General features: G+C 40.2%; 1 protein-coding gene across 1 annotated transcript; it reads right to left on the bottom strand.

Annotated features, from left to right (window-relative positions):
• Positions 1-38,811: 38,811 nt before the first annotated feature.
• On the bottom strand, positions 38,812-130,137 carry ARMC3 (armadillo repeat containing 3). The gene is given in 20 exon segments (XM_005901641.2): positions 38,812-39,891; positions 39,893-40,015; positions 44,676-44,838; positions 46,881-47,081; positions 61,560-61,655; positions 62,068-62,169; positions 62,826-62,926; positions 65,514-65,682; positions 66,491-66,627; positions 70,164-70,413; positions 89,440-89,545; positions 89,790-89,942; positions 97,940-98,123; positions 100,665-100,859; positions 102,838-103,013; positions 103,253-103,321; positions 106,975-107,100; positions 111,784-111,901; positions 126,748-126,796; positions 130,052-130,137. Coding segments are annotated over 19 exon segments (2,604 nt in total). The 5' UTR covers position 126,796; positions 130,052-130,137; the 3' UTR covers positions 38,812-39,804.
• Positions 130,138-144,179: the final 14,042 nt, after the last annotated feature.

Below are 144,179 nucleotides of genomic sequence, written 5' to 3'. Positions count from 1 at the left end.
CTCCTTATTCTTGGTTTACTGCTCTAAAGGCCTATGTTTTAATGAACATATTCATTTTTGTTGTAATGAATGCATATATTTTATTTAAAATATCCACTGTACAGCTGAATAAGCAGGCCATTTCAGGTTATTTTCACTATATTTTACCTTGCTTTACTTACCCAGATCTGTCTGGGCTTTTGAATGCCTGAATAGCAAACTAAAAAGCAGAACTTCACACACCATTTCTCTGAAAGCTAAGTTCACACAAATTTCATAATTATCTACACAGGGTGTCATCTATTTTTATGCCTTTGTAAATAAATAATCTTCACTTGAATAAAAATCATTTACTTCTTGATTCTGTAGTATTTATAATTTTCTAGAACTTTACATGTTCACATTGGAGAAGGAAATAGCACCCCACTCCAGTACTCTTGCCCGGAAAATCGCATGGATGGAGGAGCCTGGTAGGCTGCAGTTCATGGGGTCGCGAGGAGTCGGACAGGACTGAATCGACTTAGCAGCAGCAGCATATGTTCACATTATGATATAATAGACATCATCTGTAGACACTCAGCACTGTAACTGCTACCTCACCGAACGACTAAGTCAACAAGTCTTTAGTAAACACTCATGAAAATTCAGAAAATAAAGGACATAATAGTATCTCTGTCTTCATAATGTCTCTAACCAAACTGGGCTGTCAAGATGCACAGCTGCATGAGCAGAAACATCCCTGTGGAGAAGCTGGGAGAGTCAGGGATGGTTTTACAGTAGTGAGATTGAAGTAAGTATGGAGAGAGACCTTGAAGTTGGAAGGAAAGCATTCAAAGCAAGAGTAGCACAGCAAACAGACGCGGAGCAGAGGAGGCAGACTGTCTGTGAGAACTACATTGGTTGAGAACATCAAGAAGAACCAATACTAGCCTTCCTTGAAATCCAGGTACTCTACCCATTCCAGTGCGTGCTAATTTTGTTTAACTTCCCCAAGAATGTGGCTTCTATCAGAAATAGATATTATCCCTGCCACTCTATCATAGATGAAGAAATTGAAGTTCACAAATGGAAGTGATGTGCCCCAGTGGTGTGGGAGGAGGAGAGGGGTGTGGGAATTTGATGGTCCAGCTGCCTGGCTCTGCTTTCTGTTCTCTTAACCATTGTGCTCTCATGCGGCTTCCATCAAGGGGGATTGGATATAACAGGAGTGAAATATCTATTCTTATTAACTGTGGGAGACTATGGGACTGATCCAGATTTAGGATTTTGCAAACAGCACCAACACTATCCCTATATGCTTTCGCCTGCCTTGCAAACCAGAAGGCTGAGAAGATTTATACCCATTTAATATTATATTTTGGGAAGTGACTTAAATTCAGCTTCATTCCACTTTTCAGCCTCAGGTCTGCCCTCTGTCCGATACTATTTTAAGATCACCATTTAGTTGTGGATGAAATTTTATCATAACTGTGATTATTATAGCTTCCAATTTTGAATTTCTAACTTCCATTTCATAGAAGAGGTGAGACTTGGAAAAGGTCTTGAAGAAGTCAAGTTGAAGGAGTGATTGATGAGCGTTACAGGCATGAAGGAAAATTCTCACCAAATCCCACTGGTTGTAAAAATATTGAATTACTATGTTGTACACCTGAAACTAATATAATACTGTAAATCAACTGTACTTCAATTTAAAAAACTTTGGTTGGACCTGCTGCATGAAAAATCTTTTTGCTGGCGTTAAATTTTTGTTTTGCTGTACAAATTTACATCCAGGTTAACATATGCTGGAAATCATTCCTTCTGATTAGGTGGTCAGAACTACTTGCAGCCAGTTTAATGTGGCTTTAGTAGGATTCTACTGTCCTGCTTTACTCTGTTATGATAAAGAATAAAACCTGAGATGTGACCACATCTGAATTTCTATCTATATTTTGCAGACATGTCACATTATATACAAAGAACACTGAACTCTCAGATGGATATCTGAGGATAATAAGATTGCCAACAAATAATATCATCATAGCCAGTATTTAATTAGTCTCCAAAAGACAATACCTTATTTAATACTTTACCAAAACTGTGGATATTTACTCATGGATGTACAATTATCCTAGCACTTAGGAAACAAGTACAATCAAGAGTAAGAAGACTTTTTCTGTAAGAAAGTATAGGGTATGAGTATCCATGCGGACTAATAATGAATCAGCAGCATTTCTGAGGGTACCACAGTATGCTGGGAGGTATCTATATATTTAATAGTTGATATGAAATTCTTGTGTAAACTCTGGTTTGTTAGGCCATCTCTTCAATTGAAAGTTCTGTTACTTAGTTTTCTATTTTGACTTGAGTCATTGACCAAACTGTATAAGTCAAAGTATTTAACCCACCACCATACACACACACACACACACACACACACACACACACACACACACACACAACTAATGAACAGTTTTAGTCATGTATGCATATTAATTAATTTCCCCCTGAGGAACACTCCATCAATCCTGACATACTAATGCCAGACAAGTCAAGGTAGTTGAAGGTTGTCTTTTGGCCATGAGGCAATATTTCCCTGTGTCATATGACATGATGCATAAGGAACTTTCTTCTCTAGGGTTAAGAGACAATGAAAGAGAAAACCATAGCACGTACCTCGTTGATCACTAGTGGAAATCTGAAGATCACATGTCTCTTTTTCTTCTGCATAGTGAACTTTTTAGGAGTTACTCTTTCCAAGAGAAGTGAAACAGTATTGTAGTTCTTTCCTGAGGACTTTGATTCCATTCCCTTTTTCGATCAAGTCAAATATATTCCAGAAGAGGACTTAAGCAAACCTTGCCTTCTTTATCTGTTTTTTAATTTAACTCTCTCTTTTTCCTCAAGATAATTATTTATAGAACTTGCCGTGCTTGCAATAGACTTGATTCTGATCCCCTCGCTGGAGGCTTAACAAGTTAAAGCAAAGGATGCCGAGAGAATTCATAAGAATACTCAGCGTGCCTTCTCTGGAGTTTGGGGTGTACAAGCACAAGAGGCTTGTCAGTTTTAGGCCATGGATGCCCAGTAGAGTACTCTGTACTGGCAAGTCTTGAACCATGGTGGTGGCCTGGAAGAAGTAGGGTGCAGCCCCACCCCAACCAACTTCTCTGTGCTTCTTGAGAGAAGAGGGAAAGTATTCTAGTTATTCCCATGGCTCCACATGAAGGAATATGGAACCTGGAGGAAGGGTAAGGGCTGTGAGGCTTCCCAGGAGGTCCTCAAGCCAAATGATGGGGTGGTCCAATCTGAGAAGGGGCTGGACATGTGGACTGCTAGAGAGGCAGCTTAGCTATTGCTCTGAGGGATCTTCTGTAACAGAGGGGCTGAGATGGAGCTGAACACCATCCATCTAAAGGGGAGAAGCCCCCTGTGAGGAGTGTACCCCATCAACCCAAGTCACTAACTATCAGACTAAACCAAAGGCAAGTCAGAAAGCTGAATTTCTGAGTTCTATAAAACGATATGTCAAACCCATCTGTTCATTTGCAACTGGGTGAATATCCAGCTATATATGGGCTTCCCTGGTGGCTCATGTGGTTAAGAATCTGACTGCAATGTGGGAGACCTCAGTTCCATCCCTGGGTTTGGAAGATTCCCTGGAGGAGAGCATGGCAACCCACTCCAGTATTCTTGCCTGGAGAACTCCATGGACAGAGGAGCACCTGGCAGGCTATAGTCCATGGGGTCGAAAAGAGTCGGACACGACTGAGCGACTAAGCACACAGCACTGCTGCTGCTGCTGCTAAGTCGCTTCAGTCGTGTCCAACTCTGTGTGACCCCATAGACGGCAGCCCACCAGGCTCCCCCATCCCTGGGATTCTCCAGGCAAGAACACTGGAGCACACAGCACAGCCTCAGCTATATATAGGGTTATTGCAAGGCATTGAAACATCAGTTCCTAAAAAACATTTTATTATCACAACAACTGCTGCCTATTAAGTGCTGTGAGCACAGAGCTGCAGTGGTACTTTCCTTACCTCTCCTCCCCTTCCTGCCGGGAAGCAGCTGGACCCAGGAGTGGGGCCACTACTCAAATCCACCTTGCTAGGGTGGGAGAAAGAAAGAATAAGCAAACCATGGTCCAGACCCCACTCCTAGCTCTTGGCCCTCAAACATCTAGCCTGTGTTAGGTACAGGGAGGAGCTTTGAATTTAGCTATGTTCTAATGACTGAAAGTAACCAGCAATGACAGATTCTGCCGAAAGACATCATTAGAGGGGAAAAGCTCAGCTGACGTAGCACCACTGAAACTGGTGGTTAAGGGGGAAATACTGTCCTTATATTCTCAAAGAATTGAAATTCTTTGGTAAATCCTTTACACATATACTTCATTTTAGAAAGACTGCCATCCAAGTTGGCATAATTTTTTTTTCTAAGTTTGGGATTTTAAAGCAGCAAGATTACTCTATCTAGAAGTTAATTTATAAGTTATCAATCTTTTTTTCAGAGAAAGTACTAATACAGTTCCTACTTCATCACTTGTCTTAAAAAATAAAATACAGAGAAATTACTGGGATCTGGGATGGATAGTGTCCTATTAATAAGTGAAGTAGATTCTTCAAATAGAAGACATCTTATCTCTTTAAATATGAAGAAAGTACCACTTACATTCATTCACTTATAGTCAGTGTCTTGAAACAGCAGTTTTCCGTATGGTGATCTCATGGATGAAATGCTCATGTATCTTATCAACTTGAGCCATTGAGCCCCCTCTCACCTGGAGGACCTGTCCCATGTGTCATGAAAAATACGAAGTAGAGCTGATGAAAAATTACAGAACAAGAAATGGATAACCCCTTCTTCTTTTATTTCGTGTGAATTCCTTTGCTTTGAGTAAAGAGATTTTATCATCTTAAATGGTCCAGTCACCACCACCAATATCAAAGTAAATATAGACAAATTCCCATAATGTTAGCGTATTACAAGTTGGAGCCTCTGTTTTCGATGGTCTTTTGGTAAAATTTTCACCTTGGCTTTTTAGCACTTTTCTTATAGTTTGTATTTTATCTCTGGTATTTGAAAATTTGGGATTAAAAACAATCTTTCATTATATTGAACATTTCACATTAAGCAACTGATGTCATTTCTACATAGCTTTAGGAACAACGTGTAATGGCTTTTAAAGAATTGAATATACAAAATAAAATTGAATTCATTGCCTGTGTTCTGCCCTCAATTGTGGATACTTGCAGGGGTTTTCTGGGATGTGTCAGGCTCCACTGTGAAGAAAGGATGGTGAGAAAGGACGATGGAGTGAGCTGGGCAAAAAGTAGAAATTGTGACAAATGAACACAGACTGGGTTTCTCAGATTAATCTCTGACTTGCTGGTGAAGAGATTGAATTTGAGAAGGGCTGTAATAAATCAGGGGCTGTTCACAGTTACTGATTACTGAGAGCAAGCCCCCAAAGTAAATCAGCTCTCCAGGATGTAGGCTAGTTTTGAAACCAGAGATGCACCTGTAGATCTCAGGGACCCAGGAGGATGCATGGGAGCGCATGCTTGAGCTCATGGCAAGGAAAGCTAGAAGAGTAATAAAACATGATTTTAAAATGCTTTCCCCTTGAACAGCACTTAGTGATTTTTGTTGATCTCATCCTAATTCTCATGCCAGCTGTGGAGTATGTGTTTCTGCTTTATAAGAGGCAAGTGACTAACCCTAGATCAATTGGAACCACCACTCAGATGCACAACTTCTGACATCAATTCCATTTGTTATTTTCCCTGACAGGCTTGACTGGAAGGGTGAGGTTAACCCACCATGGCCAGGCCATCTCCCATAGATATGTACTTTCATCCCCCAAATTGGGGAAAAGCCTTCCTTCTGGTGAATTGTTATGCTTTTGTTTGATAGACAGTATGAATTTTCCATTAATATTATGGCTGCTGAAAAGCTCAGGGCCCAATTTCTGGTCTAGTCTCCAGTTTTGGAGATTGCATAAGGCCTTTTGATCATGTCTTTCCATTCTGTCCACGTTGTTCTTCATTCTTTTCATTCACATTTTCTTATTTTAAGGTGGCATGGATATTATGAACCTCTTCAAATTATTTTCAGGACAAAATAGGATATAAAATACCAATTAAAAAAGGCAAATTTGTGGCATTTGACAGCTTTAGGTTCCTGGAGGCAGAGCTATTGTTCTGAGTCCTAGAAAACAAAATCTACATCTATCATTTCACCTGTGCTTAGATGAATATCCAGCTATGTTTAGTGATGTTGCAAAGCATTGGAGTGTCAGTTCCTGGAAAAATATCATTATAACAACTGCTTTATTGAGTGCTGTGAACACAGTGCTGCTGGAGGTGCTGAGAGATGGGCTTATAGTCTTTGGGTTCAGATGGAAAAGATCTTTCCCTTTAGTGTTGAGGGGATTCCTGCTGGGAACAGGTGTAAGTCTGGACTTCGCATGTAATCACCTTATGTGTGGCAGGAACACCAGAGTTGTTTCCTCTGTGGATTTCCATGCTCTTCCATCTTCTGCCCGGTCTGCACCCATGAGAACCCCCAGCTTGGAGCTCCACGCTTTTCCTGGAATCTGACGATTTCTTCATTCCTCTTCCTCCTGTCAGTTCTGAAGAGCAGGACCCCAGACTTCATGACCTTACTAGACCATGACATACACAGTCTTGAGATTCAAGGAAAACATGGCCATTCCTTTCTAAAAACCCAATCTCACCATATGAATCGATATAATTGAATATGTAGAACAGTATAATGTGTTTTACTGTGAAGTAGTTTGACAGAATTTTTAACAGACACTGGAACTTATACCTCCACCTGAATTTGGATGTGTTCATTCTGTCATTTTTAAAAAAAAATGATCCAATCACGAAGCCCCACATAGATGTTTATAGGGGTGGCCTTTGGTGTCTTGCCACCATCATTAACTGTGACAATGGAAATTATCAATGAATGAACACAGATGTGGGCCAAGCTCTTTGCTGAGGTTGTCAAACCTGCAGAACCCTGACTGCAGAATTCATGGTTGAGGGCATCTTCCTGATGCAAAGGACTCAGCTAAAGCTGCACCCCGAGCATACAGTTACTCATTATTTACACATATAATTAAACAGTCTTTCCAGGGCATGAAGAAGGCTAAAATGTAGGTCCCTATGACTAATTGGAAAAGACTCTGATGCTGGGAGGGATTGGGGGCAGGAGGAGAAGGGGACGACAGAGGATGAGATGGCTGGATGGCCTCACCAACTCGATGGACATGAGTTTGGGTGAACTCCAGGAGTTGGTGATGGACAGGGAGGCCTGGCATGCTGTGATTCATGGGGTCACAAAGAGTCGGACACGACTGAGCGACTGAACTGAACTCAACTGATGGGTTATTAGCAAAGAGACTTTAGAAATTCTCAAAACTGCCTGTATCCTTCAGTTATGAGTCAAAATGGTAGTTAACATTTCAGAATTGAGTAGTATCTGCTATTACCATATGCTGGGAAAGAAAGAGCTTAGCCTAAGTGGGAGATAGCTTCCAGTTCTAGGTCACTGATTTCCCAAGGGTGGCTCCAGACCAGCAGAATCAGTACAACCTGGAGCTTGTTGCAACCACAGATCTTCTGGTTTTACCCCAAACCTACTAAATGAGGAACTCTGAGAGTGAGGCCCAGTAATCACAAGAGGGTACGTGATTCTGATGCTGCTAACGTTTGATACCACTGCTCTGAGTCTAGTATGAGAACAAGTGCCCAGAATTGAATCCTGGTATGAGAGCAGTAAACTCACTTCCCCTTCTGGTACTGGAGTATGTCCAAGTGTAGTGAATGCAAAGTAGTAGTTAATGAATGGAACATAAAGGATTACTTTTCCTTTAAAGTGCCTTGTGGTTTGGGGGCCACAACTCCTTGGCCTAAGTTAATGGCATCCGTAATTACTTAACTGTTTACATTTAGACAATGATGTCAACAAATTGAGTGGTTAGTGGCCAATATTCTGGAGACACGCCTGAACCTGGGCATAGCCCACAGCTGATTCCTCAGTCATAACCAAGGGCACCTCAGAGAAAAATGACCAGATCTTTTTTTAAAAATTGAAGTATAATTGCTGTATAATATTTTATAAGTTATGGGTATACTATATAGCTTATAGTCCACTTATAGTTATTATAAAATATTGGCTATATTCCTTTTGTTGTACAACATATATTTGTAGCTTACTTTATACCTAATAGTTTGTACCTCTTAATCCCCTACCCCTATATTGCCCTTTTCCCCTCCCCTCACCTCTCTCCCCACTGGTAATCACTAATTTTTTCTCTGTATCTGTGAGTAAGCTTCTTTTTTGTTATATTCTCTAGCTTGTTATTTTTTAGATGCCACATATGTGATAACATATAGTATTTGCCTTTCTCTGTCTGACTTATTTCATTAGCATAATGCCCTCCAAGTCCATCCATGTTACTGCAAATGGTAACATTTCATTCTTTTTTACTAGTGAGTAGTGTTCCATTGTGTGAGTGTGTGTGTGTGTTTATTCATTTGTTCTGTTGATGGACATTTAGGTTGCTTCCATACCTTGGCTGTTGTAAATAGTGCTGTTAAAAACACCGGGGTGCAGATTTTTTTGAAACGGTGGTTTGTATCTTTCAGATATGTATCTCGGAGAAGGCAATGGCACCCCACTCCAGTACTCTTGCCTGGAAAATCCCATGAACGGAGGAGCCTGGTGGGCTGCAGTCCATGGGGTCACGAAGAGTCGGACACGACTGAGCGACTTCCCTTTCACTTTTCACTTTCATGCACTGGAGAAGGAAATGGCAACCCACTCCAGTGTTCTTGCCTGGAGAATCCCAGGGACGGGGGGAGCCTGGTGGGCTGCTGTCTATGGGGTTGCACAGAGTCGGACACGACTGACGTGACTTAGCAGCAGCAGCAGCAGCAGATATGTATCTGGAAATGGAATTGCTGAGTCTCATGGTGGTTCTGGTTTTAATTTTTTGAAAAACTTTCATACTGTTTTCCACGATAGTTGTACCAATTTACATTCCCATCAACAGTGTTGGAGCATTCTCTTTTCTCCACATCCTTTCCAACACTTCTTTTTGATGAGAGCCACTCTGACAGGTGACAAAGAACCAGATCTTATAGGGTAAATTTTTTCTTTTTTAAAAAAGAATATTTTTTTTCCTTGCAAAATTCCTTGAACTGCAGTAAATTTGATACTGCAGACAGAAGTAGTTTAACACTTGAATCACCCAGTCTCTCTGACTCCTATCTGTTCTTTCTAACAGACTCCCTGGCCCTCATTTTAAACATATGTCCATTCCTGCATTTTACAATGGTTCCTATAACATTTTGACAAGAACTTTACATCAAATGTGCAATTGAAAGATAAGTGCTGGCATCAGCATACTTAATAGATCTTCCTGAGCCTTCACCTTTAGGAATAGTCAGAAGAGTGTCTAGGGACTTTCCTGGTGGTCCAGTGGTCAAGACTTCGCTTTCTGATTCGGAGGGTGCCAGTTCAATCCCTGGTCAGGGAACTGGACCCCACATGCCTTGTGGCAAAAACAACAACAACAACAAAACCCCAGAACATAAACAGCAGAAGCAACATGGCAGCAAATTCAATAAAGACTTTAAAATGGTCCACATCAAAAAAACCTTTTAAAAAAAAAGTCTATACCCAGTAGAGGGTCTTTCCCACTCCGTGAGCTTTCTCCTATTAATGAAATGGGCAATGCAAGGAGAAGTTTGGGGCCAGAATATTCCAGCCCCTGACTACCTGCCCTAGGTTTCTTCCTGTGTCTGCAACAGAGCAGCCACCACCTGGCCCCAGCGCAGCCTCTTCATGTGGGAATTGTTATTCTTTCTCAGGAAATGCCACCTTTCCTCTTAGTTGCCCTGTTGTCACTAAGAGACCCAGGGACCTCAAATCAAATCAGTTTGGAAAAGGTGGGAATTAGCACACATCAAGTAAGACCGAGGAGAAATGACTGCCTGCATGAATGGGTTAAAAACAATCATACTGGGTCACATATTTATGTCCTGCCATTTGTCAGACACTTTCAAGCCTCTACTAATGTTACTTTAAAAATGTCTAAGTGGAAATACTATTCCCAGCCTGCCTGGAACTTGAGCCTGTAGCTGAGAAGAGGTCTTCCCATTCTCCCAGAACAAGCAGACAGTTATTAATGGGCATGCTCACCCAGCTCATGTACATACTAACAGCTGTTAAAATTGCATTTGTACGGGATTGCATGAATGATTGATACGAGAACATACCCCAGTTTGGCTAAACACAGGCTCTTATGATTTCATGACGATGCTTCCCAGAGTTCTAGGTTATAACAACCTGACTTTGAAAGCAGTCTACTCTCATCCTGAGCTGACTGTACAGAAGAGGTTTTCCATCGAAACAATCTGACATTTAAAGAGAGTGGGGGGTCTCTGGCAGTGGAAAGAGCCAGAATTTGTGGCTGGGATTTCTTCGGCACCTCCTGAGGCAGCTGTAGCCTGAAAGACAGGGTGCTATACTCAGAAACATTTTCTCTTCTAGTCTGGAGGTGGTTAGTTTTACTGCCTGCGGAGGGCAACTACAGAAAAGCAGGGAATACAGGAAATCCTGATTGTCCTGCTTGTGTATCTCCCCAAAGAGCATTCTTAATGCTCTTGAACTTCCATTCACCGATCTTGAACTCATGTTCAAATATACAGCAGCAGCTCAGAGTGCCAGAGCTGGGTCAAGCCTCCGCTATTGTTGAATCCACATCTCTCCTGCCTTTGCTTTTTCCGGTACCATCTCTGCATCCCTATTTACTCCATAGTCTGTTTCACTCTGTTTTTGTGTTAGGGAATCTTACTAGGAACTCTAGACAAATTGGGGGACTTCCTGGGTGGTGCCTGTGGTAAAGAACCTGCAGGAGACACAAGAGATGCAGGTTCGACCCATGGGTTGGGAAGATCCCCTGGAGAAGGAAATGGCAACCCACTCCAGTATCCTTGCCTGGAAAATTCCATGGACAGAGGAGCCTGGTGGGCTACAGCTCATGGGGTGGCAAAGAGTTGAACAAGACTGAGTGAGCACACTGGACAAATTGAACACTGTTGTAGAGTGAGGTGACTCTTAACAACTTTCTATTCTTACCTACTTAGAAAAATATTTTGGAGAGGGAGCAGAGATTTTGAGGGCTTTGTTGTATTATTGAGACAGAATTATTATTTTGTAACCTTCTTGCTCCTAAGTGAAGGCATCTTCGCTGGTGAGTAAAGAATTGTGTCTGTGGGATTTGGTACAAGGAAGGGCCCACTAGGGGGCGCTGAGAGCCTCAGGATAGTTCGTCTCTGTGCAGAGAGGGCTGGTTGCCAGCCCTGGTGCTGGGAGGCCTCTTAACTCCAGAGGCTCTGGAGCTGCTCCTGGAAGGCCTTCATCTGTCTGTTAATGGGTTTGACAGAGAAGAGCGCTGCCAGCCCCGAGATGGGAGGGTGAGGGGGGGGATTCAGAGAACGGAAGGGAGGATGGGCAGGAAGGATGATTTCTGTAGGACTGGGGTGCTCCAGAGGCCTTGGGATAGGGTATTTTGGTGGACTGTATTGGGAAGCGGGGAGGAGATAGGGAAGGAACCAGGTATGAGCTGAATTAGGAGATCAGGATGTGTGACCCAGGCGCAGGTTTCAGGCATCCTGTGGGCCTGGCTGTCTGGATCTCTCCAGGGTCCTTCCAGGCCCCTGTGTCAACCTGCAACCTCCCTGATTTTTCTGTCGCTTTAGAGTCACAACTTGCCTTGCTTATGTCCTCCTCCTGGAAAATAACAATGACCATTTTGACTTCCATGCATGCCTGACAGAAGCAGGACGTGAAGATGGAGAAGGGCATTCTTACCACTTGCAGCCCTTGAGAATCACACGTAGTTATTAATATTATGGACAGTTTTGAGCCACAAGATGAAGAACAAGGAAGGAATTTTATTTTCCTATTTTAAAATGTTTGAAGGACTCCCCTTGTGGTCCAGTGGTTAAGACTCCATGGTTCCATTGCAGGGGGCATGGGCTAAAAAAAAAGTTTGAGACTTATAACAGTCGCTCTTTCTCTGCTGCAGGAACAGTTGTTAACATCTATAAAGGACGATGCCAGTTAATCCTGGCAGCAACCAGATGAAGGTGTATTGTAGTCATTCATATTTACAAAAGTAAAATGTCTCACTTGGAGTCACACGGCCAGCAGGCAGTGGAGCCAAAGCTGTGACCCAGGTACTCTGGAGCCTGCCCTTATGTAACTTACCAAAAATCAAAGTCAGTTTTGTGATGGAATTTGAATTTGAATTTAGAACTTTGAATTTGAATTGAATTGAATTCAAATAGAATTTAGAACTTCCTGTTGTATCCTATCCACCACCATTCCACAGAAGTTTTTGCCTCAAAACCTCTTTGCACTCTAATTACTGAAGGTTTTAAAGAGTAATTGTTTCTGTAGGTTATATTAGTCACCATTTACTGCGCTAGAAATTACAACTGAAATTCAATTATTTATTGGTTCATTAAAAATAATAGTAACAAACCCATTCATGTGTATAAAGAACACATTTTTACCAAAAGTATCTAGTTTCTGAGATAATTTTAAATATTAATAATAAATTTGTAACTATGTGAAGTGATGAATGTTAACAAACTTATTGTAGTGATCATTATATATGTATATATATATATTACATTGTTCATCTAAAACTAATAGAAAATTCCATCCCAGTTATATCTGTTTAAAAGTTAGGAGGAAATTTCAATTTTCTATTCAATATAAAGGTAATATTATTGATATAGAAAACTTTGTGATAATAGAAAAGCACAAAGAAAAGGAAAAAAGCAAAAATCCCTTGAAACCCTACCACCTAAAAGTGAACTACGGTGAATATCCTTTGTATATTGTTCCAGTCTCCCTTAAAGACTATAAATTCCAGACATTGTGTCTTCCAGACACTAAAATAGTAACTTAAATCTCACCAATTAAGAAATTCATACAAAATCAGAGTGGGATATCTCAAGGCTAAGCTAAGACCTATAGGTGAAAGTGAATGACTTTTGACCACATATTTCTCCATAAACAGGTTGGAATCACAGACCCATCATTTACAATCTAAGTGACCCTGAATTGGACAGGTTATCTAAATTTCCAGCCTCAGGTTTCATTTCTACAGGGAAGATAATAATAGTACCTTCAAAGAATTGTAACTGTAATTAAATAAGGAATGTATACAAAAGCCTAGAACAGTATCTGGAATGTAAGTATTCAAAATGTTAGTATTATCACCATGTTAAATGATTCTGACACCCTATATATTCCCTATTAACTCAAATGTTCCCTTTGGCTTTAATATCTGTTGTATGTTGGTATTGTTGTTGTTGTTTCTTAGTTGCTAAGTAGTGTCCAACTCTTTTTGCAACCCCATGGACTGTAGCCTGCCAGTTTCCTCTTTCCATGAGATTTCCCAGGCAAGAATGATGGAGTGAGTTACCATTTCCTCCTCCAGGGGATATTCCTGACCCAAGGGTCAAATCCACATCTCCTGCACACATCTCCTGCATCTCAGGCAGATTCTTTTACCACTGAGCCATGAGGAAAGTATATTGGTATGTTTATTGGCATGCTTCATCTTAAATAATCAGGCAATTCTGGAGACAGAGATAACCCCCATCTTGGTATAATATTTAACTCCAGAAGATCATGTCTGTTCTAAGCATTATCATTTGCAGTTTTCTTCCTATACCAGAGTCTCTGATGAAGACATAGGTGTTGTGGATCCTCAAGTTGGGCAGAAAAAGATCTGCATTCCTCCTATCATTAACCTGTTATATGGAGGTGAGGACAGAATATGTGATCTGTGTGTGAGGAAGGGACTGACACTTGTTATTACTGCATGTCCATTAAACGGACAGGTCAGGGGAGCACAGTCTAGCTTTTCAAGCAGCCTCCTTCACAGTCTGGATGCTGGAAATCCTCCAAGGGTGGACGACCAGAGCAGAGGCCAGGAGGACAGCCCTGGTTTTCTCTTTGTAAGGTATTCACTTAGCAGGGACAGTACTGGGAGAGTGAACCACCTTTCGTAAACAATTGTACACCTTGGCAGGCTGGTGAAGATTCCCAGTTGTAACCTGCCAGCAAGATAAGGAAGAAAGCAGGAATGTTTCCCAAAGATCAGTTAAGCTACCTAGTGGGTCAAGTAACCATGGATTATTGGCACCAGCTTACAGACAAAGGTAATGAATCTAGTATTAAACATTTTTTTCAAGTGTATTTTTAATTGGAGGATCGTTGCTTTACAATGTCATGTTGATTCATAACAACGTCAATCAGCCATAATGTACATATATCCCCCTCCTCTTGAACCTCCCTCCCACTTCCCTGCGCCTCTAGGCCGTCACAGCGCAGCAGGCTGAGCTTCTGGCGTTATACAGCAACTTTTCACTAGCTGTTTCACACGTGGTACTGTGTATATGTCAGTGCTACTCTTTTACTACCCTCTTCATCCCCCACTACATCCACAATTCCGTTCTCTACGTCTGCATCTCTATTCCTGCCCTGCAAGTAGGTTCATCAGTACTATTTTCTGGATTCCATATATATGTGTTAATGCATGAGATTTGTTTTTCTCTTTCTGACTTACTTCACTCTGTATAACAGTCTCTTGTGGATCTAATATTTTTGAAAGAATTCCTAAATTATATTCCATTGTTAGCAAGCCAGTTTCTCCCTTTCCTGTACCATGATAGGGTCTGTCATTGCCCCCAGATCTTTCCCCTTCTCTATTCATTCCTTTTGCCCTGTGACTTTGCAGTTTCTCCCACCAAAGGGGCAGAGTGTATTAGTGTATTTCCCAAACCTATCATCTTGTATTTAGCCATGTGACTTGCCTTAGCCAGAAGAATAAGGTACAAGTAAGAGGATGCACCTCGGTCTTAAGAAGACGTGTGTTTTCACTTGCTGTCTTGTGATTCAGCCATTTCCATGAGAGCATGGCTCAGGCACGCCCTCTGGTCTGAGAAGGCGGGTGAGAGACCCATCAGTTAGTGAGCTAACTTCCTGCCCGCCCACAGACATGAGAGCTAAATAAATGCTCACAAGTTTGATGCCCGTAAGATATACAGCAAGAGCTGATGTGCTGACCCATCATGAGGCTGCAGTAGGGAAGCAGGCAGATATGATGACGAAAGAAAAGCCTGTTCCCTTCACTGGTTGAACGTGGGCAGTCAGAGAAGTAAGATGGGAAGGTCAATGTCAAGCTTCTTACTTTCTCCTTGTTCTTGAGTATGAGGGTTTGGAAGGGTGAGATTTTGGAAAACCTGAGGATGTCAGGACCCAGAGGTCTTTTTTGCTGGGTATGGTATGGAGGAATCTGTCATACCGGACACCGGGGAGTTGTCACCCAGCTTTGGCAGCAGGAGATGTCTGGGCCACTGGCCAGAGCCTGTGGTGCTCCTGGCTCTCCCAGTCTTCCTACGTGTTTGATGAGGGTCTAGAACTTACTGCATGCCCCAGCAAGGGGCTGAAGAAGTCCGTGGGCTGACTGAAGATGGAACAGAGGAACCAGAGAGCACAAGAAATTTGTGACCAGAGACAAATAGCTGGGACCATGGTGCCACCATAATATTCTCTCCCTCCTTAAAGCCAGATGCCAGCAGCTCCCCAACTGGTCCCCTGCAGACCTGTGATCACCCCGGTGTCATCCTAGGGAGAAATGGGGTAGGAGGCAGTGCAGGGGCAAAATTTGCCACCTTGGGGATTTACCTGAAAGATGCTGGATCATCCTAAAAGAAATATCCAACACAAGATACTCTGGATATCGTAGGGAGTGCACTTAAGATGAAGTTTAAGCCAGGGAATTTCCTGGCGGTCCAGTGGTTATGGCTCCATATTTTCACTGCTAAGGGCCCAGGTTCGACCCCATAAATGCAGCATGACAAAGAAAAAAAAGTTTAAGCCATACATCAACGATGTGCGTGTTAGTCACTCAGTTGTGTCCAACTCTGCGACCCCAGTGGACTGTAGCCTGCCAGGCTCCTCTGTCCATGGAGTTCTCCAGGCAAGAATACTAAAGTAGATAGGCATTCCCTTATCTAGGGGATCTTCCTGACCCAGGGACTGAATCTGGGTCCCCCGCATTGCAGGCAGATTCTTTACCGTCTGAACCACGGATGGCTCGCATGTCAACTATATTTCAATTTAAAAACTAAAAAAAAAAAGAGAGAAAAGAAAAATAGTTTAAACCAATTCATGAGCACAGTTTATTCTTTCTTAGAACTCCCTTCTTTATAATTCTCTGTTTTCTCCAAATGGTAACACATGGAGGGTTTTAGTTTGCAAAGCAAGCCTAAAATGCCATAACCCATCCAAGACTTCGGCATACAAACATTTGCTCACCGCTACTAGTTAAAACGTCTTCCTTCAGCTGTTGGCTGTCAGCAGCTCTTTGCAGGCTGGTTTAAGTTGGACAGGACCGATTGTAAGGGAGGGCCGTGTGGTATTACCCATATGCTGTGTAACCGAAATTGCATTTTCACGGCGGAGGGAACAGGAGCGGGATCCCAAGTGGATTTCAGGTCAGTTCCTAATTCTCAGGCCAATGTCCTATATCCAGTTTCCCCTCCCTCGTTTTACATTTCAACAAAAGGCAGCAGCGCCTTGCGATCCCAGAGTTTATTTGGCCAATGTCATCTGAGTATGCGACAGGGTGATTTGTGGTGGGAGAGATGTGTTAACTGGGCCCAAACTGCTATCCAATACCCCAGACGTAAACCGCTTCCTGTGGGGTTGAAAAAGAGACTGAGGCTTTCGGAAAGTTTACCTTTCATTCTCTGAGGCCTTCCAATTTCTTGGTTGCAGCTGGATGTGCTCTCAGGTCAGAGGAGATACCCTGGGAAAGAATAGGGAAGGCCGGCCCAGCTGGGGGCAGTGGGAGCAGGGGCTTGCCTGGCTCCCAGCTCTGGGGCAGCTCACGGGGTGCAGGAGCTCAGCCCTGGATGGGAGAGGAATCCTTCCTTCAGGAAGAGCCTTGAACAGCAAAAGGACCTTCCAGTTCCTGTATATTTTATCTCTCCAGCAAGCATCCTTTCACTAGTAGTTATAACAGACTGCCGACGTGGCAGCCACCAAGTCACACAAGACACTCAGGAGCCTTTTGCATTATTTCCTTGGAATTCATTTTCTAGGCAAAACATGTTTATATACAGCAGAGTCGCTCTACTGTGCACCTGAAACTGTCAAGCATTGTTAATCGGCTATACTCCAATGTCAAATAAGGAGTTAAAAAATAAAAAAATTAAAAGTCACCTGTAATTAAAAAACGAAGTAAAAGACATCAGCAATATTAGTAATTATACCAAATAAAATGAGAAGAAGAAAAAATCAGACATTGGAGATGAGCAGCGACCCCTACTTCCTTCCCCTGTGCTTCTTGACTTACGAACAGCTCTTGTTCTAAAGTGATTAGCTCTGTGACTTTCAAACCAGTGTCCTGGGTTTACATGCGATGGATAGAGTCCTTGTGACTTGCTCTGAATCCAGTTGAGAGCTGAAGGGATTTGTGAGAAACGCAGATTCTACTTTGAAGGATTCCCCTCAGGGATTGGGAAGGTGCCCTCATTGGCAGACAGGACTCTCCCTGATGGGGAGAGAGTTGCTGGCAGTGGGGGTGTGAGGGAGTTGTACTGGGAAGCATTTGGGTGACTTGCAGGGAGGAAATCCTGCACAGCCGTTGCGCGCCTGCAAATTTATCTTTCTGAACTACGGCCTCCCCATCTGTTCCAGCCTCTAATTACAAATGCAAGAAATAGCTAATTTGCAATGGCATCATAAAAAGGGGAAATATAAGTGATTTAAGAGCTGCTCTATGCTATGTTGTTCATGTTTTACACACTCCAGGCAAAGAGAAATTGTGCTCTCCCTGTGTTAAGAGAGTTCCCTCACATCAGCCAGTTTCTTATTTGGCTGAACTGTGGGAGAATTTCTATGAAGGTCTTGGGGTAGAGGACCCGGCTCCCAGGACAGGACACGCCCGATGTGATTCTGCCTGGGAGAGGAGGCTGGCCACCGTGGTTACTGTTTAAGGCCAGTCATCTGCCATGATTTCTGAATTAGTTGAGCTCCCTGGGGAAATATATAATGTAGACATAGTGCTGTGAGTCTATCTAGGATCACTATAAATTATTTTCTTTTCAACTGTGCCAGTGATGAAATAAGGAGGCTTTCTCATGAATCATCTCAGTAAGGAGATGTGGAAAGGTACGTGCCCACACAAAGTCATAGATGCAATTCCCTTTTCTTTCCTCCTCCCTCCCCTCCCCTCGTTCTCCCCTATCTTCTGTCTCTGACATGAGAAGACCTTGGAAGTCGCCTAGAGCGGCATCCATGTAGGAAAGAGGGAAGAGCACATGGTTTGGAGTCAGGGGCTGTTGTGCTCCTGGCTCCCAGTGGTTATGGAAAAAGGGGGCCAGTGACAACCTTGCTGAACCTCACCTTCTCTTAGGTGTGGATGGAATGAGCAGCATCTGCTGTGCTTCCCAGGTCTCTGCAACCATCAGGTGAATCCCTCGGTGATAGAGCTTGATAAACCAGGAAGTACATGCAGCGGTGTGCCCACTGAGCCAGCCCTTTTATTAGGGAAGTGAGGAACTCAGTCTCCTGCAATGCTCAGATGAGGGGCTCACTCTTGCACTTGGTCCCTATACTCACCCCTCACCCAGAGTGCAGAGCACCCAGAATGGTGCTGACTCTTGGGGGAGGGGGCCGGGTGTGTGAGGGCAACAGGCTCTGGTGAAGGCCACCAACACGAAGGCACAGTTTCTGAATGCAGCATTACTGACACCTGTGTTCAAGCAGCATTGCCAAGGGCTTAGAAACTTTGAACAAATCAGCTTGCTTTTCTGGTTCTCAGTTTGTCTCTGCTGTCAAATGAGAAGTTTGAACAAGATGCTTTCTAGGAATTCTTCAAGCTTTAAAATTCTATCTTTGTATTGATACTATATCAATATTATTGAATGTTGTGCACTAGTCTTTGATTTATTAACTGTAAATCTGAAACACACATTTGCTCTGGGATCCTTTGATTTCTCTAAGCATATTATGAATGTCATCTCCATTTAATGGTGATATATCTGCAATGAGGAAAATAGTATGAAAAAATTCATATAGTGTGTGTCAGTTGCTCAGTCATGTCCTACTCTTTGTGACCCTGTGGACTGTAGCTTACCAGGCTCCTCTGTCCATGGAATTTTCCAGGCAAGAATACTGGAGTGGGTTGCTATTCCCTTCTCCAGGGGATCTTCCCAACTCAGGGATCGAACCCAGGTCTCCTGCATTGCAGGCAGACTCTTTACCATCTGAACCACCAGGGATACTAGTTCATATAGATGTGCTCTAAATAAGAATATTTGGGAGATGGTAGGAAAGAATTATTTTGATATTTGTTAAAGGGGTGAGGAAGACTTTATTTTAAAATTTCTTTAAAAATAATTTTGTTTATTTATTTTGGCTGTGCTGGGTCTTTGTGGCTTTTTTCTAGTTGTGATGAGGAGGGGCTGCTCTCTTGTTGCAGAGCTTGGGCTCTAGGTGTACAGGCTTCAGTAGCTGTGGTTCCCAGGCTCTAGAGCACAGACTCAGTCATTGTGGTGCACAGGCTCTGTTGCTCAAAGGCATTAAGGGATCCTCGAGACCAGGGATCAAACTCCTGTCTCCTGCATTAGCAGGCAGATTCTTTACCACTAAGCACCAGGGAAGCCCTAAGGAAAATTTTATTCAGGACTATTGCAATAGAGGAGAGAGATTGGGCTTAACTGCAAATACAGTAATGGTTGCTGGGGGGTTATAGTTAAGTAAAGTGAGTGGATCAATGGATAGAAAGTCTCTAAGAGGAGATAAATCGAGGGAGATTCTCACTCAGTGCAGTTCAGTTCAGTCCCTCAGTCGTGTTTGAATCTTTGCGACCCCATGGACTGCAGCACGCCAGGCTTCCCTGTCCTTCACCATCTCCCAGAGCTTACTCAAACTCACGTCCATTGAGTCAGTGATGCCATCCAAACATCTCATCCTCTGTCATCCCTTTCTCCTCCTGCCTTCAATCTTTCCCAGCATCAGGGTCTTTTCCAATGACTCAGTTCTTTGCATCAGGTGGCCAGAGTATTGGAGTTTCAGTTCAGCATTGGTTCTTCCAATGAATATTCAGGACTAATTTCCTTTAGGATGGACTGGTTGGATCTCCTTGCAGTCCAAGGGACTCTCAAGAGCCTTCTCCAACACCCCAGTTCAAAAGCATCAATTTTTCAGTGCTCAGCTTTCTTTATAGTCCAACTCTCACATCCATACATGACTACCATAGCTTTGACTAGATAGACCTTTGTTGGCAAAGTAATGTCTCTGCTTTTTTATATGTTGTCTAGGTTGGTCATAACTTTCCTTCCAAGGAACAAGCATCTTTTAATTTCATGGCTGCAGTCACCATCTGCAGTGATTTTGGAGCCCAGAAAAATAAAGTCTGTCACTGTTTCCACTGTTTCCCCATCTATTTGCAATGAAGTGATGGGACCAGATGTCATGATCTTAGTTTTCTGAATGTTGAGTTTTAAGCCAACATTTTCACTCTCCTCTTTCACTTTCATCAAGAGGCTCTTTAGTTCTTCTTCACTTTCTGCCATAAGGGTGGTGCCATCCGCATATCTGAGGTTATTGATATTTCTCCCGGCAATCTTGATTCCAGCCTGTGCTTCATCCAGTCCAGCATTTCTCATGATGTACTCTGCATAGAAGTTAAATAAGCAGGGTGACAGTATACAGCCTTGACGTACTCCTTTTCCTATTTGGAACCAGTCTGTTGTTCCGTGTCCAGTTCTAATTGTTGCTTCTTGACCTTCATACAGATTTCTCAAGAGGCAGGTCAGGTGGTCTGGTATTCCCATCTCTTTCAGAATTTTCCACAGTTTGTTGTGATCCACACAGTCAAAGGCTTTGGTGTAGTCAATAAAGCAGAAGTAGATGTTTTTCTAGAACTCTCGCTTTTTCGGTGATCCAGCAGATGTTGGCAATTTGATCTCTGGTTCCTATGCCTTTTCTAAATCCAGCTTGAATATGTGGAAGTTCTCCGTTCACATACTGTTAAAGCCTGGCTTGGAGAATTTTGAGCGTAACTTTACTAGCGTGTGAGATGAGTGCAATTGTGTGGTAGTTTGAGCATTCTTTGGCATTGCCTTTCTTTGGGATTGGAATGAAAACTGACCTTTTCCAGTCCTGTGGCCACTGCTGAGTTTTCCAAATTTGTTGGCATATTGAGTGCAGCACTTTCATAGCATCATCTTTTAGGATTTGAAAAGGCTCAACTGGAATTCCATCACCTCCACTAGCTTTGTTCATAGTGATGCTTCCTAAGGCCCACTTGACTTCACACTCTAGAATGTCTGGCTCTAGGTGAGTGATCACACCATCGTGATTATCTGGGTCATGAAGATCTTCTTTGTACAGTTCTTCTGTGTATTCTTGCCACCTCTTCTTAATATCTTCTGCTTCTGTTAGGTCCATACCATTTCTGTCCTTTTTTTTGTGCCCATTTTTGCATGAAACGTTCCCTTGGTATCTCTAATTTTCTTGAAGAGATCTCTAGTCTTTCCCATTTTATTGTTTTCCTCTATTTCTTTGCATTGATCACTGAGGAAGGCTTTCTTATCTCTCCTTGCTATTCTTTGGAACTCTGCATTCAAATGGGTATATCTTTCCTTTTCGCTTTTGCTTTTCTCTTCTCTTCTTTTCACAGCTATTTGTAAGGCCTCCTCAGACAGCCATTTTGCCTTTTTGCATGTCTTTTTCTTGGGGATGGTGTTGATCCCTGTCTTCTGTACAATGTCACAAACCTCCATCCATAGTTCTTCCGGCCCTGTGTCTATAAGATCTAATCCCTGGAATCCATTTCTCACTTCCACTGTATAATTGTAAGGAATTTGGTTTAAGTCATACCTGAATGGCCTAGTGGTTTTCCCTACTGTCTTCAATTTAAGTCTGAATTTGGCAATAAGGAGTTCATGATCTGAGCCACAGTCAGCTCCCAGTCTTGTTTTTGCTGACTGGATAGAGATTCTCCATCTTTGGCTGCAAAGAATATAATCAATCTGATTTCGGTGTTGACCATCTGGTGATGTCCATGTGTAGAGTCTTCTCTTGTGTTGTTGGAAGATGGTGTTTGCTATGGTGTGTTCTCTTGGCAAAACTCTATTATCCTTTGCCCTGCTTCATTCTGTATACCAAGGCCAAATTTGCCTCTTACTCCAGGTGTTTCTTGACTTCCTACATTTGCATTCCAGTCCCGTATAATGAACAGGGCATCTGTTTTTGATGTTAGTTCTAGAAAGTCTTGTAGGTCTTCACAGAACCATTCAACTTCAGCTTCTTCAACATTACTGGTAGGGGCATAGACTTGGATTACTGTGATACTGAATGGTTTGCCTTGGAAAGGAATAGAGATCATTCTGTTGAGATATCAAGGGATATTCTCACTACACCCACCCAACGGATTTCTTGCCAAAAGCAGGCTGGGTGATGAGATGTCAAGGATGGGGAATGAGGAATTTGATTAGATTTCAAGGGTGAAGGGATTCTCGCTGAACTGACTTAGTAGGATTTTGGCTACAACTGCTGCTAAGTTGCTTCAGTCGTGTCCGACTCTGTGCGACCCCATAGACTGCAGCCCACCAGGCTCCCTCGTCCCTGGGATTCTTCAGGCAAGAACACTGGAGTGGGTTGCCATTTCCTTCTCCAATGCATGAAAGTGAAAAGTGAAAGTGAAGTCGCTCAGTCGTGTCCAACTCTTAGCGGCCCCATGGACTGAAGCCTACTAGGCTCCTCCGTCCGTGGGATTTTCCAGGCAAGAGTACTGGAGTGGGGTGCCATTGCCTTCTCCATGGCTACAACTAGACTAGGCTAAAGTTTGATTAAGGAAAATAATCTTTGTCAGTAGGAAGAAATAATCTAATTTCTAGGACAGTGTAATCTTTTTTAGGTGACTGTTCCAAATAATTATCCAATAATAAGTTCTCCATGGTTGTTTTACAAATAAATAATAGAGGAGGGGACGAGGGTTTAGTGGAAGGATAAATTCCTGTTTGGTTAATAAGACACAATCCTCATATCCCTAGTTTGATGAGCACTCATAGTTGTAAGTGGTTTGGAATCCTGGATTGCAAGACGTGGGGTGAAACTAAATCTGAATCAACCCCCAGGACTAGCCCAAACTCTACACTTCTATGAAAATAGTGGCCATTACACAGTGTTTACTGTGCAGAGACAACTGCCAGAATATTGTCTTGCTCATGTTTCCACCGTTTTGTAGAGGAAAAAATTTGAATAACCCCGTATACTATTGACAGGTATCTCAGTATAGACATATGTCACACGGTCTACACTGCATGTTTCAAAACCCTGCCTTCTTCATTACTGATCCAGCTCCATGCACACTTAGTTGGGATCCTTGGTTTTGGGAGTTCAATGACACTGCTTATGAAACCGGAGAAAGCAATGGCACCACACTCCAGTACTCTTGCCTGGAAAATTCCTTGGACAGAGGAGCCTGGTAGGCTGCAGTCCATGGATCACTGAGAGTTGGACAGACTGAGCGACTTCACTTTCACTTTTCACTTTCATGCATTGGAGAAGGAAATGGCAACCCACTCCAGTGTTCTTGCCTGGAGAATCCCAGGGACTGCGGAGCCTGGTGGGCTGCTGCCTATGGGGTTGCACAGAGTCAGACACGACTTAAGCGACTTAGCAGCAGCAGCAGCAGCAGCTTATGAAACAGTTCAAAACAGGAAACGTGTTTTCTTGGAACTTAATCCACTATTTTAATTCAAGATTTGAAATGCAGACAATATGAGACAGATTTTGAACTGGAGGGCGTCAGTACAGTGGGTATCTGTTATTGCCTGTGCCCTCCATCCAGGCCTCTAGTTCCAGGAGAGTTGGGTTGGGCTGATTTTGGATCCAGCAAGGATGAGACCTTCTAGGAGTTTCTGGTTAATATGGGAATGCTGCTCTGAGAGATAATCTCACAAGTCTGTGAAAGAACATTCAGAATAGATGAAAGGTTAGCACCAACGGAGAGAAGTCAGAACATAAATCACCAACAGTCAAAGTCTAAGAAATAGTACAAAAAACATCCACTCCCCTCCAGCATCCTTAGGGTGGCAAAACCTTCCAGAGGCAAAACAGAAAAATGGCAGAACAAAAGAAACAACTTCCCTCTGAAAAGGAAAGTAATGTCGCCCATCACCTGCAAATATAGAGGAAGGAGCAAAGAAAACAAAAGAGCCTTTTACTTCTCATTTATATGCATGAGTAAAAGTAGGTCCCCCATCTTTCCCTTGTTTTCCTCCAAAGAAAGCAGTTTTCAAATTGTATTCAGAGATTGACTTTGCTGCAGAGAGGCAGCTTCAGTTTATTCCATCGAAAAATAATTCTTTTCGATTATAACCCTATTTGAAGACAATGTCTTTTTAGCTATTGAACAGAGCCTTTGGAGTTGTGGTGGTTCTGTGGCTCTGTGGAGCAGTCTGCCAGTTTTGATGTTTATATTTTCTTCTATTCGAGTTCAGAGTGAAAGGGCCTCCTTAAGCTGTAAATGACGGGAAAAAGAATAAGCTGTCTGCTCTGATCCACAATCAGCATAACTCCAAGAGAGCGTTCTCTGCTTAATCCGGACATGATTAATTCAGCTAAAGTGGATTTTTTTTTAAATGACTAAAAATAAAATGTATTCCAGTTGCTTCATGCTAAACCATCCTCAGTTTGTGCTCCTCTCCGTGGACAGCAAAATGGGGGACTTCTAGAATTCTGACCTAGCATTTCCATAACACCTCAGTGAATTGGAGGAGCTTTCTGCGTAATTAGCATGCAAATGTGCATTTCCATGCAGAATGGCAGACAAGCTCTCACTCTCCTGCTGAGGGACTGATTTTGTTAGAGGGCTCCAAGAAGGTGTGTTTTTCATTAAGACATGCTTGCGTGACTATGAACACAGGGGTAAATTCCATCTCGGCTGTAATTGGGAAGGAACCTTATGAGAAATGAGTTCTGGCCCCACAGCAAGTCAAAATGTCTGTGTCCTGGATTGGTCTAACATAGACTGCCTGAAAGATGCACACTTCTCAAGGATTGTTCATCTGGGGGCAATTCTTGCTTTTTGCATATTTAAGATTTTGTCTAAAGGAATTTTTTTGAAAACCTTCAGTGATTATCTGCAAAATAACTATATTAGGGGACTTTATTAAATCATGCAATCTCACTTCATTTATTATTTCTAAGTGGCTCCAATAGGGCAGAGGGAATAGGGCCTCTGTTCTGTCTTCTTTTTGTCCCAGGAAGGAGGTTCCCTGGAGACAGGACTGTCAAGGTTTTCTCTGGCAACATTCTCTTCTGTAAACAGTTCTGCTTGGAGCTTCTGAAATGTATATCTTTAAGACCAGATGTCTAGCTTTCTGGTTTTGTTTGTGGGAAGACATTTTTCCTGTCGGGGGTGTGGGGACAGTCTGTGGCTGGGGTGACACATTCTGTCATATCTGAATAAGACTGAGTAGGGAGGACTTCCCTGGTGTCTCAGACGGTAAAGAATCTGTCTGCAATGCAGGAGAGCTGGGTTCGATCCTTGGGTTGGGAAGATCCCCTGAAGAAGGAAATGGCCACCCACTCCAGTAATCATGTCTGGAGAATCCCCATGGACAGAGGAACCTGGCAGGCTACAGTCCAGAAGTCTCAAAGAGTCAGACACAACTGAGCGACTAAGCACAGCACAGGGAGGACTTAGCCTCTTAGGCATCACGGCAGCTAGAAGCTTCTGGGCAAGAAAGTGGCTGCCTGAAACTGAGTTCTGTGACTTTTGAGCAAGGGAAAGCTGAGTTGGCTCTGAGATGGGGGTAGGGGTTAGGGGAAAATCTTTGTCCTTGAGGGGTGTCCTTGGGTGGGGGAGGAGGATGAAAATGTACCACTTCTTAGCATACAGGATGATGGGTAGCATCATTATTTTTTAAAATCTTTGAGGGGACAAGGGGTTTTCCAGAGGGCACAGTGGTAAAGAAACCACCTGTCAATACAGGAGACACAGGAGATGTGGGTTTGATCCCTCAATTAGGAAGATCCCCTGGAGGAGGAAATGGCAACCCACTCCAGTATTTCTTGCCTGGAAAATTCCATGGACTGAAAAGCCTGGTGGGCTGCAGTCCATGAGGTTGCAAAGAGTTGGACATGACTAAGCACGCACATAAGTTGGAGCGACTAAGCACGCACATAAGGGGACAATAAGCTAACAGGGATTAGTTACCTCTAGTCATGGGACTGTGGGTGACAGTAGCTTCTTTATATATTTGTCTACATTTTAAAAATTCTCTACGTTTTCTACAGTGAGAATGTATTACTTTCAGAATCCTAAACACTATTTTTAAGGCTCTCAGTCCTGGCAGAGGTCAGGAGGAATGGAGCTGGCAGTTGCAGGAAGGTGCAGAGGCAGGCGTGCAGAGCTGGAACCCTGCCAGTGACTCCCCACACCCTGGCACTGCGGCATGGCAGGGGTGGGGCCATCTGCTCCCCACTGAGCAAATCTCCCATCCTCCACAAGGTGCTCAGAAAGCTGCCTCTGCTCCTCAGCCAACCCTTGCAGGGCTGTGGGGCCTGCCTTCGCTGAAAGCTGCCCTTGACTGTGGTACCAGCTTCCAGCACATTGATTTATGGAGCTATTTGGTGTCAGGTAATTGCCCATCAATATCCTATTTATCACCCAGCTTGTCACGGGTTGTGACGGCTATTCCATAAAGCCAAGGCCTCTGAGAAAGGGCCAGTGACTCAGAGCACAGGGAGAGGATGCAGGAAATGTAGCACTTTCGAGTTCTTTTCTCCACACTTGTTTCTTGCTGCTCAGCCCTCCCTTGAACGGGGGCGGCTGGAGGGAGGGGGTGGCGGGGGGAGAGGAGGCAGGGGGGTGCACAGTGGCTGCACCCAGGGCAGGGAGCTCGGGGTTGTGGGGAGACTTCTGAACGCCCAAGGCTGCCTTCTGCTGGGAGGAGCTCCCTTGTCCCCACCGTTCTCCCCAATATCCTTCCTAAATAAGTGTGCTCTGTGTGTGTGTGTGTGTGGTGAGGGGAGAGGGGCAGATTAGGAACAAAATCTGCGTATTCAGCAGGTCATTACATTTTTTAAAGTCCAGATTAATAGAATGGAAAGGAATATATCAAAACACAAATACTCTAGCTTGATAGAAAAATGCTTTTCTTCTTTGCAGTAGTTTCCATACTGTGTAGAATGAGCAGGTATCTCTTAAAAACAAAATAATACATCTTATATATGTTCACCGATACTTGAAATTCCACAATTCAAGAGTCATTCATTCAGTTTCAAGTTTTTTATGATTTTAAAAATGCAGGTTCTCCTAGAAGGTGTCTTTTACAGCCTGGATGAGGAGTTCATTATTCTGGGAAGAAGGCTTCGGAATTGACAGGCCCTGGAGAGCAGGCTCTGATGAGGGGTGGGGGTGGGGGGCTGGGAGGGAAGAGAGGGTTTGCCAGGGGTGCAGCTGGAGGTGTCAAGTATGAAGGTGGAGAAGCTCCCCACTTTGCAGGCAGTGTTGAATTCCTGGGAAGCCCAGCTGTTGTCTGGAGCTCTACAGGTCAGCAAACACTGGACTTTCTGGGCCCTTCCCCTGCCTTTGGGTTTCACGGGTTCTGTCAAGGCTCTTGCCTCCTCCAGTCCTTACTCTGCAGGGGGCAGAAAAGGGAGCCAGAGTCTCCAGGTGTCTGACAACAGAGTCCCATCTCCTGACACTGAGTGATTAAAAGGATTTTTCTTCTAAGAAAAAAGAGACCTTTTATCATACTCCTGGGGCTGTCAGAAACCGCTGGAGGTTTTGCTAGTCTTGCTTTCAGATGCAAAAGCGAGAGGGCGTGACTGTCCTCACCTTAGCTCACCCTTAAAGCCTGGGTGAGGAGAGGAAGGAGGTTTTCCGGTTGGTCTGGGCGGTGTTTTGATGGACTGTTATTATATCCAGGGCAGCCCTCACTGAATGGAAGCAGGCTGCGAATCATTTCTCCCCGCAGATTCCCCTTTCTTTTGATTATGTCTGGAAATCTGGGTCCCTGGGCACGGCATGAACCAGCCCAAAAGGGTGAGCGTTCATCTGGTGCTTTCTCTGTGGCAGGCACTGTTTTCTTTTCTTTCTCTCTTTTTTTTTTTTTACTGCTTTACGATTATGCATCCATATAATTCTCTCTGCACCCCCATGAGAATGGAGCCATTGTCATTGCCATTTTCCAGGCAAAGAAACTCTGGGCCAGGGAGTCGCTTGCCTGAGACCATCCGGTCAGTGGGTAGCAGGGCCAGGCTAAGAACCTGGGTGTTCAGTGATGGCCTTTGGTTATAACCATGACCCACACTCTCCCACCATTCTGTCTGCAGATGGTCATTTCAAATTTTGCTTACATCTGTGTGTAGAGTCTTAAAAAATAATTATAATGGAATACCCTTTCCAGGCATTATGCTAATTATAATGTGCCAACAATTTACATCAGTAATTAGGAGACTGGGGAGTGAGTGATTCAGTTGCTTGAGGAGAGGTACAAATATTACTCCCTGTGGAAACCATATTCCCAAATCCCAAGAATAAAAATAGCATACCAACAAATACTGGTGCCCACTGGAAGCCCATCATCTAAATATTTTCAAGGTCCAAGTATTTTAGTGATTAAATAGCCCAATGGCATAAATCTATAAAGACAAGAAAGTGGGCAAACCCACTCAAGTCAGCGCACTTCAGTGCAGGGGAAGAAAAAGCCTTTTCACACTACCTTCCTGGGTCCTCTAGCTCGGTCCCTGTGAATTGGACTGACAAATGCAGGTTAACAAAAGAAAGACATAGACATTTATTTTTTATTTATTTTACTTTTTATTTTTTGTGTGCATATTTCTTGGAATACTTTTTTCTGACAGCTCCAGTTATTGTGACAACTGTGTAAATCTTAATTGATAATTAAATTGAAATACTTGCTAGTATTTTAATTATAATACAATGGAATTATTTTTTAGTATAAAATAAATATGGACAAATTTTTAAAACTTAAAAGCAGACTTGCTGCTACTGCTAAGTCACTTCAGTCGTGTCCGACTCTGTGCGACCCCATAGACAGCAGCCCACCAGGCTCCCCCGTCCCTGGGATTCTCCAGGCAAGAACACTGGAGTGGGTTGCCATTTCCTTCTCCAATGCATGAAAGTGAAAAGTGAAAGTGAAGTCGCTCAGTCGTGTCTGACTCTTAGCGACTCCATGGACTGCAGCCCACCAGGCTCCTCTATCCATGGGATTTTCCAGGCAAGAGTACTGGAGTGTGGTGCCATTGCCTTCTCCTAAAAGCAGAATACAGATCCTGAATTAAGTGGAGATGGCAAAACTAATATTAAGATCAGAATAGAAAAGAAAAGACTGGAAAACAAATATTTTAAACTTCATGTGAATGGCAATTGCAGTTTGCTGCAGAATAAAACAAAGAAGTTTTCTGTTTTGTTTTAAAAAAAGATAATAGAAAAACAGAGAAATTTATATCAAATATGATAAGTTCCTCAAGTCAAAAAATAATTGACTAAATTTGTCACCTGATATCAGAATTGAACATCAATCAATAAAAATTTTAAAGATTTTTAACAGAATCTGATTGTAATTTTGGCCAGCTATGAAATGGCTCAGATTCTTATATATACATACACAGAACCATTTCTTGATAGATGATAAAATGAATTATGATTTCACTTATTGAAAATTTAAAGAAACTTGTGAGGAAACTAATAAAAGTGATAATTTACAAAAAGTGGAAGATTTTCAATTAAGCTGGAAAACAATTGCCCATAGACTGGAAGACCTTTCTAACAACATCAAAGATCAGTTCATACCCAATTGAAAATTTGCAAGGATTTTTTCCCCAGCTTTTAATGGGTTGGGAAATCTAAGAGACACTTGCTAATAAATATTTGGGTATATGTTGTCTCAAATTTGCAACAAATGTCAACCCCTGGCCTAAAGTATGGAACGTGTGGCATAGATAGTTTTTAATCTTTCATACACATTTATTTAATATAAGCCTTATGTTACAAAAGAGCTTTCATAAAATGAAGACACCAAGACAGGTGAAACCTGAGAGTGTTCATACAGGTTTGGTGGAGACTAGAAGTTGTGGGGAAAACTGATGAGAGGAAAGGGTCTAAGCTAATTGTGGGAAACTGAAAGTCGTTCAGTCGCACAGTTGTGTCCGACTCTTTGCGACCCCATGAACTGTAGCCCACCAGGCGCCTCTGTCCATGGGATTTCCCAGGCGAGAATACTGGAGTGGGCTGTTATTTCCTTCTCTAGAGGATCTTCCTGACCCAGGGGTCGAACTTGCATCTCATGGATTGCAGGCAGATTCTTTACCACTGAGCCACCAGAGAAGCCTGAGGGAAAGTTATCAAGGTCTGTTTGTTCAGAGTCCTGTGGGTCCCTTAATCTTGGGAGATAAGGACTCTCCTTTCCTCCTGGTATAAGGAGGTTGCCTCTCACATGAGGTTCTCATGACCCCTTCAGGGTGATGGAGAAGGTCAGGGAGACCTGCCTGTACCTGCCATTTCTCAGGTTCCTTCAGCTAAAAATATTTAGTTTGCCAAGTGGCTGTGTTTCGGAATCACATGTTCTCAGCCCTGCTTTCAGCAAACAGCAAAGGTGAAATAATAAAACTTTAAAGCTGAAGGCATTCACAACCAACACATTCTCAAATTTCCTAAACAATTTAGTTCATGTATTTTTAATTGTCTTTTTATAGACATGAACACACATTAAAACAAAAGTTTAGTTCCAACTTTTTAAAAAATTGAAGAACAGTTATTTTCAAGTCTCCTGCTTGGATTGTCTTAATATCCACACTTAGCCTTGGATGTGAAAACATGAGCTGAAGGAACACTTTGAGGTGCTCATCAAAGACTGACTCTGACCTTCTCTGTGCAGGTTCCGATTCACAGCTGAACCCTGTGTGTTTTTGCATGCTTCCTACATGGCCTCTTTGACAGTGGTGCCAACTGTACATGGCGCACATGTGCATGGTGCCAACTGAAAAATGACAACAGAACATGTCCTTGGAGGAGTCACTTTCCAAGACCTCTAACTCCAAGGGACCTGAAGTTCAGTCAGTGGCAGGCTGAAGGCAGACCTGGCTTCTCTCCTGGGGTGATTTATGTTAAGGCTCTGGACCGGGTTCTCAGCCAGATGCCATCCCCCCCACTCTCACCCAGCCCAGGCTGCTGGGACTGTGCCAATAACTCAGTGGTGAACCTGAAACTAAGCAGACAGTCTGTATTAAGAGATTTTTCCATGACTCTCTTCATTACTTCCTTTCCTTTCTGTGGGATTTCACATTCGTGAGCATATCCTCTGAACGTGATATTGTAACAGCATCAGACTTGGCGATTCTGAGTCCCAAGGTACTCATTTCATAAAGAACATGCATCAGAAGAGAGCATTTGAGTTATCCTGTAAATGTTTTTAATTCACCAATAATGTTGAGTTAGCAATCATGGATCCTGGGCCCAGGAGAGGGCTTTCCTGTTGCTAAATTTTGTGCCACTCATTAAAAAAAATTTTTTTAACGTGGATCTTTTCTAAAAGTCTTTATTGAATTTCTTACAATATTACTTCTGTTTTATGTTTTGGTTTTTTGGCCGTAAGGCCTGTAATATCTTAACTCCCCAACCAGGGATTGAACCCACACCCCCTGCCTTGGAAGGTTAAGTCTTAGCCACTGAACCACCAAGGAAGTCCCACTGCTTAAAGCCAGCTAGGATGCATGTGTGTTAAGTCGTTTCAGTTGTGTCTGAGTCTACACGACCTTATGGACTAGCCCACAGGGTTCTCTGTCCATGGGATTCTCCAGGCAAGAACACTGGAGTGGGTTGCCATGCCCTTCTCCAGGGTCAGCTAGTATGGGTTCCATATTGTTACTTCTGAGAGGAAGCCTATAGTCCATTTCAAGAAATTCTTGGCTTCCTTTTTATTTATTTTTTATTCTATTAGCTAGGGAAAGTTAAAAACTGCACAAGGAAAGTCTCCCTATCTCATTCATCAGTTCATTTTTCCCCTTTCATCCTAATTCTCAAAGAAGTAAATAATTACATACAAAGGATACAAACCAAGCTTTCTATTCTATAAGCATCTTAGGAACCAGCATATTTATCTTTCTTCCTATCTGTCTCTCTTTTATTTGTATTGATAAAAAGAGATTAATTTTTTTTTCTAGAAAGCCAGACAAATGAAATCATACAGCTAGAAAATTCTGTATGCAAGATAATGACTATCATTGATTTAGCAGATACATGACTTGATAATACAGATATAAATGCATTCATCTGGATTTTTCAAAGTTTTTCTAAAAGTAAAGACTATGAAATGAAAGGAAAAGATAGGCACTAATTCAGATTTTTCAAAGAAAGGAACCCATAAATAAACTAATTGGACTATCACTCGATTTGTATGTCAGATATGTAAGTACTTAGGGAACACTGTTTGTTTCAGCTGTTCTCATCACTGTGATTAATGACTACTTAAAAGTGCTCGATTCCATTTGTATGCCAGCTGTTCTTGTGTAAAACAAACTGGGACTTTCTCAAGATAGAGTCAGACTGTCTGCAGAGCTTGGGAGCTGATACCTACCAGTTAGAAAAGGAAACGGGTGGCTCTTAGCTCATCCTGATGAGATCAGACCCAGATGCTTGTGACTGAAATATATTCCTAAAGTGGATGCTTGTTGGTGGGGACTTGTAAAATCTAGGGCCTGACCCATGTGTCAGTTCAGCTTAGTGGAAAGGTTGAACCAATCGGGAGCTTTATGCATGGTTAGCAAGTTAAAAAGACACAAAGTAGTCTTAACCGTACAAACCAGTAGTATTTTCAAAGGGAAATATGCAAGATGAGTCTGTCAAAATCACAGACAAGCTGGACCAAGCAGCAGTAAGAAGTCATCAAGCCGTGGAAGTAATGTTATGTCCTTTCCCAGAGAAGCGGCCACACACAGATCACATCCTGGGGGTAGGCAAAGTGTTGGTGATGGGGGCATGACTTCACAATTAAAAGATTGTATATGCAGGATCATGACCATCAACAATTCAGCAGATAAATGACTTGAGAGTATAGGTATAAATGGATTCATCTGGGATTTTCAACATTCTTTTCAAAGTAAAGACTATGCAATCAAAAGAAAAGAGAGGCAGGGCTTCCCTGGTGGCTCAGTGGTAAAGAATCAGCCTGCCAATGCAGGAGACGTGGGTTTGATCCCTGGTCTGGGAAGATCCCACATGCCACGGAGCAACTAAGCCCTTGCACCACAACTATTGAGCCTGTGGCTCCAGAGCTGGGGAGCCACAGCTACCGAGCCCACACAAAGCAGCTAGTGAAACCCACGAGCTCTAGAGCCTGTGCTCTGCAACAAGAGAAGCCACTGCAGTGAAAAGCCTGCAAACCGCAACTAGAGAGTATCCCCTACTTGCCGCAACTAGAGAAAAGCCCATGCAGCAAAAAAGACCCAGCACAGCCAAAAAGATATAAATAAAATTACTTTTTTTTAAAAAAAGAAAAGAGAGGCATCGTAGGGAATGATTTCAGCCATGAACTTCAAAGACAGTGAGCAGAAATGCTCACTGCATATTCACTTCCTGTAGAGCAAGTTCAAAAGTAGCTGTGTGATCACTGACTGTACCCTCTGCATTGAAACGCAAAAGGGAGTCTGAGATGGGAGTGATTTTCTTTACCACATGACGACTTTCAAAAGGGTCCATGTGAAAATGAAAACCCTCTTGTAGTCTTTAAGGTGAGTTAGTTTAAGACACAAAGACAGTCAGCAAATACTGTTCAGGCTGTCTCTGTGCCGGTCACTCTGCCTCTAAGGTGGATGCCAGACCTAAAGTAGCTTTTTGTCTCATTGGGAGAGAACAACACTTAATAGCTAAAAGTTGTCAAATGCTTACCATGTTTAGAGGTATAGTGAATATGTCCATCCTCTTATTTATTCCTTAGAGCAACCTTATGATGGCATTATTATAACTACATCCCCACTTTAGAGACAAGGATGCCAAGATATTTGCTCAACATCTCACTATTAGGAATGGCAGAAGCAGGATTCTTGCACCCAAGTCTCTCTGATTCCAAAGACCAGGTGTGGTCTCAGCTACTATGTGGTAGCCACGTGTGCGAGGAAAGTGGCAGTGCCAGGCAGTAAGCATGAGGGAAAATGTTAAGGTGAGTGTCAATGGCAATGTCATGGCAGGTCATCAGAAGAGCGAAGAGCATCTTGAGGAAGCTTAGGGAAAAAGGTGAGGCTTAATCTGAATTTGGATTTCAATTTGTAGTCCAAAGATTAGTAGGGTGAGTTGAGGATGACTACCATACATGGAACAACAGACTGGTTCCAAATAGGAAAAGGAGTATGTCAAGGCTGTATATTGTCACCCTGTTTATTTAACTTCTATCCAGAGTACCTCATGAGAAACGCTGGGCTGGAGGAAGCACAAGCTGGAATCAAGATTGCCAGGAGAAATATTAATAACCTCAGATATGCAGATGACACCACCCTTATGGCTGAAAGTGAGGAGGAACTAAAAAGCCTCTTGATAAAAGTGAAAGAGGAGAGTGAAAAAGTTGGCTTAAAGCTCAACATTCAGGAAACTAAGATCATGGCATCTGGTCCCATCACTTCATGGCAAATAAATGGGGAAACAGTGGAAACAGTGTCAGACTTCATTTTTGGGGCTCCAAAATCACTGCAGATGGTGATTGCAGCCATGAAATTAAAAGATGCTTGCTCTTTGGAAGGAAAGTTATGACCAACCTAGATAGCATATTGAAAAGCAAAGACATTACTTTGCCAACAAAGGTTCGTCTAGTCAAGGCTATGGTTTTTCCTGTGGTCACGTATGGATGTGAGAGTTGGACTGTGAAGAAGGCTGAGCGCCAAAGAATTGACGCTTTTGAACTGTGGTGTTGGAGAAGACTCTTGAGAGTCCCTTGGACTGCAAGGAGATCCAACTAGTCCATTCTAAAGGAGATCAGTCCTGGGTGTTCTTTGGAAGGACTGATGCTAAAGCTGAAACCTCAATACTTTGGCCACCTCACGCAAAGAGTTGACTCATTGGAAAAGACTCTAATGCTGGGAGGGATTGGGGGCACGAGGAGAAGGGGACGACAGAGGATGAGATGGCTGGATGGCATCACCGACTCAATGGACATGAGTTTGAGTGAACTCCAGGAGTTGGTGATGGACAGGGAGGCCTGGTGTGCTGCGATTCATGAGGTCGCAAAGAGTCGGACACGACTGAGCAACTGAACTGACTGACTGACCATACTTTCTCACTAATGCTCTTTTCATGCTGCCAGAGAAAAGAAAAAGTTGGCTCATGAGTCACTGAGTTGATCTATTGTCACTTTTCTTGAAATAACATAGTTATAAATAGAATTGACTTTATACATGTTCATAAAATTTTTTAAATTTTGTATCAAAATGTATCAATATCTCTATTTTATAGATGAGAAATTCCATAAAGCCTCACATACTGGAAGAAGTGATGTAGCTATTGGGAGACAATTCTCCCTGGATCTCCCTCTTTTCTGTCTTATGAAAAGGTTTCCTGACTGCCCTTTGCTCTAGACTCTGTCTTCAAGGATGCTAATGAACAAGCCTGGGAAAGATAGTGAAAAGGGTAGATGCTTCCTGCCCACATAAAAATTAGGTTCTCTGAACTCAGGGCTCCTCTTCTGGGACACACCCACTGCGCTTGCAGGCGTCCACCTGGGTCTGTCCATGGGACTGGGAGCAAGGTGCCTGATATGATACGCTGTCTCTGCTGCTTGCTGTGCGTGAAGAACAAAGCCCATTGTCTCTGACCTGGGCATCTCATGTTCATGCCAACAAAAATGGCGGCACTTAGCTTGCAACTGGGGTGAAACCTCAGACCCTTCACACATCAAAGAGAAAGAAATTTATTTACTTTTTTAGATAGGTCAAATTTATCCTCACCCTTATTTTTTTTCTCTCTTTTTTCCCCCTCATTGCACGGCATGTGGGATCTTCATTTTGGACTAGGGTTTGAACCCATACCCCCCTGCAGTGGAAGCATGCTTTCTTACCCACTGGACTGCTATGGAAGTCCCTGTCCTCATCCTTATTGAAAAATAAGGCAGCTGCTTTGGCATCCGTCAGATTACTATCAAGTAGATCCATCTTAGAACCCAGAGAAACCAAAGAAGACAAAATGCTCTTGTGAGCGTCTCTCTTTAACACTTATTCAAGGTGTCAAGTACTTAGTCGCTTGGTTGTGTCCGACTGTTTGTGACCCTATGGACTGTAGCCCACCAGGCTCCTCTGTTCATGGGGATTCTCCAGGCAAGAATACTTGAGTGGGTTGCCATGACTCAGGGATCAAACCCAGGTCTCTGGCATTGCAGGCGGATTCTTTAAATCTGAGCCACTGGGGAAGCCCAGGGACTAGGTTAAATACAGTTCTCTCCATGTCCTTACCCTCAAAGTGGTCATCATCTAAAGCAAGGGTTGACAAGCTGGCCTGTGAGCCAAGTCTGGCCCACATCTGTTTTATTAAATAAGATTTATTGTCTAGGTATGATCAACTGGCTGCTTCTGTGCTACAATAGTAGAGTTGAGTTGTAATAGAAACTGTATGGCTTACAAAGCCTAAAATATTTACTCTGTGACTCTTTAAGGAAAATATTTGCTAACCTCTGATCTAAAAGAAGAGATACATGAAGAATAAAGAATGCCCTCAAATCATGCTAAAGACAGAGGTGTGAACAGAACATTGTGAGAATAGAATACAAAGCTATAAGCACCCACATGTACTCACATAACCTCCCCATTCCTCCATGCACGCACACACACGTCATTTACACGCACGGTCTTACTTCATCCTTGCAGTAACTTTATTAGATTAGTAGCTCTATAAATTGGGAGCATCTCCTCTACAGACAAACTAGGTTCAGATTTAAAGCTTTGCCAATTACTACCTGAATGAACTAGAGGTAATTTACTTCTCTGTGCCCCACTTGCCAAACATGAGTAATATCACCTATATATCGAAGGGTTCCTGGAAGGATTCAATGAAGGCTTAGAAGAGCCTCTGGTACATGGTAAACAACATGTAACTATTCATTATCACTTATCTCCATTTTCCAGATGAGTAAATTGAGAGACAGAGAAGTTGAGTAATTTTTTCAAAACCACGTAAGTAGAAAAAGGTATATGCAGAACTTATCCCCAACTCTCACTCACAAACCTGGGCTTTTTGCCACTATTATTATATTGCTTCTCAATAATAAAGGCTTATTACATTTATAAGGAAAATCACCACAGTAACATTTCTTTACATTTTCCAACAATGCTATTTTTCAAATTGTAATTTTTGGTTTGTTGGCTTATCCTACAGGTCCTTTGTACTGTGTGAGTTATACCAGGGCCTTATTGAATTTGCTATATTAATATATTCATTCCTGACACTTCAATGGCTGTCCTTTGAAGTCAAGTCTACTTTTATTATTAAAATAATGATGTTTCTGGCTTTAAAAGTATAAGTCTAAGCAAAGCTTTTGCTAGTGATCTATCTAAAAATATTCAGGTAATTTTAGATTAAGAATAGTACTTTTAAATACTAAACTCAAGTAATTTGATACTATTGTATTGCTCTAAAAAATATTCCCCCAAAATATGCCCAATGGTGATATTCTCCATATAGTTTTCATATTGTCAGTTTATCTTATCCGTATTATTCAACTGGGTTAAAACAAAAAAGCAAACAAATCACCAGTAAAGTGGTTTATAGCCTTTCTGGGAATGGTGCTAAAGGGAAATGTATTTCCTGAAACTCCTTACCTCTTATCTCCAGGTATCTTCAGATTACTGCCTTTGGCAGACAAATAGTATGAGGAAATCTTGCTGAGAAATATGTTACTATTTAAATAATTTTATGTCAATAAAAACCAATATCCATTTGATTTGACACATCATTTTGAGCTTCTAGAAAATATTTTCCATCATTGACAGTGCTGCTTCTTTGACAAGGAAATAATATATCTGAAACCTACTTACTAAAAGTGGAGGACAATTATTACCTAGAACCTAAGTGAGAGAGATAGTATACCAAAATCATCTCTAAGATGAAGAAAAGAATGTGTGTTTGGTCTGTACCAGACTAAAAGATGTTGTGTCTACCTGAACACCATCACAGTGGCTCAGCATGGAACTTTTCCCTCATTCCATTTTGATGTTTGGCCATTGGCTTATGAAAACTCTTTCCAGAACTTACTTGCTGGGAGGTTGTTTTTCAAAGATGTTATTTTTTATATTACATTTGTCCTCTGTATGAAGCTCCCAAAGAAGAATTCCCCTGGTCTTTGTTCCTCTTGAGAAGCTGCTCTGTGTTTTTATCTAGTGGACCCTGTCATCAGTCATGTAACTGACAGCATTCCCCTCTACACTGGCTGCTAGGCAGTCAAATTTTCACTTGCCTCTAACAAGTATGCAGGATTTTCACAGAATGCGTTTTGAATTCTAAACTTAGTCTCAGCCCTGTCGAACTTTCTTTTCTATACTTATGCCTGTTGCTCATTTGTTTTTTATCTTGTTACATCTTATATATCTTTGTAATCCATCAAGAGAGACTTGGAAATGCACTGATGGGTATGTATCCTATAATCTGTGCTCTGGTTCATGAAATTGGGTGATAAATATAATTACCACACCATTTGATGTAAGCAACTTTATTTTGAAATAAAGAATTACACATTCTTTGAAATTATACATTGGTTCACACAGAATAATCTTCACCTTAATTCCTAAAATCAAAGTTACTTTTAAAAGCCTTCTAGTAAAATGATTAGACGGGTTAGCTTTAGACTTAAAGGCATGGTAAGGAAAATGTTTATATCAGATCCATTTTCTCTTGCCGTTTGGAATGTGTGCTTGCTCCCCATTTTGTGCTCAGTACTGACAAAACAATCTCTCCCCAAAGATTTACCCTATTCTTATATTACAAAACTTTTCATAAAAGAAGAATTTTTAAGTCACATAAATTTGAAATCATATTTTTGTAACCCAGCATTAAAATGTACAAAAAGCAAATCAGAATTTTTAACTGAAGGTATGTTTCCAAGTCAACATAGACAAGTACCGTGTATGAAACTAGTTTTTAGGAATATTTTCAGTTCAATGAAGTATACTAAACAGTGTTCTTAATGATAAATTTGGAAAAATATAAATTTCTAAAAAATTCCTTTTAGAAAGGAATTTGTGATACTAAAATAGATCTACAAGTGTTCAAAATATTAATACTCTTACTTAATGGTAGTGAGAGGAGGTGACTGGACATTAAAGACCACTGACTTTATTTAACCAGGTCTTCCTGGAGTGTCCTGAACATGAAGCACAGCAGTCACAGGGCACTCACTTTCGGGGAACAGCAACTGTGGGCTTTTTACACAGGATTTCCAAAGGGCAGAGATGCTCCTCAGGAAATGGGAGGGGTGGGGTGGGTTAATTTCAAGAATAAAAAGCTTTCCTTGAGCATAATATGATCTCACCAGACTGACTGCTTGCCAAAAGCCTGAAATCAGAAGCACAACTGAGTCCAATCCAAGTGACCTCATTTCTACACAGGGAGAGCATGTCTAAGATTTTTATTTAAAGAAATAAAATCCACTGGTGAACTCCATAGAAAGGTATACAATGCATTTCTTTTTTGAACCCCTTCTGTGTTCATTTGGAAGTTTAGAGAAATCTGTAATGATCTGCCTCGCGACTTCTTAACTTTATCAGGGACCCTGGATGGAACATGAGGTCTACTATGTAAACTTCCAGGGGGAGGGAGTGCCCCCATCACTCCCTTTCGGGATTCGCTCATCAGCTTAACTTCATTCCAGGCTCTGCCGTACTCCCCGCGAACAAGAGAGCAGCCCACACCAATTTTATCAGCCAGAGCCTGTGGGAGAAAACACGAGATCAACCAAGAGTGAGGAGGGGAGGGGCGGAGAAAAAGGCTTGGTTGAAAGACCCACCTTGCTTGAAGGTGAGATATACACTCTTGCAAAGGAAAAAAAAAAAGTGGTTAGAAAGGAGGCTGGGAAAATGTACAGGATTGTGACAGGAGTCGGTAAAATGTGTTAAGTTTCCTTGTTCCTCAGGATTCTGTGGACTCGAAATTTGTGTGTAGGTCCTGCTGGGAAGGGACATTTTTCAGGCAGGTATGCTGCATTGTATCAGCACAAGATTGATAATGTAATTGGAGAAAAGCTGTTCCACGGGCTTTCAGCACTACTGTGTCTATCAATCTTTCCATGCTCCTGGGCTGTTCTTTGGGTGTGAAATGCAGTGGGATTGAAGAGAGGGATCAGATTGGGGTGGGGTGGGAGGGACCTGTTTGTTCTGTGTGGTGTAGACTGGTGCAGCCAGACCAGCAGACCTGTGAGCAGCTGGTCCTTGGGCTGCCTGCTGCCCAGTCCTCAGGGGTTGCTATGTTCTTTGGAAGCTGTCTCTTCCTTCAATTTGTCCTGATTTTAAAAGCACTTTTTAAATAATCTGGAAAGTTCCTAGTCCCATCATAGGGGATAAGAGAGCTGGTTGGGTTTGAATTTCAGTTCAGTCACTGATTAGTGTCACCTTAAGGACATGACTCACTTTTTTATGCTTCTGTGTCTCCATCTGTGGGACGATAACAATGGTGTAGCCACCTTCCTTGCAGGTGGGTGTGAAGATCAACTGAACTCATCCTGTGAATGCTGGCACAGAGTACGGGCTCAGTAAATGTTCCTAGTACCAGAAGGCAACGCTTGCGTTGATTCAATCATCTCTGTATTTCTACATGCATGTCATTATTGATTGCTTACTATGTAAAGACTGCTACCAGGGAGTCTTGGGTGAACCCAGATGATGGAGGCATGGTTGTTATTTTTAGGACCTTACATTCCATCTAGTCTGATCAACAGTCAATGGTAGCATAACAGTATCTGGATGTTTGGTACTCCTGTGATATGTAATAAGAAATATATATTTGATCTTTGTCCGTCCTGGCAGAGGGCTCCTAAAACTCTTGGAATTTCCTAAGTGATGAGATCCATAAGGTGTCTTTTGTTTTGTGAGTGAGGTGACTTTTGGACCCTGCCTAAGGATGGGAGCTGGTTGCCAGGAGAATCAATTCTGTGAGTGAAGGGTTGAAACTTTCACTTCTGCCCCTGACCTCTAGGGAGGGGAGAGGGGTTGGAGGTTGAATCAATAGCCAATGGCCAATGATTTAGTTAATCACACCTATGCTATATATCGTTCATTAAAAAGCCAAAACTCTTGGAGAGCTTCTGAGTTGATGAGCAGTATCTTCAGAGAGCTTGGAAACCCAGAGCCCTTTTCGCACAGCCTGCCCTGTGTCTCTCCTACCTGCCTGTCCCTGAGTTATACTCTTTTATAATAAAGAGTCATACTCTTTGATAATAAACCACTGCTCTAGTAATAATAATAATATTTCTCTACTTTCTGTGAGCCACTCTAGCAAATTAATTGAACACGAGGAGGAGGTTACTGGAACCTTCAGTCTACAACCTGGTCACTCAGATGCGCAGGTGACAACTTGGGCTTGTGACTGTCACCTGAAGTAGGCAGTGGTGAGGGGGAAGCAGTCTTTTAAAACTGAGCCCTTAACCTGTGGGGTCTGACCCCATCTCCGGGTAAAGAGTATCCAAATTGAGTTGAATTGTAGGACACCCAGCTGGCAGCAAATAATTGTTTGGATGTGTGGAACAAGCCTCTGATCCCCTTGAAATTGGTCCTAGAATCATTTTACACTCACAGTAGGGGGTAGACACACACACACACACACACACACACACACACAAATATAATCATCTTTTCCAAAATAGTATTTAGTGATCTCTTATTCCATATCAAGGCACTTTAAATCATCAAAATACCCCTGTGGAATACTATCGTATTCCCCATCTTTCAGAGAGTAAGACTGAGGTCAGACAATTTTCCCAAGGTCACCATAAGGGTTGACCTAACATGAAAGCCATGGAATCTATCTCCAGAGTCTGAGTTCTTGTAGGACCTTAGTTCTCCAACCAGGGGTTGAACCCGGGGCCCCAGCAGTGAGTGAACCAAGTCCTAACTACTGAACTGCCAGGGAATTCCCAGTCTGAGTTCTTAACCTCAGCTGAGTTGAACCTGGAAGTTTCTGTTTACTTCGTAAAATGGGAAAAAAGGTCATTTGCTCATAGGAAGAGGTGAAGATGGAAAGGCTTAGGAAGGAGGGCTCATGTGGGGACATGACTGCTGAAGAAAATAAGAAAAGTCCTTGGCTAGGAGCTGGAAAAGGTGGCCAGGCAGCACGTGAACCACCATCTTGGATCCCGAATTGGCAGTGGCACACCCCACGGTCACGTTCTGCAGCCTGAGTGTCAACGTGGAAAGGGCAGGCAGTTGGATCAGTCCAGGGTAGGCAGGCAAGGCAGAGGAGTGGAAGGATGGGGGGGCAGGAAGATGAAGGAAATCAGGGAGCAGGTTATAAGGTCTGTGGGCAATTTATCTAGGCTGCCATGGGGGAAAGGAGCTGGAAGAAAATGGGGGAGATGAACAGTATGTGTAGGAGGTGTGAACGATTTAGGAGGAATAGAAGGATGAGACATTTTACCAGTGAAAAAAGTAAGAACCTTGAGTTCTGGGTCAAGACCCTAACATTTAAGACAAGGGTGGAGGAAAAGAAGTCTCCAAAGGAGACTGAGATGAAACGACGAGAGGACAGAAGTGACTGAGGAAAGTGGTGCTGAAGAAAGGGAAGGATCAATGACAAATTCTCTGACGTATCAAACAAAAGAGACACTAAATCATTATGATCCTTGTCGGGAGGGAGCAACAGCCAGACTGCAGAGAGCTGAGGATAAAAGTGAGATCAAGGAGTTGAGATCACTCAGAATTTTTGACCAGGAATGAGAATTATCTTCAGATAGAAGCAGTGTAGTAGGTTTTGGCTCAGATAGGCATGGGTTCAAATTCCAGCTGTATCTCTGGGTAAATTCCTTGTCTAAGTATCAATTTTCTTGTCTTCAAAACAGAGGTAATAGTTTCAGCCTTTGGCCTATTTGAGACTGTTCATAATTATGTTTATCAAATGCCTGGTACATAAGCTCACATTGACAACTGTCGTGTAATGGGGCTGTATACAGGAGTGGTTGTAGAGATCATGAGAAAAGATTTACATTTTCTCTTTAGATAGAATGGACTTAAGTTTAGATTTTAAAGGAGAAACAGCTGGCAAAGTGAAAGAGATTTAATATGAGAGAGAAGAACTGATAGAGCAAGAAATCCCAGGAAATAGGAAAGACTGGCATTTGGGCTACAAATAGGATTAGCTTGAAACTGGAGGCAAAATGCAATGAAGTTTGTAGGTATTCAGGAGAAGGCTGGAATTTTATACATTTAAATCTATGGTTCAGAAACCATTTTCTCAGCCCCTATTATATTTCAGACACTGAATACAATGCAGGGAAAAAAAGATCACCCCCTCCCTTTCGCCTCTTCTGGTTCTAGTGTCCTCATCTCCGTGAACAGTGCCATCATTTCCAGTTGCCCTGACCAGAGTCTGGAAATCATTTTCTTCTCATGCACTCTCTCGTACAACTGTTAGGCAGTCAGCAGCTTCTTTCAGTTTTACCTCCTGTGTCTCCCTCTAAACTCACTGCTCATTTGTAGCCTCTTCCATGGCTTTTGTATCTGTCACCCAGACATCTTGCTCCAGGGACCTTCCAGCTGGTCTTCCTGTCTCCAGTCTTAGCCACATTCTAGTTCATTCCCTGTTCTGTAGCCTCAGTGGTCTTTCAAAATCACATTACCATGCTCCCCTTAACTTTCAGTGGCCGCTCACAGATTTTAGAATCAAGTGCAAACTCACACGGTGCTTTACTGTCTGGCCCTTTAGCCCATCCTTCCCTGCTCTTCTGGATCCAGACCTATTCTCCATCCCTCACGTGGATCACTGACTCTCATACCTGTTATTTTGAATAAAATGTTTAGAACATCTGTGTCTTTCCTTCTTTCCTGCTGGAGTCCTATGCAGCCTTTAATGCTGAGGCCACATATCATTTCCTCCCCTGAAACTTTCCCTGAAGTCACCTGAGAACCCACAAGTCTGGCTTCAGACCCTCTTGAGTGCAGGGATTGTCACTTTATTATCCCTATATTCCCGACCTTGGAAGAGGCCCTGGTCTAGAGTTCAGTTCAGTTCAGTTGCTGGGTCATGTACAACTCTTTGTGACCTCACGGACTGCAGAACGCCAGGCTTCCCTGTCCATCACCAACTCCCGGACCTTGCTCAAACTCATGTCCATTGAGTTGGTGATGCCATCCAACCATCTCATCCTCTGTCGTGCCCCGGTCTAGAGTAGGTGTGTCACAAATATAGAATGAATATGCTTCTAACAGTCTGGTGAGCTTACATGTGTGTATGTATATACACATACATATATATGCCAAATATAAGTACATCTAAATGATAGTATTAGTATTACATAGTTAATTGTTAGCAACTGGCTCACTCCACAACAATGAACACAAAACATTTTTACCTTATTGGAAATGAGGCAAAACATCTTAAATACCTTGAAAAGCAAAGCTCGATGGTAGAAGATTCCTTTTTTGATCAGTCCAATTGGTACAACATTGGATTTAAGTTGAAATTTTAGTTCACTTATATGAAGCTCCCAGCTGAAATCCTGTAGTTTTTCTTTTGGAATCTTACCACCCATTTTTTCAGCCACATACCTGCATCAATTGCAGTGAGATTGAATCAGTCAAGTTTAATATTTCACTGTCTTCTGTGTAATTATACTTGTAAAACATGTTTTCCTTCTGATTTTTGTTTTACTTTATGTATTTACTATAAGTTAAGATTATGCTTGGGCTTCCCTGACAGCTCAGTGGTAAAGAATCTGCCTCTAATGCAGGAGACACAGGAGATGTGGGTTCGATCCCTGGGTCAGGAAGATCCCCTCACGGAGGGCATGGAAACCCACTCCAGTATTCTTGCCTGGAGAATCACATGGACAGAGGAGCCTGGTGGGCTATACAGTCCATAGGGTTGCAAAGAGGCAGACACGACTGAAGCCACTGAGTGTGCATGCATGAATACACACACACACACACACAGTATTATGCTTACTCTCTTCAAACTGTCATATATAAGCTGAAATTCTAAGAGTTTCATTCAGCAGGAAAAAAGAAATGAATGCTAATTTTCCTAATGTTTATAGCAAGATACAGATCAATATCACATTACATTTGTATCAATGCAGGTTTTGAATGTTATCGCACTCTTGGCAAGTATTTTCAAATGTTTGAATCTGAATTGTCCTGACGTATGGTCCTTCTTTTAAGGAATTTAACCTCATCCAAACACATAGGACCACTGCATACCATTAGGTTCACGATTATTTTCAAGTTTTATCCTCTTCTTCTTTTAAATTTTATTATTATTATTTTTTAATTTAGAGAAAGATATATGGCATTTACATAACACTGAAGTTAGAGGAGGGAGGAAGAGGCACAAAGGAAAAAGTAAGTAACGATTACATGAGGAGGTGAGTTGGGCACGTTGTACTTTGCCTGAGAGTTTCTCCTAAAAGTAGGCTCTCACTGAGGATGTCACTCAGCACACCAGTAAAAATCCTCTGTCAACTGCGGCTACTTACATCATGGAGTAAAAGCAGAATTGCACACCGTTAAGAAAGAATTTCCTCTTGCTGTTTATGGAACCAACAAAGAAGAGCAATGGTGAAAACCAAGAGAAAGGATTGGGCAGAACGCTGACCTGCGTTGTCAGCCAGCCAGGTATTCCACTAGGAGCCAAATGCATGGGAAAACATCTCTGTATCACTCTCCTGGTGTGGGCTCAGATTAAAAAAAAAAGGGGGGGATTGATGAAAATGATTTCTGATAGGAACAAAGCATGAGGAAATTTGACAAATGTTGAAATGAGCTAAGTCAGAATCTGCTTGAGTCATCACTTCTCAAGGACACCAGGAAAACTTCAGTAGCCAAAAAAACATTCCCTTCCAGAGCCAGCTGACAAGGAGTCAGTGATCTGGCGGCTGTGTTTCTTGCAGTTGTCACATCCAGGTTTGGTGCCTGCAACTCACTTCTATTTGGAGAAGGTACAAGCTCTTACAGAGACTGCAGCTGTTGCACAAGCCAGGAGCTCACGACTGGCTGGTGTCAGTCAAGAAAGTGAGCCTCCATTTCCAGGAAGTCTTAATCCCTGTCAGCTATAAGGTCAAGTTCTCAGTCTTCTCTTGGTGGGATCAGAGTAAACGCTCTCATTTAGGAGGCAACCTCACTGGATTATACAGAGCGCCGAACCATCTCTTAGAATACCCACAATGCCACTTTAGAGCAATGTGAGACACAAAATATCGGACATATAGCATAAAAATAGCGGGTGATCATTTTATTAGGAACCAACTTGTGAGTTTACAAATAATACACAATAGGATTCCTTCATTTATAACTTCTTTGGAATCACCCTGAAAGATGCTTTTCATGGTTTAGCAGGAGAAAATGACAGAGACATTTTTCTTTAAGTAATTTCTAGCTCCTAAGTTGTGATTTTTGGCAGAAATATTATCCAAAATAGAAATGGAGGCTTTCTTTCCAAATCTTTGTGTTTCTGCTTCAGAGTCAGAGTGCTGTTACAGTTCGATTTTATTATGGTGTAGTTGTCTGAAAACTGACTAGAACAATGCAAATCACTAACATCAAAAATGATTTTTCAGAAACTGAAAACGCGTGTGTATACACAGACAGCTTACTTTGCAAGAACCTCAATCTGCTCCTTTATATTGGTGATGGGAAGTATGGATTTGGTCACTTCATACACATAAACACAGAAGTCAGGATCAGAGGGAGGGAACCATTCTTTCTCAAGGCTTCCTTCTCCAGTCAATTTGGGTGCTGCTGCAACCTCTTCCTCCTCCTTCACTTTTTCCTCTTCTTTTTTCCCTCTGCCTTTCCTTAGAGAATAAACAACAGCAAGCAAAATAACAGAGTGAATAAGCACTAACTGTGCTCTGAGTTAATCTGAAGAGCATCATGGGAATATAGTATTTGCTATATACCTCAATAACCATACCCTACATATTTTTCAAAGTTTCCATGACAAGGAGTTTTACAGTCTCTATATTTGTGGGAGAAATTATTTTTCAAGAGAATACTACATGATTGATACATATTATGAAAATCATATATTGCTTTTATGCACCATTTCTTATCAAAATATTTGGTACACTGTAGGTATGCAATAAATATTTATTGAATTGGGGAAAAAATAGGTTGTCTCCTCAGGGAGTCTAAGCCAGTCTTTTATCATCTCTTGCTTCAGCTGAGACCTTCTGCAAGAAGAATTTGGATCCCAATTTTTAGAACAATTACCCAACACACGGGGGCTTCCCAGGTAGCACTAGTGGTAAAGAACCTGTCTAAGAACCTGCCTGTCAATGCAGGGGACGTAAGAGATGCAGGTTTGATCCCTGGGTCAGGAAGATCCCCTGGAGGAGGGCATGGCAACCCACTCCAGTATTCTTGCCTGGGGGATCCCATGGACAGAGGAGCCTGGAGGGCTATAGTCCATAGGGTCACAAAGAGTTAGACATGACTGAAGCGACTTAGCATGCACACATATCCAAAACATGGTAACAGGCAAAAAAAACAAAATAAGGAATGCAAGGAATTTTCATGTAATGCAGGGACAAAGACCTCATGCAAAGTTTATCTAGGGAAATGTACTTAGTTCTGTACTTAGGGAAAATAGAATGTACCTAGTAAACAGTAAGGATACTGTTTACTCTCAGTGAAAAGTTCCAGACTTAGAGAAGTTACTAGTTAACATACAAATTTTTGTTTAGTATGGATGCAAATTATTTCCATTCAATGGAAAAGATACTCCCAAAGGTTACAATTTATTGTCCTGTAAGACGTTAGTCATCCTACAAGTTTTTAAAATGTAGCTCAGCAATCTTTTTCTAATATTCTTTAGTTAAATTGGATATAAATATATATATATATTCTCAAGTGATCTTTTTCCAGTATTAACATCTTACTAATTCTCTCATTATTAATGAGTTGAACAAACAATGACTGGAGTTCTCATTCCAGGTAACAGGGAGTAAGTACACTTCACCCTGTCTCTCATACTGAATACAGTCCTAAAACCTGGACAGGGTACATGCAATCGCTATTTGAAAACTCTGAAAAATAATTCATAGCAGAAAGATCAGAAAAGACCAACATTTGAATGACTACTGAACTGATGGCGAGCTTATCTTTTAATTTTCCTCCACTATTCTCCAACCTGAAGTAAACATCGCCCCAAGTCTGGAAGTGGGCATCAGCGCATAGAGAGAGCTCAAGGAGAAGTCTACTTGAGAAACAGGAAAGAGAGAGAATGGAGGAAAGCCCTGATTTTGATTCTTTTTTCTTATTTTTATCCATTCTCTTATGCCCCAGCCGCTAAGGAATCTTGTGATGGTGGTGGCAGTGGTGACATTAAGGTCCCTAAGAATCTAAAACTGCCTTATTCCTGCTCAGCCCTCCTGCTGTTTGGCTGTGGATATGCGTGCTGTCATGGCAAGAGTGTTGCAGCACAGGGTAAATAATGGTTTTGGCTTAAGGACCAAAAGGGAAACTCCGAGGAACCAGAACAGACAAGTGAGGTCATGGAGATGGAGGAGCTCAGGAAAGCAACCCTATAAAAGTGTTTTATGAATTCCTAGGCTTATTCAAAGCTGTGTGTGCACAGTTCTGACCCTAAACAGCACATACATAGATTTTGAAGATGGAACTATGGTATAGACCACCGCCCAAGTCCCAAATGGATCTTAGTTGGCACACATGCAGGGCTGATCCAAATAGCACTGCAAAGCCTTTGAGAATGGGATAAACAGTAGATTGGCAACTGGCTGGAATTTGAAGACTGAAAGCAACTAGGGCAATTGACTGCTAAAACACACACACAAAAGAAACATTCTTCTTAGAATGTGTCTAAGACCCATAAATAAGAACTGTAGGACTTATAACATATTACAATCTAATTACTCAACATATGAAGAGCCAGGAAAATCTCACCTCATATGGGGAAAGGCCATCAATACACATCAATGCTGAGATGATACAGATGTAAAATGTTCCAACAAGTAAAACACTCTTGAAATGAACAGGGAGTCAGAAAGTCTTAGAAAAAGAAGATATAAAAATAGAATTTGGAGCTGAAAAATGCAATAACCAAAACCTAAAAATCACAACTCTCTGAATAGGTTTCATAGCAAAATGGAGATAACAAAGAAAATAATCTATGAATTTGAAGATACGTCAATAAAAATTATGTGATATGGATAACACAGAGGACAAAAGATTGAAAAAGTAATTGACAAAGTCTCAGGGACTTGTGGTGCAATAAAAAGAGCTAATATTGGTATCATAGAGTCAGAAGAAGAGGGAAAAGAAGGCAGTACAGGAAAAAAAATTGAATAAATTAGAGCTGAAATGGTTTCCTCAATTTGGTTAAAGACATAAATCTACATAGTCAAGAATTTCAGGGAATATTCGAAGGGGAGACGGCTTCGGCGAGGATCAGGATACAATAGCTTCAATTAGATATTAACTAGAGATGTAAAGAGTAATAGAATGAGGATAGTTCAGTAGGAAAATTCAGTGGAGAAAAGAGGCTGAGTAGCTTGGTTTACACGGGAGACCAATAAAACTTCAAGACAAGAAGTTTGCACCACTTACGTAGGCCGCAGGCGTCCTTCCGTTCTCCCAAAGGAGAGGAGACACTGAGGCCTCCCCGGTCGGATCTTAGAAGCCCAGGCAAAGTTAGTAAGCATGGTGGGCTCCGCGCTCCAGATGGAGACTCAGCCAGAGTTTGAGAGAGCGAGCGACATGGGGAGACCAGTCTTTCGAGGAACTGATCCCAATTCTTTATTTTCCAGAGTCTGTTTTTATATACTGAGATGGTATACAAAAGTCACGTGGGGACAGCAGTCCTGACTTTTATTAAAGTCAGGTGCTTCATACAAATGTATACAGAGGTCTTAGGGGTGTTACATCATCTTCTGGCCAGGGGGGCCTGCTGACAATTTATGACCCTCTCCTTGTGACAGTGGACAGTCAACCAGAACACTTTTTTCTCCAAGGGTGATTATTCTTAAAACAGATGCCACCCAAATAAAGTTACATTCCTATAGGGTGAGGGTGTAGTGGGTTTTAGTTAAGGAAAGAATTTACTTAGCCTAAGGTCTAATGTGATTTATATCAAAGGTTAATACTTATTTCTTCTATATATTCATTAATGTGTGTAAGGGCAGGGGATGTGGAGTCTTAGCAACAAACATTGGCTCAACAAATGAAAAACCCTTCACCAATACAATTTCTAATCAGCCCACTAAACTTATACCAATGGTTTTCTAATTTTTCTAAGGAACCTGTTTTTAGAAGGTTTAAAGCATCTCGTGCCTCTCACGGTTGGGAGGCTGTGAGCAATCACATGTGGCCGGACAAGCCTGTCAGGCAGGCTAGAGAACCTTCAGAGGAGTTTGTAGGTTGAAACACTCCTATCACGCCTAGGAATTATTATTAACTGGAGCTCTAAGTTAACTCCTTCTCCGAAAGAGGTGGTGGGGGACAGCCCCCCGTCAAGTCAGAGGTGTAGGTGAGAGCACAAAGTAGTAAAGTAGGCAGGCTCTGGTTATGGGGGTAGACGCTCGAGGATTTCCAGGGGGACTCCTGAGGCTCGATCCCGCCTTTGCGTATGTCGAGCCTCCTTCCTCATGACCTTTGCCATGGGCCTCCGGAGTGCCTCACGCTGGCCCCCAACAGTACACCCAAAGAAATACACTCCAGACACATTGAAATCAAACTACTGAAAACTAAAGACAAAGCGGATGATATGATTGCCCATGTAGGGAATCCCAAAGAATCTCCTGAAAAAACTCCAAGAACTAAGAATGAGTTCATCAAAATCTGAAGATATAAGAACAACACACAAATCCATTATGTTTCTATATAGTGAAAATGAACATATGGAAACCAAAATTAAAAAAAAAAAATTTGGAGCACTCACAATTATGCCAAGAAAATGAAATCCTTAGGTATAAACTTCTCAAAACATGTACAGGATTTGTGTGCTGAATATTAAAAAGTGTTGTCAAAAGCAATCAAAGAAGATCTAAATACATGATGAGATGTCCTGTGTCCATAGATTTAAAGATTCAACATAGTAAGATATAATTCTCCTCAAATGATCTCAAGGTTTAATGGAATTCCTGTTAAAATCCAAGCAAAGTTTTTTGTAGAATAGAAAATCTTTTCTAAGATGTAAATGGAAAGGCATAGGCCCTAGAATAGCTAAATCAAATGTGATGAAGAAAAATAATGTGGGAACAATCAAAAGTGATTGATAAAAAGTCTTACATATAGTTACAGTAATCCAGATAGAATAATACTAGTCGAGGGACAGACATGCAGATTAACATAACGGAAGCCCCAGCCCACCACAGGTACACTCAACTATTTTGACAAAGTGAAAGTGAAAGCCACTCAGTTGTGTCCAACTCTTTGCAACCCCATGGACTATATAGTCCATGGAATTCTCCAGGCCAGAATACTGGAGTGAGTAGCTGTTCCCTTCTGCAGGGGATCTTCCCAACCCAGAGATGGAACCCAGGTCTCCCACATTGCAGGCGGATTCTTTACCAACTGAGCCACAATAGAAGCCCAAACATGTAAATTTCTTTTCTTATCATGTCCTTGTCTGGTATCGGCATTTGAATAATGTTGGTATCATGAGCTGGGAAACATTCTATTTTCTGGGAAAGAGGGTGTAGAGTTGGTGTTAATTCTTTGAATTTTTGGCAGAATTCACTAATGAAACCATCTGGGTCAGGAAATTTCTCTTTTGGGTTTTATGAAATCAACTTTTTAAATAATTACATGATTATTTTTAGCATCTATTTCATCTTTAGTAAGTTGTGATAATTTGTAGTTTTTGATGAACTGGTCCATTTCATCTAAGTTGCTGATTACAATGCTTAGTAGGATTGACATAGTTATTGACATTTAAAAAAAGCCAGCCTTGATTTCATTGACTTTCTCTGCTGTTTCTCTGTTTTAAATTTTGTTGATTTTTGTTATTATTTTCTTCCTTCTAATTGTATTGAGTTTGTTTTTCTAGATTCTTGAAGTGAGAACTTAGATTATTGATTTACAACCTAATACATTTTAGTGAAATAAATTTCCCTATCAGCATTGCTTTGGCTGTGTTTTCGTTCAATTCTTTGTATTTTTAAATCCTTTTGAGACTTCCTTTTGTCCCAGAGATTATTTAGAAGTATATCATTCAGTTTCCACATGTTTAAAGATTTTCTTCTTGTCTTTCTGTCATTAATTTCTAGTTTGATTCTATTATGATCAGAGAGCATATTCTGTATGATTTAAACTACTTTAAAAATTTTTTGCTGTGCTTTGTTTTATGACCCAGAGTATTATAAATGTTACAAATGCAGCTGAAAAAATGTGCTGGTGATGAAATGTTCAATGCTGCTGCTAAGCGGCTGCTGCTGCTGTTGCTCCTAAGTCGCTTCAGTCGTGTCTGACTCAGTACAACCCCATAGATGGCAGCCCATGAGGCTCCCCCGTCCCTGGGATTCTCCAGGCAAGAACACTGGAGTGGGTTGCCATTTTCTTCTCCATGCTGCTACTGCTAAGTCACTTCAGTAGTGTCTGACTCTGTGCGACCCCAGAGACAGCAGCCCACCAGGCTCTCCCGTCCCTGGGATTCTCCAGGCAAGAACACTGGAGTGGGTTGCCATTTCCTTCTCCAATGCATGAAAGGGAAAAGTGAAAGTGAAGTCCCTCAGTCATGTCTGACTCTTAGCGACCCCATGGATTGCAGCCTACCAGGCTCCTCCATCCATGGGATTTTCCAGGCAAGAGTACTGGAGTGGGGTGCCATTGCCTTCTCCGTCCTTCTCCATAATATGTCAATTAAATCTTACTTATTTTGCTGTTGTTCAAATCCTTTATTTCCTTGGTGATTTTAGGTCAAGTAGTTCTATCAGTTGCTCAGAAGGGCATGTTGCAGTCCTCAACTACAATTCTGGATTTATCTATTTCTCCTTTCTGCTCTATCAGTTTTTGCCTTGTGTATTTTGAGGCTCTGTTGTTTGGTGCATATATATTAGATTATTATGTCTCCTTCATGATTAATTTTATTATTCATAATGTCCCTCTTTCTCTCTAGAATTTTTCTTTACTCTGCAGTCTACTTTTATATTTGAAAAGCCATTTCTGCTTCTTAAAAAATGAATGTTTACATGGTATCTCCTTCCATCCTTTCACTTTCAACCCATCTAGATGGATAAATTTGAAGTGAGTTTTTTTAAAACAGCATGTAGTTGTTTTATCATAACTTTTAAATACACTCTGCCAATATCTGCCTTTTGATTTGTTCTTTTCCTTTTCCTTTTCTTGCCTTCCTGTGGGTTACTTGAACATTTTAAAATTATCCATCCTGATTTATTTATACTGTTTGTGAGTGTAGCTCTTTGTATTGGTTTGTTGTTGTTATGGTAAGTACTATAATAGACATATTATATATTACTTATCACAGTCTGCTGGTATCCACATTTTATCACTTTGAGGGAAATATGGAAATGTCACATCCATGGAGTCTCTTTACTTTATCCACTTTTGAGTATAATTTTCTTGAGTATCAGATATTAAAATTTTTGTTTCAATTATCAAATATAATGTATAAAAATAAAACTCACGAGGAAATAGTCTATTGTATATATCCATATTTCAGTTCCTTCTTCCTTCCTAATCCTTCCAGATTCTTTCAGCATTTTCTTCCTTTGGTAGAACTTCCCTTAGCCAGCCAATCTGTAAGGGTAGGCCAGCTAGCAATAAATTGTTTTCCTTCATCTGGAAATGTCTTTATTTCTCCCTCTTTATTGCTGAAGGATAGAGAACACATGGTTGGTTCCTTTAGTGCTTGAAAAATGTACTGTTTCCTTCTGAGAGAAATCTGTGCATGCTGTTCAGTCGCTCAGTTGTGTCTGAACTATAGTTGCAAGTCCTATAGCCTGCCAGGCTCCTCTGTCCATGGGGTTATCCCAGCAGGGAATACTAGAAGTTGCCATTTCCTCCTCCAGGGGATCTTCCCAACCCAGGGATAGAACCCACATCTCCTGCAGCTCCTGCTTGGCAGGCAGATTCTTTACCACTGAGCCACCTGGGAAGCCCATCATTCAAATAGGTGTTCCCTATAGGTAATCGGAATTTGCACCTTTATGAAGTCTGGATTCCATGACTCAGGTAGGCCTTCTTGGGTGGAGCTATGTCATATGAGAAAATCACATCCTACGTTACACTAGCAGAGAGGGAGGAAGGACTAAGAAGCCTGTGTGTGTGACTTCGTTTAGCCTTTGTTTATATGTACCTTTTTCCTGATGATCTTGCATTTTATCTTTTGCTATAATAAATTTTAGCCATGATTATATATTTGAAAGTCCCCGAATGGAACTAGGCTAGTGTAGACAGGTAGATCTCCTAAATTATGTATTCATAAATGTGGAGTATTCTGTTCCACTAGCAGTAAATTAGGGGTGGGAATTACCTTTAAGTATTACTTGAAGCATGGGGTCCAAGGGAGATCAACTCAAGACCATTTGAGTTTTCTCTTTAATTTGGAGGGGAAAAAATACAAAAATAATTCAATTAGCTGCTACTGGAGAATTACACAAAACTCTAATCATAACAAATACTAAAAATGTTTTATATTTTCTAATTCAATACCTTGATGATTAGTGATATTAAGCATCTTTTCACATGCCTACTGGCCAACTGCATTTCCTTTTTGGAAAAAATGTCTATTCAAATCCTCTGCTCTCTTAAAATCAAACCGTTTTACTTATTTGTTTTTGTTACTGAGTTTTATGAATTCTTTTTATATTTTGTATATTAACCTTTTACTGGATATACGATTTGCATATGTTTTCTTCCGATTAGTAGGTTACCTTTTCATTTTGTTGATGGTTTCTTTTGCTATCCAGAAACTTTTTAGTTTGGTGTAGTCCCAGTTGTTTATTTTTGCTTTTTTTGCTTTTTAAGTTAGATCCAAAAATTTATTGCCAAGGCTGAAGTAAATAGCTTATCATCTAAGTCTTTTTCTAGGTGTTTTATGGCTTTAGGTCTTACATCCCGAGTTAATTTCTGTTTATGGTATAAGATAGTCGTCTAGTTTCATTCTTATGCACGTGGCTGTCCAGTTTTCTGAGGGAAATTATTTTAGAACAAAAATGTTTTAGGACGTCACTGTGATGGGAATCAAAATGATTTAAGTACCAGAAATGTTAAAGTTTATATGCTGTAAAGATCTAAAAGTTGCCAAAGATGAACAGACTGGAAGGATATGCATTTCATATCCTTCTATTTGGAGACAGAAAAACATGTTTCTGTGTGTGTATAATAAACTCATGTGCAATCAAATTAAATATTTATGAAAACCAGTCTGAATAAAAAATATAGTATAGATAGAACTTATAATTCCTTTCATGAATAGGTATAGTAAATATTTATTGTAAGGAGAATGATCTTTACAAGGAAAAGCTTTGGAGGGCATTAGACATGTTGGTTTCAGTGAAACCTAGGTAAGTATCAAGAGGGTGTCTGAATAAACAAGAAATAAATTAATCACCTCTCCTAGGAGTGTTGCGCTATAAAACAGAGTGCAATTAAAACCTCTGAAAACAGAAATAAGATGGTGGCTGGTCACCGAATGAGAGTCTCTTGCTCAATGATTTTAATTTATATGATAATAATATTCATCAGGAAAAGGAAATCCAGATTTTCACTTTCCTTGTCTGGCACCTCACACACAGTTGTCTCTCATCTCTTCTTCCCTCTCCCTTTCAAAAATTCAGCCAGTTTTTGAGTCTATGTGTTTCATGATTCTTCACCAGTATTGCTCAGTCTTTTTTTGTCAATGTGATAATATTCTCTGTGACATTTTCAGATGAGTAGAGTTAAAATATTTTACTCTATATCTAGGGGTCCAAAGTTTTAACAGTCACAAGATGAGAAACAAAAAAGATAAACAACAAAATAAATCATGAAAGATAAACAGTAAGATTATAACCAGTCTATCCCCTTGTGGACCAAGGGCTAAGAAGGGGTAAAGAGCCTGAACACATACTGATCACTTAAATAAGCCAGGTGGATTCTTCCCCAGGACCGCAGTTGGGGAGACCATAGGGAGACACCTGCCTCAGAGCCGGTCAATGTCCTGCCAAGCATGTGATGTCAAGACGGTCTCCCTCACAAATACACATAAGAGATACAGACCGTACCTGATCGTTGTTATGCTTTAGAATTAAAAGACGGTCTTGGAACTGGGGCCAGGTTTGGTCCCATGGCAAATCAGAATCACATATAGGCTACAGTTATGGGTGAGGTGGTAATCAAAAGAAAGTCAAGGTAGATAACAAAGCAATTTGTAAAAAGGTACTGTGCAGGTGGAGAGAGAAAGAGAGGGAGAGAGCTTAGCAGACCCTATGGTTATTGACTTGACTCCCAGCCTCTTTCGTGTGCTGGATTTGAGGGGTTCTTCTCATCCCTACAAGGCTGGAGTAGGTTTGGGCTCCTTGCAACTGCTTCATCCAGTAGTACTAACATTTGTTGAGTGTTTACTCTGGGCTGGGCTCTGCTCTAAGCCCTTTACATTATGTTTCTTAACTCATTTAATCTTCTCAACACACTATGAGGAACAACACACTGCAGGAGCTTTTTTCCTCCATTTTACTGATGAGTGAATTCAGCCAGAGAGAAGGTAACCTATGTGTTCAAGAGACACAGTTTCTAAGTGTGGACCTTTTCCTAAAAAGTTCAGATTTCTATTCTCTTGAATAAACACGAATCCCTTAGGTATGCTAACCAAGCACTGTACTAATACTGGGGATGGAAAGAAAACTTATTTGAGTTAGAACATGTTCTTGTCCTCAAGGTGTGCTCAGTCCAGTGGAGGAGAAGCAAGAGAAGTCAAGAGAGGAGAGAAAGGAAACGGAGGAGGTGGGGAAGTGATGGGCAGGCAAAAACAATGAGGGCTGGGACAGCAGGAGCAGATCAGAAGCAGAGACCAGAGCAGTGAGCCACAGAGACTGACAGAAGAAAACAAAGCCAGAAATTGAAAACACAAAGCTCTGAGGTCTGCGGAGGAAGGCAGACAGTTCCTTAGGAGACCTTAGGGGACAGTCTCAGGTTAGAAGGTAGATGCTCATGTGTTTGTGTGTGCACCAAATAGCCTCCAGCACCCCAGTGGTTCTGAAGGGCTTAAGCCAACTCTAATTGAAGGGTCATGGAGTGGGGCAGGAGGTCTGAGTGGATTTCTGAAGAATCCAGGAAAGAGCTCACATGAAAAAGAATATGCATAAAAATATGTCAACATGTCAGTCAGTCAGTTCAGTCACTCAGTCGTGTCCAACTCTTTGCAACCCCATGGACTGCAGCACACCAGGCCTCCCTGTCCATTCCCCAACTCCTAGAGTTTACTCAAATTTATGTCCACTGAATTGGTGATGCCACCCAACCATCTCATCCTCTGTCATCCCCTTCTCCTCCCGCCTTCAATCCTTCCCAGCATCAGGGTCTTTTCCAACAAATCAGTTCTTCACATCAGGTGGCCAAAGTATTGGAGTTTCAGCTTCAGCATCAGTCCTTCCAATGAATATTCAGGACTTATTTCCTTTAGGATGGACTGGTTGGATCTCCTTGCAGTCCACAGGCCTCTCAGTCTTCTCGAACACCACAGTTCAAAAGCATCAATTCTTCAGTGCTCAGCTTTCTTTATAGTCCAACTCTCATATCCATACATGACTACTGGAAAAACCATAGCTTTGACTAGATGGACCTTTGTTGACAAAATAACGTCTGCTTTTGAATATGCTGTCTAGGTTGGTCATAACTTTCCTTCCAAGGAGTAAGTGTCTTTTAATTTCATGACTGCAGTCACCATCTGCAATGATTTAGGAGCCCAAAAAAATAGTCTGTCACTGTTTCCCCATCTATTTGCCATGAAGTGATGGAACAAGATGCCATGATCTTAGTTTTCTGAATGTTGAGTTTTAAGACAACTTTTTCACTCTCCTCTTTACTTTCATCAAGAGGCTCTTTAGTTCTTCTTCGCTTTCTGCCATAAGGCTGGTGTCATCTGCATATCTGAGGTTATTGATATTTCTCCTGGCAATCTTGATTCTAGCTTGTGCTCCATCCAGCCCAACGTTTCTCATGATGTACTCTGCATATGTTAAATAAGCAGGGTGACAATATACAGCCTTGTTGTACTCCTTTTCCTATTTGGAACCAGTCTGTTGTTCCATTTCCAGTTCTAACTGTTGCTTCCTGACCTGCATATAGGTTTCTCAGGAGGCAGGTCAGGTGGTCCCATCTCTTCCCATCTCTTGAAGAATTTTCCACAGTTTGTTGTGATCCACACAGTCAAAAGCTTTGACATAGTCAATAAAGCAGAAATAGATATTTTTCTGGAACTCTCTTGCTTTTTTGATGATGTTGGCAATTTGATCTCTGGTTCCTTTACCTTTTCTAAATCTAGCTTGAACATCTGGAAGTTCACAGTTCATGCACTGTTGAAGCCTGGCCTAGAGAATTTTGAGCATTACTTTACTAGCGTGTGAGATAAGTGCAATTGTGTGACTGGTGACAGAAGCAAGGTCCAATGCTGTAAAGAGCAATATTGCATAGGAACCTGGAATGTCAGGTCCATGAATCAAGGCAAACTGGAAGTGGTCAAACAAGAGATGGCAAGAGTGAATGTCAACATTCTAGGAATCAGCGAACTGAAATGGACTGGAATGGGTGAATTTAACTCAGATGACCATTATATCTACTACTGCGGGCAGGAATCCCTCAGAAGAAATGGAGTGGCCATAATGGTCAACAAAAGAGTCTGAAATGCAGTACTTGGACGCAATCTCAAAAACGACAGAATGATCTCTGTTTGTTTCCAAGGCAAACCATTCAATATCACAGTAATCAAGTCTATGCCCCAACCAGTAACGCTGAAGAAGCTGAAGTTGAATGGTTCTATGAAGACCTACAAGACCTTTTAGAACTAACACCCAAAAAAGACGTCCTTTTCATTATAGGGGACTAGAATGCAAAAGTAGGAAGTCAAGAAACACCTGGAGTAACAGGCAAATTTGGCCTTGGAATACGGAATGAAGCAGGGCAAAGACTAATAGAGTTTTGCCAAGAAAATGCACTGGTCATAACAAACACCCTCTTCCAACAACACAAGAGAAGAGTCTATACATGGACATCACCAGATGGTCAACACCGAAATCAGATTGATTATATTCTTAGCAGCCAAAGATGGAGAAGCTCTATACAGTCAGCAAAAACAAAACCAGGAGCTGACTGTGGCTCAGACCATGAACTCCTTATTGCCAAATTCAGACTTAAATTGAAGAAAGTAGGGAAAACCACTAGACCATTCAGGTATGACCTAAATCAAATCCCTTATGATTATACAGTGGAAGTGAGAAATAGATTTAAGGGCCTAGATCTGATAGATAGAGTGCCTAATGAACTATGGAATGAGGTTCGTGACATTGTACAGGAGACAGGGATCAAGACCATCCCCATGGAAAAGAAATGCAAAAAAGCAAAATGGCTGTCTGGGGAGGCCTTACAAATAGCTGTGAAAAGAAGAGAAGCAAAAAGCAAAGGAGAAAAGGAAAGATATAAACATCTGAATGCAGAGTTCCAAAGAATAGCAAGAAGAGATAAGAAAGCCTTCTTCAGCGATCAATGCAAAGAAATAGAGGAAAACAACAGAATGGGAAAGACTAGGGATCTCTTCAAGAAAATCAGAGATACCAAAGGAACATTTCATGCAAAGATGGGCTCGATAAAGGACAGAAATGGTACGGACCTAACAGAAGCAGAAGATATTAAGAAGAGATGGCAAGAATACACAGAAGAACTGTACAAAAAAGATCTTCATGACCCAGATAATCACGATGGTGTCATCACTGACCTAGAGCCAGACATCCTGGAATGTGAAGTCAAGTGGGCCTTAGAAGGCATCACTATGAACAAAGCTAGTGGAGGTGCTAGAATTCCAGTTGAGCTATTCCAAATCCTGAAAGATGATGCTGTGAAAGTGCTGCACTCAATATGCCAGCAAATTTGGAAAACTCAGCAGTGGCCACAGGACTGGAAAAGGTCAGTTTTCATTCCAATCCCAAAGAAAGGCAATGCCAAAGAATGCTCAAACTACTGCACAATTGCACTCATCTCACATGCTAGTAAAGTAATGCTCAAAATTCTCCAAGCCAGGCTTCAGCAATATGTGAACCGTGAACTTCCTGATGGTCAAGCTGGTTTTAGAAAAGGCAGAGGAACCAGAGATCAAATTGCCAACATCCACTGGATCATGGAAAAAGCAAGAGAGTTCCAGAAAAACATCTATTTCTGCTTTATTGACTATGCCAAAGCCTTTGACTGTGTGGATCACAATAAACTGTGGAAAATTCTGAAAGAGATGGGAATACCAGACCACCTGACCTGCCTCTTGAGAAATCTGTATGCAGGTCAGGAAGCAACAGTTAGAACTGGACATGGAACAACAGACTGGTTCCAAATAGGAAAAGGAGTTCGTCAAGGCTGTATATTGTCACCCTGTTTATTTAACTTATATGCAGAGTACATCATGAGAAACGCTGGACTGGAAGAAACACAAGCTGGAATCAAGATTGCCGGGAGAAATACCAATAACCTGAGATATGCAGATGACACCACCCTTATGGCAGAAAGTAAAGAGGAACTAAAAAGCCTCTTGATGAAAGTGAAAGTGGAGAGTGAAAAATTTGGCTTAAAGCTCAACATTCAGGAAACTAAGATCATGGCATCCGGTCCCATCACTTCATGGGAAATAGATGGGGAAACAGTGGAAACAGTGTCAGACTTTATTTTTCTGGGATCCAAAATCACTACAGATGGTGACTGCAGCCATGAAATTAAAAGACGCTTACTCCTTGGAAGGAAAATTATGACCAACCTAGATAGCATATTCAAAAGCAGAGACATTACTTTGCCAACAAAGGTTCGTCTAGTCAGGGCTATGGTTTTTCCTGTGGTCATGTATGGATGTGAGAGTTGGACTGTGAAGAAGGCTGAGCTCCAAAGAATCGATGCTTTTCAACTGTGGTGTTGGAGAAGACTCTTGAGAGTCCCTTGGACTGCAAGGAGATCCAACCAGTCTATTCTGAAGGAGATTACACTTTGTGAGTCCTGCTTAGTTCTGTATCTTATCCCATGAGAAGAGCTTCCTAGTTGAAAGCCACCCTTCCCTTTCCCCAACTCTGTAATTAAAACTTGATGGGATTACAGTTAGAAGACTACAGTAAGGTGTTTCCTACCTTGATCCTTTCTCTTTAGTGGTGCTTTTGCTAACAGCCGTATTGCGTCCTGAAGTAGGTTCTGATTTCTCTTCAGTGGGGGATCCAAATCCAGCACTAAAATGAAAACTATTTTCTTTTGTCATTTGAAAAAACCACAACCAATGTCAGTCATATGAAAAGAACAATATGCTACATTTGCAAGACATTTTATAGGTTATAAGGCATTTTCACTTCCATTTTATGTTTTGATTCCAATCAACGAGAAGAAATAGGGCACCAGGCATTATTCCATCTACAGATAAGGATGTGAAGCCTGATCATAGACCATGAGTCATGGGCTCAAGATCTTACTCTAGGTTCACAGCAGACAGAATGTCAAGCCAGTTTTCCTGGTTTTCATCCTGAAACTGTGTGACTGTGAGAAGAATAAAAATTAAGCTGCCAAAACCTAAAATCTAAATTTCCTTTTTACTCCCAAATTAAGGGAGAGAATTATTTGAGTGTAGACAAAACATCATTTTCTTACTTGGTCTTTTCTTTACTTGCTCTTCTTAAAGAAGATGAAGAAGAAATACTTCGTCCATAACCAACGTCTGATGACTTATCTTCCGTAGATGGAGGTGGAGAACTAAAATTTTACGTATTTGAAATTATGTACAAATTAAAATAATTTGTCAACATTAACTTTGTCCTACAAAATAGATTTTTTTCTGAAAAATCATATTCGGAGCTGACTTTTAACAGTGACACATTATTTTAATAGCATAAAGGAGAAAAAAGATAAAATGAAGATAAAAAGATAAGATGAAGAAAAGATAAAATGAATACTATAAAGCTTTTCATGACCTAGAACTGGAAATAGTTTTAAAGATGTGTCACATAAAATGTATAGCTTCTACTATTTTTTATTTATTAGAAAAATTGGGCATCGGTGGTATTCTTGCATCTAGTTCTGGAGATTTGTAAACATAATTCATCTTGGTTTGCTCCTCTCTGTTTATACTTTCTTCAGTTACTTGATGTTGCCAGAAGGGTAAGAATCCCTGACTGCAGAAATACACGTGGAATTGAGTGGTAATGTGGAGTCAAAGGAAAAACTATGGTGGTGACTATTCCGTGGTCTTTACTATGTTAGGCTATGAATTTACAGACCAGTATTTACTCTCATGGTGGTGCTAGACACCGGAAGGAATAAAAGATACCATACTGGGCACCTTTATGTATTCACATGATGATAAACAAAAATTTTGCTTCCCCATATCCCTGCTCCCCACAAAGACTCACACATCAGAAGATCTACTGTTAATTAAGAGTATAGCACGTTGGTCACTTGGTTCTTGTAAGCAGAGATCCTTCAAAGGCAAAAGTTTGGTGCCAGGATTTATCTGTAGGTAGTTTAAGAATTGAACAGTAATATCTGCATGGGTTATATATTTTTAAACAGTATACTGATATAATAGGTTCTCAATTATTTCAAGTATCTAATTTCTCACACACACACACACACACATGAGAAATAGGAATTTGAAGCTTGTGGATGTCTTGCCTTTGGGCAAGATATACTCTCCTGTACCCTCCGCTCCTCACCCCAGCCCTGCAAGTCTCTGCAGCTTGATACTCAGCTGTTTCACACCCTAATGATCAGACTGGCTTGTGGAAGTATTTGAGTTTGAAAATCCATCCACATATATAAGGAGAGTTTATTGTCTGTAACAGTAACTAATTATTCAACAGATCACCAAAAATGTTGTGAGGATGACTAAAAGCAAGCTAGATGAAGCCCTATACTAGCAATTTTATCAGCCTGGTGAAAAGGTTTAGACCAGATCACCTTGTGAGCTCCTTTTCTAATCAAGTAATAGATACCTCTCTTAGTCATGATTCTTTTAAAGTAAGACAGAGCATGTCATTCTTCTGTCCAGAACTCTGCCGTATTTACCCATTTCATTCAGAGTAAAGGCCCACATCTTTGCAATGATCTACAAGCCCATCATGAGCTCCTACCTCTGTGACTTTGTCTATTATTCCACCCCTGGTTGACCCAGCTCTAGCTACACTGATTTTGCTGTTTCCTTAAATGTGCCAACTGTGTTTACTCCTCATGCTTTCTGAACCTCCACCTATAAACTCCTTCTCCACGGCTAAATCCCTCACCTCCTTCTAATTTTTGCTCGGATGTTACCGAGCAAACATCCGACAATGGGGCTGTCTGACCTCAATGCCAGATTATGACTGTCAACCCCAGGATCCTCAGCACGATAGAGCCCCTTGGTCCTTCTTTGCTCTCCTCCCCAGCCACTATGGTGGTTCTCATTTTGATCATGTGATACAATTTGTGAGATTTACCATTTATCATCTGTTTCCTCTCACTGGTACCATGGGAGAAAAGACCTTTGTCTCATTTGTTCACTGACATATTTAAAGACTAAAATATCAGAAACAATTTAGAATTAATCAGAGCAGGGGTCCCCAACCTCCTGGGCTGTGGACCAGTATCCCCTGTCAGATCAGTGGTGATTAGACTAGAAATAGTGTGCACAATAAATGTCACACACTTGAATCATCCCCAAACCATCCTCCCCTATCCCTGGTCTGTGGAAAAACTGTCTTCCGAGAAATGGTCCCTGATACCAAAAAGGGTGGGAACCGCTGAATCAGAGAGTTCTCCTTCATAAAGAAATTGTCTCATTAAGTTTTGGTTTTTGTTGTTGTTTTTTTAACTCATGGACACATATATTTACCACAGTTTTTTACCTGTTCCATGGCAACATTTTTCCAACAAGTGCTCTTTGGTGGTTTTTCTGCTCTTTCCCTCATTTTTCTTAAAGCATCTTTGTACTAATAATGTGGCACCTGTTCTTTTAAAATTACTCATCGTTGAATGAGATCAGTAATTTCTCAGTGGTTTGTGTGTGTTATGGAGGGTATGGTGGTGGCAGTGCCAGGAAAAGCAGAAGGAAGAGATAAATTGTTAGACTAGCTGTTCTGATTACTCAAAATATCTCTAATTCTGTTACCATGATATAGCATTTCCTGCAAATATGGCTTAATTAGCTGTGATTCTTTTACGACCCTCTGTCCTCTGCTTCTTTGAACCAAATTGATCCAAGAAAGTTGCTGCTACCAGCCCTGCTCACCCCAGTTCCCCAGGGCCTGTCCACCCAGCCCCTGGCAAACCAAGCACACAGCTTTTGAACGTCTGAGTTGTCCATCCGCTCAGGAAGCACGGAGTCTGGATGGTGCTCTCTGAGATCAGCTACCACTCCTGTCCGTCTCTGTGCTTTTTCCCCTTTCTCATTCTTCCTTCCTATAGCTTCTGCTTGATCCCAGGGACTTTTAAATGTTTGAAGTCTGCAGATCATACTTGTTTCCTACTTCTGCCTAAAATGGGATTTATAGGTTTTTAAAAATTTCTCCATTTTTCTTACTGTTTTTGGTTTCCAGAAGTAGAAAATGTTGATATAGACAGTAATGTCAAAAAGTCTTCAAGATTCTAATGTTTAGCTTCCCATCTCTTTCAACATTAACACTGAACTGAAATCATAATCATAAATGCAGCTAAGTAAAAAATAATATTATTCTGCATTACATGTTATAATTCAGTATTCCAATATGGCTTATTTCGATGAGATTATAATTAATAAATTAAGACATATTTCTATTGTTAATATTATAATTAACACGGAGCCCTAGAAGCAATATAAAAGAAGCTGATTCTTTTTTATTTTCTCTGAAACTTGAGACTAGCATTAGCAAGTTAATTGAAGTACAAGTAATTAAAATCTAATTAAAACTGTACACAAATGCAAAATCTTATAGCCAGACAAAGTTTAAGGATGAAGTTCTGATTCCCAAGTTTCTGTCTATAAAAATAAAAATTATGTCAGGTGGTTATAAAATTGCAATGTAATGGCATCATGATGAAAGAACTGATCACTATATACTAAAATACAAATTAGTGCTGCCACTTACCCGACCATAATCATAGAATCCATCACTGATTATGTTACTTGATGACAAATAGCCAGTCTGGCTGTATTTCAGAGATAGGTAGTTGTTGAGCAGTTTGTTGTAAGCTGCCTCACTGAATTTATTTTTTCGACTTACTGATACATTAATTTCTTCAAGGATTTCTAAAGCCCTGTCAATAAAAGCAAAAATGACATTATTTACCTTATAGAAGCAATCTAACATTAAGTTCCCATTTATGTACCTCACACTAAGATCCTGAATTGAAGAACTGAGATGGAAAGGTTAAAACCATCCCACCCATTTAGATAAACTAATCCTGACACAATTATAAAGACAAATCTGCCCTTTTTGAGAACATATATGCCATGTAGTAACTTACATTCAAACAGTTTGAAAAAGACACGTTCAGAAGAAAAACATTGTTCATTTAAAGCAAAAATTAGTATTGGACTCCAATTTTTTTCAGCTAACCAGGTGATATATGCAAAGAATAAAAATGGGTTAGAAATAATGTAAACTTGTCTGTGGAACTTTAAAACCCTATTGACTGTGATGCTAAAGGCAAGTGACTCATAGGCTGTTGGTCAGGAGAACCAATGCGGTGAAGCTGCTTAAAGGCATAATTGTAGTGGAAAAGTTTGGGGGGGACAGAAAAACACAGATGGCAGTCATGGCTTGACTGTTTAAATTCAGTCTTGAAAGTTGAGAGAGCAAACCAGGGGAGAGTGAAAGAGGAGCATTTATTGAGATGAAAAAGTGGAAAAGGAGACATTGAAGACGATTTTGCGGAGGTGGTGAGGGAGGTCTAGGACCCCGCTTCTGCAGGCGGTCCCTTCAGAGGGACTGTGACCCACAGAGCATCTGAATGATGCCCAGCAGCCTGAGCATGGGCATGGAAACTCTGTTGGACCTTCCTCCGGCCTGAAGAAAGTGTGTGTCCTTGATCTGAGCCAGACCCTCCAGGCCGTGCCACCCACCCGAGCCTGCACAACTCCACGGCCATGGGCTCGTCCCCGGCGCAGACCATCACGGCCCAGCTGGCGTTCCTCCGGACCTCCTCATTCTTGGAACGCAAGAGCTCTACCAGCGGCTCCAGCCCACCTGCATTTCTCAGCTAGAAGTAGAAACCAGAATTTTACACATTAAGAGTATAGAACATACACATTTATGCTTTAAAAAACCTCATTATTTGATTGTTAAAAGTGTGTTGAGTATGTAAAAACATTTTAGGATGTGTCCACGTTTAGACTTATTAAATTCAAGGGGAAATAATTTATTGCAAAAACCTTAAGAGCCCAGTTTTCTGTTCAAAATCAACAAGAGGCCACAATAAAGTAATTGAGGGAGGGACTTTCCTGGTGGTCCAGTGGCTAAGATTTTGTGCTCCCAATGCAGGGGCCCTGGGTTTGGTCCCTGGTCAGGGAACTAGATCCCACATGCTGCAACTAAAGTGAAAGTGAAGTCGCTCGGTCGTGTCTGACTCTTTGCGACCCCGTGGACTGTAGCCTACCACTCTCCTCCGTCCATGGGATTTTCCAGGCAAGGGTACTGGAGTGGGGTGCCATTTCCTTCTCCAGAGGATCTTCCTGGCCCAGGGACCGAACCTGGGTCTCCCACATCGTAGGCAGACGCTTTACTGTCTGAGCCACCAGGGAACTCCAAAGCCAACTAAATAAATAAAGAATGAGTATTAAAAAATAATTCATTTTATTTGGAGAATAATTATGATACTGTGATGGCTTTTGACAATCAACAACATGAATCTGCCGCAGGTATACATGTGTCCCCCCCACCCTGAGGGAGGTCATTGTGATTTTACACAGGGCAGAGATGGGGCAAAGAACCTGGCCTCCTTCCCCTAAAGTGCAGTGTCCATGTTCATTCGCTCTGCTCCTCACCACTGCTGGTGCATTTGGCCCTGTGGTAGACAGAACCATGGGCTCCCAGAGATGCCCTTGTACCCTGGAGGGTTCTGGCAGATGTGGTTAAGTTAGGGGTTTGAAGATGGGAAGATTGTCCTGGATTATCAAGTGGACCCAATTACAAGGGTTTTTATAAGAAGAGGGAGATAAGAGTGTGAGGAGTAGGCAAAGGAAATTTGTAGAAACAGGTATTGCAGTAATCTGCTTGGAAGACAGAGGAAGGGGCCACAGCCAAGAAATGCAGGTGGATGGTCAAAGCTAGAAAGGGTTAGGAAACAGTCCCATCGAGTCTCCAGAAGGATCACAGCTCTGTTAATATTCTAACATTAACCCATAAGACTCATTTTCAGACTTCTGACCTCCCAACTGTGAGATAACAGAATCATATCTGGCCGCCTGATAGGAACAGCCGACTCATTGGAAAAGACCCCGATGCTGGGAAAAATCGAAGGCAAAAGGAGAAGAAGACAGCAGAGGATGAGATGGTTAGATAGCATCATGGTTAGATAGCATCACTGACTCAATGAACATGAATTCGAGCAAACTCTGGGAGATAATGAAATACAGGGAGCCTGGCATGCTGCAGTCCACAGGGTCGCAAAGAGTCAGACACGACTTAGCGAATGACCAACAAAAACAATTGCTTTAAGCCACTGAGTTGTGGTCATTTGTTACGGCAGCAGTAGAAAACAGACATGGTCTCCAAAGCTGGGCAGGAGTAACCGATGCAGGGAAGTGGCACCGTGTCACCAGACACTGACCAACCCAGCCGTGTGGCCAAGGCAACACTGAAGCAGTTCTCCAGAGGAAGATCCATTTTATCATTCATATTTCTTCAAGGAGTGAAAAAGAAAAAGAACAAGTAGAGAATTGGAGAGAACTACACTAATTACACTATTAAAAGAAATCACTCATGTATAAAATTATTCAAATCGGGGGGAGAAGAAAAGATTTGACAGAGTGCTTGTCTCCCTGTCTGAAATGTAATACTGTGCTATCTAAGCCTGGAGGACAAAGGAATATTCTACAGGTGTCTCTGTGTAGTATTTGAAAACAGGAGCCCTTATGAGACATGATCCACTTCCAATCATGTTCTCAAACACAGGGGCCCTGACGGAGATTACACATTAGCACAAGTAACTTGGGCAGCTTTGAAAAGTTTACTTGAAGCATCTCATGCTTAGTAAGCCAAACTTCTGAACATCTTTATTTCTGAGTATAATACAAGATAGCAATCTGATTCCATGTGCTCTTTTGGCAAATATCTAACTCGTTTATTAATTCCTCCACTCATTCCTCCATTCATTTATTCATCCACTCATTCATTCAACACTGCTTATTAAGCCTATACTGTGTGCCAGATATGTATCAATGACATGAACACAGGGAAAGGAAACTTCAATTCCCTTCCCTAAAGCCTCAGGGAGTTTATGGCCTTACATACAAAAGCTAATGCAAAACTGAGTTCAAGAAGGCATGCACAGGGAGTGGTGGGATCACAGAGCAGGATGTTTGAGTCCCTGTTTGAGGACTGAAGGCAGGCCTCATGGAGGACGGAATGGCTGAACTGGATGTTGAAGGAAAAACAGGCATTTATCGGGTGGACAAACATGAGACTAGCTTTCTCAGCAGAGATATCAAGGAGGTATAAATAAGGGAAATGAGCATGCTGACAATTACAAATCGTATGGTATTTCTAGAGTGTAGAGTTACACCTGGGAGGTGAGTTCAGGCTTAGGCAGCACAGGTGGATCATCTCGAGCCTTTACATAACTATTCCCATGGGGGAGTGGCATACCACCAGGGACTTGCAGTGATGTGATGAAGCTCATATATTGAAAGGTCAGTTTGGGGACTTCCCTGGTGGTCCAGTGGCCAAGACTTTACTCTCCCAATGCAGGGGGCATGGGTTCAATCCCTGGTCAAGGAACTAGATCCCACATGCTTTATCTAAGAGTTCACATGCTGCAACTAAGACCCAGGGCAGCCAAAGAAATATGTGCCACTGCCAAGTCATTCAGTCATGTCTGACTCTTTGTGACCCCATGGACTGTAGCCCACCAGGCTTCTCCGTCCATGGAATTCTACAGGAAAGAATACTGGAGTGGGTAGCCATTCCCTTCTCTGAGGGATCTTCCTGACCCTGGGATCAAACCTGGGTCTCCTGGATTGCAGGCAAATTTTTTACCATCTGAGATGAATACAAATGAATTGAGTCAATAGGAACAAAGAAGGGGGTAGGAAAAACATCTAAGAGACAGAGGAGATTTGTCAGTTGTCTGAGCACTGTGTGAGGGCAGGGGCTCTGGGCTGAGAATGATGTTTTCTCACAATCTTGACTTCCTGACCAATCAGCTCTGCTTTACACACATTAATTCTCTTTAGACCCATTTTCCTCCTCTGTAAAATGGGGATGACAAATGTACCTATTCCTTTTTTAAAAACTGAAGTATAATTGCTTTACATACTACATGCATTACACATAGTTAGTTTATTCTATTAGTTTCATGTGTACAACATAGCAATTCAATATTTTTATAGACCATACTCCATTTACGTGAGTGCTCACTCACTCACTTTCTTGGCTGGATGAGGTCAGTTCGTTTCCCAACATCTTGCATCTCGAGGGACTTAAACGATGGGTCGGTGAAACACTTGAAAATGTTTCAAATGAATGCAGGGGTAGGAGCCGACCAGAAGAGAGAAGGAAAGTGATGCAAACACTCACCTCTGTGCGGGCCTCCGCGTCACATGCGGTTGCAGCAACGGTGAGGGCGGCTTTGCTCTGCACGATGGTGTTGGCCGAGTGCAGCGGGCTGAGCAGGGCGTGCATGACGTCATGGCTCTGGATGCCCAGGCGCAGGGGCTCCTGCATGGCCATGTTCGTCAGCACTGTGGCTGCGTTGGCGATGGCTCCGTCTCGTTTGCTGGACAGGGTATTGATTAACGCGTCTATACCATCGCCTTCCGCAGCAGCTCTGGGTCAACGAAGGAGAAATGAATGCTCTTCACCCCACTTCAAGAACTGATCTTTGGAGCGTACAGCTAAGCTTATAAAACAAACGAGTGCATAAAGACAATTTTAGAAGGAAATTAATTTATCCGGGCAATGAACCTGGCACTGAAGCGCTGGGGATTTAAATGGAGTCTGGTGGGGGGTAATGTCAAGTTATGAATGAATTTAAATAATCCTTTCCCTACATCTGCAGCTTTGGGTTATAGAAAAATGCATGATTGCTCCTTAGAAACTCTACTAAAGCTGTTCATTTTTTAATTTGGTAATACTTATAAGATCCAGAAATTCCAATTCAATAGTTACTGAATTCTATTAAAATATTTCTAACCAGTAAGAAAACAAAGCTTAAATAGGAGGAATGAGTGAACATGGAAATTTAAGATCAGATTCTTCAGTTTGTCTTCTTTTTAAATGAAGCTGTTAACTGTAGGTAGACGTTAACACGTTTGAAGGCAGCAAATCATTTTGATGGGTGAATATTGCTTTTATAAATTAAACATTAAGATCAAAGTCATGATATTGACAAAAAATAATTTTAGTAACGTAGGCATATCCAGTTGTTAAATTTCCTATTTCTAGTATAAAAAGACTACCATCCATTAATATATTATTAACATTTTCTCACAATTAGAAATCCTACACCTTCTTATAAAAGCACTATACTTTCTATAGTCCTTGCTTTGTAATCACTCAAAAAGCTCATAAAAGAGTATAAATTAAAAAGACATAATTTTAACGAGTAAAAGATTAATCTTAAGCTCAAAGGTTCTTTAATGTTTGGAGTTGTTTCAATTATGATGTTTCAAGCAATAAGATATATAGAGCATCCTGGTTTTAAAGGAAGACCCCAAATTGTATTAAAAATCTGTTTAAATCATCATGGGAATAGAAGTAATCAAGACAATAAAAGTACACTTAGGACTCCAATAATACTAACATCTCTTTCAGGTTATATTTGACACTTAAAAAATTTAGGATAATATTTATAAACAAAATTAAAAAAAAAAAAACTGAGGCTATATAGTTTAGCTCATCACCCTGCATTCTGATGAGTTTAATTTAATTTGGCTTTGTCACATAAATTTGCTGATGGTGAAGGAGAATTGATGTGTCAAAACAGAAGTCATCACAGTTATTCATCAGAGAGCAGAATACACATATGACCTCAATAAGGAGACTGGTAGCTCTAGGTGAAAGGAAGCTGTGATTAGCCACAAACTAGCTCTGACGGTGGAGAAGGCAATGGCACCCCACTCCAGTACTCTTGCCTGGAAAATCCCTTGGATGGAGGAGCCTGGTGGGCTGCAGTCCATGGGGTCGCTAAGAATCGGACACGACTGAGCGACTTCACTTTCACTTTTCACTTTCATGCACTGGAGGAGGAAATGGCAACCCACTCCAGTGTTCTTGCCTGGAGAATCCCAGGGACGGGGGAGCCTGGTGGGCTGCCGTCTCTGGGGTCGCACAGAGTTGGACACGACTGAAGCAACTTAGCAGCAGCAGCAGCTCTGAAGGAGACTCAACTGCAGCCATTGGGCAGGAATGGAATGACATCATTCTGGAGAATGAAGGGCTCCTTGGTGTTGACCTTGAGGGCAGCTCCCACCCTTGGTTTATATAAATCCATCCAGAAAGCACACCATATTGATTGTCACTAAAGCAAAGCGAGCACTCAGTTCCATGTTTCTCCTCCTCCAGTCCCTGGTGTCTGTTTAACCCTCTGTATCATCTCCCAGTCTTTCCCTGGGAAACCATCCTTTATAATTTGGTTTGATGACAGGTGACCAAAATTTGGGAGGAAGCCCAAGAAAAACATTGAGAGGAAGGCCCTGCATCTCACTATGACAGACTGAAGGACAGCATTTAATTTCCTTTCCTCGAGTATAAAATAAACACTCTTAAGATTATTTCACATTAGATCTCTCTTCTATTATTGACAATGGTGGTCATTTGATTTTATGAAGAAGGGAAAATTTGAGGAAATTATCGACATAAAAACTACCAGCAATAATTTAAAATTATGCATATCTTCTAATTAGTATATGCTTCTGGTTGTTCAGTTGCTAAGTTGTGTCCGACGTTTTGTGACTCTGTGGACTGCAGCACACTAAGCTTCCCGGAAGTTCATCACCAATGCCGGGAGCTTGCTGAAACTCATGTCGATTGAGTCAGTGATGCCATCCAACCATCTCATCCTCTGTCACCCCCTTCTCCTCTTGTGCTGAATCTTTCCCAGCATCGGGGTCTTTTCCAATGAGTCAGTTCTTTGTATCAGGTGGCCAAAGTATTGGAGCTTCTGCTTCAACATCAGTTCTTCGAATGCTTAAACCTCAAAATATTTTGTTTCCTTTTACTTGTTTTTCATGCACTTAATGTAATCCATTGCTTAAACCAAATACTTTGTGATTCTTAATCATTATAAACACACCTTGGTTAAAATGTACTTAGTGGTTTTAGATGTGCACTTTTTAACACATCTTGGAGTATAAAGAAAGAGCACACAATGGCATCCATGAGAGAAGCCAGAAGTATTTTAGGTAAACGCATTTCAGTAAATTCTCAAAGGTTTTGTCTTTTGTGTGTATCAGAGAGTTTACAGAAAATTTAAGTAAGCACATAGGATCATACTCCATCATTTTAGTTTCTCTAGTTTATGTTTTTTTAAAAAAAAAACAAAAACAAAAAAACTCCTGGGTCATGGAGACACAGGGATTTTCATCAGGCGTGCCTCTGCTCTCAGTCTTTCTGCTTGGATTTTGCTTCTCTCTTTCTCCTGTACAAAAGCATGTCTGGCCCTGGTTCATTTATACTCTACCTCCTGCTCTTTCTTTGCTCTTTATGGAGGCAGTAAAGGGAAGTGCATTTTTATGTACTAGCTGTTTAAAAAGCTCAAAGATTCTAGACACAGTGGAATATAGCTTTTACTAAATTGAACATAACTGCCAGCACCAAATCATACATGCACAGCTGGGAAAGCAATGTAACATAATGTGTACATATCTGCCCATAATTTGCTATGTGCAACTCTAAGTGCAAAATGCATAAATGAGATTAAATTTTGATATGGAAAATCAAGCTATTAGTCTTACTTTAAAAAATAATTTCAGTTATAGAAATGGAGTGCAGACTTTGTATTTAAAAAAAAAAGAATCGCATTAATTTTGTGTCTTTTAAACCCAAGACACTATGTCTTATTTCCCCTGTGTCTAACATATACACAAGCCAAATCCTATCCTGTTCTAAAACACATTTGTAGTTTCCTAGGTGGAACAGCATTATTCAAATGGACAGGATATAAGTCAAACTGCTTTGTTACAAAATACAGAATTACCGGGTCATATGTCATTGCAACAATCTGAACCTATTTTCTGATATTTACTATCATTAGTCTCCATCCGGTTGGACTTTAATCAAGTAAGAGTTTAAAATGTAAATTGAAAAGTTTAACCAAACTAAAAACCAAATATGGGGATGTATAAAAACATGTTTATATATGTAAATAGAAGTGAAGTTTGACAGGTCATGTCTGTCAATTTATTACAACGTCCTGACTATTTCCCTCCTCTGTATTTCTCAAATCCCTCCCTTTCCTCCATCTCCATCTCTCCCTCTGAATCCAATCCAATATCCTTTCTTATGGGTTGATGTAAGTTCTCTCCTAACACACTTTCCCCCTCATCCACTCCAAACTTTTCTCCATCTTACAGTTAAGTGATTTAAAAATAATTATATATATATATATACACACACACACATATATTTATACATATATTATGTATATATACCAGAGAAGGCAATGGCACCCCACTCCAGTACTCTTGCTTGGAAAATCCCATGGACGGAGGAGCCTGGTGGGCTACAGTCCATGGGGTTGCGAAGAGTCGGACACGACTGTGCAACTTGACTTTCACTCTTCACTTTCATGCATTGGAGAAGGAAATGGCAACCCACTCCAGTGTTCTTGCCTGGAGAATCCCAGGGACGGGGAGCCTGGTGGGCTGCTGTCTATGGGGTCACAAAAGAGTCAGACACAATTGACTGAGCGTGCAGCCAAGTGTATTTATGTCAAACCTCATCTCCCAGTGCATCCCACCCTGCCTACCCCACCTCGTGCCCACACATCTATTCTCTGTGTCTGCGTCTCTATTCCAGCCCTGGAACTACGTTCATTTGTGCCATTTTCCTAAATTGTGCATACATGTGTTAATATATAGGTGTTTTTCTCTTTCTTAGCCATAAAAGGGAATGAAATTGAGTCATTTGAAGAGATTTGGGTGGACCTGGAGTCTGTCAAAACAGAGTGAAGTAAAGTTACTTTTTAAATAATATAATCATATTTCTCCTCTACTTAAAGCTTCCACCATTCCCTGTTGCTCAGGATAAAGCCCCAGATTTCTCATGTGTCCTCTGAGGTTAAGCATGAGTTGACCCTATCTCCTTCCCCACCCCCACGCTCCCTGCCCCCTTCTCCCTGTTGCTGCATCCCAGCCAGGCCTTCCTGGCAACCTTGCCAGGCTCCATGTCACCTCAGGTTATCCTCACACCTGGTCCCCCTGCCTGGACATTTTTTCCCCCCAATAATTCCCATTCATCTTTCAAAGTTCAACATTAACATCTCCTCCTCAAGGAAGCATTTCTTGACCCCCAAACTAGGTTAGGTCTTCTTTTTCACGTGAGCTCAGAGCATGCGTTTGCTAAACATAAACGTTTCTTTTTGTTTTAAAAAATGAGATTTTGGTACAAACGTTCACAGTCAGAGAATAGTAACCATCTTAAAATATTATTTCATGGCACATGTTATGGAAAGGAATTCACCACAAAGTGTTTTTGTATTAAGTCCCCAAGCCCCACAGTGAAAAAGCACTTACAGCAGGGGGGCTAAGAATACTAAGGAAAAATTCAGTTCCACAAATAGCATCTATTTTATGCCTCCCTGTATTTACTATGCTGTTTCATGTCTGTGTGCCTTTGCACTCATGCTCGCTTTGCCCCAAACGCCCTGCCCTATTTCTCCCACACCTCTGCCTGAGGACCACTAGCTCACCCTGCAAAACCAGCTCACTTGCCCCTTCCTGGGTGAAGTTATCCGCATCCATTACTGCCCCTCCTTATTAATCACCCTTCCTCTGTGTCTGCCTGGTACCTACTTCTCAGGCAGGCTGCGAGTCTTTTTATATCCCCAGTGCTGAGAAGATCAATATATTTTAATTGACTTGAATCACCTCAAGGGGAGTGATGAGAACCTCTTGCAGGTGTGGAGAAACAGAGAGGGAAAAGCACTCAGCTCAGTTTTAAGTTCGCAAGAAGGGAGAGGACTCAATAGTATGGGGATCTCCGCTTGTATCACTTAAACAGCTGCTCTTGAAAGCAGGTTATTTCCTCCTCACCCCTGGGCTTCTCTGATTATACAGTGAAGTCATTTTTATAGGAAGTGTAATAGACGGATCTTGCACTTGACACAGTCTCTTTGGGATGTGCTCCTTTCAGGTATCAAGGGATGTGGATATTCTGCCTTTGCCGACTCGGTGGACTGTTTATTTGGGCTCTGTCATTGGAGGACATGATTTGGTACCTCTCGGATGTTGATTCTTGCTGCTGTTGGGAGGCTCACGTTTAACCCATCTGCAAAGGCTGGTTACATGAATCAAGGGTGACCTTGGGCAGCACGGAAAATCTGTTTAACAGAGCCCACATACCGGGGAATATGTGGAACCCGATGGAACAGATGGTAATATTGGCAATCAGAATCTTGTTTGTTAACAGTGATTACAACCATTCCCACCAGCACGGCTTTTCATATGTCTCCGTGAGGTTTGTCACACCAAAGAAAGACATATTGGTGGCAGACACGCTGCGAGTGGGGCGGGGGTGCATGTGCAGCAATGACTGGGGGCTGGCGAGTTTAATTGCGGGTTCCCGCGAGTCTATACAGGTGCGAGGGGGGTGGGGCGCGGGCCGCTAAGATAAACAGATCTCCTGGTTATCACAGCCAGATTTGGAATGCTGTGAACAGGATTCCTGACTCTCATTCCAGCCAGCTTTTCAAAGGTAATGACCCGAGAAGTCGAGGGTGTTCGTTAAATTGATCGATTTCTGAGTCCCAAACAGCCGTCATCCTGAGGCAGCCCCACAGCTGCAGAAGACAAAGAAATGTGCCCCCCAACTCTGGCTGAACCCCAGAATTGACAAAAGTAGCCAAGAGATTGTCTCTTTTCAAAGAAATATTTAAAGACGTTTATCCTGTAGTAAGGGACAGAATCGATTAAACCGCAGGCAAAAATCTTAAAGAATGTAAAGTAACATTATTATTAAAGTGAAACCCAGCCATAAAAACAAACGGAGGAAGCTTTGCATCCTATAGCAAAATAAGAAAAAAAAATGCAAAAAAAAATTTTTTAAGTATGTGAAATCAAATTGTTTCCATCATACCGAGGTGCCCTAGCAAGTATGGTTTGGGGGCTTCTAGAATATGCTTTTAACTACAGTTGCTGCGACATCACGATTTTTCAAGAGAGACCTGCTAGTCGCAACGAGTCGAGTACACCCTAACCCAGCCCCTCCACAGAGAACACACAGGGTTGTTGGGTTTTTTTTGTTGTTGTTGTTACCAATTACGAGGCAGTCAGTCAAGGTGCAGGGAAATCAAATGTAATTTTCTTACAAGTGACATGGAATCTTTATTTACCTATCTGTTCAATCAGGATACCTCACTTCCATACATGCCACCTTCTGTCTTAAAAAGCTGGAATGCCTGCCAATAATAAACTAGATGCCATAAGGAAAGAACAACTGTCTTCATTTAACATGGCTGACTTGTCTCCTGATAAAATAGGAATAATGGTCAAGGTGTTAGAACACTCATAATAAGTGGCTTCTGCAGCTACCAAATGTTTCTGTTTAGCCTGGAAGTCAGTCTGTTTACATATCTGGATGTGACAGGGGCCACAATCCCAAAGTAATTAGAGATACCACGTTTTTTATTTTCTTAAATAATAAGGATGCTGAAATCTCTAGTGACTGCACATAAAAAAACCCACCGGCCATTGCCTGGACTACCCTCAGCTCATCAGCTCTAATGTTGCTTCTTCGGAGAGACCCTCTTTGATGAGCTGTGTCATTCCTGTGACTCCTTTCACAACCCTGGTGTCATGAATGCCCCTCTCTATGATATCATGCTGTTTTATTTAACCCATACTGTTATTGCCTCTGAAATTACCTTAAAAGTACTCGTGTTGTCTGTCTTCCCGTCCAACCTGTAAGCTTCATGAAAACAGTTTCATGGAGCCATTGTCATGTTCCCTACTGAACCGCTACAGCCTAGAGCAGTGGCTGGCACACAAAGAACACTCAAGTAACAGTGAAATAATTTACACAAGAAACCAAAATTCACAGATAATAACTTCCTTAGCCTTTGGGATAAAATGATAAAAGTGGTAAAGAATGATCCCATCTATTCCTAGTAGAAATTTGTATTCCAGGCTCCCTGGATCATGGGTAATCACTTGGACGTGCAAAATAGAATCCAGATTCCATTTTTATTTTGTTTTTGTTTTATAGTTAAGAAAGATAAAATTTAGTGAGAGAGTTGCTCAGGGAGCAAGTCAATCAACAGACACAAAATTAAAACCATGGTGATCTGACTTTTAGTTCACTACGTTTTTTTTGCAATTATTAATATCTTAAGCTTTAAAAAATATTGTATTTTCTAGGGGGGGGAAAAAAAGCCAGCTTCTATTTGGCTTACTTCATCATTCCTTAGGAAATGAGAAATAAGGGAGACCATTTTGATGCACAGCATTTTGGGAAATTCTTACTAACCTTTGAATGCATTTTTTTTTTCTTCTTTCTTATTCTCTTATAAAGAGAAAACAAAGGTGAGGAGGAAGTGAAGTGATAATGGATAAAGGAACCTGGGAGAAAGGTGGAAGGAGGGAGGAAGGAGAGCAGGGGATGGAAACTCATTTCTCCATAGGGGATGGAAACTCACTTCTCCAAAAGTGCCTTCAGTCTGGTGAAATCCAAAGAGACCAAGAAGGCAGAGGGAAACATTTTGGTGGGAAGATTTGGAGAAGCTTAAACTCAGGGAGATAGTGAGCAGGAGGCAGAGAAAGAAAAATCATGAGCTTTCTTTGGATGTAGGTAGCCTACTGGCTCGGTGTATAGTGTCCATCCCACCTCTGTGACCTTGAACAAGGACTGTGCTTCTGTTTCCTCATCTGCAGAATGGACATAATGATAAGACTTGCTACATCATAGGGAACGCTTTGAAGATTTCGTGATACATTCCATTTCAAGTACTTAGCTCAGTGCCTGGCCACACATTCCAACTATCATCATCATTTCATCATTGCTATCAACAGCATCTTCACCACATCACCATCATCATCACATCATTACCCACGCCTACTGAGTGAGCCACAAGGGCAGAGTTTCTCGTAATCCTGTCTCCATTTCTGGGATCATGGGAAAATAGCGTCCTATTTCCAAATTTGCATCTATGTATGAACTTTTCATTTTCAGACAACTTTTCAGTTAGACAGTCAAATCTCCAACCTCTGCAGGGCTGGAGCTGAAGCAATTTCCTCAAGCATCACCCCCAAGTCTTTGTTTAGGCAACAAATGAGCAATGAAGGCTGTTTTCAGAGGGATGGAAAATCATGGGAAAAAATTAATATAAAAAGTCAAGGATGAGTAAAAGTGGAATTTATGTAGGTATTAAGCATGGCTTCAAATTGAGAGAGAAAAGGATCACACAATATAAAGTTATCCAAACTGTTTGATAATTTCTTCTTAAAATCAGTTACATTGGAAATTAAGCCTGAAAGAGGTACCAGCAAATTTAAAATAAGGTTATGCAAATGTCAGTCTTTGCTCTCCAGGTAAGAAAAGCAAGATAGATAATTTTCTAATTGAACATTTCATGGGATTCACTTAGCCTCAACTGGTAGCTAATAAAATTCAAACTGTTTGTGAAGGTTGACTAGGCATCAACTGACACAAAATGGGGATATGGAATCGACTTGTTTCATTGCAAAATCCAGCTTTTCATTCTACATAGTCCTTAAAATCAGAGGTGTTGATCAATATACAGTTAGCAGAGACGAAATCTAGGTGCTGAGGTGGGTAGAAATAGAAAGTATCCACTTGGTAAACTTGGACGGAAATAAGGAAAGAATACTACTTAAGTGTACCATGAAGGTGCCTCCCATATATTTTATCTCTTAATTTCAAAAGGCTTTTAAGATAGTGAAGAACACTTTAAATAAGTTTTTTGAGGTATCATCCTGAATACAAAAATTTGATACATCCTTACTACAAAACTGAACTTTCTAAAAGGAACCAACTCAAGTTGTCTTGGAGGATTCTCAACATATGAGCATTTTAATTCAAAGGAGGTAGCATCTGACAATAAAGTGATATAAGTAAGAATTTTAAAACCAAATAATTTCTATTATTTAACGTCAAGAGCAAAAAATTCAGCTCTAGAGTAAGTACCATATCAAGATTAATTTATGTCGGTTATGGTTATGTAGCACAGGTGATATTCAGCCACCAGGACAATGAATGTGTCAAAATATTTTGAATGACTTCACCTTAAAAGGAGACAAAGACAAGCATCTATTAACACACAGTTCGCAGTAGAATATTATCTCTTTAAAAGCACCACAATGGAACGCTTTCCAGAGCACAATCTTTGAATAATGTTTTAAAATATTATTTTAAACACACTGAAGAATATTTCGGATTAAGTTGGTGAGCATTTTCACTAAAATACAGAGCAAATCTTCCATTACCGTTTCTGCCCCTCCCCCAACATCTGCCTAAACTGCCACTAGGGGTCAGTATGAAGACACAGTTCTCCACGGTCGGAGGAAAATGGGCTGCGGAAAACCTTTCCCCGTGAAAAGCCCTAACAAAGACCATAACTGCACAGCTTTAGCATTACCAAGTCCAGCCCGTACATCAGGTCTGGAACATGAGTTTGCATTTTTTCCTGAGACTGCATTTTAATGTTGTAAATCACAGTGGATTATTTCTATGGTCAATATTTCTTTGATTAAAAAAAAAAAAGTGTTGTAAATGACAAGATTACTTATTCCTAAGTGAATCTGTGTGGATTGGTCAAGAATATGATCTAGAACAGATGTTAAAGTTTATTTTGAAAGGGTGTTGGTATGCATCTCTAGCCATCTGGGAGATATATATATATCTTCCTGGAGGGAAATGGCAATGTGGAAGTGAATCTTGTGATGTTTTGCCAACTCTAAGAGAGGTGTTTTGTTCCCTCCTTTGAAATGACCATCATCATTCATTGCAATACAGCCTCAAGTGCACAAGAAAATACAGTAAATTCCCTACATAGGAACCTTCAAGTTGTGAACTTTCAAAGATGCACACGTATCCAGAGAAAGGAGGAGGAAGACGTAATTGAAGAGCTGAAGAGATTCACAATGCAGGAAATGGCAAGGGAGTTTTCTTTATTTGGGGAGATACTATTAGCTTTTGAGACACAGGACTCAACTGTTGAACGGTACACAAAGCTTGCAGCAGCCATTAGGAATGCAGTCCAGTGCATCAATGACAAGAGAAAAAGCTACTACCCAGACATCGCTGCATCCTTTTTTCAAGAGGGTAGATAGAATTGCATCCAGCAAGGAACCAAAACCCGGGCCATCAACGTCAGGCATGAATGAAACTGCAGCTTACCCTCCATCTCCTATTGTTGATGACCATTCAGCTCTACCATCTCCCACTTCCCCTTCCTCCTCCAATCAGTAACTCCTCTTGCCTGTTCACCTGATGCCAGTGCCTGTGTGCCAGCCATTGTAATGTACTTCTGTACTTTTCAAGGTACTGTATTGTGAGATCAAAATTGTTTTACTTTTTGTTTTTTTATGTGCTATTTGTGTGAAAAGTATTATAAACCTATTACCGTATTGTACTATATAGCCAATTGTGTTAGTTGGGTACCTAGGCTAACTTTGTTGGATTTATCAGCAAAATGAACTTATAAACAAATTGGACTTACAAATAAGCTCTCAGAATGGAACTTGTTTGTATGTAGGAGACTCACTAAAGAGTAGCACTAGTCTATACTTAAATCTGCAGAATAAAAGAAAGTAAAATAAATATTTGTAGAAATAAATACATCAGTACACTGCTGCTGCTGCTGCTGCTAAGTCGCTTCAGTCGTGTCCGACTCTGTGCGACCCCACAGATGGCAGCCCACCAGGCTCCCCCGTCCCTGGGATTCTCCAGGCAAGAACACTGGAGTGGGTTGCCATTTCCTTCTCCAATGCATGAAAGGGAAAAGTGAAAGTGAAGTTGCTCAGTCGTGTCCGACTCTTCATGACCCCATGGTCTGAAGCCTACCAGGCTCCTCTGTCCAGGGGATTTTCCAGGCAAGAGTATTGGAGTGGGGTGCCATTGCCTGACTACCTTCCACTAACCCTATTTAATTGGGGGGGGCGGATTTTTAAAAAAACTTTGAAAAGTGGCTTTCAAACACTAGAGAGATTTAACATTCTAAGAAATTATTTAAGGTCAGGCCCTTCCCTGAGAATACTGAATGGATAGAGTTGGGTCATGGTGAATAAATGAAGTGCTATGTTTTCTTAATGTTTTATATGTGGAACATCTTTAAAAGATTTTCTCTACACATTACATGACTTTCTTAGGCGTCTTCATGAGTGCTTGGTCACTTTAGTCATGTCCTACTCTTTGTGACCCTATGGGCTGTAGCCCACCAGGCTCCTCTGTCCATGGGATTTGCCTTGCCCTCCTCCAGGGGATCCTTCCAACCCAGGGATCAAACCCAAGTCCCTTCTCCTTCACTGGCAGGTAGGTTCTTTACCACTAGCATGACCTGAGAGGCCTGTCTTAGGCCTAGTACCCTGATAAATAATTCTACTAGATATTAAAATGATTCAGTCACTGCTTTATTTCTGTGTTAGTGAAGAGAAATATGAATACTGGTAATACAGAATGACAGGTCATCCATACAGAATGAGGACATTGAAAAGTTCCCAAAGCACTCAACATGCACATCTGAGTGATTCGGGGGCATTCTGTCTCTTCCTGGAGTCTCTTTGGGGTGTTCTCCCCAGTCATCCCCTCATTTCCTTTGTTGTGGTCCTGACCACAGGTCACATGATAGCAGGATGGTCCCTAGAGAAGAGATGTCTCTGGTAGTGTGGAAGGCAGCAGTGGCCCAGCAGTCAATCAAAAAATATATGTATACATTTTTTAAAGTAACCACTATATATGCTGCCTTGAGTCACTGCTGTTGTGGGAAGGGCTATTAAAAACAAAAAATAGGGCTTCCTTGGTGGTCCAGTGATGAAGAATTCATCTTGCAATGCAGGGAACACCAGTTCAGTCCTTGATCTGGGAAGACCCATATGCTGGGGGACATCTAGGCAGTGCACCACAACTGCTGAGCCCGCGCTCTGGAGCCCGTGTTCCACGACCAGAGAGCCCACCGCAATGAGAAGCCTACGCACTGCAACTAGCGAGGAGCCCCACTCCTCGCAACTAGAGAACCCACTCGTAGCAATGAAGACCCAGGGCAGCCATAAATAAATTAATTTAAAAGTTAAAAAAAATTTTAAGACGTTACAAATAAGGAAACGGAGATAACAAGGTCTCCAAGATTTAAGGAAATCACCCAGTTCTTTATGGAGATACTATGAACTAAATATGAAGAATCAAGAGTGAGTTAGTATGATCTATCTATATATACAACAGAGACTTGATTGAGCATTTTCTATAGCAAAGCCATAGTTTCAGCTGACCTCTCTACAAACATTAAAGTAATTGTAGTTATCACTTTTTATAATTTAATCTTATTCATGTTTTATTTCTTTTGAAAAATATCTCACTGGCAATTGCATTATTTTCTCATCTTTTCATTGTTTACCAGTATCCAAAGTTTACTTACTGTTGGCATTGGGAAATGAAAAGCGCTGAACACTTTTCATTCTTGGAATAACTGAAAAACTCTAATTCTGATCAGATCCAACAGATGGCAGTGATGCTATAAATTAATAGTTTAAACTATTCTAATATAGAGAATCTGCCCCTCAGGAAATGTCAACCAAGAACAAATGCTCTCGGTAGTTACCTAAATAATATAAAACTTTGATATGACTGATTGGATTTAAGAAGTACAATGTAAATATGTAGTTTAGCTGAAATAGTACTTCTTTCAAAAATAAACAACTTTCTCCTTTCTAAAAAGTATTATAAATTGAGAATTGTCAAAAAGATTAACAATGAACCAAAAAAAGATAATGGTGTCCAAATTAACTAACTGGATTACATTTTTAATGCTTTTTAAAAGAATTATTTATTTATTTGGCTGCACTGGGTCTTAGCTGTGGCATGTGGGACCTAGTTCCCCAACCAGGGATTGAACCTGGGTCTACTGTATTGGGAGCTCAGAATCTTAGCCACTGGACCATCAGCAAAGTCCCCTGGACTACATATTTATATAAAATTAATTGTTGTTTCTCTGTTTCCATTTTCACCTATTTCTTTCTATGGTGGTTGTTTTAACCTCACTTGTTACTTATTCACTTAAAAATGACTTTACTTTTTCCCCTCCTATCACTTTAAATAAGTGACTCTGGCTCTTCTTGTCCTCTTTTCCTGTACCCTCAAATAGTTATTTTTATTCTTATTCATTGTCTTTTGTCCACTTTGAGTGACCTTTATTCTGCAGATAATACAGAATGAAAAGTAGCTAGAAGATTCTTAGAACTAAGTTACTCTCCACTTTGTGAATGAAATTATGTGAAAACAGACAACGCAGTACAGATGATCACTTTCTATTTTAAGTTATCGGCATTGGCTGACAACAGACAGATCTTCCTTCATTGTCATTTTCCTTTTGATTGTGTTGTTGGTGTGGGCACACTCCCCCCCAGAATGCTATTATGGGATGGGGACGACTCTAGATGCTTGTTGTGTGTCAGTGAGTTAAACAGACAAAGGTGCTGGGAGCTGGTCGGAGAACAGAAGAATGAGCTGTGTGTTGCTAAGAAAACGCTAAGCGCTCTGAGAAAAGGGCAGCAGGAAAGGAGGATGGACAAGGTATGTGGGTGGTGCGCTGTGACCACAGTGGTCACCATCGGCCTTCTTGGGATGGCATTTGGGCAGACTTGAGGGGGTGGGGAACTGCGTGGTGGGCATTCATGGAGTAGAAGAACATTCCATACAGAAAGGATGGTCATGCAAAAGGCCTAAAGCAAAACACTCCTGGGAGGTGAACGAACTTCTAGAATAACTTTATTGTCTATTTTACTCTTCATCATTTTACTCCCTGACATTGGCTTGTTTGTTTATAAGTAAAAGGGTTTGTGTTTGTTGAATTATTTTTTAAATTACACTTTCACTTATGCATAACTCAAAAATACCTGGAGACTTCACATATCCAGAACACACATGAGAACTATCAGAAAGGAAAAGAAAAGAAAGAAATGGCCTGTGAGGACCCAAACACCACTTAGAGATGTGGCCTCAGGTCCTCCATTATTGCTTTTATATAAAACTTGATAAAGCTAGGTTACCTGGTGTGCAAGCTTTACACTGACTGAAAAGAAGGGATTTGAAGAGAACATTGGCAGGGTTGGCCCTACCCATCAACTCTAGAGACAGCGACATTAACACTGCCAGCCTGTGTAAGGATCAATAAAATGTATCAGCCCAAAGGCGCTCTACCTGGAGGCTGTCCTCAGCAACTGGGCAAGCACCCACCTTCCCTAAGGGGCCTGAGTACAGTACCATGGAGTGTATGACAGCCACTTACTCAAAATGATAGCTGCAGCGCATCCCCTCTCCCCTCCCAAGTTTAATGACTGGTACCATCAGAAATTTGGAAGGGGAGGATTTTAGAAGATTTTATTCAAATTCATTACATATTTTTAAAAACATACATTGATTATAGAAGTAAATTTTCAAGTGTCCAGAAGACTTTATCTAGGAAGCCACATTCACAGACAGTAACAACTAGGCAAATTCTTTTGGTATCAATTAAAGTCATACTTATAATTAAAGTTGAAAATTTTCCACAAAGAGGTATGGGTGGTCTGGTGGTTTGTCACTGCTACCAAATTTCTCATCATCATATTTTTATTTGTCTCTGTTTTTGGTTCTTAGAACTTTGACATTCATTCATTGTCATATTATTTTATTACATTTCAATGTGTTTTCTTTTGGAAGAAAGCAAGATGTGTGCAAATCTGAATTCAGGTATTTTAGGTTATAAAGTTTTATGCATATTATAAAATTATGTTTTTAGATTATAAAAATACTTTGACTTAAAAAAAGCACTTGTCAATTTTGCAAAAAAAAAAAAAATTCATCACAAAGTATGCTCCTTCCTCCAGTTGGTTTTCTTTTTTTACTTTAGAAAATTTTTATTTACCTTCAACATACATAAAGGAAATTATACCAGCATCATATGTTGTCATAACAAGCCAGTGATCATCTAATTCATGAGGTGAGTCTCTAACTCCAGAAAGTGCCCTGAGTTTAAGAATTAGAAATCCATTTTAGGCACCTTGAGATATGAGTGTAGGGGAAGGGATTACATTTTAACAACAAAACTGGAATTCTTAGCCCTTCACTGCATTAAAAAAAAAAAAAAATTTAGGCTACCAAATATCAAGTATCCCAACAGCTACTAAAGGTACCTAGAAGACATCAGTTCTGGGTTTTTGTTTTCTTCTCTTACTATTAATACTTAGATGTGGTGGAAAAGCGGCTTTCTAACTATTTCAATTCCAGTTACCCAGCAGCAGAGCCAAGGACTCAGCCTTCAATCCTACAGTACACTGCTAAGAAAGGGGATGAAATGGACTGTTTCCAAAAAGTGATACTGGAAACACCCATGCCGAGTCTGATGTAATTTTTACAGGTGATTTGAGTAGGTGCTACAAATAGCCAGTCATCTTTGTGGTCTCTTCTGTTGTAGTTAGCTTAGGGGACCCTAAGTCAGTCTAGTCTAGTCAGTCTAGTCTAGTCAGTCTAGTCTAGTCAGTCTAGTCAGGAGACTGACTAGAAGGATTGACCATGGGGCTTGCTTGTTTTCATTCCTTTTGATTGACGACAGAATCTTTTTCAAGCCCAGTTCTCAGCATTTGGCACAAACAGGTCAAATCTGACTCTGTATCTTTCTCAAAACCATTAATTTTCAGTATTTTTTAGCTCAAAAAGTCCGAAGTAAAAGCTACATAGACCTCAAAAAAACCATAAAACCACTTTTATTCAGGTCCCATTTCCCTTAGCAGACATAAGTTGGAAAAAGAAATCAGAATGTACAGTACATGATAGGTTAAAGAAATAACAGCAATTAAAATTGATAAGAAAAATTAAATTACAAAAAGTAAAGTTGATTATCACAGAAGAAAATCAGGCACCGTCTAGTCCTAACTGACCTTTCTGTGGACAAAATGGAACTATATCGGCAGATAACAAAAATTTGATAAATGGAAAATTGAGAGAAAATCTAAAGGCAGCTTCTTTGAGTATTACTTATCATCCTGATTGTCTAGGATGTTATATAAAACTGTGAAACGAGGTAAGCCAGGCAATCTCACATCAAATCAAGACAGCTATACACTCTAGAGGCCTTTTAGAGTATTTTAGATAATATATAAATCTAAATGCACTGGAGATTGAAGCATTTTGGTGTCACTGATAAGATTTTTGCACTGGCAGGACTATACTGGAAAAATCACTGAGTATGCTGTTTTCAAATTGCTAGTTACTATGACCTGATATTCTAGACATGTGTGTGCTTTCATGCAGGTGGTGATGCATGCTGAATTTAGGAAATGATTGTGTCAAAGATTGTAGCTCTTAAAGGAACACAGTTTTGTTTTGGTGCTTATGCATTTTGGCTACATTTTTCTTGGGCATTGTTACATTTTGAGTCTTTCCATCAAGGTCTTATAAAAATTTGTGTGTGAGTAGAGAAAAAGAAAGAGTAAGAGATAGATGAAACATATGATGGGATGGAGGAGGATTTATTTCGAAAAAGGAAGGGATAATTTTAGCAGCAATGCCAGAAAACCATAATATGTGAATGTTAAAAACTGACGCAATGACATGGTTAATTTTTTGGGTCAACTTGATTGGGTTAAGGGGTGCCCAGATAGCTGGTGAAACGTTGTTTCCGAGTGTGTCTGTGAGAGTGTTTCTGGAAGAGGTCAGCATTTGAATGAATCAGTAGACTGAATAAAGATTCCTCTTTTCATTTATAATAAAATCTCACAAATTAAAAAAAAAAAAAGATTCCTCTTTTCAATGTGGGTGGGCATCATCCAATTCGTTGAGGAACTATACAGAACAAAGAGCAGGGGCTTACCAGGTGGCTCAGTAGTAAAGAATCCGCCTGCCTATGTAGGAGACTCAGGAGACACAGGTTTGGTATCTGAGATGGGAAGATCCCCTGGAGGAGGAAACGGCAACCCACTCCATATTTTTGCCTGGGAAATCCCATGGACAGAGGAGCCTGGCAGGCTACAGTCCATGGAGTTATAAAGAGTTGAGTCATGACTGAGTACACACGCACAGAACAGAGGAGGAGGAAGGGTGAATTTCTTGAGATGGGGCAACCATCATCTGCTTTCCTTGGACATCAGTGCTCCTGGTTCTCACACCGGGACTGACCATCACTACCACCTTTCCTGGTTCTCCAGGTCACAGATGGCAGATCCTGAGACTTCTCAGTCATCATAAGCTCATAAGCCAATTCCTATAATAAATCTCATTACACACACACACACACACACACACACCTCCCATTGGTTCTGTTTCTCTAGAGAACCCTAATTCTCATACCATGTTTAAGGAGGGTAAATAATTGTTTTTTACTCTTATTTATTTAGATTTTTCATTGAGGTTATATTGGTTTGTAACATTATACAAGTTTCATATGTGCATTATATTTCTACTTCTGTATACACTATGGTGTGCTCACCACTAAAAATTTAGTTTCCATCCATCACTGTACAGTTGATCCCCTTTACCTGTTTTGCATTCCCCCTGCCCCTTCCCCTCTGGTAATTACTTTTTTTTTTTTTTTTAGTATCTTCAAGTTTGTTTCTGTTTGGTTGGGCTGTTCATTAATTTTGCTGGCTAGTTTTTTATATTCCCATAAGAGTGAAATCAGATAATATTTGTCTTTCTCCATCTGACTTATTTCACTCAGCATGGTATCTTCAAGGCCCATCCATCTTATTGCAAATGGCATTAATCACTTTATGAAAATTGCCTTCTAGAAATTTTTACTGTTTTATAAGCAACCTTATCATCTGTAGAGGAAATAGCAAGCCTTTGGAGTCCAATAGATCAAGCTTTAATTTCCAGCTCCTCTATTTGAATGAATATGTGTACCCAGGAAAATTAGGGAAACCTGCAGAGCCTCTGTTTCCTCAATTAGTAGATGGATTATCTTGACAATTAAAATTTTAAATGAATATAAATTACATGCACAGTGTTTGGAATACAGAGGACATTCCTTTTCAGCCTTTTTCCATAGGTATTTACTGATGATACTCTGTTTTCAATGGACTTTTAAAGTGTTTCTCGATTTTATCTACTGTTTGTCCTTTTAAAAACTGATTCTTTAAATTTTTTTTCTTGATTTACCAATATTTGTAGAATGTTGTCTTTAGTATTTCCCAGCATTAGCCAATTTTCTTTGTTCTGGAACCTTCTACAAGACTTAGCCTCTTACCTGCATCAAATGTCCCACCCATTTTCCCAACAAACCCAGAAGCTCTCAAGATTTCGTGATGTTTTTGGAAAACAGGCCTATCTGCCAACTCTTATTTTCATAAGGGTTCTTAAGGAATAACCCAACATAGAAGCATCTGAAAGGATATGTAAACTGCCTTGAAAGGCAGGACATTACAATGAGCTTATCTTGGTCTGTTAAATATCCTGCGAGTCAGTGTTGAATGAGTCTTTTTGTACTCACTTTGCATTAGCAGGATTGCAGGTGGTCAGATTTGCCAAGGCAAGGGCAGCAGCTTCCCTCACTTCTTCGCTGTCACTTTTTAGCAACTGAATTAACTGAGGGATTCCTACAGAAAAAGAAAAGTAAAATGTGACTTTACAGATATCCATGTGAACTAGAATATGGCAGCCTAAACATGTTCAATGGAGAAGGAAATGGCAACCCACCCCAGTATTCTTGCCCGGGAAATCCCATAGACAGAGAGGAGCCTGGTGGGCTACAGTCCATGGGGTCGCAAAAGAGTTGGACACAACTTAGAGACTAAATAACAAAAACAACATCTTCAGAGTGGCTTTTTCCAGTGTGCTTACCTTGATTATTGAAAAATTCTTTGCTGCCCGAATTCTCACACATTGCTGATATAGCTTGGGAAGCGGCAATTTTAGTTCCATCATTTTCAGAACCCAAAAGGCTTACAAGGCATTTTTCGACTTCTAGTTCGTGAAAAAGTTTTCTATTTTCAGCTTTCATAAACCAAAAGGGGTAAAAAAAAAAAATCAGAATTTTCCTACAAAAACTGTGGAAATATAAAGACTTCTCCATCCAAAAATGATGGGAATTCAAAATATTTGTTAGCTTTAATCATATTCTAAGCTAAACAAAATATATACCTATTTAACCTTTAGAACACAGTCAATATGCAAAATAAATGTATGGGTATTGCACTTTTTTCATATTCTCTTATATGATATCAATACTATGGCAGAGAAAATTCTGTAATAAGAAAGAGACAAGTTTCAGACTTAGTAAGAACTTACTTTCGCCAGTCATGTGCTGTATTCACACACGCTGTCTTCTTACTGAGCACAAAACCTGTTTATTTTAAATACAAAACCCAATATTTGAAGAACGCCTAAGATGTACAAACCTGTGAGCTAGATGCTCAAGAGAAGAGCAAAGAAAGTAAAAATGAGTAATAAAGTGTGATTCCAAGTCTTAAGGAATTTATAATCATCTTTTTTTCTTGTTACAATACATGCTGACATAGCAAAAATGAAAATAATTGCTAAGTTGCCATAAACATAATATAAACATAGCACAATTCTGTCTGAAAACAAATAAAGTACCTATCATGATATTCACCCCACTATAAAACACTAAATTGAAAACCAAGGTATTCTTAATGTTCTTTTTGTTCCTGATGTTTTTCTCTCAATTTAGTTTGATTTTCTAATAAGTGACAGCCTCATTACTATACAAAAGCAAATACTACATTGAATTAAATTCAATGCAGTATTTAGAGTATAGAATATTAAACAATTTTTTGTTTTGCATTCTATATTTAATCCTAAATAAATTACTATTTATTAAAAGCATATACTAGGCAATACTTACATTAAATCAAACTCATTTTTAATGTTATAATAGAAAAAAAACAAGTTGGAAAAGAAACAGTTTACAAATAATTTCTTGCTAATTACAGTTTCTTAGAAAATTTTGTCATAAGTTTGATTCTCATTAATAGATTGCCAGGAGAAATATCAACAATATCATATATCAGATGATACCACTCTAAAGGCAGAAAGTGAAGAGGAATTAAAGAGCCTCTTGATAAGGGTGAAAGATGACAGTTGAAAAAGCTGGCTTAAAATTCAACATTCAAAAAACTAAGATCATGCCATCCAGTCCCATCACTTCATGGCAAATAGTAGGGGAGAAAGTGGAAGCAGTGATTTTCTTGGACTCCAAAACCACCGCAGATGGTGACTGTAGCTATGACAAACCTAGACAGCATATTAAAAAGCAGAGGCATCACTTGGCCGATAAAGGTCTATATAGTCAAAGCTATAGTTTTTTCAGTAGTCACTGTGAGCTTTGGACAATTAAGAAGGCTGAGCACCAAAGAATTGATGCTTTTGAATTTTGGTGCTGGAGGACACTCTTGAGAGTCCCTTGGACTGCAAGTCAATCCTAAAGGAATCAATCAAGTCAAACCAGTCAATCCTAAAGGAAATCAACCCTGAATATTCATTGGAAGGACTGATGCTAAAGCTGAAGCTCCAGTACTTTGGACACCTGATGTGAAGAGCCAACTCACTGGAAAAGAATCTGATGCTGAGAAAGACGGAAGGCAAAAGGAGAAGGGGGCAGCAGAGAATGAGATGGTTACATAGCATCACCAACTCAATGGACCTGAATTTGAACAAACTCCGGGAGATAGGGAGGATAGGGGAGCCTGGTGTGCTGTTGTCCATGTTGTCCAAGTCTTTAATAAAGTCAATGTAAATGATTAAAATAGAAGGATGTGTGATATATGCTCTTAGAATGTAAATGTACAAAAAAAGAATCAGTCAGTTCAGTCACTCAGTCAGGTCCGACTCTTTGCAACCCTGTGGACTGCAGCACAACAGGCCTCTCTGTCCATCTCCAACTGCCGGAGTTTACCCAAACTCATGTCCATTGAGTCAGTGATGCCATCCAGACATCTCATCCTCTATCACCCCCTTCTCCTCCCGCCTTCAATCTTGCCCAGCATCGGGGTCATTTTAAATGAGTCAATTCTTCACATCAGGTGGCCAAAGTATTGGAGTTTCAGCTTCAGCATCAGTCCTTCCAATGAATATTCAGGACTGATTCCCTTCAGGATGGACTGGCTGGATCTCCTTGCAATCCAAGGGACTCTCAAGAGTCTTCTCCAACATAACAGTTCAAAAGCATCCAATTCTTCAGTGCTCAGCTTTCTTTATAGTCCAACTCTCACATCCATACATGACTAATGGAAAAACCATAGCCTGGACTAGATGGACCTTTGTTGACAAAGTAATATCTCTGCTTTTTAATATGCTGTCCAGGTTGGTCATAACTTTTCTTCCAAGGAGCAAGCATCTTTTAATTTCATGGCTGCAATCACCATCTGCAGTGATTTTGGAGCCCCCAAAAATAAAGTCTGTCATTGCTTCCACTGTTTCCCCATCTATTTGCCATGAAGTGATGGGACCAGATGCCATGATCTTCGTTTTCTGAATGTTTAGTTTTAAGCCAACTTTTTCACTCTCCTCTTTCACTTTCATCAAGAGGGTCTTTAGTTTTTCTTCACTTTCTGCCATAAGGGTGGTGTCATCTGCATATCTGAGGTTATTGATCTTTCTCCTGGCAAGCTTGATTCCAGCTTGTGCTTCTTCCAGTCCTGCGTCTCTCATGATGTACTCTGCATAGAAGTTAAATAAGCAGGGTGACAATATACAGACAATATACCAAAAAAAGAGAATATTTTGGTAGAAAAAAAAGTTGATATTAACTTAGATTGCATCGACATGTGGAATGAATTCATTACTTGTGCATATTTTAATTAACGTTTTTTCCCAGAGATATCTTTAGAAATTATAACAACTAGGTTTCTACTTTTAGGTTAATACATGATTTGTCTTCTTTCAACAATGGCTTTTTAAAATCACCCTTTTTCCCAGTGTCATGGTCAGATGTCACTATCTTTGCAAATACTCTCTTGGCCTTTGTTCGTCCGATACACAGATATATGCGAGCAATGTGGGCATCACTGGCACGAGGGAAGTCACCAACACTTCTGTTCATTTGTCTTAAACAATCATGAGCCACGTCCTGGAATCCTATCATTTTAATCCCTTGCTCCTTTTGTTTAAAATTGGAATTCAGTCAGGCCATAACTGTTGCATTAAAAAGCTGTGATTCATACTTAAATCTCAAGTATGTGGCCCCTAAAATGTTTTAAAATATATTTAGTCCTTATTAGTTTTCCCTGAATAACCAAGATCTCAAACTTTTCCAGAATCTTTAACTTAAAATGTCAGATGTATAATTAAGACTTCCATTATGGCACTAAATCAACTATGCTAAACAGAACACCCTGAGTGGATTCCATCAGGAAAACTGACCAAAAGAATTAATTTGAAAAGACTAACTTTGGAGTATATGGTTGTTGCAATTAAAAAAAAAAAACAGTGTATATGCAATTATAGGAACAATTTTTTAAAAATAATTTAAATACTGTGGGCAATTAGTTTCTCAACCCTGCTGGGAGTGTTCTCAAAATCCAGCTGTGTTCACCAAACCTCAAAAGTGCTAACTGCAGTGTGGCTATAATAGATTTAAAAGATGAATTAACATATTAACCAACTTCCTTCTTTGAATTGCTACACTGAGAAGTATTTACATTTTAATTACACTGATAATAAAGATGGCAAGGTAATTATATTACTAATAGAACAATGTCCTTTAAAAATAACGATTGTTCAGTATCACTAAAATAAAAAGCATGAGGTTTTGTATCTGAAGATAAATCTGTGTGTAATGATGCTTTTCTTACCCATTCTCAGAAGTTGCTAGTGGGCCACCTGTGCTCTTGCTGAGATGTTAATGCCAGTTCATAAACCTCATGGCAACATGGTAATTAACGCCTTCCTCCTCCTGGTGCCAGGTCAAAGGCACACTGATTTAGGGGTGCATGTTAAAACTTTACTCAGCAAACAAAACTGAAAGATTGTGTATATGTGTTTTTGTTCGAACTATGTTTTTGACACCCAGTGATGATTCTAATCCTAACCCTAGTCTATAAAAAATTTTTTGATGATGATAGAAAGTAAAAAGAGAATGTTATAAATGAATACTGATCATTACATTGCTCTTAAAAACAGTATAAGGAGCAAAATTTGTAAAAACCTACTTATGAATGGAGTTAAGAAAATATAAATTGGACTACATCAAAATTTAAAACTTCTATGCATCAAAAGATACAATTAATAGAGGTAAAAGGCAACCTACAGAATGGAAGAAAATATTTGCAAGTCATATTTCTGATAAGGAGTTAACATCTAGAGTATATAAAAAACTCCTACAATTCAATAACAAAAAAATTTAAACACATTTAAAAATGGGCAAAGGATTTGAATCGACACTTCAAGATGTTTTAAGTGGCCGTTAAGCATATGAAAAAGATGCTGAAAATCATTAATTATCAAGGAAATGCAAATCAAGACAGAGAGCTACTACTTCACACCTGTTAATATTAGTATATATATTTTTAAAGACAGAAAATACCAAGTATTGGCGAGAATGTGAAGAAATTGGAAACTTCGTGCCCCATTGCTAAGACTGTAAAATGGTGTAGCTGCTAAGGAAAACAGTACGGCAGTTCCGCAAAATAGTAAGCATAGAATCACCATATGATCCAGCAATTGCACTTCGGGGTATATACCCCAAAGAACTGAAAGTGGGAACTCAGAGAGGTATTTGTGCATCTACTTTCATAGCAGCATTATTCACGGCACCCAAAAGGTGGAACCAATCCGGTGTCGATTCGTGGATGAAAGGATCAACAAATGTGGTATAAGCATACAATGGCATATTTTTCAGTGTTAAAAAGGGAAGGACATCCTGACACATGCTGCAACATGAATGAACCTTTGTTAGAGGAAACTGACTGAAAGCGCCCACCCTGCAGGCACCACGGTAACCGTTTCCGTGAGTTATTTTACAACAGGAGGTTCTCATAAGGAACATGGAACTAAGAAGCCACCATCAACTGGAAGAATTCAGGAAATGTCAAAAGGAGACACCACGTGTCCCCAGAATCCTTCTTGCTGGCATCCATCTTGACTGAGCAATGTGTAAGCCACCAGGAAGGACCCCGAGTCAGAATGATTGGCCAGAGACAACCCAGAAACTAATCCCATCACCATAAAACCCGAGCTATGTGGCAGAGCAGTTCTCTTGGGGTCCCTTACCCTGTTGCTCTCCATTGGGGTGCCCCTTCCCAATAAAGCCTCTTGCTTTGTCAGCATGCATGTTTCCTTGGATACTCCATTTCCAGGTATTAGATAAGAGCCCACTCTTGGGTGCTGGAAGGGTTTCCCCCTTCTGCAACACCTTCAGGACATTATGCTGAGTGAAATAAGCCGATCACAAAAGGACAAATATTGTATGATTCCACTTATATAAAGTACTTACAGTCAAACTCACAGAGACAGAAAGAATGGTGGATTTCAGGGACAACAGGGAGGGAGAAGTGAGCAGCAGTTATTGATTCATGGGTACAGAGGGTCAGTCTTGTGAGATGAAGAGCCCCTGTGGTTGGATGGTGGTGATGGTAGCACAACAATGCGAAGGAATTTAATATCAAGGGACTGTACTCTTAAAACTAGAGGTAAAGAACCCGCCTACCCATGCAGGAGACAGAAGAGATGCAGGTTTGATCCCTGGGTCGGGAAGATCCCCTGGAGGTGGGCATGGCAACCCACTCCAGTATTCTTGCCTGGAGAACCCCATGGACAGAGGAACCTGGCAGGATACAGTCCATGGGGTCACAAAGAGTCAGACACGATTGAAGCGACTTAGCATGCATGTACACTTAAAAATGGTGACGATGGAGAAATTTATACTACGTGTATTTCACAGTTTTTCAAAAAGGAACCACTTTCCTCTCCTTTTCTTCAAACCTGCTCTTCTTTTCCAGTTCCCCATTTCTGTGAATGGCACCATTCCATGTCCGGCTGTCCAAGCCAGAAACCTGGCCTTATCCTTGGCACCACTTTCCTTTCCCCCACCCCACACAGTCATTCAACAAACCCATATGGATCCTCCCAGGGTGCCGCGGGATCTCATGGCAAATGCCTCCAAGTCTATCTCGATCCCACGGCTCTGTTTCAGGATCCCTTCTCCTCTCACCTAGGTCACCGCAGCAGTGCCCTTTCCCAGTCTCTCCATGAATGGTTGCACACACTCTTCTTTGTAGCAAGAGTGCTCGTTCTTTAAAAAAGTGAAAAACTGCAGTGTTCCCTCCCTTCTCTAAGTCATTTGAGTGGCACTTCGTTGTTATGAAAATAAAGTCCAAAGCCCTTAAACTTGGTTTGTGATGCCCATTAGCATTTGATGCCTCACTACAACTCCAGCCTTAACTCTGAGTTCCTGCTGCATTCTATTCACTGGCCATTCTGAAAACTTCCAGTTCTGAAACTTACCACATTCGGTCCCTCCCTGACCTTTACACAACTGTTCCTTCTCAGAGCACTGCTGCGCCTCCCCAACCCCACGAGGACCTTCTTTGCCCAGCCAATTCCCATCATCCACTCTACATGCTACCTAGCCTGTAAATCACCTCTTCCAAGAAGGCCTGTCTGATCCGAATCTGTGTTAGGTGACCCTCCTAGGGGATCTTCTTTGCCCACCATCAAGCACATTTAACACAGCATTACGATTGTCTGCTTACTTGCCTGCATTGGATTTGTTGATACAAACTGGAGGCTTAATGAATCATTAATAAACAAATTCATCAACAGCTCCAGAGAGGCCGTAGCTCACTCACAGACACATCCCTAGGCCACTGCAGTGCCAGGAGTGTTTATTAGTAGTAGAACTTAAACGTAAGAGCTCTCCATCTGGTGCTTTTGTCACAACTGTGTCACATGAAGGGTAATAAACCCACTAAACTCACTATCACCAGAGAGGCTGTAACCCAAAGGGACCTTATATAAAAATTTTAGATTTGACATTGCCTGTGTCTTTCCACTGCCCTCTCATCTGGTCTCAAGTAACTAAGGAGGCCTGGGATAGACAGAGAACAGAACTGACCAGGTATGACAAGGCCCTAGTTCCTTTTGGGAGAATTCTGAACTAAGCAATTTTGCCAGCATTAATTTTATGGTTTGTCTTTAGAGTAAGCCTTTATGATATAACTCATGAGGTCACTCTCTCTGTTGACTTTGTACTGAGCAGTGAACTTCAGCATACTGCATTAAAACTGGGATTTGAAGAAATCCAGTATGGGTGGGAAAGGAAATGTTCCTCATAATACACACATGGACATATATACAGATGTGAGTATATATGTTTAGAATATAAATCACTTAAACCAGTCAAAGCTGTCATCATTCATAAGAGGAGTGATGTGGAAGGGGAAAATAAAATCACATCCTTTATTAAATAAAATATGCCAAATATACATAAATTGAAACTATAATTTCATCTTCAGTGCTCATGATGTAATTAATCTCTCATATTTTACAGGTTTATGTCAACATAGCTTGCCAGTGAAATGAAAAGTGTATTTTGTATATAGTATGAGCATATTATTTTTCATAGCTATATTACATGGCACAGCCAGACTCCAGCTGCAACTCAAAATTACTGTATAGATATCATTCCAAATGTGGATTTATTGAAATGACATTTTCAGGATCACAAACAGTGCATGCATTCTGTAAAATTTCAAAATCAGGAGAAATCGAGGCTTAAAACTTAATTTAGGAAAGAACTGTTTTTTAAAAAAAGGTGTAATTAAATCACATTGAGTTTGTTATATCCTTGGTGAAGCAATCTCTATTTTCGCTTATGGGCATTGTGATGAATTACAGCCTTCAATATTAAGTATAGCACTATCCTCAAATGACCATTTAAAAGCAGACAAATACTCTAGCGTTTTTTAGTACTAACCAGAATCAAGAATACAGGAGGAAATAGGTATGCTTAGTTTATGTAAAATGAGACATACGGTCATAAGCGGCTTTAGCAATGGCTCTTGCTGCGTTCTTCTGAATTTCAGGAATTGTAGAGTTTTCTGCAAATGACAGGAGCTTCTTAAGACCCCCTGTTTGCTGAATCAGCACCATAGTGTCCATATCTTCAATGCAGTTGGCCACCACGGAAAGAGCTTCTATGTGAAGGTCATTCAATTCCTAATGATAAAAGCAAACACAACTTTAGAAAACTGTAGTAAAAGCAAGTCACACTTGCCAAATTTTACTACAAGAGGGAACTCCCATCACTCAGAATATAATATAATTAATTTTGTTGTGACAGAGGCCCAGGGAAACAGTTCTGTTTATTAACATAACATCACCCTCCCTGACCATTTGTCCCATCTCTTCTCATTTCCCCTAGTTTAAACTATTCTATAGATAAAAAATAATTGCTGGAAACTCCCAGTAGTGGTATCCCAGTGAAGTTGCTCAAACAGCCTTTCATCGACAACAGCTTTTATTTTTTAGGTTTTTTTAACTGGAGTATAATTGCTTTACAGGGCTGTGTTCGTTTCCGCTGTACCGTGACAAGAATTAGCCATCTGCATACATATATCGTGGACAGCAACTTTAAAATCTAAAAAAAAAAGTGGTTTTTGAAAAAGCAAACAGAAGCTGAAGGGAAGTATATTCCTTAAAACCTCCAGTTGGTAGAAGGAGTTATTGTGAGTGTGCCACTTTCTTGCCTGAGGAACCTCCAGAATCCCCACAGCAGTGGAAAATTGCAACCTTATATCTGAACAGTTAGAAATGTAAGGTAGAAATCCTTAAAGTGAGAGAAACACGGGAAGGATGCTCCACCACCATGGTATTCTATACAGCATCGCTTCTGATCAAAGAACTCACTTCATAGCAAGAGAAGTGGAGCAGCGAGCACAGGGGCACAGAAGTCAGTGGCCTTCCCAGGGCCCCACCATCCTGAAGCAGCTGGCTTGGTACAGCGGCCTCTGGAAGACTCCGCTACAACTGGAACTGAGCACAGGGCTGTTTGTGCTCTGAAACGTCATCCAGTATACGGTGTTGTTGCTCCCGTAGCACAGTTCATGGGTCCAGGAACCAAGGAGTGACACGGTAGTGGCCCCACTCACTGTTACCCATAGTGATTCAATAGCAAAATTTCTGTTTCCTGCACCCACAAACATAGGCTCTGCTGATCTGCAAATCCAAAGTAATAGATACTTCCACCCAGAGACACAGCAATGAGTCCAGTCCACTGAAATGAAATGACAGCCACCTGGTCTCTTTGGGGGCCTCGTGCCTCTGAATCAATAGGCGAAGAAGAGAGTTACTATGTGGGTTGGGGTGACTGATCCCAACTATCCAAGGGAAATTGGACTGCTATTCCACAATAGAGGTGAGGAAGAGTGTGCCTGTAATACAGGGAGTCCCTTACATCATCTCTTTGGTAGTACCATACCCTGTGATGGAAAACTGTAATGACCCAATGCAGACACAACTACAAATGGTCCAGACTCTTCGGGAATAAAGGTTTGTGTCACCACGTCAGGTAAAGAATCAAGACGAGCTGGGGTACTTGCTGGGCAAAGGGAATATGGAATGGGTATTGAAAGAAGGTAGTTGTTATTGATACCAACTACAACCATGTGATCAGTTACAGAAAAGAAGACTGTAATTGTCATGAGTATTTCCTTATTTTGTTATGAATGTGTGTGTGTATGTATGAAATATCTTTTTCTTCTCTTATCCCCTCAGGTAACATGAGATGTACTGATTTTATAATATAGTATTTTTAAGGTATTTTATTTTTAAAAATATTTATTTCTTTAGCCAGCTGTGCCGGGTGTGAGTCGCGGCACTCGGGATCTTTGTTGCAGCATGTGAGATCTTTATTTGCAGCATGCGGGATCTAGTTCCTTGATCAGGAATCAAACCTGGGGTCCCTGTGGTGGGAGTGTGGGGTCTTAGCCACTGAACCAACAGGGAAGTCCCTGTAATACAGTATTTAAGTATGGGTAGTTTTATACCTTAGTATTTAAATTATGGAATGTGAAGGAGAAGAGTAAACATCACCCAAGGACTTTATACCTTCTCCTCTGGGGAAGGGGACAGTGTGTTTTTGGTTGTACACAGGACAGTTGTATCATGTTAAGTGGAAGCATGATCTTTTATTGTTCTTATTTGGAGATTAATGACTTAGGAGCTCTGTATGGATGCCAAATTGACTAGCGATGGATTTGTGATGGTTAATTTTTTGTTTTAACTTAGCTAAGGCCACAATATCCAGATATTTAGTCAAATGTTATTCTAGATGTTTCCATGAATGTATTTTTTAGATGAAATTAATATTTAAATCAGTAAATTCACTAAAGCAGATTACTCTCCATCATATGTGGAAAATGACTCTTCTTGCCTTACCCTAGAGAAAACTAGAGCAGACAAAGGGGAGAAGACTAATTGCAGGTGTTTGAAGATAAAACCATAAACAAAAATTTAAAAATCTTAAATCTTCTAAGTCAGAAGATTAAAAAAAATTATTTTAGAATGGCCACTAGCATTAGTCTGATTTAATCATGCTGGTAAACTATGTAGCAATAAGCAGATTAGTCCATTATACTTAGTATCATGCTTAAATATAATAAAATTTCAATTTAAAAATATTCCATAATATGCATTTATAACAACACTTATAGAAGAGATACATCTTCTCATAGAGCATTGAATAAAGGTTACAGGTACCTTAGTTTCTAGGATCTTAATAAGCTGATCCACTCCTTGATTTTCTCTTAGCATGGCCCGGGACGCCTTATCATTTGTAATAACACCTAAGGTTTTGAGAGCCAACAACTGAATAATTGGATATTCTGACTTCAAGAGGTCTAATATAGGAGGGATGGCATTTAGTTCTTGAAGTGTTGCTCGGCACCGAAAATCCTGCCAGGAAAGACAAATGTTTAAATAAGTGATTTTTAAAGCAAAATACAGTCTCAAGAATAGAGACACTCTATTTTCTAACAAAGAACATAAGTTATGTTCCCATCTTTTACTCCAGATTCATTTCCAAAATAGCTTAACAACAAATATAAGCAAACCCTCAACTGATAACACCAAAATATTCATATTAGCCCTACAGACATTGTCAGTAACAGGAAATACACATGATCCAGGACTTCTCAGAAGCCACTGTTTCTTTGTTTTTGTCGTTGTTCAGTTGCCAAGTTGTGTCCAACTCTTTGCAACCCCATGGACTGCAGCACACCAGGCTCCTCTGTCCTCCGCTATCGCCATTCCCAGCTTGGCTTTCCTCTATCCATCTCGCAACTGGCCCCTAATATTAAGCTTTCTTCGGGCATAAAAATTGTAGGTTGTTGCTTATTATGGGTTGAATAGTATCCCCTCCAAACATGTTGAAGTCCTAGCCCCCAGAACCTCAAAATGTGACCTTATTTGGAGATAAGATTGTTGCAGATATAATTAGTTAGGATAAGGTCATAGTGGAGTAGTGGGTATTTACTGGTGTCCTTATAAGACCAGTGTCTTTATAAGAAGAGGAGAGAGAGCCAATGGAGGGAAATATAGCCATGATGAGGCTGCAAACCAGGGACCGTCAAGGATTCAGACCTGCTGTCAGAAGCTAGGGAGAGAAAAGGAAGGATTCCACCCAGAGTCTGGGACAGCACAGCCCTGCTGACACCTTAAAGTCAGAAATTCAGCCTTTAGAACTGGGAGGGAATAGATTCCTGGTGTTTTAAGCCAGTCTGTGGTACTTCTGTTACAGCAGCCCTAGGAAATGAATACATTGTTATTAACTAGTACTTCTGTTACAAGAAAAGGGGAGCTAAATCTTAATAAGGAGATTTAGGATGAAACACACAAACACATCTGCAGGATTATTTAGGCCCATAGGATGAAGAACAGTCACCAGAGAAGGGACACTGTTGCACTTGCTCTTCAGGAAGGGTAGAGGTAACACCAGGGGGTATCCAGCCACATGGCAAGGACACGCAGGGGCCAGGAATTCATGCTTTTGGGTGCCTTTAGTGATAAGTCCCTTTGTCATCTTTTGCTGTTAATATATATTTTCTCTATATATCTCTCTCTCAATGAACCCTCCCTCACCTTTGCTTCAATATCTCTTCTTTCACATTCTGTTGATGGCTATTTAAAATGGTGTCTTATACTTGCAGTTGAACTAAGGCTTATCAAATGTGTGTGGGAATTGTTCAGAAACCTGAGCAGGAAGAGAAGCAGAGAAGGCTGTCCAAAGCAGCCGGGAGCTGACCTGCTGGCAATGTGAGGGTGTGCCTGCTGGGTTGGGGATTGAGAGGTTGTGGGGCAGGGGCCAGAGGACAGGACAGGTGCAGGCGACGGGGTAAGGGGTGGGGGTAAAGGAAACCAGCACGTTACAAAGGAAAGTAGCATCTTGCAGATGTGAGCGATGAATTTTGTTCAGCAAAACTCAACTCACTAGGTTTTCACCAACACATTGAGACTAATCCAAAATCTTAGTAAACTGCATAGGGTACAGTAGGGTACAACCCATTGGACCACCAGGATTAGATCAATAGGTAAGCCCAGGTCAAAACTAGTTCAACACTAATATTAGATTTCCTGTTTTGGAAGAAACACATCTTACCTAGCATAAACCCACCTTAGTCTGCAAGCCATTCTATTCTTTTAAAATTAGGTTATGATTCTAAAATGCCCTTTCACGGAGGACAATTATTTTGTGGAAATTGAAAGTATCAACACTAAACTTCATTTTATTCTCTGAATGATAACTACTAAATAATACTGAGATGAACTGATGAATCAAAACTGGAGCATTTTAATAAACTTTTTCCTTTTTTAATGGGAAAATAAATTCTATAACCAGCTTTTGTCAAAACACGTTTTTAGAAGTTAATCTCACCTGGACCAAGTTGTAAATGCACTCAATAGAATTTTTCTTCACATCCGGGTCTGGGCTGCTTAGCAGTCTGATGAGAGGCTCTAATCCACCTTGTTCAAATATTTGCACTTTGCTGGTATACTCTACAGACATGTTTGCTAGGCAAAGACTAGCAAATTCGTGGATAACGACTTCTTCTGTGTATCAAAAACAAATAACACAAGTATGTAAAGGCTTATTCAACCATTATTTTAAAGCATGCTTTGAAAACCAAAGCTCCACAAATCTTACTTTGGTTGGAGCCCATCTTAGTTTGAGAGATTTTAATGATAATTCACAATTGGTGTTTCATAAACTATTTTCAATAGACACTTTAATCAGAAGTGTATAAGAAACCATTCCCCATTTTTTACATAGATGTAGGTTGCAGAGTTACCTTCTGGAGCCAGCCGAGCAATCACAGAATTCACGACATCTAACTCCCTTAACAGTTTTTTAACATCATCTGCAAAAGAAGAAACAGAATATTAATGTTTAATAATAATAATAATGGCAATGTCTGTGGAATAGTTCTTTATGAGATAGGTTCTAATATTACCTGATTTTACAGATAAGAAAACTGAAGCTCAAAATCACACAGCAAGTAAAAGGCAGGCCAGGTCTGTCTGACTCCAGACAGACTCTAGCCCATGTTCCTTGATTGCTCAGTTGTCCTGCTTTCCAAAACACTAGGAAAGATAACCATAAATGTTCAAAAGTGCCTAGAATACCAGCAGTAGAGTTAGTGTGCCCTGCACTTGCTTATTATGTAATAGTAATTCTTTTTTTGTTTTTTTTTTGGGGGGGAAGATACTAAAAATATTTTAAAATTTAGATTTTTAATAAAACTAGTACAGAATGCCAATAAGAATTAACCTCAGCCTTTTTTCATAAGTACATCTTGTATTCATTCCATTTGATTATCACAAATGCCAAAAGTGTTTAGATATATTGACTTTTTAAAGTTCACTTTTGTCCTATTTATAGGAGCCTAATTAAAACTAGACAATTATGCCTCTATTTCTTTCTTGCTCTCCTTAACGCCCTTTTTCTTAGAAATAGACACAGCTGTTACTTCAGTTTTGCAATTTCTCTTCTTGGTTGATTATCTTTTCTGTCAGTCAAAATTAGCATTACCAGAAGTTTAGAAAAGTTCACTTTGCAGCAGCTGAAACATATGGTCTAGGGGATTAACCACTGGATATATATGCCTTTTCTTAGACACCTTTTCCTGTGGAATTCAGGGATATAGCTGTCTCTCAACCAGTCAAAACTTCTTTCTCTCTGTTCTGTTCAATATGACTCAAAGAAGGCTAGTGAACTTATGTACGTGAATAGGCTTTCAGTACAAGAGAATAATTGAGTTTTGGGGAAGTAGAGGAAAGACATTCTATGCTCTTGGATTAATTCTTAGTCACAATTTTTTGGTTGCATAATGTTCACCATCTAATTTACTCTTGATCATACATACTCTTTTACATCAACCTTTTTCCTAAGACAGCGAGCTCTTCTGATTGCCTTAAGTAATGTAGAGTCTGGGCTTACAAGGCTACTTCTCACAAGGATCCTGATGAAAGCTCCCTCTTTAGTTGACTTAATTAAATGAGTCTCGGTTACATTAAACTAAATACAGGGTTAAGACTTCACCTTCCAGTGCAGTGGGGTTTGGGTTTGCTTCCTGGTTGGGCAGCTAAGGTCCCACATGCCTGCGGCCAAAAAACCAAAACGTAAAACAGAAGCAACACTGTAGCAAATTCAATAAAGACTTTAAAAATGGTCCACATTAAAAAAAAAAGAAACTTAAAAAAATAAATACTAGCTGGAAGGTAAAAGAAGACAGAAGCTCCTGTTTGATAAAAAGGTTTAACAAAGTAATTTGCGTGCCTATCTTGGATGGCCCAGGCATGGCACAGGCTCATAGCTCAATCACTGTAGCCAAAAAAAAAGAATTTATTTGAAACTGCAAAAGGGGAAGACGGTTTTCATAGCAAGCCTTTAGCACCTGGAATGTTGGAACATTCTGTTGGTTCATCCACTATAAGCATGTGGAAAAGCATATGAAAATACAAATTTCTGAAGAATAATCAGTTATTTAAAGACTGTCCAAAGACGATGATTTAATCATGCAGCTTCAGAGGTGTATTTATTTATATATTAGTCTGGAAGCATGACTTCATTTTAGGTCAAATGACCAGTTGCTTTTTTTTTATTCCAAATCTCCTTAGACACATAGGAAAAGTGAAGCAACAGTTATATATTATATATATATATAATATATAATAGTGTTGGCTCTCAGCAAAAAAGGAGGTTCACAAGCACTTGAGGATATGGTATGTCTTATCCATATCACCAGATAGTTCAAATAGAAAATCAGCTAAAGTGAAAGTGTTAATTGCTCAGTCGTGTCTGACTCTTTGCAACCCCATGGATTGTACCCTGCCAGGCTCCTCTGTCCATGGAATTCTCTAGGTAAGAATATTGGAGTGGATTGCCATTCCCTTCTCCAGGGCATCTTCCCGACCCTGGACTTGAACCTGGATTTCCTGCATTGCAAGCAGATTTTTTATCGTTTGAGCGTTAACCCCAATAATTGTTTGATTTTTTCACCTACTTCATAGAATCATAGAATTCAGTATACTTGAGACTCAAGCACTCAGTGGAGACCTTGAAGACAGCCAAGCTCTTTCCATGATTAAGCTTTGCAGTTGCAGACTGCATTGGTCCTAGCACTGGTTACAGCCTAGTCAGCCAGCTTACAGATTGTGGTTTGACAGTTCTAAAAGAGCCATCTCGGTTCTCTGTTCTCTGCTCCCTGCTCCGAGAGGAAGTGCCAACTATAGCTTATGTTCAACTCCTGTTTGTTTTTGATAATTGGAACTTTGTACTTAGAGGTTACATTTTGTCGCTCACGGATGGGCTGCTTCTGGAGAGGTCATGAGGTGGCCTTCTGGCTTGAGTTTAGTACCACTGGTCTCAGGAGAACCCATTTGACATTGGCTTGCTTTTTACTTACTTTGGCCTCAAGTTCTGAGACTATGCTGTGTGAAAGAGGAAGGGGCCATCCTCAAGGATGTGAACTTGCCGAGTGCCTTATCAGGAGTTGGCCCTGCAGTTGGTCCACAATAAATGGGGATAATTTTGCATGGCAAAGAGATTATAGTAATTGTCTTTATGATAGGTACTGATTCCTTGAACATAAAATTGAACTCCAAAATGAATTATGCTTCTCTGCAGGTTTAATGAAATTTCTGAGGTTGCTGAAATTTGTGTATTTGTTTTTCCAAAGCAAGATCTGCTGGTGAGGGGAAATACCTGACTGGTTTCATTATGGTTTATAAATGAATAAACAGATATTTAGTTCTGTAAAAAAATAAAAGAGCCATCTCATGTAGCATCCAAATGTAAGAGTATTCATAACATTTAGGGGCCACAGACTCCTTTAGAAACTCATGAAATTCAATGTAAAAACCTGCTCAGAAAAATCTGCAAACAAATTGTAGGGTTTCACAGATGATAAACTCCTCATATAATGGAAAGATAAGAATACTAAATAAAATCAATAGAAACTAAGAACATAAAAAAGAGGGGAAAAAAGTCACAGAGACCTAGATATTTCATTAGAAAATGTAAGTATAAACAAGAATTTATAACTCTTTCTCCCCCAAAATCATTTAGAAGGAGAACCTGACTTAGCATGGACACTAATGTTAAGAGATTTAGTGAATAGAAAGTCTACTGAACTATTGGTCAGAGAGTAAAGCTGTAATTTTAGCTCTCATCTCAGTTCTGCTACTAGCCATCTGCATGACTTTGGGCAAAGGACCCAATCCTTCAAAGAATCCTTCTGTGTTTAAAATGAGTTGCACAGGAGGCATTAGGAAGCACCTTTGGTATATAAACTCTGTGGTGTGTACACAGAAATTTAAATATTTCCCCTTTTTTGTTGTTTATAAATAATGTAATATGCCACATTCAATATGGCAGAATTAGTCTACCGAACCTCCAGAGATGGATTTATAAAATAAATAAAATTAAAATGAATCCCTTAAGGTTAAATTTAAACAAGGATAATGTGTCAAGTGAGATTACTTGATTATGATTTTAAAAGCAGATACTTACTGTTAGAAGCCAGGATTCCAAATATCATAGTAGCATTTCTTCTCACAATTTTGTCTTCATGGGTGAGTAGCTTAGTTAAAGGTTCCACAGCTCCAAGTTCAAGGAGGGTGGCTTTATTTTCCTCACCTACCATCACAGGTAAAATAAAATCAGAAATGGATAGCAATCTCATCAAAATTCTTCCTTGTGTCATTCCAGTTTATTTGCCGTTTGCCTTTCACGTTCCTCTGCTTCTACACATATTTCTCTAGAATAAACTTTAGAGCAAAAGTATCCTGGATGCTTGCTGCTCTCCTTTCCCTCGATGTTTACACAACTAGCTTTCTCCTTTGGTTCTTAGCTCATACTTAACCTCCTGAGGGGTCTCCTCTGACCATCCTACCTACTGTCATCACTACATACCAGTCTTTCTGATTGCTCTTTATCCTGCTTTATTTTCTTCATACCACTTAATGATCTCTGTGATTGTTTGCTTCCTCTCCTGTAACTTGACTTTCCATGAAGACAGATACCCTTTTTATTCTGTTCTTTCATAACTGCAGTGGCTAGCACAGTGCCAGGCATCTAATGGGCACTCAGTAATACTGGCATAATTAATTATGAAAATTAACGCAGAGAATCTCCACCTCAAGTTCAAGTGTGTGTGGTGGAGTTTAGGGTGTTCATTTTTCACCCAACAGGTTCGCCTGCAGCCATCATGGCTACGGCAAGAAGCCCCAGAACCAGGTCACTGAAAGCCAGCATCGAGCCCAGTTGTAGAAGCAGATTATCCATACCCTGTAAGTGGGATATCATTCTGCAAAGTCTGGAATAATGTTTAGGTCCTGATTAATTTCAACTTTGCAATTTCTCCAGCTATGAAGACATATATTTCACTTTCAAAATTAATTTAAGAGGAGAATATTTCTTTGCCTCAGTTTTCTCAGAAAATGAAGATATTTTGTACCTGAAGTTACAGGTTTATTTTGATAACACCTTTCTCAAAACACAGACTGTATCTTCCTATAGTCTATGGACTTGCCTTGTGTCTAAATATTTAGTCACTTGAAAAGAATATGTTGAAATATGCATTGTTGATTACTACAAAAATCCTTCTCAAATTTTCCATAATTTTGCATTTTATTGAGGTTCTAAAAGTTAATTTAGATGAAAATATTTTGTAAAAAAAAATCTCCCCCCCCCCCGCCACTGTACCACACAGCATGTGGGATCTTCTCTCTCACCAGGGGTCAAACCTGAGCATCCTACACCAGAAGCATGGACTCTTAACCAATGGACCACCAGGGAAGTCCCAAATAAATTTTAATTCAAGGATAAACTTTAGGATACTTAAATAAATGGTGGCTTCATAGAATCAATGGAGAAATATCCCATCTTTTACAATTTTCTAACAGAATTTTTATATAATTGGTATTATTTCTTCTGTGTTTGGTAGAGTTCAGCAGTGAAAACATCTGGACCTAAGTTTTCTTTGTGAGATATTTAACTATAAATTTCCATTTCTATAATAGATAAGGGGCTGTTCAGGCTATCTTTCTTTGAGCTTTGAGAGTTTGTCTTAAAATGAATTTGTCCAATCCATCTGAGTTGTAGAATTTATTGGCTTTATATTGTTCATAATATTTAATTATCCTTATAATATATGTAGGAGCTGTAGTGATGTCTCCTCTCTCATTCCTCATATCGATAATGTCTTATATCTTTTTATTTATCAATCTGACTAGACATTTTTATTACTCTTATTCATCTCAAAAAACCAATTTTTCATTTTATTGCTTCTGTCCATTGTTTTTCTGTTTTCTATTGTTATTTCACTGATTTCTGCTCACATGTATATTATATTCTTAACACTAATGCTTGGGTTTCATTAGCTCTTGTTTTTCTATTTTCTTAAAGTGGAAGCTGAGGTCATAGATTTGAGAGACCTTCTTGTTTTCTAACAGTCATTTGGTACAATAAGTACTCTTTTAGTAGCATCCTACAACTTTTTATATGCTGTGTTTTCATTTTCAATTTGGATTTCCCTTTTGATTTCCACTTTCATTCTTAGGTTATTTAGAAGTATGTTATTATTTTCTAGCTATTGGGTGATTATTCAGAGTTCTTTGTGTTATTGATTTTTAATATAATTCTAATATGGAATAGCATATATTTTGTATGATTGGAATTTTAAATTTATTAAGGCTTGTTTGATGGCCCAGAATATAATCTATTTTGATAAATGTTCTGTATGCACTTGAAGAGAGTTCTGATGTTCTTAGAGTGTTCTAAAAATATAAACTAGGTTAAATTCATTTGTATTGCTGTTCAAATCTCTTATATCCATATAGATTTACTATCTACTGGTTCTTTCATTTATTGAGGGAAGAGTATCAAAATCCTCAGCTATAATTGTGGGTGTCTATTTCTCTTTGCATCTAGCGTCATATAATTTGAAAATCTGATATTAAGTACTTAACACAACTGTTTAGGATTTTTCATAGCATGTTGATTAATTGGCCCCTTTATTATTATTACAAAATGGTCATCTTTATCTCTGATAAAGAGATATCTCTGATATCGTCTTTATCTCTGATACCATTCCATTTTTGTGATAGTAACAGCTCCTTCAGCTTTCTGTTGATTAGTGCTAGCATAGGGTATCATTTTTCCTCCTTTACTTTCAAATTATTTGTTTCATTATATTCTAAGTGCATTTTTTGAAGGCAGAATGTAGTTTAGTCTTGCTTATATCCAATAAAACACCCTGTCCCTCTTAACGTATACAGACCATTTACATTTAATTTGATTATTGATATGTTTAGGTTTAACTCATATGTGTTTCATCATTGTTTTTCTTTTCTTCATTTCTGCCTTCTTCGTATGAATTGAAATTTTTATGATTCCATTTTATTCCTTTGTTGGCTTATTTGATATCATTGTTTTGGGACTGTGGTATATATCCTAGCACAGTCTTCTTTCAAGTGGTAGTATATATTACTTCACATGCAGTACACTTATATAATATACTTCCACTTTTTTTTTTAACCTTTCTACCTTGGTTCTGTTGTCCTATATCTTACTTTTACACATGTTTCAGACCGCACAATATATGATTATTATTTTTGTTTAAAATAACTAATTTGTTTTTTTAGTGATTCAAATAAAAAACATTATATGTTACCATTTCTGGTGTTCTATCTTTATTCTTCTTCCATATTTCCATCTGGTATCATTTTCCTCCTGCCTGAAGGACCTACTTAATATAGTTAGTAGTGTGGTCTCCTTGCAAAGAGCTATTTCAGTTTTTGAATGTTTGAAAAAGACTTTATTTCACTTATGATTTTGAAAGATATTTTTTCAGGGTGTAGAAACCTAGGTTGAAAGTTTTAATTTTTTTTAGTACTTTAAAGATGTTGCTCTGCTGACTTTAATTTAAACAGTTACCTGTTTATTTGGATGTGCCGGGTCCTAGTTGCGGCATACAGGATCTTTTAGATGCAGCATTCAAACGCTTAGTTGTGGCGTGTGGGATCTAGTTCCCTGCTGCTGCTGCTGCTAAGTCGCTTCAGTAGTGTCCCACTCTGTGCGACCCCATGGACGGCAGCCCACCAGGCTCCCCCATCCCTGGGATTCTCCAGGCAAGAACGCTGGAGTGGGTTGCCATTTCCTTCTCCAATGCGTGAAAGTGAAAAGTGAAGGTGAAAAAAAAAGTGAAGTCGCTCAGTCATGTCTGACTCCCAGCGACCCCATGGACTGCAGCCCACCAGGCTCCTCCATCCATGGAATTTTTCCAGGCAAGAGTACTGGAGTGGGGTGCCATTGCCTTCTCCTGACCAGGGATCAAACCCGGGTCCCCTGCATTGGGAGCACAGAGTCTTAGCAACTGGACCACCAGGAAGTCCTGAGACTTTCCTTGTTTTTGATAATTGGAAAATGTCCCTGAATTGGAGTTTGATTTAAAAAATCATATTTAGACCGAGTCTCTAGGTTGGGGGCAAATAACAGAAGTGAAGTACTCTTTTCATTACGTCAAGGGCACATGTTATCTCTGTTGATGCTGATTTTGATCGCCTGGCAGAGGCAGGGTCTGTCAGGTTTCTCCGCTACACACTTTCCCCCAGGTGTCCACTGTGTGCTCTCTGGAAAGATGTCCATGCACAGCCCCTAAGGAGCGGGAAGTTGTGTCCCACCTCCTTGAGGGCAGAGTATCTGCATAAACTGGGATTCTTCTGCATTGGAGATTTGTCTTTTCTCTCCTGTTTATTTACTCATTCAATCATTTTTTAATCTGTATAATATTTTTCTTCTTCGGGCTGTAAATCTAGGATGGCATGCGTGTGTGTGTGCTCAGTTGTGTCCAACTCTTGGCAAATCCATGAGCTGTAGCCCACCAGGCTCTGCTGTCCATGGGATTTCCCAGGCAAGAATACTGGAGGGGGTTGCCATTTCCTTCTCCAGGGGATCATCCTTACCCAGGGATTGAGCCTGCATCTCCTGCATTGGCAGGTGGATTCTTTACCACTGAGCCACACAATTATTCCAGATTTGATCCTTAGGAGCTCTTTCAGCTCCTGTGACATTTACAATTTTTTAAACTGCAATAAAGCCTTCAAAATGACTGTTCTACCCTGACTAAATTACTCTTTAAGACTAGGGTAGGAACATAGGGAGATACATTATTTTCAGGTGATAAATTAAATGATATTCTGGTTGTCTGAAAGAATTCATGAGACAAGTAAGTTAAAGACTAAGGAGAAAAGTGCCCATTATGTAGTAAATATTTTAAGAAAATAATGAAATAGAAAGATAAATTGAAAAAATCCAAACCTTTTAAAGCAAATCTATAAATGGCTTCACATGCTTTAGCCAAAATTTCTTCTTCGGGAGAATTAAGCATTAGTACCACGGTTGCGACTTTCTTGCTTTCAACTGTTAATGGATCAAACTGAAAGGCAGAGAGAAAAATATCATAGCCACAAATGAGTTTTAAAAAGCACATAAAACATGAATGGTGTCTTGAAACTTAAGGAGAATATTAATCTTACAAAAAGGATGTGGTCACTGCCCACAAAGTGCATTGCAAAATTTTTATTTAAAAAATATCACTGATGGAGAGTTGTCAACATTGCTGGCTTTGAAATTCCTGGAGTATGGAGGGAAAAGCAAAGTATTTTGGAACCTGGTGGTGTAGTCTGTCATTTTAGCCATGGGAAATCAAAAAAGTTACCTAAGCTGTTAGAATTTCAGTTTCCTTCTCTGAATAATGGGTATAATAATACCTACTGTGAAGGATTAAGAGATTAGAGATCATCCATGTAAAGCATTTAGCAAGTTGTCTGGCACATAACAGATGCTCATTAAATAACATATCTTAGTATAATTCTTCATCAATACACAAGAATCCTTGATAACCTGCTCTATTAGATACTCTGGCAACTCAGTGATCAGTACCTACTTTCTAACCACTATACCATTTCTTGAAAAGCAGGAACTACATTTATGTGAAACAACTAAAAATTTAAAGAAAGCAGCAGATCACCAAAGATAAAACTGGATAAAATCTGGAGCAAGGAAAAGGTAATATAGTATAAATAAAAAGTATAGGACTGTAAGAAGTCCTGTATCCTGCTGTGAGATCCTGAGAATTCACATTTAGCTGAAATAAACAATAACAAAGTCATGACCCCTATGGATTTTCTTTGGTCAAGGAGAAAACAAATTATTACACTGTTTTCTTCCGTTTCCAGAGACCATGGACGAGGATGTTCTGTTTATGACACGTGTAAACCAGTGGCAGATGTGTGTTGATGTATGGCAAAACCAATACAATATTGTAAAGTAAAAAAAAGTAATAATAATAAAGAAATTTAAAAAAAAGAAAATTGAATTCCAACGCTTTAGCTGCTTCTTTGTGTTGACCCTTTCTAAATGGACATCTTAATGTGTTTTCAGTTCAGTTCAATTCAGTCACTCAGTTGTGTCTGACTGTTTCTGTTTGCGCCAGGATTGCAGCACGCCAGGCCTCCCTGTCCATCACAAACTCCAGAGTTTACCCAAACTCATGTCCATCGAGTTTGGTGATGCCATCCAACCATCTCATCCTCTGTCGTTCCCTTCTCCTGCATTCAATCTTTTCCAGCATCAGGGTCTTTTCAAATGAGTCAGTTCTTTGCATCAGGTGGCCAAAGTATTGGAGTTTCAATTTCAAAATCAGACCTTCCAATGAACATTCAGGACTGATTTCCTTTAGGATGGACTGATTGGATCTCCTTGCAGTCCAAGGGACTCTCAAAAGTCTTCTCCAACACCACAGTTCAAAAGCATCAATTCTTCGGTGCTCAGCTTTTTTTATAGTTCAACACTCACATCTATACATGACTCCTGGAAAAACCATAGCCTTAACTAGACGGACCTTTGTTGGCAAAGTAATATGCTGTCTAGGTTGGTGATTGCAACCATGAAATTAAAAGACACTTACTCCTTGGAAGGAAAGTTATGACCAACCTAGATAGCATATTCAAAAGCAGAGACATTACTTTGCCAACAAAGGTCTGTCTAGTCAAGGCTATGGTTTTTCCAGTAGTCATGTATGGATGTGAGAGTTGGACTGTGAAGAAAGCTGAGCGCCAAAGAATTGATGCTTTTGAACTGTGGTGTTGGAGAAGACTCTTGAGAGTCCCTTGGACTGCAGGGAGATCCAACCAGTCCATTCTAAAGGAGATCAGTCCTGGGTGTTCTTTGGAAGGAATGATGTTAAAGCTTAAACTCCAGTACTTTGGCCGCCTCATGGGAAGGGCTGACTCATTGGAAAAGACTCTGATGCTGGGAGGGATTGGGGGCAGGAGGAGAAGGGGATGACAGAGGATGAGATGGCTGGATGGCATCACTGACTCGATGGACGTGAGTCTGAGTGAACTCCGGGAGTTGGTCATGGACAGGGAGGTCTGGTGTGCTGCAATTCATGGGGTCGCAAAGAGTCGGATACGACTGAGTGACTGAACTGAACTGAACTGAGGTTGGTCATAATTTTCCTGCCAAGGAGTAAGCATCTTTTTAATTTCATGGCTGTAGTTACCATTTACAGTGATTTTGGAGCCCCCCAAAATAAAGTCTGTCATTGTTTCCACTGTTTCCCCATCTATTTGCCATGAAGTGATGGGACCAGATGCCATGATCTTCGTTTTCTGAATGTTGAGTTTTAAGCCAACTTTTTCACTCTCCTCTTTCACTTTCATCAAGAGGCTCTTTAGTTCTTCACTTTCTGCTATGAGAGTGGTGTCATCTGCATATCTGAGGTGATTGATATTTCTCCCAGCAATCTTGATTCCAGCTTGTGCTTCCTCCAGCCCAGTGTTTCTCATGATGTACTTTGCATATAAGTTAAATAAGCAGGGTGACAATATATAGCCTTGACATACTCCTTGCCCTATTTGGAACCAGTCTGTTGTTCCATGTCCAGTTCTAACTTGCTTCCTCACCTGCATACAGATTTCTCAAGAGGCAGATGAGGTGGTCTGGTATCCATCTCTTTCAGAATTTTCCAGAGTTTGTTGTGATCCACACAGTCAAAGGCTTGGGCATAGTCAATAAAGCAGAAATAGATGTTTTTCTGGAACTCTCTTGTTTTTTCGATGATCCAGCAGATGTTGGCAATTTGATCTCTGGTTTCTCTGCCTTTTCTAAACGCAGCTTGAACATCTGGAATTTCACAGTTCACGTGTTGTTGAAGCCTGGCTTGGAGAATTTTGAGCATTAATGTGTTTTGGGATGTAACAAAATTGACGTTCATTTTTGAGTAGAGGATGGAGAGAGAGATTACTCTGAATAAGGAGACATAATTGTGTGAGGTTAGAAGAGTAGAGAAGACAGAGAAGATGGCAGTAAGCAATGACCTGAAAGGACGTGGCTAGGATAAAAATACCTCTTGGAGGGAAAATAGCTGTTGGATTTTAGGGCAACATTATCTAACATACGAATTGAAGCTGTTACACATTTAACTTAAATGTGAAATTTAAGTTAAAATGCAGAAATCAAACACCAATTAGGAAAGCCAAATAGAAAATGCATTACTGTTTTGGTTTATTTTAATTAGGGTCTTCTATCAAGTGAGATGACAGTATAACACTGTAAAGGTCATATAGTCTTTGCAAAACAATTATATATTACTCAATGCTCACTTAAAATAACAAAGGTACTTCTAGCTTCTATTTAAAAAACTAATTATCCCTAATAAAAAATTATTAAATCTTCTAAATAATAAAAACAAATTGAAGCTGGAGCTGTTACTTGCACATGTCTAACTCTGTACTAGAGCTGAAAGAGTGTTCAAAGTCTCAAGCCTCTTAGACTCTTTCTGGAAGACAGATCGTCAGTAAATATCTGCTATGTGCACCAGGCTTATAGGTCCTTATGGATTCCAGTGACATGAACCACTGAGAAAAAATGGCCTCTAGGAGAGCCTAGAGGCATGGCTAGTATGCTGTCTGCAGCACTGACCAGGAATATAAGGGCCTGGAAATTCACAGAAATTTTAAGGAAGAACTTCTAAAAGTGCCTGGAGATTGAGGCTTGAGAATTATTTTGCTGCTGTTGCTGCTAAGTCGCTTCATTCGTGTACGACTCTGTGCAACCCATAGACGCCAACCCACCAGGCTCCCCCGTCCCTGGGATTCTCCAGGCAAGAACACTGGAGTGGGTTGCCATTTCCTTCTCCAATGCATGAAAGTGAAAAGTGAAAGTGAAGTCGCCCAGTCGTGTCCGATTCTTCCCAACCCCACGGACTGCAGCCTACCAGGCTCCTCCGTCCATGGGATTTTCCAGGCAAGAGTCCTGGAGTGGGGTGCCATTGCCTTCTTTGTAAGAATTATCTTAGTTAGGTATTAAAGGTAACCCCAGAATTTCAGAGCACTTGGGGTCATCACTTGCTCACTAACATTTTTTTTCATATTAATATGGCTGCACCAGATCTTAGTTGGGGCATGAGGGATATTTTGGTTGTGGCATGTGGGATCAAACTTGGGCCCCTTGAATTCGGAGCATGAACTCCTAGCCACTAGACCACCAAGGAAATCCCTAACAATATCTTTTTTAATCTGAAAATTTGAAAGTTGGATTATATCTCTCAGAGCTCTTCCAAATATATAATTCTAGGATTATATGAAGTACAAAAACATGGAAAGACAATAAATGTTGCTTTGGGGAAGGGAGAATTCATTTGAACTGGGGTAGATGGAGAAAGGTCTATAGAGGTGGTGGAATTTTACGTGTGATTTGAAGAATGGATACAACAGGGTAGGCTGAGATAAGGACATTCTGTTGGGGGAAACAACACCAGGAAGGTTTAAAATGGAAATGAATGTTGCATTTATGGTAGATAAAATAGGAGCTTGACTAAGAGGAAAATATGTAATAGGAAGCAGAAATATTATTGAAAAATAAGGACATATAAGGCCTCAGCAAATGACCTAGATCTTCCTCCCCACCCCCCAACCCCCAACACTCTAATGGGAATGATCAGCACAGTTCAGAGGAAAGGCTTGTGACTCAAGAAATTTCAGTTCAGTTCAGTTCAGTCACTCAGTCAAAGTCTGATCCTTGGAGACCCCATGGACTGCAGCATGCCAGGCCTCCCTGTCCATCGCCAACTCCCAGAGTTTACTCAAACTCATGTCCATTGAGTCAGTAATACCATCCAACCATCTGTCCTCTGTCATCCCCTTCTCCTCCTGCCTTCAATTTTTCCCAGCATCAGGGTCTTTTCAAATGAGTCGGTTCTTCACATCAGGTGGCCAAAGTATTGGAGTTTCAGCTTCAGCATCAGTCCTTCCAATGAATATTCAGGGTTGATTTCCTTTAAGATGGACTGGTTGAATCGCCTTGCAGTCCAAGGGACTCTCAAGAGTCTTCTCCAACACCACAGTTCAAAAGCATCAATTCTTCAGCGCTCAGCTTTCCTTATAGTCCAACTCTCACATCCATACATAAATACTGGAAAAACCATAGCTTTGAGTAGACGGACCTTTGTTGGTAAACTAATGTCTCTGCTTTCAAATATGCTGTCTAGGTTGGTCATAACTTTTCTTCCAAGGAGCAAGCGTCTTTTAATTTCATGGCTGCAGTCACCATCTGCAGTGATTTTGGAACCCAAGAAAATAAAGTCTCTCACTGTTTCCATTGTTTCCCCATCTATTTCCCATGAAGTGATGGGACCGGATGTCATGATCTAGTTTTCTGAATGTTGAGTTTTAAGCCAACTTTTACACTCTCCTCTTTCACTTTCATCAAGAGGCTCTTTAGTTCCTCTTCACTTTCTGCCTTAAGGGTGGTGTTATCTGCATATCTGAGGTTATTGATATTTCTCCCGGCAATCTTGATTCTAGCATGTGCTTCATCCAGCCAGGCGTTTCTCATGATGTACTCTGCATATAAGTTAAATAAACAGGGTGACAACATACAACCTTGACGTACTCCTTTCCCTATTTGGAACCAGTCTTTTTTTCCCTATCTAGTTCTAACTGTTGCTTCCTCACCTGCATACAGATTTCTCAGGAGACAGGTTAGGTTGTCTGGTGTTCCCATCTCTTTCAGAATTTTCCACAGTTTGTTGTGGTCCACACAATCAAAGGCTTTGGCATAGTTAATAAAGCAGAAGTAGATATTTTTCTGGAACTCTCTTGCTTTTTCGATGATCCAGCAGATGTTGGCAATTTGATCTTTGGTTCCTCTGCCTTTTCTAAATCCAGCTTGAACATATGGAAGTTCACGGTTCATATTGCTGAAGCCTGTCTGGGAGAATTTTGAGCATTACTTTACTAGCGTATGAGATGAGTGCAATTGTGTGGTAGTTTGAGCATTCTTTGGCATTACCTTTCTTTGGGATTGGAATGAAAACTGATCTTTTCCAGTCCTGTGGCCACTGGTGAGTTTTCCAAATTTGCTGGCATATTGAGTGCAGCACTTTCACAGCATCATCTTTTAGGATTTGAAATAGCTCAACTGAAATTCCATCACCTCCACTAGCTTTGTTCATAGTGATGCTTCCTAAGGCCCACTTGATTTTGCATTCCAGGATGGCTGGCTCTAGGTTGGTGATCACACCATCATGATTATCTCAGTCATGAAGATCTTTTTGTATAGTCCTTCTGTGTATTCTTGCCACCTCTTCTTAATATCTTCTGCCTCTGTTAGGTCCATACCATTTCTGTCCTTTTTTCTGCCCATCTTTGCAAGAAATGTTCCCTTGGTATCTCTAATTTTATTGAAGAGATCTGTAGTCTTTCCCATTCTATTATTTTCCTCTATTTCTTTGCATTGATTGCTGAGGAAGGTGTTCTTATCTCTCCTTGTTATTCTTTGGAAATCTGCATTCAAATGGGTTTATCTTTCCTTTTCTCCATTGCCTTTAGCTTCTCTTCTATTCACAGCTATTTGTAAGACCTCCTGAGACAACCATTTTGCCTTTTTGCATTTCTTTTCCTTGGGGTTAGTCTTGATTCCTGCCTCCTGTACATGTCAGGAACCTCTGTCCATAGTTCTTCAGGCACTCTGTCTATCAGATCTAATCCCTTAAATCTATTTATCACTTCCACTGTATAATTGTAAGGGATTTGATTCAAGTCATACCTGATTGGTCTAGTGGTTTTCCCTACTTTCTTCAATTTAAGTCTGAATTTGGCAATAAGGAGTTCATGGTCTGTGCTACAGTCAGCTCCCGGTCTTGTTTTTGCTGACTGTATAGAGCTTCTCCATCTTTGGCTGCACAGAATATAATCAGTTTGATTATGGTATTGACCATCTGGTGATGTCCCTGTGTAGAGTCTTCTCTTGTGTTGTTGGAAAAGGGTGTTTGCTATGACCAGTGCATTCTTTTGGCAAAAGTCTATTATCCTTTGCCCTGCTTCATTCTGTACTCCAAGGCCAAATTTCTTGTTACTCCAGGTATTTCTTGACTCCCTACGTTTGCATTCCAGTCCCATATAATGAAAGGACATCTTTTTTGGGTGTTAGTTCTAGAAGGTCTTGTAGGTCTTCCTAGAACCGTTCAACTTCAGCTTCTTCAGCATTATGGGTTGGGGCATAGACTTGGATTACTGTGATACTGAATGGTTTGCCTTGGAAATGAACAGAGATCATTCTGTCATTTTTGAGATTGCATCTAAGTACTGCATTTCAGACTCTCTTGTTGACTACGATGGCTACTCCATTTCTTCTAAGGGATTGTTGCCCACAGTAGTAGATATAATGGTCATCTGAGTTAAATTCACCCATTCCAGTCCATTTTAGTTTGCTGATTCCTAAAATGTCAGTTTTCACTCTTGCCATCTCCTGTTTGACCACCTCCAATTTGCCTTGATTCATGCACCTAACATTCCAGGTTCCTATGCAATATTGCTCTTACAGCATCTGACTTTACTTCCATCACCAGTCACATCCACAACTGGGTGTTGTTTTTGTTTTGTCTCTGTCTCTTCTTTCTTTCTGGGGCTATTTCTCCATTGATCTCCAGTAGCATATTGGGCACCTACCAACCTGGGGAGTTCATCTTTCAGTATCCTATCTTTTTGCCTTTTCATACTGTTCATGGGGTTCTCAAGGCAAGAATACTGAAGTGGTTTGCCATTCCCTTCTCCAGTGGACCACGTTTTGTCAGAACTCTCCACCATGACCTGTCCATCCTGGGTGGCCCTACATGACATGGCTCATAGTTTCATTGAGTTAGACAAGGCTGTGGTCCACATGATCAGATTGGTTTGTTTTCTGTGATTGTGGTTTTCAGTCTGTCTGCCCTGTGATGGAGAAGGATAAGAGGCTTATGGAAGGAAGCTTCCTGAGGGGAGAGACTGACTGAGGGGGAAATTGGGTCTTATTCTGATGGGTGGGGCCATGATCAGTAAATCTTTAATCTGACTTTCTGTTGATGGATTCAAGAAATTTAAACTTAGCTAATTTTTCATTTAGATGTGAAAAAGATAGGTTCAGGCATTTTCAAACTCAAGTGTATCAACCGTAATTTCAAACAAATTACTCAGCAAATATTCCAGCCAAGGTTGGGGAGGACAAAATAGAAACACAATAGTGGCATATCAGTAAATTGATAAAATCAATAAACTGAATTATAACGGTGGTCTGAACTCTGAAGAAAGGATTTCTAAAGTAATGATGACATGATAAGAACTGAAAAAGTTAACAATGCTTGAAATTAAAATTCTAGATTTTTTTCCAACAAAACTCAGGTAAAATTTCATTGATTTTATCCTGGAATTTTCACATTTTTTTGTTAATTGACTGTTTTCCCATTTGAGTGTATTAATAAGTTGCCTTGAGGCCTGATCTATATGCCCAGGATGTAGAGGAATACTTGACTTGTGTATGATATGTATTCAATATTTGTCTGATAAATGAATGACTTTCTTCAGGCAAAGGGTTATATTATTTCTCTATCCCTATTACCTAGAACAGTACTCTGGATATAGAAATACTCTGTAAATCCCTATAAAGAAATGTATTAAAGAGCCTCTGGAAACTTCTTTTTTATGCTTGTGGCCTTGCAGTGCCTTCCTTGAGTGTTGCACTGTCTATTGAGGCCAGAAAAGAAGATTTCAGATCTGAGGTTCATGAAGCCATCAGTGGGCTCCAGGGACAGCTTGTCTCTCTGAAATTGTGGGCAGGACTTTTGGTGTGCTTTCTGCAGGGAGAGAGTCCATAGTCACCATTCTATCCTCATGAGGCCCCCTGACCCTGCACTGAACCCTTGAGAATCACAACCGCAGATCAACTTTCACCTAAGACAGTGCCCCTGGCATCCTGAATGGTTACCTTTCCTTACATTTTCAAACTTCCACTTCAGAGACTTCTGATATTTCAATATTTTTAAATTTAATTTTGCAAGCATATGAATGAACGGACTATGCTGAAGTATGGATTTGTCATGATCCACGGAATGACTACAGTTCTCAAAGGAGTAGGGTATGTGGAAATACCTTTAAACATCTTTTAATTCTCCTTCTGTGGTTCAGATAACACTTTAGTATTTCATCATATCTTCTGGTTATCCTTAAGAAAAAGGTGATGGGGGTACAAGAAGCTTAAAAGGAAGTTTGAGACTGTGAGAATTACCATCATAAGAGCTGTCAACAAAGAAATATCAATGTTTGGCAGAGAGCAGAGAAACTTGGCATGACATGCATTTCTCCTACAGAGCCTGCAGCGCTATAGTAATCTTTTATTAGAAAAGGCGCCGAGAATAAGATGATAGCTGTAACAGAATGCCACATGACTAAATAAATAATCCTGTGCTGTAATTACAGATTCCATCTGCTTTCCTGTGAGGAACTCATAGCGAGTCACCAACAAGCTGGTTGTGAAATCATAATTTCGCGCTCTGTACGGAATAAATGATGAACCCAAATTATTTACACAGAGGATGAGAGAAAGGGGAACCGTTTTGGCTAAGCTTTGAATTTTAAGTCCAGTCAATTAGAGAAGCCATGGACTGGTAGAGATGCTTTTCTCTCTCTGTTAAGGAAACAAGACCATTTAGGATAAGACTGCCCAACAGAAGAGCAGTGATGGAAGGATCCCGATCCTGTATTGTCTATGTGGCTCTTGAGCACTTGAACTAATGCGACTGAGGTACTGAGTTTTTCATTTTATATTGTTGATTTTCATTAATACAATTTCAGTTATTTAAATGTAAATAACCATATGTGACCACTAGCTTCCATGATTAGACAGCACATGTCTAAAAGAACATACAATTATAAAGCTGGACTCAGTGAAAAGAGATAAATCATGACAGTTTAGTGATTTTTATGGCGCCAGCAAATGCAAATAAAAGGCCTTTTTGATTTCTTTTGGAATGTGTTTACGGAGTCAGTAGTCTCCAATCATGAGGAGCCAACTGCCCAGGAAAAGGGAGACAGATAAACAGAAGGAAGCTGACTGCACCACCCTGGCACAAGCTTTTCGTACAGACTCTTTAAACATCAGTTAAAATCTGCAAAAGGGTAAAGGTTAAAATGAAAACCGCTTAAATAACCTCTCATTTGCTTTACAACCTGAGTCATTCTCAGGCTGGTGGAAAGGGTCCAGAAAAACAAGCCGCAGGAGACATCCCTTCTTCCACAGAACTTGATTTGGTTGCCCAGGTAGGAGAGCAGGTTCTGCTATTGCCAGTGGCTCTGATTCAACAGCCACCATACTTGGTTCCCACATGCACTTAACAAGAAGAGCAGACACTGACCCATTAACATAAATGTCTACTTAACTTGATACTTAACCACTAATATTCTAGAGCCAGATCACAGTCTGTGAGTTTAGATTCTGTGGATTCAGTTGTCTCTGAAATGTAAGAGAATAAAATTTCCATGCTCTTAAGCTCAAAGAGACCTGACCATAAATCATAATGGCCATGTTCTGGGCATCTGGGAACTTTAGCAGCTGGCTGGTCTTTCAAAACTGACATCCCTGCCTCTTCAGACAGGTTCAAGCAAACCTCAACAGTTTTGTAGGGTGATGGACAGCACCCTCAGCCGCATCATGAATAATTACATGTACCGAGTTCTTATCTAATGCCTGGCACTGTTCTAAGCATCTTTTATTTATCTAACCTTGCCCCACTGCTGTAAGTGGTTATGAAGTGGGTATCCCATGAAGTGGACATCATCACATCCTCACTGGGGAATACAGAGGTCAGGAGATTTGCCTTAGATCAGAGTTGGTGGGTAATGAAGCAAGGATTAGACTTTGACAGTATAACTTAGTCACAGAATATCACTGTTGTTATTGTTCAGTCACTAAGTTGTATCTGATTCTTTGTGACCCCATGGACTGCAGCACGCCAGGATTCCTTGTCTTTCACTATCTCCTGGAGTTTATTCATGTCCATTGAGTTGGTGATGCCATCCAACTATCTCGTCTTCTGTCACCCCCTTCTCCTCTTGCCCTCAATCTTTCCCAGCATCAGTATCTTTTCCAATGAGCTGACTCTTCTCATCAGGTGGCCAAAGTATTGGAGCTTCAGCTTCAGCATGAGTCCTTCCAATGAATATTCAGGGTTAATTTCCTTTAGGATTGATTCGTTTGATTTCTCTGCTGTCCAAGGGACTCTCAAGAGTCTTCTCCAGAGCCACAATTTGAAAGCATCAATTCTTCAGTGCTCAGCCTTCTTTATGGTCCAACTCTCACATCCATTCATGATTACTGATGCCCTACCAAATATTGCCTACTATGGTCATTTCTGCTAATAATTCTTTCATGCACTCAATCCACAGAAAGTCTGCTTTTTATTAAAGCATCACAAACAACCTTTCAGCCAGACTTGGAAATGATTTGTGAAAGCAGAATATAGTTGTATTTGTTATTCAAGCCATATTTTCCCCACATCAAGGCATCTTCTCAGCTAGTATTCTCCTTTAGGAGAAGAAATGGAAGCAATAAACCATAAATGCACATATCAGTATATGCTTTGACAATGAAACTACTAACAAAAACAAAGGGATTTTTGTTTTAACCTTATCACCAAACATCCTTTTTTTCCATCCCCATTACCCACATTAACCAGTAGATGAAAGATGAATAAAAATAAAAATCTTTGGAAACAGTGTTTTAGGAGATATAAAAGAAGCAAACTGCCATGGCTTGACAGGAAAAAGTTTATTTTCTCAAGCAGTTATATATCCCCCTTTTAAATCTGATTTTTCATCTATAATTTATACAACAAACCCTTCACAGACTTTGAAGAGGTATATCTTGGAACAAATTCCAAGTTCAGATAGTTTAAACTGTGCTATAGTGTTTTAAAATAGCCGTGAAATTAAAAGATGCATGCTCCTTGGAAGAAAAGTTATGACCAATCTAGACAGCTTATTAAAAAACAGAGACATCACTTTGCCAACAAAGGTCCATCTAGTCAAAGCTATGGTTTTTCCAGTAGTCATGTATGAATGTGAGAGTTGGACTATAAAGAAAGCTGAGTGGTGAAGAATTTATGCTTTTGAATTGTGGTGTTGGAGAAGACTCTTGAGAGTCCCTTGGACTGCAAGGAGATCCAACCAGTCCATCCTAAAGGAAATCAGTCCTGAATATTCATTGGAAGGACTGATGCTGAAGCTGAAACTCCAATACTTTGGCTACCTGATGTGAAGAACTGACTCATTTGAAAAGCCCCTGATGCTGGGAAAGATTGAAGGCAGGAGGAGAAGGGGACAACAGAGGATGACATGGTTGGATGGCATCACCGACTCAATGGACATGAGTTTGAGTGAGCTCCAGGAGTTGGTGATGGACAGGGAGGCCTGGCGTGCTGCAGTCCATGGTATTGCAAAGAGTCGGACACAACTGAGCGACTGAACTGAACTGATAGTGTTTTGAAGCATTAGAATTTATAATATAGAAAAGCAATGAGGTATGTAATACTGCTCTATCAGCTTTATTAACATAAAGTCAGAGTAGGGGAAGGATGGAAGGACCCTCAGGATAGTCAAGGACCACATGCCTTCAGCAGTCCTCAAGGCTGTGGTGACCCAAGGAAACAAGAACTAGATTTTTGTTAACTTGAGGATGGGAATTGTTTCTCAGTCCTTGACTGTGCTCCTCAAAGATTGGAGTAGAGAGGACAATACCAGCAAGACATAAAATTATGAAAGGTGTATTAGACAAACATGTCTATTTGTTTAATAGCCCCTTAATTCTCATTTTAATGAGAAAGTGTTTGTCCTCAAGTACTGTGTTCATGACTCCACTTTCTGGTAACAGGATGTCAATAATGCTATTTTGCAGTAAAAATAAGGGTAATGCAAACTAGATGCAATGATTAAAACAAGAGAATTTAGAACATTTGAGCATTATGTCCAAAGGAGAGCAGGCAGACCGATGAACTTCATCAGGAGACCACACTGACCATCTCTGCAAAACTTTTCTAGACCTGTGCCGATATGTTATCTGTACCCTTTGTTGCCAGCTACACTGAGGTATCACACATAAGAAGTTACATAGGAGTGTGTGTGTGTGTGTGAGAGAGAGAGAGAGAGATAGAGGGAGGGAGAGGGAGAGAGAGGGAGAAGGAGAGGGAGAGAGAGAGAGAGAATCTAAAGGATTCTCGGGATAACAGATCTTATTTACTGAGTGTTTACTATGTGCCAGGCACTGTGAATTTCATGTGTTCTATTTCATTGTAATCATTTACCAAAATGATTTGGACATGACAAATCTCATTTAAGAGATTGAAAAAAAAAAGACTGAAATAACTTGGCCAGATTTAGCAACTTTACCAAAATAACAGTTTATGAGAGGCAGACCTGGGACAGAGCTCACATTTGTAACTGCAATGTTCCGGTGTTGTCGGGAAGACTCCTGCATTAACATCAGGTTCCTTCAGGCTGTAAATCTTGTGAGTCTGTTGACTATACATACTTTTTTCCCCATTCATATTTTATTTGAAGAAAACCACACCAAATGTCTGTTCCAAATAAGATTTTAAATTGAAAATTGTCCTAGGACATTTTAAACACAATCTTTTGGCAGTTCATAAACTTTAAAGAGAAATGATAGAACTCTGCTTTAATTATTTTATTATAGCCTTTTTCCCTTTTTTTTTTGGACTGTGCCTGGTCTTAATTGCGGTATGTGGTTAGATGCAGCATGCGACTCTCAGTTGCAGCATGTGGGATCTAGTTACCTAACCAGGCATGAAACCCAGGGTCCTGTGCATTGGGAGCATGAAGTCTTAGCCACTGAACCAAGGGAAGTCCCTATTATAACGTTTTAATTTAAATATTGTGATCACATTCCCATGCTATCAAACATTAAGTGACATCATTTTATCAAAATGGAATAATTTATTTAACTAAGTTTTTATTTTAAAACAATTTAGTCACTTCTAATTGTTTACTTCTGTGATCACTACTGCTATGGAAATAACTTTTTGTGTAATACATGCTTATTTACCATGACCACTTTAAACCATCTTACGTCTTCTAAGATCACCTCATCCCAATTGCCAACCTATTGGACATTAAGTTTATTGAACCTTGCTTTTAAAAGGGAGAGATAGGGACTCCCCTGGTGGTCCAGTGGTTAACACTTCACCTCCCAAAGCGGGGGTTTTGGGTTTGATCCCTCATCAGGGAGCCAAGATCCCACATGCCTTGTGGCCAAAAAACCAAAACATAAAATAGAAGCAATATAGTAACAAATTCAATAAAGACTTTGGGAGAATATTTTAAAAAATAAAAATAAAATAAATAAATAAATAAAAGGGAGAGACAAAGGTTTGTGTTTTGAGGAATGCATTATTTAAGCACTTGAAAGAGAAAAAGGTGGTGATGAACACAGACTTTTCTCTCCGTAGGACTGGAAAACACAGGACTTCTGATATCCAAATGCTCATCTAAAGACAACCTTACATACATACCTAGTAGCTATAGCATTACCTTCATTCATTTTTTTTAAATCCACTTAGATAATTAACATCAATGAGAGACTGGCAAATGTAAATTTAAAGTATTTGAAAAAACAAACCAAAACTATTTGTTCATTAACTAGGCTTATAAACATGCCATCCACATACTGGAAAAGCTAATAATTACTCTCTAATTGTGCTAATTATGTAATGACAATGTTGTAAATGTTTGTTTACATAATGTTAGATTTCTCTGACTAATCTTATCATTAGTCAGACTTTGGACTTCTGCCACTGTGCACTCATGTATATACTGGTACATGCCAAACTGTTTCAACAACTTATTTTTAAAACTGGTTAACATGCTGCTAGTATTCAAATCAGAAACTTACCACATCCTTGGGAGGGGGCTCTGCTTCCTTCTTTACCTTTTTACCCATTCTGGAAAAAATGCCACAAATAGTTAAAATGTCATCTGTACGTTGTATATGCACAAATCTCTGTTACCCACATACCTAGGAGGAAATGTACTTTTTCTTCTAAATTTTACCTAAAAAGAGACTATGCAATACACAACTGCACATATACAAATATGTTTTCTACATCCCAAGTTTCACAGTTTTAAAGGAACTTATTGATAAGATTGTTGGGCATTAGTCCTGGCTTCCGGTTTAGAAAAAATACATTAATGACTTAAATTTTACTTACATAACAGGTAATGATTTACCACACTTATAGCTCACTTGTGTAGGGTTTGGGAGATTAAATGCAAATTAATTTTGAGATCTGCAAGGATGTTCTGTCACAAAGGAAGGGATTTTTGTCTTCTTTCTTGCACTGATCTATCCCAAGCACCTAGAACAATGCCTGGTACATACTGACCAACTGACATAAAAATCCTTAACTCTGTTGTTTGTAACTAATTATTTCTGAATGGTATCTGAGATCTACTAAGTCCAAGTGAACATCTGTGTCATTTTCCTAGATAACAAAATGTTTTCTCTAATATATTCTATATCTCAATTTAAAAAAGTAATTGAGAATCTGAAAAGATGAATTCTAGGGAAATTGGGGTTACTCCTTGCAAAGACCCTTTCCCACCTGCCCTTTTATGTCCAGTCTTGTGAAGGAAAAAATTAATGGAACAGTATACATACTTGATATACCACAGAGGAGTAACTCCATCTGGGTACAGAAAACTTTCCAAGATGCTGGTGGTGATTGTTAAAATAACCCATTTCTCCAATGAGAGTTTGTGGGGTTATGTTTGATATTAGGGCAATTTCAGACAATATATTCTAGTCCAGGTGTCTCCAACCTCTAGAATCTAATGCCTGATGATCTGAGATGGAGCTGATATAAAAATAAAAGAAATAAAGTACACAATACATGTTAACACACTTGAATCATCCCAAAACTGTTCGCCCTATCCTGTCCTGGCTTCCATAAAACCCTTTCCTGGTGCCAAAAAGGTTGGGGACCACTGTAATCTAGTCTCAAGGAAATTACTATAGTCTCGAGAAATTCTGGGAAGTAGGATACCTTTGGAGAGAATGTCAATGTCAGGGTTAGTTCAGATGGCTCATCAAGGGACAAAAGCAACTCCAAATAGTAAAGACACTGAACATAATTGATCACATATGTTTAAAAGTCAAATGTTCATAGAAATTCATAGTGACTTCTGAAAGACATCTATTCCAGGTCCCTAACTTCCAGTCACAAAAATTTCAAGATCTTTGAGGCCCTGGGGAAGCCTATGCTGGGATGCACTACCTCACACTATATCTAATATGTTAAAACATTAAAATACAAATCATATCCCCCACTGACTATAATTTTCATCATTAAAAGTTTTGAAAATTTGCATATGAAATGACTCATCTGTTTGTACACCTGGAAATTATTGCAAAATGAGAAAATTATTTTATTTTCAAATCTAATTAATAAAATACAATATTAATTTTTGAATTTTCTTTTCATATCTTAGGACCAATAGTTTTTTCCAGATCTCTGACATCTTTCTCAGATACTTGAAAACCACACAGATCCTAGACTTGCGCTTATAATGTTTCAGGCAGACACGCAGACTATTCTGAATAGATGAAAATCTTTCCTATGATTTCTTTAGGAAAAAGAGTTTCCATACCTCTTTATAACCAATTCCAACATATAGCAGTCTTTGCTTTACAAAAGAATTCCTTATGAATAACATTCAAGAAGCAATTAAATTACACCTGTAGAAAGTTACTTGATGTCATCTGATTTTTCACTTGGGAACTTATTTTTCCCATCTCAAGACAGTGAATTTGAGTAACTGCATACTGAAAAATACAGAGGCTGTAATAGCTTAAACATACAGGATTACAGAGATAGAACTTGTCCTCAGCAGCATGGTTAAGTAGGAAGCATTTTTTTTTTTTTTTTTTTTAACCGTTTTGGGTATAATAGTTAATAGGGGAGAAAATACACAGCTGACAGAGTCCAGGACAGTGAATCCAAGAGATGACTCTCGGTTGTTTTTTTTTAATTTGTAAATTAAACATTTCACTTAAAATCAACATAAATGACCTTGTTTCATTCTTTAAAGCTACTGAGATGTCAAATTAAGAAAATAAATCCCTTTGATTTTTGAAGCAACCTAAACCTGTTTTTCCTATTTTACCACTTCCCCATTGATTTTTATTGTGCCAAAACACATAAAACTTATCCTTTTAATTCCTTTTAAGCTCATAATTCCGTGTCTACCGTTTACTTATACAGGTATCACATTTCAATACAGAGAATTTGGGAAAAAAAGGAAGGGCAAATGGAATTTTTAAAAAAATCACTCATAAATAAGCTCAGGAAGATGAGCACTCTTTTGACATAGCTCATTTTGGTGTGTGTTTTCTATAGTGATCTTACCTTCCTACTTGGATTTCTATCTGCAATTCTCAACTTACCTTCCTGGGGGCATTTTCTTACTAAATTCTCAAACTAACAGACAAGTTCTTGAAATCTCAGTCTCCATTTATTGCTTCAGTCATCATCACTGGATCAGCATGCCATTTAAAACAAAATTTTAAAGCCCATCATCCAGCCAGTCCCTTATTGTTGACCATTTGTTTTCAACTTTTTGAAATTATGTGCAGACTGCAAATGAACATTCTTAGAGGTAAAATTTTCATCCTCACAATTGTTTCTTTAGTTTAAATCCCTAGCATAAAATAACAGGGCTAAAAGGTATGAACTTCACGGCACTGGGCATGAAAACAAATCTGTTTTGAATGTTCATAGTTTTGATTATTGGACTCATTTTTTCACGAATTTACTGATCTTCTTCGTGAACTTTCAGCCTTATGCGATCTTAAACGTTTTCTAACGAGATTTGAGAAGGTGTAGAATAACTGAGGACCCACTTTTTGAGTTGCTCAGTCAAGTAACGGAATCTTAGACCCTCAGATACCCGCTCTGGACCTCAGTTTTGTCACCTGTTGAATAGGAAGCTGTTGGCACGCTTATGAAATGCACTGGGACCCCAGTCTAATACTGCAGGCATAAAGCAGGGACCCAGAGGTCCTCCCAAGGTCTTCCTTCAGTTGCTCCGGATGCTCCTACACGCGGGGCACTTTCTCTTTCCTCAAGTCTTGCTGGGGCCTCTGCCCTGGGCCTCTCCAAACTCCCAGGATAGCGGTGCAGCCGCCCAATCGCCTTTACCTGCAGGGAGATCCAGCCGGTCAACGGCTCCTCTGATCTGGCGAACAGCACCAACCGCCGCCAGCGCGCTTCTGGCAAGTCCGCTGTTGTGACTGGTTGCTAGGCGACAGGGAGCCGCGCCTGCGCAGTCAGCGCCCGCGTGCGCCTGGGCAGTGGAAACGCCAGCCTGGCTGCCCCATATCCCAACAGCGGTTAGAGGGAGGTACCTGAGAAGCCATGTGCATCCTTGGTGACTGACTCCCAGACTTTGGGGGCAGGATAGGCACTGGGCATCCTCCCCTTCTAGTTGTTGAGAGCCAGCCCAGTGACAATGAAATCAGGAAGCAGGGCCACCTCCGCTTCTGACCAGAGAACTGGCTATGGATTCACACACTCTGAGGTGCAGGCGCATTCTCCCAGTGAAGCGCCTCGGCCAGAGTCTCTGCGAGGCGGCTTCCAAATGCCATCTTCATAAAATGCCCTTTGATTGACCGTAGCAAAAAAATCTCTCCCATCATCATCGCAAATTTCCTTCATGCTCCTTGAAAGTCAAATCTCTTTCTCCATCCCACTTCCCTGGGAACAACTGATCTGTTTTATCTTCCTTTAATTTGCATTTTTATGAACATCTTATATATGGAACCACACAAAGCACTACCATTTCGGTCTGGCTTCTTTAATTTAGCAAATGCTTTTGAGATTTGTCCATGGTGTTGCATGTATCCGCAGTTTGTTTCTCTTGCTGAGTAGCATTGCACTGCCTGGATGGACCACATCCATTTGCTGGTACAGGACCACATCCATTTGCTGGTTGATGGACATTTGGGTTCTTTCCAGTTTTGGACTATTATAAATAAATATGCTCTAAACAGTTATACACAGGTTCCTGTGTGAACATATGTTTCTCCTTCCTTGGGAAAATACCCAAGAGTATAATTTCTGGGTCTTATGCCATGTGTATGTTTGATGTTACCAAAACTTGCCAAACTGTTTTCTAAAGGAACTATACTATATTTGTATTGCCATCAGCAATGAGTCAGAGATCCATTTGCTTTATGCCCCCAAACACTTGGTATTGTCAAGCCTTTTAGTTTTAGTCATCCCTTTGGTTATGTAGTGTTATCTCCTTCTGGTTTTAATTTGCATTTCCTTTATGACTAATCATGATAAGCTGATTCTCCACACTTGTTAACCATTTCAGTATCTTCTTTTGTGAAGTATCTGTTCAAATATTTTTCTACTTTTAACTGGGCTGTTTGTCTTATTATTGAGTGGTAAGAATTAACTGTTTATTCTGGATGTTGCTGTTGTTAAGTCATATCTGACTCTTTTGCAACCCCATGGGCTGTAGCTCGGCAGGCTCCTCTGTCCATGGGATTTCCCAGGCAAGAACACTAGGGTGGGTTGCCATATCCTTTTGCAGGGGATCTTCCTGACCCAGAGATTAAACCTGGGAAGCCCATATATTCTAGATACAAGTTATTTATCATATGTGTAGTTTGGAAATATTGTCTGCCCTGGTTCATTAAATAATGAACCACGAAAATGAAATTTAGAGACCATAATCTAAACATTAGGGTTGCTCACTGCTACTGAGTTGGTCATTCCTTCTAGGCCTTCTCAGAAGCCTGGTGAGGCTCTGAATTCAGTACATTCATAAACTGGAATCCAGACAATGGTTGTAAGAGAAAATATCATTGTTTGTCTGTAAGCACTCTTTGGTTCTCTAGCCATGGCTTCTACTGGGATCTTAAAATGGTCATTTTCTGTCTCAGAATCACTAAATATATTTAGAAGTATTTCAACTACTCCACATCCCTTGCAGCCCTTTTGTCCACCACACTGTGCTATAGAAGTAGCCCCTTGGTCTGTCAAAACTGTCTCCAATAGGTACTTTTTTCTAGGAGACCACAAGTGACTCAATAAGACATCCTCTCAACGTAAGCAAATCTACCATTTTCAAATTCAGTCAAGTCAACCAACTAGTCCAAGATTTATATCTTTGAGCTTCTAAGATCAATAGTCACTTCTGGTTTCAATTACTGTGTCATTTGAAGTTCCATTGCAGACAACACATTCTATTCTAGTTAGCAGGGAATTAGAGATTTAAAGAATTGGTGCTAAGACTGGACAGTTTCTAGGCTTAACATTCAGAGATGACTTTCAAAGCAATACTGCGGAGCATAATTCACAGTAACTATGACATGAAAACAACTGAAGAGACGAACAGATAAGGAAAATGTGTATCTGTGTACAATGGAAGATTATTCAGCCATAAAAAAGAAGGGACTCCTGCCACTTATGCCAAAATGGATGGATGTTGAGGGCATTATGTTAAGTGAAATGTCAGACAGAGAAAGACAAATATGATATGATCTCACTTATAAGTGCAACCTGTAAGCATTAGAACTCATAGAAACAGAGTAGAATGATGATTTCCAGGGACTGAAGGACCCTGGAAAATGGGAAGCTATTGGTCAAAAGGTATAAATTTTCAGTTATCAGTAAGTTCTTGAGATGTGATCTACAGTATGATGATTATAGTTATCTACACTGTATTGTATCCTTGAAAGTTGCTGGAAGAGTAAAGCTTTAATATTCTCACCAAGAGTTTCTGAGCTAAAAGAAGAATTGAAATTTTGGGTGTAAGTGTGGGTATAAAATAATTCTTTCTTTGCAAATTTGAAGGTTGGTTTGTTAGTTTAAAAAATATATTAACCAAATTTTGAGCATCTCAATGAGCCTTGTCCAAGATTGGAAGGACCACAAGAAATATTATAATGTACACTGCCAACATTCATGAATTCAAAGGAAAAAATGATCACTCACTGTCTTTAGCAAGTGTTAGAATTGAAATCCTAAAATATTAGTGAGATGAGTAGAGCAGTATCTTTATTCTAGAAGAAAAACTTCATTAAAATTTTGAAATAATATGAAAACATTTTAAAGGATTAAATATCTATTCATTATTGCAAATTATTTCAATGTTACACTTGTCAAAGAAAGTTAAGAGTTTTAATGCTTAAAAATTATAAACCTATGAAGTAAAATTTTGTAATATTAAAGGTCAGATTATTTGATAAAGAGCAAAAAAGCAGTTTTTATTCATTAAAGAAAAAGTATCATCAATTATTTGCTGACTTTTCTTATGTAATCATAGTTGCTGACCAAGGTATAAAGAATATGAAAGGTTTAGATCAGAAATTACATATAGCAGTTTCCAGCTGCAAATCAGAAGTGTGTGTGTGTCTGTGTGTGTGAAATATTTACAGAAACAAATGCAACTTTTCATTTAAAAGTTATACTAATATTTCTACTAATTTTTTCGTATTGTAAATATGCAAAATAAACATAATTTGATAATTTTTCTTCACCAAGCCTCATATTGACTCTTCAGAGTCCCTTCCAGTTCACGTCAGTGTGGCTTACATGTATTATCATTTTCCGAATCTGCTATGTTGTAGAAAGGTTTGAGAACCACTGATCTAAGGTCTTCTGACCAGCCCCATGTTGGACTTACAGGACTTTGTCCCCAACAGTCTGGGTCCAGTAATTTGACATTATCCATATGTGGAGAACTCATCAAATAAGTTTGTTAAGCAGTTTATTAATATAATAAGAGCTAGTCCCACCTCCCCTAAATCAGTGAACTTTCTTTCCTGTTATTAAGGTACTTGAGCAACAAATTAACTATCAGAACATTGTAGGTGAATAAAAATGAGGACTAGGGAAGATGAGAGATCTTGATAGATTTTTCCTACCCTATCAGAGTCAACAGTTCTTTTGCATCTGGATTATTACTGATCTTCAGACTGAAGCATTTTTCTCCCCTGGTCTCTATTACGGCTGACATAGCTATTTCCATAGCTACTATACATTTTGTCTCCTAATATTAAGTATGTTTAAAAATCAGTGTCTTGGGAATTCCCTGGAGGTCCAGTGGTTAGAACTTGGGCTTTCCCTGCCACAGTCCCAGGTTCGATCCCTGGTTGAGGAACTAAGATCCCACAAGCCACGTGGCAAAACAAACAAAAAATAAAATAAAAATCTGTGTCTTTAAGTATTGTGATTGTCATGCTTCATCCGTAAGTACTGTGGTTTTGGAAATTAATTAAACCTCATAACACCATTGAATCTCCCATGTTAATGACTTGAGAGTCTTGGCATAACAAACTTCATTTGACTCAATAGAAATGTTTCAGAAAACGTGTTTTTTAAAAGAATTTTTGAAATCTAATTATACTTTGAGAACATTGAGAATTTACTATCTAGAGAAATCTGAGGATGAATCATTTTATATAGAAAAAGAAAAGAGACCTTCAGTCAAAGAAAGCAATTATCTATTATTTATCTCTTAAAGTGAAAGGTGTAGTACATCTATAACATATTAGGTAATTTATCATAATATGTTCCTTTGAATTCACTTCCATTCAAATTGAATTAGATAGTTGATTGTTGTAAATCAATTGAATGTAGTTAAAGATAAACACTAAAAGTCTAGACTTCTATTTGTAATATTCAGTTCAGTGTTAGCAGTGTAAGGAAACCCAGAAACAGTATGGTAACCCTTCACCTTTTCTAGGGCTTATACATAGATGGTTTGCCAACACGTACTGTAAATAGTTGCTATTTTTCTCCACAGTAGACTGCCACAAGGCAGTTTCTTCTACCACATTGTGTTATTTAAAAGTTATCTGCTTTTTTGGCTGCTGTTCAAGGGAGTTCTTTGCCTGTAAATCCTCTTTATCTCATGCTAGGGTTGAAGAGAAATCTTGGCACAATTTCAGTGCATTTGTCTTGTTGTACCAGAGGAGAAAAACATGAAGGGCCCCAGAGACTGACACTGTTCTGCAAATGATTTTGAAACAGTGGGGAACCCTGTTGGCCATTCAGAAGGGTAATGCTACTAAGCACCCACTGCGACAAATAAGATCCCCTCATGGGAAAGGCTGCCACACCATAAAAAAGATCAATGAAAAGCTCAAAAGATAGAGTTTCAAAGTAAACATCACTCATTGTGTACTTGAGTTGAAGCCTTTAAAATCAGCTTAACTTCGTGGACTGGTTCCATATGTAGTAGTCATTTAGTTCTTAGTCTATTTTTTACATTCTTGGACTCTGAACTCAAGTTTCTGTAATTTGCACTATGGAGATATCTTATGCCTATTTGTTAGAGGTTAGAGGTTTAAGAGGAAAAATAGGATGCATCCCACTTAAAGAAAGTCTGAGACAACTTATCCATTGAGATATCATCTCATTCTGTGAAGGATGCCCCAGAATGGTTCCTCCACCACTGGTCAGCCCTCTACATGGAATGTGTAACCTGTGCTTGTATATACACAGTAGGAACTGCTATCAGAGTAACCGCTGGACAAGAAGACATTTCCCCTAGTTGGCTTCTGGCACTCAGCTTGTATTTTAAAAGAAGTTGAACAATTGTGTCTGTTTAAGGAAGGATCCCTTGAACTGAGAATAAGTGGGTTTATCTAAAATACAATCCAGATCAAGCTCGCCAGAATAAACTACGTTGAATATAATGTGGTTTGGGGGCTCCCCAAGAAAACCAGTGCATTAGTAGGAGAAGCTCTCTGAGCTTGCCTCTTGGCTTGTTGTGGTCAGCTGTAAAGTTAGTACTTTTGAGACCAGGGTATTGGGTCTGATCCTTCCTTGGCTTCCTTAACCAAAGTAGCCAGAGATTTTAGCTGGATCCTGATGGTAAAGAAGGCAGAACACCATAGAATTGATGCCTTTGAACTGTGGTGCTGGAGAAGACTCCTGAAAGTCCCTTGAACAGCAAGGAGATCAAACCAGTCAATCTTAAGAGAAATCAACCCTGAGTTTTCACTGAAAGTTCTGATGCTGAAGCTGATGTTCCAGTATTTTGGTCACCTGATGCAAACAGACAACTCATTGGAAAAGTCCCTGATGCTAGGAAAGATTTAGGGCAGAAGGGAAAGAGGGCAGAGGATCCATTCAGAGGATGAGATGGTTGGACAGCATCATTGATGCAATGAACATGAACTTGGGCAAACTCCAGGAGTTGGTGAAGGACAGGGAGCCCTGGTGTGCTACAATCCATGGGGTTGCAAAGAGTCGGACACAACTGAGCAACTAAACAGCAACATGACCAATACATGATTACTGTGAGAAAAGGAGATCTAGCTCAGGCTTTTCCAATGGCAGCTGGTGACTGTGATCTTGACCAAACAAGTGTTCTTGGGCCTGAATTTGAGAGGCCTTCCTTATTTGAAGGGCTGAGCCACCTGCATGGATCTGGCTCCAAGGCAGGAGAGCTAATAACTTTATAGAGACCATAGCTTCATAGAGTTTCACAGAGATCAAAATGAGCTCCCACAACTGGGCAAATGGATAAACCAATTTCCTGTAATAAATCTCTTTGTACATAGGGATATAGATATCTCCACTACTGGTCCTGCTTCTCTGCTTCCCTAACTGATACACTGGAATACTTCTATCAGTTCATAAATGGTCCTTTATAGCAGTTCTTTCATTTCTGGCTATGGTTTTAAAATTTTGGACCTGTCTGCTTTCCATACTTTAGAAGAATCTCATAGTTTTTGTTCCTCAACTGGTACTCTTATCTTCTACAGTAGTTATGAATTTACTGGTTTATTATATTTATCTTGTCTTATTTCTAGGGTTTGGGAGGCATAGAATAAGGCTTAGGTGTGAGCTTAATCTGTTATAACCAGATCCTTTCTTAGTTATTTTTTCTAAATAAAGTGTCTGGAGCCATTTTTTAAAAAAGATTTAGAAAAATATCGTCATTATAGTTAAGCCTCCTTAGTTTGGTCAATATAAATTTGTGAAAAGCTTAAATATAGAAATTTTGAAGGAAAGGAGTGAGGACATAACTTTCTGCATCTGAAAATGACTGAGAGGTAAATTGATGTAATATCAGACTTAAAGAACCTTCACTACATTCTCAAAAACAGACTTGAATTTCTCCCTATTTAGGAGAATATTCTGCTTAAATAGCAAATATCTTCCTATCAGAAAATTTTATATCTGCTTTATCTTAATCCTTTCATGTCACACTAAAATAAGTTTGGTTTTATAGGAGAAAAAACACTGGAAAAAGTATCATATGAAATTCTGAACTCTCAAATTAACAAAATATCTTGAGCTATATTAACAAAGGATTGCCACACAATAGGCTTCCTAGAGTAATCTAAATTAGCATATCAATGGTTAGAAAAATGAGCTAGAAAAATGAATTTAGCCCAACTTAATTCTTAAATGAATTAAGCTGAATAATCTTTTTTCTTTACTAATTATCATTCAAATTTTGAATTAATTTTTATGTTCTTTTTACACCATGACTAACATCCAAGGATAAGGTATATGAAGCACTTTAAACTGTAAATCACCAGAAAGAGGTAAGGCAAAATTATTGTAATCTTTGGTTTAACCAAGCCGTACTATATTGGTCATTGTTTGGGAGTATATCTGGTCATATTAAATCTTCCTTGCTATACCATCAAGTTTTAGCAACTGAAGATGAAATAAAGTGTGCTGATGGCATTTGTAGACTAAAATCTCCCTAAGCCCTAATTTGCTTTTTTTTGGCCTTTCATCTCTTATAGTTAGAAAAAGAATGAAGCCTGTTTGTTCTGGGCACCAGAACTAAGATCTGGCACTGCCAGATCTAAGCTGCAGTGCAGTGATGAAACTATTTTTGCTTCATTGACTACACTAAAGCCTTTGACTATGTGGATCACAGCAAACTGTGAAAAATTCTTAAAGAGATGGGAATACCCAACTACCTTACCTGAGAAACGTGTATGCAGGTCAAGAAGCAACAGTTACAACTAGACATGGAACAACAGACTGGTTCCAAATGGGGAAAGGAGTACGTCAAGACTGTATATCGTTACCCTGCTTATTTAACTCATATGCAGAGTACATCATGCGAAACGCTAAACTGGATGAAGCACAAGCTGAAATCAAGACTGCCAGGAGAAATATGAATAGCCTCAGATATGCAGATGACATCACCTTTATGGCAGAAAATGAAGAGGAACTAAAGAGCCTCTTGAAGATGAAAGAGAAGAGTGAAAAAGTTGGCTTAAAACTCAACATTGAAAAAACAAAGATTAGGGCTTCAGGTCCCATCACTTTATGGCAAATATACAGGGTAAAATTAGAAACAGTGACAGATTTTATTTTCTTGGGCTCCAGAATCACTGCAGATGATGACTGCAGCCATGAAATTAAAAGATGTTTGCTCCTTGGAAGAAAAGCTATGACAAACCTAGACAGCATATTAAAAGACAGAGACATCACTTTACTGACAAAAGTTCGTATAGTCAAAGCTATGGTATTTCCAATAGTCATTTATGGATGTGAGGGTTGGACCATAAAGAAAGCTGAGCACTGAAGAATTCATGCTTTCGAACTGTGATGCTGGAGAAGACTCTTGAGAGTCCCTTGGACAGCAGGGAGATCAAACCAGTCAACAAGGGACAAGTCTGGCTTTTGTCCCTGGTCTTAGGAGCTAACTTTTATACCCTTGGAATGTCCCAAGTAATAGGAATGTGTGACCCCTCAAACCACATCTAACAGTTTGTGCTAGTAAATGACTCATGGTGGGCATTCTGATAGGTTATGCTAAGAGATGACTCAGTGTGGGGATTCTCAATACATCAAAAGTCTTGAAGTGAGGACTGTCCACCCCAGAGGAACCAATCAGGGGGTTGGGACTTTGAGCCATGTGATACTCCAAGAAGGGGAGAGGGCTGCAGATTGAGTTTAACCCTGTGGGCCACAACTCAACCAACCTGCCTGCTTACTGAAGCCTCAGTAAAATCTCTGGACACCAATGTGGACATGGAGGCTTGAATCTGGAGCCCTCTCAGTCCCAGATTCTGCCACATGCACCTCTTACTTTGGCTGGCTGTTTGCTATAATAAAATTGTATAATTGTAACTGTGCGTATAGTACTTCCTTGAGTTCTGCTGAATCATTCTACCAATTTATCAAACCTGAAGGAATCTGTGGGGACCCCTGTATTTGTAGGCAGCTAGAAGTGAAGGACTTCCCTGGTGGCTCAGATAGTAAAGAATCTGCCCGCAATGCGGGAGACCTGAGTTTGATCCCTTGTTGGAAAGATCCCCTGCGAAGGAAATGGCAACCCACTCCAGTATTCTTGCCTGGAGAATTCCATGGACAGAGAAGCCTGGTGGATTACAGTCCATGTGTTTGCAAAGAGTCAGACACAACTGAAGTGAGGGTAGCTCTAAGAACCCCCAAACTTCTGGCTGGTGTCAGACGTCTTGCGTAGACTTGGTAGTCTGAAGGACTGTGCCCTTCACCTTGAGCTGAAGTGGATGGACTTAAAGATTTTCAGGAGCTGCAATCCAGAGGATTTGGTGATTGACTGGAAGTTGGAATATGGACATGGGAGGTGTCATGGATGACTCCTAGGTGTCCGACTTGGGCAACCAGGTGCCATTCGCTGAGTCAGAGAACCCTGGAAGAGAATAGGTTTGTCAGGGAAACAGCCCAGGCTCAACTGGACTTGCTGCATTTGTGGTACCTATAAACCATGTATTTGGAGGTGTTTACTATGAAGCTGTATTTATGTATCTGAAGCTCAGAGGAAAAATCTGTGCCATGGATATATAGATATAGGAGTTGTTGGTATATAGAAGGTATCCGAATTCACGAGAATGATAAGCTTACCTAGGGAAGAATGTGCACAGAGAAAAATTCTAGTACAACTTTAGCTATGTACTCTGCTTAGATACGTCAATCCTTTAGAGTCTTATAAGGAAGTAAAGGCTAAGGTGGGACCAAAGGTAGGTGGAAGAACCAGAGAAAGTAGAACTTCATCATTTCTTATACATGTGGTCGCCATCTTTCTCTCCTTAGTCTCCTTCCTCCTCAGGCTGGAAGTTAAGGAGGGTTGTAATGGAAATGGGTGGGTTTTAGGCATTGTCTATGTTTATCTGGCGATCAAATTCCTGGTGCCATTGAAAACTGCCTTCACAGAACTAGATCTCCACTCCTTTTGCTAAATATAAGCGGTAACTATGTAGCTACCTGGAGAAGGCAATGGCACCTCACTCCAGTACTCTTGCCTGGAAAATCCCATGGATGGAGGAGCCTGGTAGGCTGCGGTCCATGGGGTCACTAAGAGTTGGACACGACTGAGCAACTTCACTTTTACTTTCCACTTTCATGCGTTGGAGAAGGAAATGGCAACCCACTCCAGTGTTCTTGCCTGGAGAATCCCAGGGACGGGGGAGCCTGGTGGGTTGGCGTCTATGGGGTCACACAGAGTCGGACACGACTGAAGCGACTTAGCAGCAGCAGCAGCAGCGTGTAGCTATCGCTGACTCTTTTTTCCTCAGTCTGTTCATGTTTTTACTTATTGTTAGTACAGAGTGGCAACTCTCAAGTTTCTTACATGTAGAACTAGAAAATAAAAGCCCTCTTTCCCCTATTGTTAATATTTTGCTTTAATGTAGTACATATCTAACAACTGATGAGTCAATATGAATACATTATTATTAACTAAAGTTAATTTACATTAGGGCTCACTCCTTGTGTTGTACATTCTCTAAGTTTTGACAAATGTATAATGACATGTATCCACCACATTAAGACTATCATAAAGAATAGTTTTCACCACCCTAAAACTCCCTTGTGTTTCACCTATTCATCCCTCCCCCCAATCCCCTGGTATCAAACCATGAAATGACATGGAGGAAATTTAAACGCACGAAGCTAAATGAAAGAAGCCAATTTTTAAAAGCCATATACTGGCACTTCCCTGGTGGTCCAGTGGCTAAGATTCCATGCTCCCAATGCATGGGCACCCAGGTTTAATCCCTAGTTGGGTAGCTGGATCCCACATACCACAACTAAAAAGTTTGTGTGCTGTAACTAAGGATCCTGAGTGCCACAATTAAGACTGCGTAAGGCCAAACAAATTAATAATAACACATAAATTATTTTTAAACAGCTGTATCCTATGATTCCAGTTATATCACTGACCTTTTTTGTGAGGTGATAAGAGGTGTTAATTAACCAGAGGGAGAGGATCCTTTCCTAATGTAGACATCTATCAAATCTCCCTGAAAGTAAAAGTGAAAGTCACTCAGTTGTGCCCAACTCTTTGCGACCCCTGTACAGTCCATGGAATTCTCCAGGCCAGAATAGCAGAGTGGGTAACCGTTCACTTCTCCAGAGGATCTTCCTAACTCAGGGACTGAATCCAGGTCTCCCGCATTGCAGGTGGATTCTTTACCAGCTGAGCCACCAGGAAAGCTCAAGAATACTGGAGTGGGTAGCCTATCCCTTCTCCAACAGATTTTCCAGACCCAGTAATCGAACCTGGGTCTCCTGCATTGCAGGCAGATTCTTTACCAGCTGAACTACCAGGGAAGCCCATCAAATCTCCCTGATGGACACTTTAAATATCTTAAAATTTTATATGTCAATTAAGCCTCAACAAAGCTGAATAAAAAAAAAAGTGAATTTAGAACTCCCATTATTTTGTCTTGTGGTTTTCTTTTCTGGGAAGTGAAGGGATCTATTTTGCACATAATTATTAAGATTATATTAACTTATTTTCTTACTGAATGTTTGAATGCCCTCATTCAAGTGGGCAAAGAGTATATTAGAGATACTCAATCAAACAGCAACTTTTCCAAAAGTCTTGTGGGGAATTAGAAAGGTTTCATTCCCTGGCTGATCTAGTGTTGCCAACCCATTTCCTGGCGAAGCCCCAAAACCCTGTCGATGATACGGATTTCCATCACGTTCAGATACATCAGGGGTTAAATCATTTTCTGTGAGATAGAACAAATGATACAACGTGGAATCCTCAGCCTCCTTCCCTCAACACCAATATTATAAAATGATTTCGCTCTCTTCAGAATAGGTTATGACAAAACAGTCGCTAAGCTATGGAAAGACTGGGTTTTCGCCAATACCATTTTCTATCTTTAACCGCTTAAATAGCTCTGTGGTCGACCGGCTCTCATTATGCTCTTCATTTGTCAGGTGCTTGAAAATAGCCTAGACACTTTTTTCCCCCCAAAGAAAGGCACCCTGCCGGGAAGGATGTGCCAAGAAGAAAGAGAGAGACATTAGGCTCACAGCGGGAGCAAGGCGTTCTATTTCCTGGGAGAGTCGTTTTGATCTGTGCTGTTGATGAGACTGCTCTCTGCTTGGGAAGAGCCTTTAAGGTGGCAGCTCTCTTGTCCCAGGCAGAAGGTCTTAAAGCAGAGGACAGAGATGTGTGACTGTTGTTGTTGTTGTTTTTAATATACTTTTATTTATTTTTGGCCATGCTGGGTCTTCATTACTGCGAGGGCTTTTCTCTAGTTGCAGGGAGCAGGGACTACTCTTCCTTACACTGCGCCAGCTTCTCACCGTGAAAGTGAAAGTGAGAGTCAGTCGTGTCCACCCTCATGGACTGTAAGCCTTCAGGCTCCTCCATTTATGGGAACCTCCAGGCAAGAAATACTGGAGTGGGTTGCCATTTCCTTCTCCAAGGGGATCTTTCAGACCCAGGGATGGAACCTGGGTCTCCTATGCAGTGGGCAGACTATTTACCATCTGAGCCACCAGAGAAGCTTCTCTTGTTGCAAAGCACCAGCTCTAGGGCACGTGGGCTTCAATAGCTGTGGTTCGTGTTCCCAAGCTCCAGAGCACACAGGCTCAGTAGCTGTGGTACATGGGCTTAGCTTCTTTGAAGCATGTGGGATCTTCCTGGACCAGGGATTGAACCTATATCTCTTGCACTGGCAGGCAGATTCTTTACCACCGAGCCACCAGGGAAGCCTGAGATGTGTGATTTAACCTCTTGCTTGCTTATGTTTGCTTCCCTGCATCCATGCTTATCCTCTCCTTGACCCTTTCTGTGCCCCACCCCACCCTTAATCTGACTCTAGAAAGACTTTACATCTGTAAATCTCAGAGGTAGCCTTCCGAATTTTTTTTCCCCAGAAAAAAATACATTAAATGCTTGAATGCCTGCTCTGGCCTCTCATGCTCCTCATTATGCCAAGTATTTCCAGAGCATATGTTGTATACCCAGTTCTTCTTATGCCAAGAGAAAATTTTGTCTGATCAAAAATGTTTACAGTATTCACAAACTCTACGAAAGTTGATATAACTGAGAATAATTTTCTCATCATTACCCTACTCTCATATGTAATGGCCATGTGAAGAAAAAAAAGTATATTAAAAAGCTATCTGAAAAAAAAAAAAAAAGCTATCTGAGTCTGAATCATCTTATATTTGAAACTAAAGGAGAGCCTGGACAAATATAGATACAGCCAATTTTTTTTATGTAGTCAGGGATATTCTGCTTTCTCAAGCTTGCTTTCCTGGCGTGATCCCGTGAGGATTTCTTCATATTTGAGAGAGTCCATAATCCGATTCATGGCCACAAATGACAATACCCTCAGCACCCAAGGATTGGTTTTCAGCACATCAGCAATATCTCTTCTTGGTTATATATGTAGATCCAGTTCAGGGAGAGAGGGAAGGAAAGCAAGGTCTTCATTATTTGTCTTGCTGTTAAAAGAAGCTCTAAGGGGATCATGAGGGACTTTCTGTGGTTTTCTAAATATTCCATCTCATGATCTGGACTCTAGTTAAACAGCCGTGTTCTTCATGAAAATGCACTTGGAATTTGTGCATTTTTCTGTACATTTTATGTCAATGAGAAGTTTAGTTTTTAAAAATCCATTCATTTTCTGCTCTGATTGCTGTGGCCAAAACTTCTAGAACTATGTTGAATAGTAGTGGTGAGAGTGGGCACCCTTGTGTTGTTCCTGACTTTAGGGGAAATGCTTTCAATTTTTCACCATTGAGGATAATGTTTGCTGTGGGTTTGTCATGTATAGCTTTTATTGTGTTGAGATATGTTCCTTCTATTCCTGCTTTCTGGAGAGTTTTTATCATAAATGGATGTTGAATTTTATCAAAGGCTTTCTCTGTATCTATTGAGATAATCATATGGCTTTTATTTTTCAATTTGTTAATGTGGTGTATTACATTGATTGATTTGCAGATATTGAAGAATCCTTGCTTGCATCCCTGGGATAAAGCCCACTTGGTCATGGTGTATGATCTTTTTAATGTGTTGTTGGATTCTGATTGCTAGAGT

Source organism: Bos mutus, chromosome 13 (genome assembly GCF_027580195.1).
Source record: "Bos mutus isolate GX-2022 chromosome 13, NWIPB_WYAK_1.1, whole genome shotgun sequence".
NCBI classification, from domain to species: Eukaryota; Metazoa; Chordata; class Mammalia; order Artiodactyla; family Bovidae; genus Bos; species Bos mutus.
Note: the sequence above shows the minus strand (reverse complement) of the source record. Positions and strands in the feature narration are given on the sequence as shown.